The sequence below is a fragment of the Ambystoma mexicanum genome, chromosome 13 (genome assembly GCF_040938575.1).
Source record: "Ambystoma mexicanum isolate Mex_15411 chromosome 13, UKY_AmexF1_1, whole genome shotgun sequence".
Classification (NCBI taxonomy): domain Eukaryota; kingdom Metazoa; phylum Chordata; class Amphibia; order Caudata; family Ambystomatidae; genus Ambystoma; species Ambystoma mexicanum.
In genome coordinates, this window is record NC_090938.1 from 82923774 (window position 1) to 83067952 (window position 144179).

Genomic DNA, 144179 nt, shown 5'->3' on the forward strand with positions numbered 1-144179 from the left:
ACAAAAAATACTTTCATCTATTTGAAAATGGCCTTTGCACTGTTGCACTTGGAGCAATAGATCTGATTTGCATTTCTCCATGTTCCTATACTTGCCACAAGACATTGATAGCCCTGAATTCTCAGACTACAGCTCCCATAAGCCCTAGCCAACATGGTCAATGGTGAGAAAGTACAGGAGTTGTAGTGCGTAGTATCAGGAGAGCCACAGGTCCCAGAGCCCTGCTTTTGCAAATATCCCCAATAAGACCCTTTAAAAACCAAACTGATATTTTAAGTTGAAATACATGTTGAAAGTGTCAAAAGCCTTTTAATGTAACTTAGCTTGCCTAATCCATCACAGGGGGATTGGCTAACAGATAACACATAGACACAAGTATTGGTTATCACAGGATTTTGAGGGTGGTAACACGTGCAAAGCTTGAAATTTTGTCACATTGGAAAACTGGAACAGAAAATCCAGCCCTAAAAATGGGTGCTAGGAAAACATGCAAAGGTTGGTTGCAAATTGAGGGTGATTCCATTTGATAAGTACAGCCAAGTGTAGCTTGTTGTCAGGTAGCTTACATGTCAACAGCCGGGCTACACATCGCAGAATGTTGTGCCCTTAGTTTGACTTTCCTTATTTCTAGAAACTTAGGGCCTGATTCATGGAACGTTTTCCTATGGGATTGCGCCATTATAAAACACTTCCATGAATCAGGCCCTTAGTCTCTTCTTCAAGTTAACATGATTTAGAATAGTGTGTCATACAATAAACATGTTTCGTGTTCTAGTAACATAAAATTGTAAAAGTTAGACTTTATATGCTAATCACTGGGTTTTCCAATGTTATTCCCATAAAATCCCAATAGTACATTATTGTAAAAAAATAAAAATAAATCAGGTAAAATAGTACTAGGATTTCATAAATATAAACACTTTTTATTTCCTTCATGATTTGACTAGAAAGTTAAGTTTTGATTTCTGTAATGTAGTTTCAACTGAACAACGCTATATACTGTACCACTGGTTTCAACACTTTTTATAAATGTTTTTTTTCAATGAAAGTATTCTTTTATACTAATAATGTATATTATGATGCTATCATTCATCTCCACTTTATGTTTTATTTTCCTCTGTTTTCACTTTTTCCTATTTGGTCTCAAGTCTTATTTATTGAAATTGAATCTTTTGGATATTTATAGGAATATCATTTTGATTTTAAAAGATCTTTTGTGTTAAACATATTATTTAATTTGTGTCCCTTCAAATGTACAAATGCAGTCACTCAACTAAAACATGTCTCAACAATATTATTGATATTAGATTGTTTCCATAATGTTACAATACTGGCTTCATACATTTCCAATCTGCAATTTTGTAATTTGACCCTCAGGTTCCAAAATCCACCCTAAAATGCCGGTGAAGCACTAATCTGTGAGGAAAAAGGGTCTGCTAAGACTGGGAAGCAGTTCAGGGAAGTGCTCCCGTGCGAAAACAGGCAAAAGACTACAATCCCACGTGCCTTTGGTGGTTCGGTCGGGCCAGAGGAAAGCAGGTGTGCCGGCTCATTGCTATTTAAGACACTCCCCGGCCAGCGCTGCCTGTTGGTGATTGTTGGCGTGGCAGGCATGGGCCGGAGGAGAGCAGGTGTGCAGGCATTGGTGGAAGCTATGAGAAGCAACATGGCCGGTGGTGCGGTGGTGTGATTCCCGGAAAAGCTGTATCTCTCACTTGGGCACAGAGCAGAGTCACAGCGGTTAGCCCGTCCAACGCTGGAAAACGCATTGCCTGGGGTGGTGCCAGCGAGCCCCCCCAAGGCCTCAGTTAAGTGCTTCTTAGAGTATGTGTGAAAGTCTTGGGTGCATATTGTCAGTTCTTGGGTGCGACTCGCACCATGTGTAGTTTATGTTCAATGTACATTTATGATTCAACCTACGTCTGGTGACAGAGCAGGAGGGATTGGAGTACCCCAATGGAAATACCACACTGTGGCAGGATGCATGTTTGTTGCTTATGCTTTTGTCCGCTTATGTTGTATGCTGCAGCAGTTATCCATGGCCATCAATAACTCATTAGGTGCTTATGTTTGTTGCTAACTCCAATGGTGAAGAGGAAGACATGAGTGGGAAAGTATACCCTAATCAAGAAGGGTATTAGCGGGGTTTAGGAATTCTAGGAGGTGCTGCTTGGTTTAAGGCAAGTATAAGTTGAACAGGTTGTTTTATTCCCTATGTTCCCTATCCCTATCCATTTTCAAGTATCCTAAACCTCTTCCCGGTGATCCTAACACCCCCTACCTATCCACAACCTCTCACAAACCGTCTTCTCCCCATTGGCTACCTCGAGATGCCTGTTTTACTAAATCAGGGGCCCGTGCCAACCAAGGTGGGAGGGGTCAACTGCATTTGGCTTCCGTGGCTAGGAAGGAGTTGTGTGATACTCCAGGGGTGTGACATAATCACCAACCCCCAAATCGGGATAATTGTGCCACCCAAGCCAGATGGAGTCCTCTCCACCCTTAACAGAGGTGCTAAAGGCACTACAGGATATTCAGGCAGAGTTGAGTCAGTCCCGTCAGGAATCTGCTACATTGAATATGCAGGTTAGTGGGTTAATAGCTCAAGGAACGCCGCTTCACCGGGAGGCAGCAACAACTTCATCTGCAGGATCATCTAGTTGATTGAACACAGTCATGGTGCAACAGCATCTGGGTGTTCCGTTGGCAGAGCCTGAGAGATTTGCGGGTGATCCTAGAAAGTTTTACACCTTTCTGACACAATGCAAGCTTCATTTTCTATGCAAACTAACATCATTTGAGTCCGCTCAGGCACGGACCACTTTTGCTATTTCTTATTTAACTGTGGATGCTGCAGCCTGGGCGATTCCCCATGTACAAAAAGGGGAGCCTATTTTAAATGATTGGGCTGGGTTTTCAGTGGAAGTTGCACGACTGTTTGATTGTCAAAATGTGTCATTGGCACAGGATAAGAAGTTATTAGAATTGAGACAGGCTACTAAGAATTTGGTGACTTATGTGATGCAATTTAATTGCTTGGTGGTAGAGACAGCGTGGCCGGAACCCAAGCAAGCATTTTTATTTTATCAAGGATTGAGAGAAGAGTTAAAGGATGCAAAGCTCATGTGGATCCACAGCCAAAGTCTTGTAGTGCATTAATTGACTTGGCCCTGTGGTAGGACCATAGATTGAGTGAGTGTAGTGGTGCGAAAAGGAGGACGGAGGGGTACCCTTCATGCACCTTAACAGAAGTAGAGAGGTAGGAGGACGTGCTGGTGGGGAACAGGGAGAACCCATGCAGATTGGTAGTGTTCTGGGACCTACATCAGAGGAAGAAAAGGAAACAAGGAAGTCCAATAACTTGTGTTAGTATTGTGGGAAATCAGGGAATTACATATGGAACTGTTCCAATACACCCGCTCGGATTGGGGAAAGAAGAAAGGTGGAGGCGGGAACAGAAGGGGCTTGGTAGGTAGAGAACCAGCAGGAGACACAGATCCCTTCAGCAGTGGCTAACACTATGCACTATGCAGGTTAAGGCTCCTCATATCTATTTATTGGTGGCTTTGATTTTTGCAAATGTGCAAATAGTAAGGAGACGGTATAAGAAATGATGGATTCTGGGGTCACGGGAAATTTCATAAACATTACCTTGCCAACCAAGTTAGGGATTCCCACTAGAATCAAGAAGGAGAGTGAGTTGGTGCAGGCAGTGGATGAGTCCTGTTTAACACCGGGTCCTATCACCACCCAGACTCAAAAGGTGAGGATGTGGTGTGGTGAGGGACATGAGGAGGTGATCACATTCGATTTTATTGCTGCTCCGCAACACGGGGTGATTTTGGGAGTGCCCTGGTTAGTGGCACATAATCCCCCATAGATTGGCGAGGAAGGGCATTGACTTTTGGAAAGGAGCAGTGTGAATCCCATTTGACAGGTATTGGAGGCCCCACAACCAAGATTTATACCAAGTTGCCCTTGAGGGGAGCACACCATCTCATCAGGGGAAGGAAGGTGATGAGTGAAAGACGGCTTTCCGTACGAAGTTTGGTTTGTTTGAATATTTGGTGATGCCTTTTGGTTTATGCAACTTTTTAGTGTATATTTTGACGCCATCAAGAGCAGTTATGGATGACAAGAAGGTACAGGCAATCACCAAATGGTTGTATCCCCAGTGTGTAAAGAACACTCAATAAATTCTTGGCTTTACCAATTTTTTTCAAAGGTTTAGAAACAATTTCTCTGCTATTATTACACTCATTACCTGATTGTTAAAAAAGGCTACCAAGTTCCATTGGGATCAGGAGGCAGAGGAAACATTTGAAAGGTTAAAGGATGCATTCACGGAGGCCCCGATTCTATGTCACGCCAACCTGGAGAAACAGTTTCAGGTGGAGACTGACGCCTCTAATCTGGCCAGAGGGGCAATCTTGTCAGAGGCAGATGGGGAGGGCATTTTACACCCAGTGGCCTATTTCTCTCGCAAATTAACAACATGTGAACAGAACTATGCCATTATGGATAAGGAACTTCTGACAATCAGGGAGGCTTTTCTGGAATGGCGGCATTACCTTATGGGGGCCTGACATCCAGTATTGGTTATCACTGATCATAAAAATGTACAGTATTTAAGATCACCCAGGACCTTGAGTTCTCGGCAATTGAGATGGGCCCAATTCTTTGAAGAGTTTGATTTTGTGGTCACGTACAAGCCGGGTAGGAGCAACAGCAAGGCAGATGCATTGTCAAGGCAGGAGAATCTGGGAGGGCAGTGTCAAATGGAACAAAGTAGCATTCCAGTGGAAAAGATTTTGGCGGCAGTAACGCAGGTGGGGCTTGGGGAAATACATCAGAATTTTCCAAAAGAAGAGTGGTCTGAGTGGGTGAAGAAGGGAAATGCCAGTGGCAAACGAGAAGGTCTACCTTATCAAGAGGGGAAGCTGGTCCTCCCTACTGAGTCATTGAGGAAAAAGGACTTGTTTTGGTGCCATAATTCTACCATGATAGGGCATGTGGCTGTCAGGAAAACACAAGACATGGTGCAATGGCACTTTTGGTGGGAGGTATTGGCCTCCCAGGTATAGGAATTTGTGGCAGGTTGTGAGACTTGTGTACGATCCAATGCAGATCATTTAAAGAAGGCTGGATTGTTGCAGCCATTAGCCACTCCCGCAGAATCTTGGGCATGTGTTTCTATGAACTTTGTGACAGAGCTGCCCCGAGATGAAGATTGTGACACAATATTAGTGGTAGAAGACTTTTGGACAAAACCAGCTTATTTCATACCATGTGATGGAATTCCAAGCACTGGTATGTTGGTGGATGTATTCTTGCAGCACATAGTCAGACTGCATGATTTGCAGAGAACAATAGTCACCGACCGGGGTTCACAATTCACCTCTCGGTTTTGGCATGCTTTCTGTATGTTACTCAGAATCTCCTGTGCACTATCCACTAGTTACCATACTCAAACGAATGGTCAAATGGAAACAGTAAATCAGACCATGGAGCAATACTTGAGACTTTTTTTGGCCGAAAGCAAATCCTTGTGGGTTTGGTCTCTTTGGCTGGCAGAGCTTTGTCATAATGACGCCAAACATGATTCATTGTAGATGTCTCCTCATTTCTGTTTGTATGGTCAGGGTTGTCAAATAATACCAGAGGAGGTTCCAAGGTTCAATAAGATTCCGGCAGTGATGGAACGCACACGGGAGCTTCTTGAGATATGAGAGAAGGCATGCCAAAATCTGGATATGGCTAAGGTGAATTATAAGAGACAAGCAGATGGAAAGAGACGATGCAGTCCTAAGTATGTGGTGGGTGAACGAGTATGGTTGTCCACTCAGCACATTAAGATGTATGGGTCTCGTACATTTCTGGCCCGCTTCATCGGGCCTTATACTATTGTGTGATGTGTGTCTTATACGGCAATACAATTGCGATTGCCTTCTCATCTGAGGATTCATCCAGTGTTTCAAGTTTCTTTGGTTAAACCCGCAGCTCCTGGTGTGGTGACAAGAAAGAATCCGGGGGTGATGAAGGATGGTCAAGAGGAATTTGAAGTTCATCATATTTTGGACACCAAATGGCATGGAACAAGACTTTGGTACCTCATCTCCTGGGTTGGTTGTGATCCTGAGGACGATTCTTGAGAGCCTGCAGAGGCAGTGCATGCAGACCGTCTGGTAAGACTATTTCAACGGTCCCATCCAGGTAAGCCGTGTCCTGGTAAGGGCACTAGAGGAGGGGTAATGTGAGGAAAAAGGGGTTGCTAAGGCTGCGAAGCAGTTCAGGGAAGTGCTCCCATGTGAAAATGAGCAAAAGACTACAATCCCCATGAGCCTTTGGAGGTTTGGTTGGGCCAGAGGAAAGCAGGTGTGCCGACTCATTTCTATTTATGACACTCCCCAGCCTGTGCTGCCTGTTGGTGATTTTTGGCGTGGCAGGCAAGGGCCGGAGGAGAGCAGGTGTGCAGACATTGGTGGAAGCTATGGGAAGGACCCGGATCCGCGGTGAGGTGGCGTGATTCCCGGCAAAGCTTTATCCCTCACTTTGGCACAGAGCAGAGTGTTGGTGGTAAGCCCGTCCAAAGCTGGTGAAAGCATTGCCGGGGGTGGTGCCGGCGAGCCCCCACAGGCCTCAGTTAAGTGCTTCTTGGAGTATGTGTGAAAGTTTTGGGTGCATATTGTCAGTTCTTGGGTGCGACTCGCACTATGTGTAGTTTATGGAACTTATCTTTCGAACGCTGATAAGGCAAAAACACATGCCACAGAGTACTGCACATATGTTTCCTTTACAGTAGGGTATCTCATGAACTCAGGCTGGGCATGCAGTGTCGAGCGGATCCCTAGCACTCTGAACACTAGAACGTTTGGGGGAAAGCAGGTACACAGGAGAAAACGGAGGAACGCTATGTTGTTTGTGGCTGCTTGCTTTTCTGTTCCATTTCTTGTCTGTGGCAAGCCGCTTAGGTTCAATGTTCATTTATAATTCAACCTACGTCTGGTGACACAGCAGGAGGGATTGGAGTACACCAATGGAAATACCACACTATGGCAGGATACATGTTTGTTGCTTATGCTTTTGTCCGTTTATGTTGTACGCTGCTGCAGTTATCCATGGCCTTCAAGAACTCATTATGTGCTCGGTGAAGAAGAAGAAGACATGAGTGGGAAAGTATACCCTAATCAAGAAGTGTATTAGCTAGGTTTAGGAATTCTAGGAGGTTCTGCTTGGTTTAAGACAAGTATATGTTGAACAGGTTATTTTCTTCCCTGTGTTCCCTATCCCTATCCATTTACAAGTATCCTAAACCTCTTCCGGGAGATCCTAACACCCCCTACCAATCCACAACCTCTCCCTACCCCTCTTCCCCGCATTGGCTGCCTCAAGGTGCCTGTTTTACTAAAATCAGGGGCCCGTGCCAACCAAGGTGGGTGGGGTCAACTGCATTTGGCTTCCGTGGCTAGGAATGAGTTGTGTGATACTCCAGGGGTGTGACATAATCAGTGGATTATTCTTCTATGATCAAGGTCAATGGCAAGAGCTGTCTTGAGTTTAAAGACTGACCGTATCTCAGTTGGAGAGGCAGACGGGTCTGTTATGTGCAGTGAGATGTCATCAACATGCACATGAAATTAAATGCATGTGTAACTTGCAGAGTGAAATTACTTTTTGGATCCTTCCCCTCTCAGATTTGTCTGTGTCTATTTTTTGATTGATAATATGTGACATGAATCTATTACAAAGGAGAAAGCAATGGGGGAGAAGAGGGCATATCAGTGTAGTACAACTCACAATTAAGATGTGTGTTCAATGTGTTTATACCCTGGTGAGCCCTTCTTCAAATGGGCTCACAGATATACCGAGAGTCAAAACTCTTAACAGCAACCTTCAGAACAAAAATGACTAATTTTGCCATATTCAAAACCTTCTTTGCATTCAGTGTGATAATTGCAGTGGGCATTTGTGGTGTGATATTGTACAGAATAGAGCGTGTGTGAATTTAGCAGAGGCGGAGCCTCAGAGCAAATCCAGGCTTAATATTCTTGACCTGAGAGTGAACTACTAGATCAAATGTCCCTAGCTTCTTTCTTTTTTACTTAAATATGTGGGCGATAATTGGTACTATCTGGCAATACGACCGGAATTGTTATTTTTGGATTTCCACAGAAGAAATATAGGAAATGTCATCATTGCCGGGACACACTTTCATCAATTAATGTTCCTTGTTTTATAGATAAAATAAATACACCAAATAAGATCAAGTATGCATTGGCAAATTCTCACTACTCGCCCGCCTTGACGGAACATTTAGCTGCACAACACAAAGAAAGGGCACCAGTCTTCTTTGACAGTACATCTGTTAGACTAAGGGCCTCATTACGAGTGAGGCGGAACGGGTTAACGGGCTCTGCTAAAGGAGGCGGACCCGTTAAACCCGTTCCGCTTCATTACAAGCTCCCCTCGTGGGACCCGGTAAGTAACGCCTGGCGTCCTTACCGGGTGCCACGAGGGGAAGAGGGAGCAAACAACGGGCCACTCGTAATCGGCCCGTTGTTTGCTCCCTCTCACATTCCCATTGAGCCCTATGGGGGCAGAAATGGGAATAGCGAAGGTCCGGGCCCAGGTTCCTGGAGGGAGGAATTACCAGGCCCTCCAAACTCGGAATGGCCTGGTAATTCCCCATTCTGGAAACCCGGACCCTATTTCGGCGGCAGCCATGACGCCAATAGCGGCATGGGTACCGCTGAAGTCGTAATGAGGCCCCAAGTCTATTTATTTTCATCTACTATAGACCAAGACGTCTGAGTGCACGATATTGGGGTCCATCAGTAAGACATGTGTGTAGATACATGCATGCATGCACCTTTGAGTGCCTATATGGTGGGAACAGATATTTGCACTCAATCTGACTTCTAAAGCTTTTAACAACAATAGTTTGATGGATTTAGTCTAATTTCGACGAAGACAACCTGTGCGCCTGTTGCCCCTTGCCCAGAAGGTATACTTTCTGGATGACAAAGCTGGCCTTTGTCTGCATCAGTTCAATGTGGCTCTTACACTCCTGGCATGTCGCCACCTTCAATGCCCCCGGGCGCAGATAAATCAGAGGATATCAGAATAGCATCGCTACCTAATGGGAACCAGAAGAATACGGAACGGTTTGAGCCCCACATCAGATTTATGCCCCACCTTCTAAAGAATGCTTATACGTAGAGAACATGCCTTCCACCTGGCGCTCACAGCATCTGTAGCACATGTCAGCTAACCTTTCATACTGGCCTATCTTCGCAGAGAGATTCCAATTCTCGAAGACATCTGTTGGGCGCATGTTGGGTTCTTGGCAAACTCTATCAACCCTCGGTTAGTTTCATTAGATAGTGATGGATACAATATGCTTACCAGGCCCTTTGCATGCTTAAAGTATTGACAAATATAAGAATTGAGCAAATGATGAATTAGGCTGATCATTAAGTGCTCCCGCGGACAGTAACGACATGGAAGCGGTGCCGCCTCGTGTGTTTCGCAAACCAGAATGTTGCAAAAGGCTACCACATGTCTTGTAACATTTCTGTAAATAGAGATTAGTTGCAAGCTGGGCTAACATGCTGTGTCTCCACTTTGGCATTAGACTGGTGTCTTACATTTTAATGAAAGCAAACAAAGGCGAAATGTGATGACCCGTCATCGCACAAGATGTCTCGCGGAGTATGGCTCTTGGCGGAAATGTGGGACGGGCATGCGTCACACATGTTTTCCATTCATGTGGTGTGATGGTTTTATAAACTGTGTATGACGGAGTGCAACTGCATGACAGAAACCCATGTGCATTGGTGTCACACAAAGATTTGCGTGGCCAGTTGCAGCAATGTTTTCCCTACTCCTTCACAATGACATGCCCATACATGTAAAGAAAATGGCGGGTGGTTTGATACATGCCTTCCAGAATTTTACGAAAAAGGAAAAAAATGTTGCATACTCCGACAAAATCATTTCATCTGCTGTGATGGCCCCTCCTAGTGACTCGCCCGCTAGGTCAGGGATCTGCAACCTTTGCCTCTCCAGTTGTATTGAACTACAACTCCCAGGAACCCTCACTTTTAATCATGCTGGCTAGGGTTAGTGGGAGTTGTAGTCCAAAACATCTGGACAGCCAAAGGTTGCAGACCCCTGCTCTAGGGCAATAACTAAATTACCATATCCAGGGCCATCTTAAGCACTTTTGGGGCCCTGGGCACGGACTTCTTTGGGGCCCCCCTCCACCAAACCAAAGGAGTTATGTGATCAAGAATATCTGACCCACCCGCCTGCCGCAATCACAACGCATGGGTTGATATGCTGCCTCACAGCATTAAAAATAAAGATGCTTGCTCCCTTTAAGTCCCCTTACCCTCTTCATTTTTGCTCTAATCAGACTGATAATGTTGGCCTTCAAAGGCTACTTGTTTATCAGTCTAGGAAGAGGTTACTTCTGTTCTAGCATAGATACAGGGGACTTTATATAAATAGAATCCAGGAAGGTAAGCAGCCTGTAGTATTAATGCAGGACTGTATATAAAAGGTACATGTAATCCAGAAAAGACAGAGATCTCCCATTTGCTGCCTCACAGAATGCAAACGTTTGCAAGCATGGATAGAGCAGAAAAATTGGTAAGAGGGAGAAAGCTACACGTACCATAGCATGGATGCAGATAAGAAGCTACCAGGAAGGTGTCTGTATCCAGACAGAGATTATAAATGGGACATAGTTTTCAGATTCTTGTATTATGTATATTCTGTGTACTGTAACTAAGTTTCGAATATGCATGTAAAGGCTGCGCCCTGATACCCCCGGGTACGCTCGCGCATTATAAATAATAAAAACAAACAAACAAACAAACAAACAAATAGTGTTCCCATTAGAGATCAAAGGAACAAGTGTCTGTGGTGTGCAATATATCAATGCTCACTATTATAGTGGAAGCAACACTATAGCCAGTGAAATCATGAGTGAGGCTTTTGTGAAGATCATACCCTGAGAAGGATTTCACTCTGAATGGGTGACAATTTTGAAAGGTTTAGGGACTGACAATTTTGAGAGGTTAGGCAACACAAGATTAAATGAGATGCCCAGGATCACACATTGGTTAAGGGGTGAAGCTGGGATGTGTGCCAACTCTGCAATTTCTGCATTTGAACACTTTCGTTACCAGTTCTTACTATGAACAAAAATAATCTCATTTTATAAAACGGACTTGGAAAGTACACACAGCACATTACCAAACATGACCATTTTTAAAAACAAAATATTATAGAAGGGTGTAACTGTCATGCCGCGAGGTGGGTGGAGCCTGTGGAGCCGCTGGCGGTGCAGATACTAGCCTGTCACACGCTCCGCTCACCCGTCACGTTATCCTTTAGCACCGTTCTAGTGTTGCGCGCTGACGCGACTCGGAAGCTTAAAGCCTCCCGCTTCCGGATCGCGGACGCTTTGCAACGCTTCCGGTTTCCTTTTCCGAGAGTGCTCTATGCTCTGTGCTTTTCGCAGCTCTCACGCTCGTGTATTTTCTCTGTCGGTCCCCGATCCCTATTGTGGAAATCGATATAATATTGTGACCCCAATCGCATTGTTTGAATGTATGTTGGCCTACGCCAAGTTGTCTAAAGAATACCATGTACATAGGTTCCGCTGCAAGGTCCTGACCTTATTGTATTGTGTAAGCCGCCATCTTGGATCTAGCCGCCATTTTAGGTACTCTTGCAGTGTGGAAGTCACCCTGAATCACAAAATGGAGGCCGAATGACATTTAGAGTAAGACTCCGGCCATGGTGACCTCCGCACACGTGAATAAATAATATGTCCGCAGGCCACTTGTTAGGGTCACGAACTAAGACCTTGTCCTCTCTTTAACCTGTGTGTAAATATGTAACTGTATCAGCGGAACTGATCAAATTATGTAAATTGTGTGTTCGACCTGGCTACGAACCCTAGCCACAGTTCCAAGAATGGTTAACTTGCGAGAGGGCTGGCCAATGCAGGACAAAACGTATAAAAACCCAAGCATCCCGATGATCGGTCTCTCCCACTTTCAGTGCGAACCTTACGTTGAAGGTTCGCGTGTTAGTCAGAGGGCCGAATAGCTATCCGTATGTCAATTGACTTTGGTAACTTTGTAACTTTGAAATAAAGCGCTTTGTATGTCCTTTGTAACCTGTGTTGGTGTGTTTCCTTTTGGGCTTCCCGGCCTCATATCAATTTCTCTGTTTCCACACTATCGGGTTCCGTTCCCCCTCTCTTACTTACCTGCTCCTCATTGCTCTGAGCTTTTTCCCCCCTGTTTGTTTCCGCTCCACTCATTTCCCCTTGCTCTCCTTCCAGTCTTCTAGCCCACCCCCGTCCCACCTTCTCAGTGTTCCTTACCTTTTCTCCGTTCTGTCTTCCTGTACCTGTCTCCTCCCTTGCTTCCTCTCATCTTCCTGCAGGATTCCCTGTGTACCGGAGCCCGGCCTGTTGATTTCGGATTGTCTACTCTACAGCTTGGTCACCTTCTTCTGTTGCTTCCCTGTGTTCCCGATCTTGGCCTGCTATTGGACTGCCGACTCTCCTGGTTCTCTTTTCTTGAACTGGGTTTCTCCCTGTGATCACCCTTTACCTTTTGGACTGCCTTCCTCCAGAAATCTTCCAGAATTTCTCCGCTGACCATCTCTTCAGCCTGGCCCCGTCTCAAGACTACATCTCGGGGGTCGCTCAGGGATTTTTTGTGCCTTCGGGCTTTTTCCCCTTTTTGGCGCTCCCGGAGGGGGGCCTCGGGCACCCTTTTCGGGTAGCACGGTGGCTTCCTTCCGTGGCCGTCCTTATTTACACAAAAAAAAGGAGCGACCAAGAAGAAAAGGAGAGAAGGGTACGGAAAGGAAAAAAGAAGGTGAGGAGCTAGGGGAGGGTGGAGAATCGGAAACTACGTTCTCTGACGAGGATATCTCTGGTCCCAGTGACAGTTTTCAACACCCAAAAGAGTGAGATCACGATGGCTACGCCGCAGCAAATACAAGAACTTGTAGCAGCAGTTCAGAGTCTTAACGTGGAGATGCAGAATCTAAAGGCCGCTAATGCTGCCCTACAGCAAAGGATGACTGAGAGAGAACGACCCTCGACTGACTTACCACCGCTTCCCCTTGTGTCGGGAAAGATTGATGGCACACCAAAAAGGGTCAAAGAGTTCTTGGATGCCTGCAATTTACACTTCTCATTTCGCCCCCAAACCTTTGCCTCGGACCACGCCAAGGTGGGGTTTATGATCACTCATATGGCAGGTAATGCCATTGCATGGGCCACCCCGCTTGTGAACCAGCCTGACCCAGTCCTGCAGGACTATGACGCGTTCAAAGCTTTGATGCATCGGACCTTTCTGCATATGGAAAGCACTTTCTTGGCATCAGAAGATCTTCTTGATACCCGGCAAGGAAATTCAGATCTGCTGACGTACATTACCGCCTTTAAACAGGTGGCAGCCGAAGCCAGTTGGCAGGAGCAGGCTCAGTATGCCATTTTCCGGCGAGGTCTGAGAGAAGACTTAAAGGATGAGCTAGCTAGGATTGAAAGACCTGTATCCTTTGCTGAACTCCTGACGGCTACCCTCCGAATTGACTTCCGCATGACGGAACAATGCATGGAAAAGAAAAGAACCAAGATAAATGTACCCCCTCTTTCAGAAACTCACCCGGCTGCATCCGTACCCTTCCCACGAACCTCCAAGGAAGAGCCAATGCAGATTGGAACAACTCGAGCCCCGCTCACAACAGAGGAACGCAAACGGCGCAGGGATGGCGGCATGTGCATGTATTGAGGGGCATCTACACATATGTTACGAGACTGTCCGGATGTTCCACCCAGGAGGTCGGGAAACGCTCGCCCTCGGTAAGTGTTGGGACTCACTACCGAGGGGCTAGTCCAAGTCCTTATGCTCCTCTATCTGTCTCCTCGTCGGATGTCTCTGAGGACTCCCGGTTGATGGTTCTCACGGTTACTCTTAAATTAGAGTCAACTGAAGTGACTACCTTTGCTCTACTGGATTGTGGGGCAGCCGGCAATTTCATAGATACCTGCAGGGCTGAACAAAAGGGGGTTAAAAGAATTGCCAAACAAGAAGACCAGATAGTAGAAGGGGTGGACGGTGAACCATTGAGCTCTGGCTTGATCACCCACACCACAGAAGAACTTACCTTGTCGATACAACAACACTCTGAAAGGATCGTTTTTGACATCATCAGAGCCGCGCACTTCCCCATCATCCTGGGAATATGCTGGCTACGCAAGCACAACCCCAATATTGACTGGTCAAGAAACTTACTGAATTTTCAGTCCACCTAATGCAAATCTGAGTGTTTACCCGAACCTAAATTTGAAACTGTCAAGACTACTAACAGCTGTGAGACCAAGACCGTCCATTGCTTGCCCCATTACCTAAAGGAGTTTACAGAGGTTGTTACAGAGAAGAAACCCATCGAGCTTCCTCCACATCGTCCTGAGGATTGTAGCATTGAATTAACTCTGGGAGCTCTGGTACCATTCTGCAGAATGTTTCCATTGTCATTAGAGGAGAAACAATACCTCAGAGAATATTTGGACAGCAACATGGCCAATGGCCTCATAAGACCTTCAAAGTCTCCCGCAGGGGCCTCCATGTTTTTTATTTCCAAGAAGGAATCCAAGGAATTGAGGCAATGCATTGACTATAGAGGCCTTAATAAGGTCACAGTGAAGGATCGATATCCTATGCCTTTGATAACAGAAATCCTACAAGCTGTCCACGGAGCCAAGATTTTTACCAAACTTGATTTGAGAAACGCCTACCACCTTCTCTGCATACAGCAAGGCGACGAATGGAAAACTGCCTTCCGGACTCCGTTCGGACTCTTTGAATATCAAGTGATGCCGTTCGGGTTGGTGAATGCACCTTCAGTTTTTTAACGTTTTATGGACAGACTGTTTTCTGATTTGTTATGTCAAACCACTCTACTATATCTCGACGATATCCTAGTATACTCCAACAGTCCTGAAGAACACGAAGGCCATGTCAAGGAGGTTTTCCGAAGACTTAGAGATAACCATCTATCGGTCAAACTCGCTAAATGTGTGTTTTCAGCTTTGTCTATCCCCTATCTGGGGTTTATCCTGTCTAACCAGGGTATTTCAATGGATCCCAATAAAGTATCTTCCATACTAGAATGGCCTTCACCCTCTTCGGTAAAGGAAATCCAAAGATTCTTGGGTTTGGCTATCTTTTATCGGAGGTTCATTTCTAATTTTTCTCAGAAGATCCTACCCATTTCTTCACTTCTCAAGAAGTCCTCGAACCCATTCAGATGGTCTGCTGAGGCCGAAGACAGCTTTAAAGACCTTAAGAATGCATTTTGTACTGCACCCATCTTACTACAGCCTGATCAAGATCTGCCCTTCGTCCTTGAAACCGATGCCTCATCAGCTGCCATAGGAGCGGTCCTACTCCAAGAAATTCAGGGAGTAGAGCACCCAGTCGCATACTTCTAGAAGACTCCCAATGACAGTCAAAGAAACAACTCTGTAATCGAACGTGAATTAGTAGCCATGAAATAAGCCTTTGTGGAATGGCGTCATCTCCTTCAGAGAGGCAGACATCCATTTACCATCCGGACCGACCATAAGAACCTGCAGGTCCTGAAGCAATTCGAGTGTTATAACACTCGACAGGCCCGTTGGGCTCATTTCTTCGCCCAATTTGATTTCCACATCACTTACATCCCTGGGAGATTGAATGTGCTGGCAGATTCTCTTTCACGTCATTGTGATTATTCACCAGAATCAGACTCTCCTCCTGAACGTATGTTCCCTCAACCCAAGTGTATCAGAGTGGTTTCCACGTTTCTCATACAGGTAAAGGAACAGTCGAGAGGGCGTTTTGAGGTTGAGAGACATCCTAAGGATCTGGCGTATGAAATAAGAGATGGTCTCTACTTGGTAAAGGGCAGACTCTACTTACCCACGCCCGCCTTTCGCAAGAAGGCCTTGAGCTGGTGTCATGACTCTAAACTTGCAGGTCATCGAGGCGGAACAGGCACCCTTGAGTATCTACAACGACACTTCTACTGGCCGAGAATGAAGGAGGATGTGGATCGTTATGTCCAGTCTTGTATCATCTGTCTTCGGAGCAAGTCTTCCCGCCAATGACCGATCGGATTACTTGAACCTTGTGTTGTACCTGAAGGCCCTTGGAGCTCTGTTTCAACCGATTTCATAGTGGATCTGCCCATTTCTCAGGGATGCACGTGTATTATGGTGGTAGTAGATTCATATTCCAAGATGGCTCACTTTTCCCCTCTGCCCGGAGTCCCTACAGCCGCCAGAATGGCTGAAGTGTTCCTCCAAGATATCTTCAGATTGCACGGAATGCCCTCTAAAACATCTCTGACAGGGGCAGTCAATACACCTCCCGCTTTTGGAAAGCCCTCTGTGAGCGGCTGGGAATTGAAAGAGCTCTCACTTCGGGTTTTCACCCGCAGTCCAATGGACAAACTGAGCGGCTAAATGCAACTCTTGAACAATACCTGAGGTGCTTTGCCAACCCCCAGCAGGACAATTGATGCTCGTTATTGGCTTTGGCTGAATTCTCCTACAATAACTCTCTACATTCTGCTCTAGGGTTCAGTCCTTTTTTCTGTACCTATGGCTAACATCCTCGGTCTATTCTTCCTATCTCCTGTCTCTCTACCAACGTACCATCTGTTGATTCCTCTCTCACTCTCCTTAGAGAAATCCATAAGAAGGCAGGGGAAAGCCTTAGGGCAGCGCAAGATCGATACCGGTCTCAAGCCAATAAACACCGTCAACCTGTCCCTGGCTGGGGAGTGGGGTCTCAAGTTATGCTTTCCACGAGATACCTCCCACGATGGGCCCATCCATCCAAGCTTTCTCCTAAGTTCTTAGGGCCCTTGAAGATTCTACAAAAAATCAACCCTGTGGCCTTTCGTCTCAAACTTCCAACCAGCCTTAACCGGGTCCATCCGGTCTTCCATTCATCACAGCTAAAAGACTTTCATGTCGACACCTGGACTTGTCAAAACTGAGAGAGTCACTATGCCTTTGGCTTCCACTCAGGAGAAATATGAGGTAGCTCAGATTTGCGACTCCAAGTACCGCAGAGGCAAATTGGAATATTTGGTACAATGGAAAGGTTTCCCATCCTCGGAGAACTCCTGGGAACCCATCTCTCATATTTCAGCCCCTTCCCTGCTGCGCAAATTTCATTTATTTCATCCAGGTAAACCAGGGGGAGGAGCCATAAGGAGGGGGCATACTGTCATGCCGCGAGGCGGGTGGAGCCTGTGGAGCCACTGGCGGCGCAGATACTAGCCCGTCACACGCTCCGCTCACCCGTCACTTTATCCTTTAGCACCGTTCTAGTGTTGCGCGCTGACGTGACTCGGAAGCTTAAAGCCTCCCGCTTCCGGATTGTGGACGCGTTGCAACACTTCCGGTTTCCTTTTCCGAGAGTGCTCTATGCTCAGTGCTTTTCGCAGCTCTCACGCTCATGTATTTTCTCTGTCGGTCCCTGATCCCTATCGGGTTCCGTTCCCCCTCTCTTACTTACCTGCTCCTCATTGCTCTGAGCTTTTTCCCACCTGTTTGTTTCCGCTCCACTCATTTCCCCTTGCTCTCCTTCCAGTCTTCTAGCCCACCCCCCGTCCCCTCTTCTCAGTGTTCCTTACCTTTTCTCCGTTCTGTCTTCCTGTACCTGTCTCCTCCCTTGCTTCCTCTCATCTTCCTGCAGGATTCCCTGTGTACCGGACCCCGGCCTGTTGATTTCGGATTGTCTACTCTACAGCTTGGTCACCTTCTTCTGTTGCTTCCCTGTGTTCCGGATCTTGGCCTGCTATTGGACTGCCGACTCTCCTGGTTCTCTTTTCTTGAACTGGGTTTCTCCCTGTGATCACCCTTTACCTTTTGGACTGCCTTCCTCCGGAAATCCTCCAGAATTTCTCCGCTGACCATCTCTTCTGCCTGGCCCCATCTCAAGACTACATCTCAGGGGCCGCTCAGGGTTTTTTTGTGCCTTCGGGCTTTTCCCCCTTTTTGCCGATCCCAGAGGGGGGCCCCGGGCACCCTTTTCGGGTAGCACGGTGGCTTCCTTCCGTGGCCATTCTTATTTACATTAAAAAAAAGGAGCAACCAAGAAGAAAAGGAGAGAAGGGTACGGAAAGGAAAGAAGAAGGTGAGGAGCTAAGGGAGGGTGGAGAATCGGAAACTACATTCTCTGACGAGGATATCTCTGATCCCAGTGACAGTAACACAGAACGATTGTGGCTTAATTCTATCCATCATCAAGAGACGTATATAAGTACCAGCATACCAAACAGTGTGATTTAATAGATTTCCAATCAAATGGCCTACATAAGAAGAAAGATCAAGTAATGGGCTAAACGAAGCTACCAGCTGCGAGGAGGCAAACTTCAAAGAAGACAGTACAATAATGTACGAGATATAAGATGATTGATAGGATGACTGTATTTTCTGCTGGCAAAGCCAGGATACAAGCATGAATGCTTTGGTTCCAAATTCTGATACTTATTCATCTCTTGGACTAACAGTTTATGCTCATCATTGGAGGCAATTGCCTAGCTTTTACAATACCCCATCTGAGCACACACATTTCTAGACCTTCACCATAAAGATGACATGTTCGTTTTTATAGCAATCCCTATCTGGTACAGGTCTATTGCTGATAATAGCACCTGTTGTTCTGCAAGACCAAGTACATATGCAGGCAGGTTTATAAACTTCAGACATAGGAAAGGCTCAGTCAACCTTAAAGGAATGTGCTATTCTAGTCTTGCATAGGAACACATATCACTGCAATGAGTTCCTAACACACTGAGCTAACTTCTGAACCATTGTGGCACTCAATTTATCAGTATGCATTTCAAATGTGGCTATTGCACATGATCAACATAATTCCCACAGGAAGGAAAGAATGCTACAGGAGTTGTGCTGCAAGGAACACACAAACTATATATACCACAGTGAACCCCAAAAGCATTACATGATGAATTGATTGAGGTAAAATGTACTTTCCAAAACAGACAGGCAATAGGTTTAGAGCCTCAGCACCATGCAGTACAATATCCTTGTGTGTGCTATTTAAGTCTGGTGAACAAAGGAATCTTACTTCTTTAGATCAGGCAGCCTTTGGGGCCCCCTCCAAGGTGGGGGCCCTGGGCAAGTGCCCCTGTTGCCCTCCCAAAGAAACATCCCTGACCATATGTGCTAAGAAACTAAATGCTGTGAGGCACAACTCTAGGGGACGATATTGTTTTGGATGTAGAGCATGACTACGCATGGAGATTGTTTTGGTTGTGAGGGTGATGTGTGTTAGTTTTGGTTGTTGTGAAGTTGTGAAAGTTGTGCAGATTTGAGGTAGTGCTGAGGTTAGTGTGGGTGTTGTTTTCATCAGTGGTTGTGCTGGTGAACACTTGGTTGCACAGGATCTTTGGCGTGGCTGATGTGTGGTTATGCAAGTTGATTGTTTGTGACTTTCATGGGTGTCAGGTCATGTTGATGAGCGGCTCTACAGGCTTTATGAGTGGCTCTTATCGTGAATGACAAACTACGCTGTACAGGTCTTGGTAATGCCCCTTCAAAGGAAATGTCCACCTTTAGAATGGTGTCAAGACTCAAATGGGTTTGAGTGACTGCCCTGATTATGTGCTTGACCAGTGGTTTATTTCTACTGGAGTTTGAAGGAGGAAAGAACGAGGGGAAATACATGACCTCTAGATGATCCTTTCTGCACTCTAGACCTCTGCTCTTGGGGCACTATTCTCTTCATTTGGGTTCTCTTACCAACTCATCGCGAACAATACCCAAATCTTCATCTAATTTCCTGAATTCTCCTCTGATCTCTCTATCAACATTTCCTACTGTCTATCTGCCATTAAATATTGGATTACTTTGCACTCTCCGATGTTAAAATCTACCAAAACATAGGCACTTTTTTGGACCTACCAGAAGCTCTTTCTCATTTCTTCCCCTAACCTACCCAGTTCCCACCTGACACTCTGCCCTACTCTTCTTCAGCTAGAAACCTCAGCATCATCTATGACCCTTATCAGACCTTCTCTACTTTCATCTTCAAAAGTGGAACAGCAGCTTGCCTCAACCTCCTAAATATTAGGAAAATCAGGCACCTCCTTTCTTTCAACAACGCCAAGCATCTCTTAACCACGAGTGTCTTCTCTAAAATGGGCTACTGTGCCAGCATCCTCTTTTGTCTCCCCAACTATGCGTTATGTCCTCTCGACAAGATAAGTAACTTGGCTACCACTTCCTCACTTCATGCCTTCTTCCTCATACTGTGACCAGCTGGATGGCTGATGATGTAAAACAGGGCCAGATTTAAATGTCTTCTCCAGGGTCACAAGTCTATTCACGGTAAGGCACCACTGTATCTATCTTCTTGTATCCAACTCTACAAGCCTCCTCATAATCTCTGCTCTTCTTCCTCAACGACACTTGTGGCTCCTCACCCACCCTTTGCTTCCACTCTTTCTGTCTTCTTGCTCTACTTAAATGGAATTCTCTTCCCCCAGAAATCTGAAAAACAGTCCACATGGATTTGTTCAAAACCAAACTAAAAGCCTACTACCTCCGAGTTTCCCTCTTAACCTACCTCTCCTCTGCCTGCTAGCTATCATTTTTCCCTCGCCCTAACCTGCCTGTGTCCCTCACTTCCTCACCTCCACTCTAGCACTTCACCCATCATGGTCAATTCCCGAGCACAGCTGGCCATACCGCCGACCTGCACTTAAAAATGTCTAATGTTGGTTGTCCTTAATCTATGTATGTCTACTTAGGAATTGACCCGGTGACTGTTACATTTACTCCCCTCCAAAACCTGGTAAAGGATGTCCCTCACACTCACCCCATTGTAAGAAGCCCACTTATACCCATCAAATCTAATTTCTTATCTATTGTATGTTCTTTTGTGATCAGAAGAGCATTGTTCCTCGTGTACATAAATAAATAAAATAAACAAAATAAATAAACTAGAAGGGCTTCACCTTAGTGGACACTGCACGCTTTGCATGCTAAGATGCCATGTGCTGTGGATAGCGGGCTTGCAGCATTGACATTGCTTACACCCTGGGAATAGTGACCCTGTTTCCAATGTCTGCTAGAAATCAGCTACCAGCACAATCTGTTGTTCACTGTCCCTTCAAGACTGAAATTCATGCCCAAACACAGAGTCCACAAATAATGCCAACAGGTTCAGGCCTCCCAAGGATTTGAGCAAACACCATGCCTATGTAATGTGCCCACATGGCATGGCCAGGTCTGTGGGCACTGCAGTTAGGCACACTAAACCTGGGCATCGGCTCTATTAGGACAGGTATCATTGTCCCCAGGAAACACTCTGGGCACAGTGACCCTAACTTCAGTGGCTACAGGCAACGGTCGTTAACCAAGTCCCTGGCACATTGATCCATAGAGACGGCCATACCTTGCACTTGGTTCCAGGGTCTTTGCAATGTATATTAAACCTACAATCCATTCCCATGGTCACTGTGTCTGGCATGGCTTGTGGCCCAGTTGCAGGGTGCCCCTGGAACAGCTACACCACACACAGTGCCCGGCCTCTGTCCTTGCTACGTGAACACTGTGTGCTTGCAATGTTCGGAGGGACATGCCTGTGGGTGTTGATGTTGACCAAAGTTCCTCTTGGTGCATTCTCCATTGATTTCCAACAGTTGCCCCATGATCAGTGGACACCTTTCTAGGTCTGTGTATCCCAGAGAACCTAATCTCGAAAGGATAGCTCAGGGGCAACGTGCTCGCCTTGGAAGCAAGACGACACGGAGCACCACAGGTACGATGCCCGGTCCGCGCTTAGAAACCTCTGGATATTAAGCTCGTTATAAATAACCTATCATATCAAATGTAACCATGTTCTGGCCCACCCTAGAGCCAGGAGGTGTCCCAGTGGCTGCGATATGCTCCCTACACATATATATTGCCTGTTAGACATTATAGAGCCTGAGGTCCACTGATCTCAAGGCCACATTCAAATTCAAATTCCGGTCCATAGACAGCCAATAGACTCAAGAAAAGAATAAGTATTTTTGTCCCCTCTTTTGGGGTTTTAGAAAACAATAATGGCTGATAAAGTGTTGTTATTATAATGTATTGCGAAAGTGACATGCAGATTGGTTGAACCACCAAAGCCACAGCAGAGGATCTAACTGGCCTCCAGATGCACACTACCAAAAAATACTGCAACACATCCACTCCCTCCACTAACTTATGACATCACAGATTACATCACACCTAATCTTACCTATCTCATCACTAACACCAGACATGACATCACTAAAGACATCATTAATAATGCCAACGCATGCACGACTTTTAAGATGCTGTGCACTGCAACAAGCCCTAAGCACAAAATAGCACCCACTGGGCACAGTTTGATTCTATGACTGCTGGGTGCTGCACACTGGTTATGGATAACCACCATGCCACAATACGTTACCAATGCCAACTGTATCCAAAGGGCATGAGGGGTGGCCATGCACTGCGAGTGCACTGCCTGGGCAAGTTTCCTTGGAAAGTGCACACACTGACTAGTCTACGGCCAGTGCCTCAACACAGAGTAACTGAGCGGCATGGACAGAAGCCATATCAAGCGGGCACTGTGCCCGCAGAACGGGCTACGGCTGTTTTCACCAGGCTCCGATCACACAGCCCATTGGACAGGAACAGGGCGGGTGGGCACCACAGTCATGCCTTGCCGTGTACATCCTACGAACTGGATAGAGCCCAGTTGCACACTTTCTGGGCACTGCATCAATGAGCTGTTGCAGTTCGGACAGGGGCCAAGTCCTAAAAATAAAAGTCGGGGGACTCATTAACATACGCAATGGGATATGACATCACCAGAAATTAGCTTATCAAGGTAAAATGTACACATTTCATTCAATTGGCTTTGCATAACCACCCAAATTGCACAGGACAAAAAGGCATTTGACTTTCATAAAATCAACATACACAAAAAGCCACTAGAGAATGTATTCTTCTAATAGGGTTTGAAAATGTTAACCAGTGCCCATGTTTGAAACCCCAAGAATCAATGTCAATGGGCCTCATTATAAGCCTGCCGGTAGCATAGTTCCCGGACCAGCAAACTACGAATTGTGCTCGCGGGTGCCTTTCTGCCCGCCAGGTCGGGCCTGGTGGGCAGAGCGGCACCCGTGAGCATAGCATGTCGGATGCACCGACACCGTTATTAAGGGTGCCGGTGCATCCGACCTCCCCATTCCCATTCAGCCCTATGGGGCCGAATGGCAATGGGGTGCATCTTTTTTCCGGCGCCCGCGAATGGGCAATTACCGGGTCTGGTAGGGCTGTAATGACTCTCTCTAATAGCCCATTTGCAGGCAGCGGGAAAAAAAATGACACCAGGGCAGCCGTGCCTGTATTACAGGCACGGCTACCGCTGATGTCACAATGAGGCCCAATGTTTTTCCTGGAGAGTGCAGTCCCGACATATGACGTTTCACCTTTAGTTGTTCCTTATTTCGGTGAATTGCTCAACCTGTGAACCTAGTGACTGCGGTTGGTTGCACATAAAACCGTAATTTCGACAAAGACAGTAGTGTCTTATTTTACACAAGGCCTCTAAAATACCCTGAGTGTACCCTTGACTCGAGCCTGAGTACGCCTATCCACAGTATGCGTGTGTTTTACCTCAAAAATGTGTGTAACCTTGTACAGGAACTCCGCCTTCGACCTCCTTCCTCTGTTTAGTCCCTGATCTTCTCAGAGACTTGCAAAATCATTATAACATAAAGTAGGGGTACATGATCCCCTATATAATCTGAAACATGGCTTTCCAGTGGCATATAAAGAGGAAGTCGTGAGCAATGTGGCCGGTTCAAAAAGATCCATGTTTTCCAGTGTGCCCATTTGCAGAAGGACCAACACTCATGGCATGACTGCTAGCGATCACTCGTGTGACGTTGCAATGCACCTGATTAGATTTAAATCTCTAAGTGTCACTACTAACACCTACAGGCCCTTGATCTCCTGGAATCCAACCCCAGCCTGTTACCTCTTCAGACTTTCTAAGGTTTGTGTAAGACAGTCGGCCTCATCACGAGGTTGGCAGTAACCCGGAAGTGCTAGCGGTGGGTTGCCGCCAACCCGTAGCACCCTACCGCCGCCTCATATCCCGGTGCCACCGGAATATCACAAGCAGCAGTGGTAAGGGACAGTCCCCATGTCCATGGGGATACTGAAGTAACGCACTGTTGCTAATGGTGCCGGTGATTCAGTGAGATACAGGCTGGTAGGGACGTGATTTCCCAGCAGGTCAGGCCTGCCAGGAGATCCGTGGCCCCTAACGGCATTCTCGTTGTACGGCGGTCTGGAAAGGGTGCATGTAGGTTGCTACTTGCACCGTAATTTCCAGACCGCCATACTTGGAATGAGGCCCTGTGTCTCTGATTCTTCCCCATATGTTTCAGAAAAGCTACACTGTATGCCTGTATCCCCACCCAAGAATAATCGCATTCAGTGAACGCCAGGCAAAAATAGTTGGGCGAGCGATAAATTGGGCTGGCCTGCCTTTTCTCCAGCAGCTTGGACCGAGGGGTATAACATTATATAGACCCGCTGCTCCTGTGCTTTCCTACCCACAGGGACTAATTACTGTATGTCTCGGCTTACTGTAATTATTCAGTAATAAAGCCTATGGTCCATTCATTAACTCATTGCTACATTGCAGTTAGAGAATTGACCCATAAAGTTGAAAAACTCTGAAAGTTTTGCTGGAGTACATCTGTTGACCATTTTCCAGAGGTGAGTAGAGGCACACATTTCTATTTGCTGTTCCACAGTGTTTAATTTATTTGTATATTGGTGGGTGAAATCGCACCATCCTTCTTCAGGGTCAACAAATTGTAAAGTTATCTTGCTCCTTCGCAGTACAATACCCCTATGGGCCAGTCAAATGCAGGTTCTTACAATTAAAAATAAACTTTTGATATAAATAATACTCTGCCATAGCAAGGAATGAAAAAATCGAATCCGAACATCCCATCATTAAACAAAAATGACATCATTGTTACATTTGTCCAATATTCATTGGAACACTTTCAGATCCATAAATGACCTCCCTGCAAGCCTCTATATGCACATTACTCCTCTCAACACCTCTTGATGGGTGATCTCAACATCCAGCTGGACTCTCCTGACTCCTCAGGACCTTTCCGCAACCTATGCGACTCCCTCTCCCTCTCTATCCTACCCACTTGCTCCGGGCACACCGCGGACCACATGTTGGATGCTCTAATTTCTACTGATATCCATCTCTCGATTCCTCTCACTACCTCTCTCTCCTGGACTGACCACTCTCTTCTCTCAACTTACCTGAAGCTCTCCTCTCCTCTTGCAGCGGCATACACGGCATGGCCACTCAGCTTCAAAGTCACCAGAGCCATGAAAAAAGGGACAGTGGCTGCCTTAGCCACCACCTACTCTCCTCCTCCCATTCCTGCGGCTGACTCTTACCCTGACACAGCCCTCGCTGACCTCAATCTCTCTACCTCCAACACTCTTGATATTCTTGCCCTTGTCAGGAGGGCTCATCGGAAGCCTCCCAAAAAGAGCAACTCTTGGTACGACTCCGATCTGGCTGTCCTAAAACGCAAGTGTAGGGCAGCTAAGCTGAAATGGAATTTGTCAGGCGAACCCTCTGACAAACTGGCCTGTCGCCTCCTTCAAAGGCAATATCAACTCTGCATCCACTCCAAGAAACAAGCCTTTATTCAAGCCTGCCTCTCCGTGGCCTCAAGCAACGCAGGCAAACTTTTCAAAGTCTGTATGGAACTGGCCAAACTGCAGCAGCCTTTCTTCTGTCACACCCACCTAGGACCTTTGCTCGGCCCTGGCTGCGCACTTCATCACAAAAACCCAAGACATCCTTTCCTGCCTCCCACCCACACCGCAGCATACACCAACACTGGAGCCTCCCTTGGCCCCGCCTCCACTTCCCCTCGCTTCTCTCTAACCCATCTCACCCGACGAGGTCGCCAGACAAATCCGGTCTATGCAGGCTTCATCCAAACAGGTGCACCCCTGCCCCTCCAAAACCATCAAGAACAACATTGACTCCCTTGCTCCAGCCTTGGCTGACCTCTGCAATCTCTCCTTTTCCACTGGAGTTTTCCCAACGGCTCTTAAGCACTCCCTTGTGCACCCTATGCTCAAAAAACCCTAGGCGGTCCCCTCCATTCTGGCAAACTACTGACCTATCACTATCACTCCTTTCCTCGGCAAACTCCTGGAGAAGCTGGCTATCTCTCAGCTGACCCTCCACTCTGAATCTAATGGGTGCTTCCACGACCATCGATCTGGCTTTAGAGCATACAGAGGCACGGAAGCTGCTCTTCTGAACCCCTCTGAAGACCTGTTCTCAAACCTTGATACTAACCCCTCTGTCCTCATACTCATTGACCTCTCCTCTTCCTTCGACACGGTTAACCACAACATCCTGATCGCACAATTCTATGACACCCTGGGAATCACTGGTCAGGCTCTGGCATGGTTAACCTCCTTTCTCTCTGATCGCCCATCCCAGGTAGAACTCAGAGCCTTTCTCTCAACTATCACTCTCTCAACCTGTGGTGTTCCCGAGGGATCTAACCTATCGCCCTGGTTTTTCAATGTCTACATGGCTGCCTTGGCACGTATGATTGGCACTTTCACCTCTAACTTCCAGTGCTACGCAGATGACATGCAACTTTCTTTCAGGCCACAATCAGCTGCCTCCTCCTCCTTGCTCATATCTGACTGTCTGTCCGCTACTCAGTCATGGTGTGCTGCAAATGACTTTTGCCTCAACGCCAGTAGACTAAGATCGTGCACATTGGGAACTCTGCTCCTGCCTTCCCACTTTCACTCTGGCTGGCCTCCCTTGGCCCTGCGCCCGCATCCACCTGCCAGGCTAAACACCTTGGGGTCATCTTCCACTCCACTCTCTCCTTCTCCTCACACAATTCGTACATCTCTAAAAATTCTAACTATCAGCTACACCTCCTCAGAGGTACTCTACCTTTTCTCACTTTTCCCCAGTGGCTCACTGTCTCCAGAGCCCTGGTTCTCCCTAGGCTGGACTACTGCAACAGCCTCTTCCTCAACCTCTCTACCAGAACTGTGAGACTTATCCTTGACCTCAAGCCCAGAGACTGCATCTCTCGGTGCTCAAATCCCTTCACTGACTCTCTGTGGCTGCAAGGATCAAGTTCAAGGCCCTCTGCATTGTCCACGATGCTTTCTGGGGCCAGGGACCTACCTATCATCTGCAACCTTGCCTGCCTAAATACTGTCCCTCCTGAGCCCTCTGCTCATCTACCTCCAACCTTCTGCGGGTGACCCGGTTCTCCAAGCAGAGATTTGGAGGGAGATCCCTATCCTCAGCAGGGGCCTCCATCTTGAGCCTGATCTCTTTAAGTTCTGGCAACTCCTCAAGACCTTCCTCTGCTCCTCTTCCTTCTCTCTCCCTCTACCCGGCTAACCTAGCCCTCTGCTCTGTCCTTCTCTTCATCATTTTCCCTAGAGCTTGCTGACTGGCCATCTGGCGTACCTCAGAGTCTCACAGGTCCCGGGGCACTGCCCTGTCGTACTAGCCTCAGGGCCTGACAGTCGCCCCACCATCACTGCACTTGAGAAATGACCCAAGAGAGTGGCTCTTTCTGCACTTACCCCAGCTCTTGGACATCCCCCTCCCTGTATCCGTCTGTGCACTTGCACGATCCGAATGAACCGTGCCTCAAGATTGGCTGTCACTTCTCCCCTTAATTTCACTTGGTAAAACTGCAGAATCATGGTCAGGCCTATTTGCCTACTTTGCCTGTGCAGACTATTATCGTCTCAGAATTTCAAGGGCTCTGAACGACTGTTGTTTTTCCCCTTGTTCCCACCCTCCTTGAGCGCTTTGAAACACATGCCTGTGTATAGGCGCTTTATAAATAAACACTACCATTACCAGATCCAGCCTAGCAAAACCATTGATGTAGGCCCCAATGATCCTGATCCATAGGGTAACTTTTCTAAATGTATCATATTGTTTCCTTTGACCCTCGAGTCAGGGTGGGCGTGGAGATCAGAGGTTTCCCCTAAGGATCTAAGTATTCTAACTCTAAGTAGAGTTCTTGAGCCGGTTCTGGCAAAGCTCAACCCACCTACATTTTGAGTCATTTGTGAAGATTTCAAACTTTTCCCGAGATTTGTCCAGAAAAGTTGAAGGTCACCCAGAGATAAAACAAATGAAGATCCTGAGGGGGCAAAGGGGGGCAGGCCACTGCCATGCCCCGACAGGGCCCTGTAACATACCCCACTGCACGTCCGAGGTGTGGCTAGCCCCCGCATGTCATTGGAGCATGCTAACCCCTTTTCTGTTTCAAGCCCCAGGCAGATTGAGGAGGTGAAGATGGGCCAGGTTTGCAACCAATAAAAAAAAAGTGTCCCACAAATATTTGCATCCCACAAACATTGGCGGGGCACTTTTGGGGGAGTGTATACATGCTAGGATCATAGGTTGAACAGTACCCCTACTAACTGCCCCATTTTAAGACCATCTCAGACTCATGGTATTCTAACAAAAACATTTCACTCCACATAAACTCTTCAAAGATTTGGCACTAACTGAATGTTTCTCTATTTTATTAAAAGGCATCCAATCTTCACAGGGCACATTCATTCAAAGTATGATCTTTTAAACACCCACGACACCTCCCATTTTTCGAACTAAATGTATTGTAACCCAAATATGATCACTTTTGTATTCTATGAATTTACCATTCCACTGTTTTCACTGTAACTAATGTCCTCTACCTATGTATGTAATGTCTGGAAACAACACTGATGTCGGCATTACTGTAACCAACCTGCTTAAGCAAAAAGCACCTAGATGCCTACGGGCTTGGTGCGCCATATAAATGTCAAAATAAATAAATAAATAAGGTAGATGCAGGAGCTATTTGTGCGCACCTTCAGTGGTAGGATTTTAAAAGAAATTCGATAGCGTCTGGAATAATCCTCAAAGGCGGGAGGTGCATGTGGGCTCATGGGGCGTGTAGCGGTGAGTAAGTAGCATGGCGGCCGCATGGCTTTGGTTCCCTGGGAAGATAAAACAGAGTCTCGTGGTTACAGCCCCAAATCACAACCACATGATCGCGCTGCGTGAGATTTTTTTCCACTTGTTTGAAATATTATATTGCTTTCAATTGTTCTTTAATGTGACAGTCGAAAAAGGCCCTTTCAGCTAACAAGTCGCACATGCCACAGCGCCACCCAGTAGCCATCCCTGGAAGTTCACGTTCAGAGCCACTGCGCAATGCATTGTGGGCAAGATGATGAGCTTAAAAGCATGGATATTTCTTCTATGTAAGATTGTCTTTGTTTTACAAGGCAGCACTGTTTTATGCATAGCTCTTTCAATCAACGTCCGACTGCTCCAAAGGATGCAGACAACCACATTGGCGGTCAACCGCGTGGTGCGGTCTGACATCCTTGTGGGGCATGTTCTGCAAACACCATCAATGCTATGGTAGGAGGAAATGGTGCATGACAAAAACTTCTACCTGAAATGTGGAGGTAGGAATAGGTGATTTCAGTAACATTTTCTCTTCTTTGTTTCGTTCTGAATTGTTCTTTTATTATCTACTTCTGAAGAACCACAGTGATTTGAGGAGGTACGGTTACATTTGCACAATGCCCCACAGGTCAAAAGTTTTGAGGTGGCTAAGAGATAGGAAACCAGTGACAGGGATTTTTCTGTTATGAAATATATTCGATTCTCTTTAATTCTGAAAATCGTGAAACAGGGTGGGGGTGTGGCATCGGGTCAGCGTAAAAACCTTACACAGCGCCTAACCAATCTGGTTTGAGCTCAAAAGTGCTTCAAAGAAGGCACCAAAGATCTTTGCACTAATGCTGAGCCCTTCTCTTGTGCAGTGTTTCTTGATTCATGTAGTTTCTTATCAGTGTCAGGTTTGTAGGTGAACTGTTCGTCAGTTGCAGGCCGGGGCGTTTCAGAGACATATTTCATGCATGTGTGTAGGTATGTATGTATGATTGTGCGGGATTTACAAAGTGCAAAACTGGCTGGGACCAGTTCACAGGGGGCACAGCCTGGGGTTTACAAGCGGTGTGCGGGGTCAAAGAGAAGCTAAAATGTGCAGGGGGCAACGCGATTGGGGGTTGCAGTATTGTTTCAAAAGAGGAGGGTCTGCAATTGCCCACACATTTTAGAACCCTGGAGACTATAAGGAAACCGATCCAGGTAGACCAAGCATTTGGAGACTGGCGACTGTAAGGAAACCGATCCAGGTAGACAAAGCCTTTGGAGAGTGGGGACTGTAAGGAAACCTATCCAGGTAGACCAAGCATTTGGAGACTGGAGACTGTAAGGAAACTGATCCAGGTAGACCAAGCATTTGGAGACTGGAGACTGTACAGGTAGACCAAGCATTTGGAGACAGAGACTGTAAGGAAACCGATTCAGGTAGACAAAGCCTTTGGAGAGTGGGGACTGTAAGGAAACCTATCCAGGTAGACCAAGCATTTGGAGACTGGAGACTGTAAGGAAACCGATTCAGGTAGACAAAGCCTTTGGAGAGTGGGGACTGTAAGGAAACCTATCCAGGTAGACCAAGCATTTGGAGACTGGAGACTGTAAGGAAACTGATCCAGGTAGACCAAGCATTTGGAGACTGGAGACTGTACAGGTAGAACAAGCATTTGGAGACAGAGACTGTAAGGAAACTGATCCAGGTAAAGCAAGCGTTTGGAGACTGGAGCCTGTAAGGAAACCGAACCATGTAGACCAAGCATTAAGACCAAGCATTTGTTTATGATTCTGATTTCTTTGACACTAAATGCTTTTGGCGGCATCTCCTTGCAGGTGAAACACAAGTCCTTAAAAGTATCTGTAATCAGATTAGTAAAAACTATTCATGATATGCCGGGAGAAGATCTATATGCTGCATATTAATTATATATAGTGTTTAGTTTATTAATTGATAATCTGTATAAAGCACTTTTGTATTTTGCAATTGCGCACCCACGTATGAATTGTTATTGAACTATAAATATCGATGGTCAATGTTGACATTGTATTGGCTGCACTATATTGTATTACACTTATGAATTGCCGCTGTGTATGTGTATTTATTCTGTGCTAGGTTTTATAAAACAAATTCAAAATAAAAAGTATGTATATATTTTTTGTTTCAGACATGTGTTTTTTAAAAAAAACATTTTCAATCCTTTATCCTACCTCCTTGTGCTACATTGCTACTCTTATGAGTTTGAATCGCGGTGGCGGTGGGAGAGGTCCTTCTTTCTTCATGGACAGGTTTTTTCTGGGTGGTCTATAAATTGCCCCTGGGAAAAGAAAGGCTCCCAGTCTATCCTTGCTTGAATGATCTCAACCTTTGCTCTTACTCTAAGTCATCTCACTGAGGTGGCAGTGACGCGTGCACCCTTTGCACAGGTGTCTTATCAGGACTTCTCCTGGGTGGGGATTAGATGGAAACATACATTGAATGATCATGTGTGAAGAGGGAGCCTTAGCTGCTTGTCCCTTCTGCTTGAATGCCATGGCGAAAAAAGTGAGAAATTAAGATTGTGACTTTTTAATGGAAAAGTTAAAGAGTAAATGCTAAAGAAGTGCCCAAAATGGAGGCAAAAGTGTTCCGCTCCATTTCTGTTTGCACAACAATGGAGCACAAATACATATTATTTTCCTCCTGCGCTATCGCCGTTCTGTTAGAGGGACGAGAGCAAAATCGCTTTGCTCCCTTTCTTCTGATACACACAAAAAGGGGCATTATAAATAGAGTCACTGCAAAAAAGAGCCTGATTTCCTATGCATGCACGTCTGACTATGTATAACTTCTTCCTGTGCCTTCAGGAGTTATGTAACTGGTTCTCCCTAGCGCCCTGAAGCCGGAGGGTTTGTGCACGCTATACAAATGAAACATAAATAAATCAGTACAGGATAAGGTCCTCTCCTCTGTGCGTGGTATGGATATAATGCATGGTGGGGTGTGGTCTACCTTTAAACCGTTTTTTTTGGAATGTCAAGGCTCTAATTCTAACTGCGAATACCATTTGTCACTTTAATATTATACTGAACAATGTGCCCCAACCACGGCAGCCTAAGGTTATTATAAGTCACTTTGGAAGGCCCGTGTCTATCTAAAGAATTTAGCCAGCAACCATCTGCTTAATCTGGCAGATCTTAGTCTGTAATGATAATTAAAAAAAGGTTGGGATACACTCTCTCAGCAGCTCTAGAACTTCTGTTTGAATGTTCTAAAATATGACCTGTCAATATGAGGTGTCTCAAAGTTCACCACAAACCTGTTGTGGGATTTGGCCTGATAATAAGAGAAACATAGAAACACATTTTTGCTGCAGAAGCTGCCCTATCTGGAAATAGTATTTTTTCCATGTCTGCAGTGAGTGAGTACAGACTAGAAATAGTGCAAAAGTAGACTCCAAACTATTTATACCAGAGGCTGCACTGTGCTACACACTGTATTTATTTCATTTATTGCATGAAGCATGCCCATTGTGACAAAAATCCCACAGAATAGGGCATTACCCTAGCAATTGGGTCGTACCAAAACTAAAAAAAAGGGAACTCTTCCGGAGACTGGTGCCAAATCTGGTAGTACGTAAGGTTGTTTATTCCACACAATCAAACGTCTGCCTGTATAGCTTCCAAATTGTTAATTAGTCACAATTTGTTCAATTGCCCTCTTAAGATGACATGTGTTTCGGCCAGCTGGGCCTTTATCAAGTCAAGGCATGCAGATATTTCTTATCACATATGCGTCCAAAGATGGTTGTTAAGTAATATTATAGTTATATGTTCTTTGGGATAGATCCCCATGCAGCGTGATATCCAGAATGTTTCTGCATACTAATTCTAAGACCGGACAAAGGGAGAGCAACTCGATTTTCTTGCTCATACCAAAACTAGCCGAGAGCCCACATACTTTGGAAATAGAAAGGAATAACTATGCCAGTGGCTGCCACCTGCGATTTCTGGCAGGAGACCAGCATCAGGCCCATATCAGAGGAGGAGATGTGGAATTGTGCAGGGCCTTTCGTGGGAGGGCAACCTGCCCTTCAGCAGAGCGTTCCTGCTTGAATTTGTATTACAGATGTACATGTCTGTATGTTGTAGCATGTTGGGTGAATATGCAGTCAATGAGCAGGTCAGGAGAGTTTTGGGCATAGGATTTTTATGAGTGTTCCTAGAATGTGAGCTGAGCCTGAGCTGTGGATTGTACGGAGACGTGTGTAGAATTCTCTTCAGAGTAACTGTAACTGGGGCTAATACAAATGTAGCACCCTTTTCATACTATTGCATGAAGCTCAACCAATCAGCAAGCCAGAATTATTGGCACTAATATTTGGTCATGGCCAGAGTGTTGGTCCACAACAGATTTACCAATCCCAAAGTTCTCTGTTTCCCCATTGGCCCCTGGCTCACATTTCTATAGCCACCCCCTTCTGCTCCATCTCTCCCATGCGTGCATCGGCCTGCTCACCTCAACACGCTCGCCCAATGTCCCCGGTGAAACGGTGCTGGCATGGACTCCACACACCTCTTCCTCTTGCCTTGAGTAACCATGCATGTGCCCGTTTCCTTGGCAAAGCAACACTGTGGGGAAGCCGTGCCTTACCAGTCCCTGGTTTGTTTGGCATTTTTGGGAAGGGCACACACCGCTCATTCGTGTGAGGCAATGCTGTCCATGATTTGCCCTCTTGGCAGCTCTCAATTCTCGCTGACCATAAAGCAAGGCTTTCGGGACACCTAGCAGACCCCTACTTCATCAGATGGGGCAATGAAAATAATTGTGGATTTATAAAATGTCAATAGAGTCTACAATGAATCGATCTTTTTATATGTTAGTCACTCACTGATGTAGCTTGGTAGAACCAGATTTGGGGATTTGATTCTATTATTGTCTTAGATTTGTATTTATTTTATTGTTATATTGCGCTGCAATGGGAAGTTCCTGCTTCAGAAGAGGGTAAAAATGGTCGAGAGTGGACCACTACAATCATAGATAAACACAGGGTTGCCTTTGTGGATACCAAGATTATCCAATCCTACATTTACAATTTGATAATACTGAATTTACTATTAAGAGTTTGATCACGCATGTTTTAGAGATGTCAACATGACTAATGGCGATGGCGTGACCACCTTGCATTGTGAAGGTCTGGGGGACATACCATGGTCATGGCAGTGAGTTCTTTCAAAGGCTCGGGTGAATAGTAGGTTGGTCGTCCTAGGCACTTCCAAAAGATATCGTTCTATAGCTTTTGACATATGACTTTAGTCGCCTCCCACCAACGTGTTTCTGTTGGAATTTGCCAAAAGCGATCTGGCAATTTTTTGGGCTCTTCTCCATTGATCTGCAATTGCTTGCTTGAATGAAAAAACTTCAACCAGTCTGAGTTCCCTGTTTTGAAAAAATCCGGAGTTAGGTCGAAACACGTGTCAACAAAAGGCCACGCCATACAATAAAGGCACTCTTGTACACCTATTGCTAACGTCTCATTGCTGCAATACTTGGCGCTTGGGGAGCAGTGCCCCAGACTACTCTGTGTCTGATGCAGCGGAATTGAAGGAGATTGTGTTCTCCGTACGGAGGCACTTCTGAGAATCCAACGTGGGTGAGATGTGTTGCGTTACGCTAGGATTTATACTCTATACCACTGCCATCGCGTCGTCGCCAGGTGCTGGGGTGGATATGATGGAAAACACATTTGTTGAAGCCCAGAATCAGTCTGGCTGCCAAGTGGATGAGCTACAGCTGGTTAATGACTGTGTGCCATGAAGCAAGCTACATTCATGCCTCCTAGTGAGTGCAAGGGTGTGCTTTCATTCCTAGCATTGGGGCCCTCTAAATGATGTGTCCTAGGACTTCATGGTCACTCACCATTGGCTATACTGGCTATAACTGGTGCGATTAGTGGCTATAAAATCTAGAGGTTTGTATGTAGAGCCGTTCGCGCACTAGGGTTTTATACTTTCTGGTGTATCTATTTGAAAACATTAATTATACTGATTGGCTGTGTGATCATGGGTTGTGGAGGTGGTGCCCACACCACTTTTAGGATTATTACTTGTGTGTTCCCAGATACATCGCTCATGAACCAAAGGGGGAAGCCTATTCCCTATTTCCTTGTTTGTAAACCATTGTGTTTTGAAGTGGTCAGTAGTCACGTGTTTTTCGACCTCTCAGGGTCCTTATCAAGGCTGAATCATTACAATTTTAACAATTTGTACAACAGTTGTGACATAATGTGACATTAGCGTATACAGAGATAGTTTATAATTTCACATTGCACAAAAAACGTATGGAGTATTTGGGACATTGGAGTGCGCCCCACCCACACGTGCTACCAGCACTAGTAGACACTGCAGACAGCAGATTGAAGCGCGTTGTGATGTACAATGTCGGAGGACGACATCCCGGCCACTGTCCCTGCAAGAATTTCAGAAACTTTTTCTCTTGGCCAGGGTGACATTACCCCGTGACAGCTTCCCCAGGCATTCGACTTCAGAGACACAGGTAACCTGGGGCCTTGGTTGGTTCAATGGATGTAAGACTTCAAGGGGCCTCATTACGAAGTTGGTGGTAGCCATGGTGCTATTAGTACCATGGCTACTCCCTTACTACCTACCGGGTCTGGGTTCCCTGAATGGGGAATTACCAGGCCATTCCAAACTTGGAGGACCCCGTATTTTCCCATTCAGGGGACCCATCCCCATTCCCATTCGAGCCCATGGGGCTCAGTGGGAATGGGGAGCATGCTAGTAACGGGCCTGTTAATAACGGGCCTGTTATTAGCATGCTGGTCCTTTAGCGGCTCCCTCTAAGCTCGCCTGGTGAAACCAGCCGCCCTTAGCGGGACCCACTAAAGGACCTTGTAATGCGGAGGTAAAGGGTTAACGGCAGCGGCACCTTTACCGGCGCCGTTAACCCCTTACCTCCAACCTCATAATGAGGCCCCTTAAGGTCTATGTGGTGCTATGGGCCCCATGGATGAAGAAAGAAGAAAGAACATTCTTACTTTAGCAGTGGGGTTCGCTGTGAGAGAGATCCTCTATGAGTTGGTTGATGAGGAAAAGGCATTGTACCAGGAAATTCGAGAGGTGCTTGATACCTACTTTGACCCACACACTAGCGTGTACTACAAGAGACTTATCTTTCATGCGACCATGCAGGAGAAAGGGGAAACTATGGACAGCTGTGTCATGCGGCTGTGCATCCACATGAAGCACTGTGCCTTCCATCGGTAATCAAATGACGAAGCCCTACACTCCCAAGTCATCGTGGGGTGCGAATCCGCAGATTTCAAATGGAAATTGCTCCAGAACCAGCAGACCCTTGACGAAACCCTGGCGATGGCCTGCACTGACTCAGCAGTCACACAGCAGGTAGTCGGCTTAGGATGGGTAAAGATCTCATCAGACGCCAGCGACCAGGAGGTCATCAGGAAATTAACACCAACCATACCTGACAAACCCAGCCAGTCAGCAAAATCATGCTACAGTGGCAGCTATGAATTCCCCCACGAGGGCACATGCCCAGCAATCAGCCAGAAGGGTGCAGCATGCAGGGGTGATGACCACAATGGCCCACCGTTTACCAGCCAGGACTTTGTAGAGGTGGAGCCAAGTACCCCCATCCTAAGCTCCTCCCCCATGTTGCCTATATGTTGGGAGCCAGAGTGTGAGACAGATGCATTACCAGTAAGAATACCAATACCAAAGAGAATCCCGGAAGTAAGAATCCCATTGAGAAAGCCATACTTGCATACACAACAATATGATGGCCATTTGAATGAACTCCCAGAGGAAGTGTGAAAATTTAGCAAAAGGGAAGACTGGTGATGTCATGAAAAGCAGAGCTGATGCACTCAGAAAAGATGCAGAGACGAGAGAACATAAATGATCTATAAGCTCTAAAGAGGAGGTGTTAAAGAGGAGCAACATTTCGGGCTTGAGATGACGATGCTCGTGCTACAGAAATAATGAAAATGATATCAAGTCATTTTATAATCGTACAGATGCAGTAACGCAAGCAGACAAAATATTCTTACAGGCTAGCTATCTAGTGAATAGATTGCACCAATGCACCAATGTATATACATAGGAAATGTAAGGACTATGGAGGATTCCACAATGAACTTTAGCAGAGCTGGATCCTGTGAGCTGAAAGACTTTTTCAGTGTGTCACAGTTAGAAATCGTAAAACTTAACCATGGAGTCAAAGAAAAGCTTGGTTGGATCAACACCAAGAAGTCAAGGCCACCATGGGCCTGGATGTGCGTACAAACAATTACAGAATGTGTGAAAGAACTGAAGTCTTGTCTTAAGTGAGTAGCAAGAACGTTAAAGACGTCAGAGGTTCATCAAATAATAGTATTTTAAATGCAGTAAGACTCGAAAACACGGTCTACAGTCACGTGTAAGATGAAAGTAGATACTATGATGAGCTGTATCGAAACCAAGAAGACGGAGTATGCTATACTCCCTCGTATTCTTCAGCACAGAGAACATTTCCAAGGCCGAGACCAAAGTCTTGATTGACTAGTAGACTGCAAGAGTGATAATGGATGCCAGGGCCAAGTTGGTGGGAAGCCATGGTTATGACCAGCCCACCAGCACCTGTGTGCCAGCCTCTGTGCTGCTCGCGTAGGTGGAATATTACAGAGGGGTACAAGGGTGCCAACCAATTATAGAGGGACACGTAATAAAGAGCCCTATAGTTTATATAACTAGTTGGACATTGTGTATTTGATGACGTTTGTAGAAACCTGACCTAGAGGTTGGCTTATTTTCCCCACCTGATGTTAGACACCCAATCACATTCCCTGCCTAGTATGGAACATATACTTAGATGTTCCCTGAAAGCCTATCACCATCCCAAGTAGATTTTTGTAGTTTGCAATGTAGATTGATGTCAATAATGACGAGTTCTTAGTATATAATCTGCTTTTTTTATGTGTTGCATTGATAGTGAAGATCGAGCGAACGCGTTGATGTTCGTTGTAACTCCCTGTTTTAGATAATTAATTTGGCCATACTTAGTCTTCTCCTTCAGTGTTATTGTTTGAGTCAGGGTGTCTCCAGACTCTTCACAGCTTGCTCCCTTGAAGTTTTTTTGAGAATCTTCATTTTTCTTTTTCTACCTTGATACTTATACTAAGGATCAATATCCAGTGGTGCCCACTTGTTCTGTTCCTTGTTCACGAGTATACAGACCCCCTTCCCCTCAGCCCAGAACTGCCAAGGGGGCGAGCCGCCCTGTGCGGGCAAAGACTTAACCCATAAGACTCATTGAACAGATGGGCTAAGGGCTGCCTATGCGTTTAAAAAGGGGGAAGGTTGTCATGTTATCACATTGATTTGTTATGGTTCATGTTCCTTCCACATCGTTATGTTGAAGGCAGGGTTTGGGGCGGGGGCGGGAGTTAGGAAAGGGAAGTGCCGGGACGGGAAAGGGGAACGGCAGTTAGAGATTAAAGGATTTGATACTGGTAATGCTGTGTGGGCCTCCTCATTGCATGAATGCAGCCATGAATGCTGCCAGGGCTATAAGCCGTGTTTATGCAAGCATTACCTACCACTTAACATGATGGTACTTCCATTATGGCATCTTTTTTGGCAGCAACTGATTTACTGCCATTTTTCCAGTACTGCTGAACTATAATTTGTGGTGGATTTACCGTCGACGGATTTACTGTTAAGTAAATCCAAAGATTTCTGGAGGTAAAGAATGGGATTGACCCCCAACTTTTTGCTTGAGGAAAATCTTCCACTTTACCTTCAAAAATCGATGTAATTCCACCGGGCTTAATTCTGCTGGCGGTAAATCTGCCAAAAATCCCCATGGAGTTCAATGTACTCCAGAAATGGGGTATAACAACACAGGACAACGTGGCAATACTGGTAACTGATTTTGGTTGTAATTTGGTGTTTTTACTGCCAATTTACCACCAAATTTGGACTTGGGCCCAGTGACAATTTCAATGCAACCTTCAAAGGAAGTGTGAGTGTCGTGCTGGTCCCTCCAAATTAAAATGGGGCTGGTTAACAAGTATTGTAGCAATGAGACATTAGAAGTAGGTGTGCAAGAGCACCATTATTGTATGCTGTGCCCTTTTCTTGACACGTGTTTCGACTGAACTCTGGTCTTTTTCAAAACAGGGCACTCATTCTTTAAATATCCTGCCACTCAGGAGGAGTGTGAGCTTGATGTGTACATATATATGTATAGGGTCAAATTCCCAAGCGCCACACTTAGGTACTCAACCAAATCTATGTAATTGAGACTAAGCTTTGGGTATACCTTATAGTACCGTTGGCCGCAAAAGTCCAAACTTTTCAGAATCTATACGGTCAGCGCAGAATGAGCAGAATTACCCTCAAATGCTACTCAACTTTCAAAGGACGATCAACAATAACAGACCTCCTTCACCCTGTCAAGGTTTGCCAGTATGATACAATTGAAAAGCCTTTCAAGGAAATATGTTTGGGGGTGGTTAAGAGCGCACAGTCTCAATGACATTGTTGATATATTTTGTTTATATTTAAAATTGGATAAGTGTTTTGCTGATGTGCAAAATGTGGTTTGGCCAGTTTGCTTCATTCTGCATGAAGTGCTGACATTGTTTCCTCAGCTCTGAAACATGGACCCTGCCCAGGGTGCGATTACACAGAGTACTATCGAAAAGTACATTAATTATGGAAAGTGCACTGCAGAGGCCAGAGAGCTGAGCACATCCAGTTTTAAGTATACAGTTGTATTAATTTGTCCCATTAGTGAGACAATAAAAAGAGTTGTAATAATTGTTGTCAGGTGAAGGAGATGAGGACAGCCTGGCCCCTACTAAATTGGGTTACAGCCCAAGCATGTTCTAAAGAGGAATGCAGGGTAGTGTTGCGAAGTGTTGCAAGTAGCATCACAAATTACAAATTCTGGTGATTTGGGGTAAAATCTGAGAGTAAGAGATCAAATCTCTATCAGAGGGACCTCATTGTAACAAACACTTCGGCTCAAAGGGCCTGCTTATACATTCGCACCCGGGGAAGGGCGCTCAGCCAATTAGGTGGCTGGAATAGCAGGCGAGAATACACACTCCCCACGCCCCTATCCCAGTCACCCAAGGCCCTTTCCAGGGTGGCACTTTTTATTTTGTCTTTTTTATTGTGAGCAGGCAACAGGGAGCTTACCTTTCCGGACCGGAGCGTTGCGTTCCGCTCCCAGAGCTCCTCCTGTCTGGACGCCATAGACATGGAAAAGGGACTTAGTCCCTCTTCCATATGGTGGCGGGCATCTTTTTTTTGTTTTGTTCTATTTTTCCTTGGGAGATCGGCTGAGCTAACAGTGCGGATCTCCCGATGAAAAATTAAGAAAGCCATTCTCACCCTGGGTGAAGCCTGTGGTGCGGATGGCTTTGATGCTCTGTCAGGACAGTAGAGATGGCCTTTAACCTCCCACAGCCCGAGCTGAGGCCCTCACTTCCCTCTGGCCTGCCTTAGATCGGGCTGTTGGGCCGTTAAAGGTCATGTCCGCCGTCCTGGTAGGGCATGAAAGCCACATTTGGCAGTGTGTTCTACAGAAATACCACCAAGCAGAATTAACGGTACCACATGCGGTAAGCCTGAACTACCTGGAAGGATCGCATACTTCTGAATCATGTGTACCCATCAGGTTTCCGCATTTTGGATTTGGGGGAAATGCACTATATTACATAAGGCTTAATTGCCATATGCGGTAATATGGCATTCAGTAATGCATTTGTGTGGCGTAATTACCACCAGAGGCAAGCAGGTGGAATTGAAGAGTTTCAGTAAAAAAATCACAGTATAGGGGCGAAGTCAAGCAGGCAGTATTTCCAAATACTGCTTGTCTTACTAGAACGCCTAAACTCATCACCTGGGCCAAAGTCTTCCTCATAAAGGGAACAAGGGTCCTGTCAATAACGCGAGCAGCCCCAATATGTGGGCCAGTCACACCCATTGGGGTCATTGGCCCATGTGTTCTGGGAGCAGAGCCACCACCCAACCCTCATGCGGTCAGCACAACAATGCATCCTCTAGCGTCTGAAACAGGCTGGATGTGGGCCCCCGCCACCCCCATGCGAACTGGTGGCTTGTGAGACGAAATCTGTAGATGCAGAGGTGAGGGGTCAGAGTGACCTTGCAGATCTAAGGCAATAGGGATTTAAGACTGTATCCCTATGATCTATGGGTGGGGCGGGGGGGGGTGATTATTCTCATTGATAAAGGTTTTACCTCCCAGATGAGAAATTTAAGCTACTGGACCTCATTACGAGTTGGGAAGTATTCTGGCGGTAAATCCACTGGAATTAGGGGTGTCACGGTATTAGTTTTATGACGGTACGATAACCTTCTTGCCAAATGAGGGTATATCATGGTTATCGCGGTATAGCAGGTGGAGTTAACTAATCTTAACAAATATTTTCTAAAAGTTCATAAATTGTCAGATTCATCATCACAAACAAAACCAGGCACCCAGGGCCAGAATTGGGCTTTTCAACATACTTCCCACTGAAATGCCACCCCTTGCTTCCACCAAACACACGTGTGAAGAGGAGGGGGGAGCCCTGCTGCGACTGGCAAAGCAAACTGAATAGCTTTTCTTAAGTGGTCATTTAGGCTTTTAGCTCCCCTACTGGCTACTGGTGAAGATGAACATGTTGCCATCTTGATAACCTGCATGCCACAGATCAATGGAGGCTGATGTAGTATGCGCTTGTGCGCATACACACACACACGCACTCTCTCTTTACGTTACGTTACAGCCTTTAGTTTACTTGCGGGTCAAAAGGTGTTCAGTAATCATGAACATGTTACCCTTTGGTATGGCAGCAGAGTGAATTTCGCAGTGTGACTTATTATATGTAAATTCAAAGATGGAACCAGGGGAATCCTCCATTGTCATATGTTTAGCAAACATTATCCATTATAAATATACAAACCCCAAAGCCGCCATCCCAAAGTAAACCCTTTTCCTTCTTGGCACTGTATTTATTCTTCCTATTGCTAACATATTGGTTTTGTGTCAGGCACGTGTGGTTTATGGAATGGCATTAAAAACTGCTCCAACTGAAACTACTTTTCAGACAGCACATCCAACAGTGCAAGGCCAAGACTGTGCAGCACTTGCTTACTGCAGCCTTTCCAAATCAGATTGAAAAGCACACTTAACGGTATAAACGGTATACCGGTATAAACAATGTGACGGTTATTATTGTTCAATTAAGTGGCTCACAGTATCTTTAACGGTATACCGTTATACCGTTACATCCCTAACTGGAATACCTTTCCTGCCACTTGATCCAGCAGAATTACCGCCAGATTACAAGTTGCTGTGGTGGAGTAATTCCCAATTTTTTCAGAATCCGTTGGACTTTATGGCTTTTTAGACTGAATTACTGCTGCATTAATTCTTCTGATTTTGCCGATATTTCGGCAAACAGTGGGAGGATTTACCTCCAGCACGAAATCCCCCTCCAATCCATGGCCATACAAGTAGTATGGCGGTGTAGGAAAAATGGCCCTAATTCTGTTACCGCCAATATTTTCCTGCACCGTCATACTTGTAATGAGCCGCACTGAGCAGAATTTGTGGTGCTTTATGCCAAACTTTTTTGAAAATGGGCCCTAAAAAGGGCGAATTTCATCTCTAAGGGCCCCCCAAGGGGAACATTGCCTGCAAGCCAAGCAGGACACCTACAATATCACCCTCTGCAATGCAAGCAATTGCAAGCCTGAAGACTGACGGGTGAAAGGTTTTGAAGCAATCAAAACCACTGACAATGTTTTGGGCATCCCTGCAAACCATCGTTTTTTAACCATCTGTGCCTCTGCAGATGGGGAAAATACTATTAATCCTAAAGACTGCCATTGGTGTATGCAACCCTACACAACATGTGTTTTAGCCTGATATGCCATTGCATATTGGGGGAAAAAATCATATCAAAGTGGGGCTTCGTCCTGCCCGAAAAGGGGCATACCAGCCGTAACTGCAAGGTCACATCCCTTCTGCATGAAACCCCAAATAACCTCTGATAGGGAGTAGGGCATGTTGAAATATGCATGTTTCTATCTTCGCTGCCCTGGCACTGGGAATAGAAAAAGGGTTTCTATGTTCTTATATTTTCAGCGCAAGCAGGGCTGCTCGCACTGAAAATAAAAAATAAGGTGTAGGGCTCCATGTACATGAGGCACCAGCAGGGTTGGATTGGCTCCCCGGCCTTTCGGCCCGTGGCCGGCCCGAAATCATCCCTGTGAAGCGGGGGCCGGTTTCTGGCCACGCCTGGACCGGTTTGGAAAAAAAATAGAGAAAATAATTTACTTTTTTTCCATTTTATTTTTTTTAAAGCCTTTCATCCCTCTTAGGTTGATAAATGAGTACCAACACAGGTTGGGTGATATTGTGTGCATATTTGTTCTATAAAAAAGACCTTAAGAGTAAGTGCTATACAATGGCATATCATTTGGCCTTGGACGTCTGTTTGGATTCACAGTAATTTGACTATATGGATCTACACACACAGATATTAATGATACATATGGTGATCCATTCTTGTATGAAATGTATATCACATTAGTAAAATTATAACCATATTTCTCGTAGTGAATTTAGGAACAATGCTATTTGATGCCACTTCCTGTTTTGTCAAGGGGTAAAAGGTCGTGTTTCATCACTTCCAGGGATGTCACTTTGGAGTGGGGTCAAATGACATCACTTCTGGGGATGTCATCAGAGGTCAAGGGTCGTGAGGCGAGGGGTGGGCCACTTTTTTTTATGGTGAGGGGTGGGCCACTTTTTTTTAGGTGACCGGGCCTATTTCTTGTCCCAGTCCGACCCTGGGCACTAGAGAAGAAATTAAGTATGCGTAGTTGGGGAAAGGAGCCACAGCAAGGTTCAAAAGGGGGGGGGTGGCGAATGGAGCCGTGGAGGTACTGTATGGGGGTGCTGTGGTAGAGAAAGGAACCATATGGTAATTTGGGGTGGGTTTGCAAGATTGATCCCCCAAGAGTAACTCGCAAATATTCTTAGTTACGTACATTTTTGTAAGTTATTCAGAAGGTTCTTGGACCCCTCTCTGTCCCCCAATACATTTAAAGGGGGCTTCTTGTTAATGATGTCACAAAAAGGGTCAAATTCAATCTAGAAACCATCAAACAATTAAGCAATAATCCCGCGTTGTGCAAGCTACATGGCCGGTAACAGTCTGGGGCCCAAGTGATTTAATACTGGGCTCCAGTGCCGTCACCGGTCCGGTTTAACCTGCAGAACACATAATTATTGCTGTTAGCACCCGGAAGCTAACCCTAGAGGGGCTAATAGCAAATGAAAAAAGAAACAGCTGCGCTGCTTCGTTCACACATCGGCCGGGATCAGTCAGGGTTGTCATGGAAATGAAGTTGGGGCCCCACTTCCATTTTCATGGCTTCAACAGGAAGCTTTGCGGCCCCGGCAGAGGAGCCTTAAGATAAGGAGATTTGGATGGGGGGGGGTGGAGTGGGGAGGCGGGATGCAGAAGTGGCGATGGAGGGCGGGGATGAGGAGGGGCAGGATTTTGGGGCGGCAGGGGAAAAAGCAGTGCTGGGTGCAGCGACCACTCGGGCAGCTCCAAACCTGGGCTTGGATCGGTGGATTCAGCCTGGGTTTGAAGCAACCTGATTGGCTATCGGCAATCACCACGGGTGCTAATGGACAATCAATCTTTTTTTGTTGGTGGGTACTGCTGCTGCCGCGCCGCCGAGGATGAAGAAGCAGATATGGCACCATTAAAGAAAGGCAATTCTGCATCATTTGTTGGTGGCTGATGATGATGCAAGTATGGAACCATCGTACAAAGGACATTTGATATTTTTGGCGGTAGCGGCTAGTGCATCTGATGATGATGATGCACAGCCGCTAACTATGGACATTCTATCATTGTTTTTGTTGGTTGCTGCTGCCACTGATGATGATGCATGCATCATGCAATTAAACAAAGGACATTCTGTATGGCTTGCAATGAGGGGCTGGGAAAACCCCCAAAATTACGCAGAGGGTCAGGAGTCAGAAGGTCTGGACTCAAATAATGGAAGTAGACAAAGTGAAGAGCAAAACCCAGCTTTATTAAGATCGAAATAAAGCAGGGACAGCCTAAAAGACAAAAATGCTTGTCGCTCTCGGAGCTTCAATACAAAACAACATCTTTTAAGGCGAACAATTGTTATGAATGATGTCACATTACAATCTTAGTTACCAAAACCTATGGGGTAAACGGATTGGTTTAGGGGATTGACTATATGTATATGTGTTAAACTTCTAAATGGATAATCACAATCTGATGGCTCTTCCTGAGACAACCTCTAAATTGATTGTAGTGAATACACATCTTCTCTGCACAACCCTTTTTGCTGTCTTAATATGTACTGGGCGGCCTAGCATTGAAGGTTTTGATTGGTTGGCATTCTTCTAACCAACCTCTGCAATTGGCAGGTATATTGCTTTCCTTTCTATTAAAAAAGATACCATATCTTATTCCTATGCCATGAGGCAGGGTGATCCCTCTGTAGTTGGCATTGCATGGCGCCTCGTGTCTGGAAATATGAATGAGGAGTGAGGCAGGTGTCCTCTCTGTGTTAGTTGCTAATGAATAGACAGTGTTCTTTAACTATGGCTCATGTGTGTTGAGACCATGTTTGGAATGATTTCACACTGCATTTATTGAATTTTAGCTAATATTAGTGGAAGTGTTATTGTTTTCTCTACCATTGGGGACTCACTTGATCCATTCCCCATGGAATCTTTGGGCTTACAATGACTGGTTGTTGTTCTCCTAAACTTTAATTAGATGGGGAGTATTTTTCTTACGTTCTGTAAATTATTATCGTTTGCCTTTTCTGCAGTTTTCGGACCCTCCCTAATTTCTCAGTAACCTTGGCTTGGTGTGCATAGCTACTGTCTGAGTACTGTATGAATCTGTATTTCAGTCAATTTAGCATTTTGAGTTCTTGTGAAGCCTAGAGTCCTATCATTTAATTAGAAGGATACTCTGGTTCCATTTTGGAAAAGAAGGCTGCCCATTACTGTTACGTTTCTAAGATAGTGAGCTATGTACGCGTCATTCATGTTGCATTCAGTTTATATATTGCTTATGTTAGTATTCTTCATGTTTTGTAGAGGCAATATTAATATTCTTCTCGTATAGATGCATATTTGTCCTAGTGTGTCCCTCCTTCATGTTGTATACACGTTTGCTTCATGCAATGTTTTTTTTTCATTATTAGTGTGTTTATTCGCACCATCTTTAGTTTAGATCGTGTTCATATTCTGCTGTACCTGTCTGGGATATGGGCGATATGGCTGCCTTGGTGAGTAACGTTTCTCACGGGTGTGATAGTGTGTTGGGGAGGGACAGTCGTTATGGAAGACATATCAATCTACATCTCAACAGGTCTGTTGGTGGTTGCAGATGTCCCTGCTGCTGCATCTGCTGCTGATGATGCAAGTATGACACCATCAAATAAAGAACAGTATATTTTTGTTGGTGGTTCCTGATGATGATGAAGATTATAGAGGCATGGCACCATCATTAAACAAAAGACATTCCATCTATCTTGTTGTTGGCTACTGCTGGTGATGTTGACCCAGGCGAGGCTCCATCAAACAAAGGGACACGTTGTCCTTATAGTTGGTAACTTCCTCTGATGATGATGCAGATCTGACATCATCAATGAAAGGGGCAGTTTAGTATTATAGCCGGTGACTGGATACAATGAGGCATTTATGACATCATCAAACAAGGTGGCATTCCATCCTTAGAGCTGATGTCTCATGATGATGATGTAGGTGTGGCATAATGTAACAAAGGGACCTGCTGTTGTTAATGTTGGTGACTGATGATGACGAAGATGGACGTTTCCGGAAAAACACCAAATGCTTTTCTTTTCACTCCATGCCTCTTTAAATGGTATTGGAGTCGCTAACGTTTGGTAAGATGCGAGCGTCTAATCCTGCCCATTGCCCCCCACAGCCCACCCATGCAGCATGTTCTATTAAAGTCTTTGTCAATTTGCTTAGGAAATTTGTTGGTGCCTGAAACGACTCCCTGGAAAAGGCCCAGAGAGCCCACAATTTCTTTAAAAAAAAAGAAAATCTGTTCCTTATTTGCTCCCAGGGCAACACTTTCTCCTCTTTGAGTTTCAAACGCTTTCAGTCTGTAAATCAAACCCGGCCTCCACTCAGCTATTCCTGTACTCGAAGCTGCCCATCACTCGAGCCAAGAAGTGGCTGAATAGCGAGCAGCCTCCAATGATTAGAGCAAACAGATGTTTACAAATTGCTCTTGTTGAAACATATAATCCTCTTTGGTTTATACTGAGAGGTTCTGCTCTGGCTTATCCCTTTAATATGTTTTTCTGGGCTGTGATTTGGTGCAGAGCGGAAAAACCAGACATCAAGAAAAATAATTCACGTTGCAGAAGACATCAGGTTTGCGTCTCTGAACTGTACACAGCGGACTTCTCTCTCTCTGAACTTCAGTGTAGCCTGTGATATGATTGGTTATTTATAACACGCTTAATACTCAGAGGTTTCTAAGCATGGATCCGGGGATCGAACCTGTGTTGCTCCGTGTTGTCCTGCTTCCAAGGTGAGCACGTTGCCCCTGAGCTATCCTCCCAAGACTATTGTTCCTTGTGGCTTTGATTACTATTTGGATTCTTTTTTGGCGGGATGCACGCCTTGCATGGCAGATGATGCACACCGAAGTCATTGATATAAAATGTTAACTCTCTGCCAATGGCATGGAGACACCAGGCTTGAGAATGTGGTTGCTGCCACTTAGAAAATGAGCATACATTCCCCCCCTCTTTCATCATTTAGCGAGTTACATAGCATTCCAACTGCAGGCCTTGAGGGCCGGGAGCCATTCTGGATTTTCCGGATGCCTCTCATTAATATTCATGAGATAGTTTTGTATGCAATGATTCTAAATGTATGCTAATTTTTGCTCATCAATATTAATGAGGAATATGCGGAAAACCTCTCAGGTTTCTGGCCCTCGAGGCCTGGAGTTGGACATCCCTGTGCTAAACCCACTGTTTTCTCTTTTGTGTACCTCATCAGAACCTCACAGAACCAGTTCACTTCTTTAGCAGTTTTACCAACTATTCTGCACTAACGCAGGAGATTCTAGTGTTGCCAAAATGGGGGCTGGCACCTCGCATTATTCCCAGAGTTTGACAAATTGACCGAGGCATATCCAGTTAAAAATACTATGATTCTTTAACCTGAATAGTTTGGTAAATGTAATCTTAAAGTATATGTTGGGTTATGTTAATAAGCATATGACTTTGTAGCACTTCTACCAAGTCTTTGATGTGAGGCCGAGTGCATATAAAAGTAAGAAGAAAACGAACTGGCAGAGTTCTTTTTCTCGGGAGGATAGCTCAAGTGCAACGTGCTTGCCTTGGAAGCAAAATTACGCCGAGCAACACAGGTTTGATCCCCGGGTCCGTGCTTAGAAACCTCTGGGTATTAAGCGCGTTATAAATAACCAATTACAATGCAAATCCTGCCATCCTCTTTTTGACAGACAGTCATATTTATTTTGGAAGCATGAAATCCCATTAAGTACGGTGCATTTGGAGAGAAGCCACTCTCTTACATAAAAGAGGTTAGAGAATATTCTAACATGTTTGATTTGGTGCTCTTTTTATACTTCATTCTAGATATCCTGAACTACAGACCAGGTGGTGCACAGCTGTTTCGTTATTGAGTTGGCGATTTATGATCGAATATAATTGAAACAGTTGAAGCGAACTAAGCTATTTTGGTTGCATGCCATCCAAGCCGCTACAGTGTTGCAGGCCTCCTCTCCAGCACATCATCTCGTAAAATGGATGGCGCTTACAATGTTAAACTTTGTAAGGCTCACCGGCCATTGATGGCGTTCCCGACGGGACACTGTGCCAGCATGGAGATAATCATGGCTAGGTTTTGGCTGAGCGGTGTAAACTTTCTCCTACAAATAAAGGTCAGACAGCTGTTTTTGATGACTAACAGCCTCTTTTTCGTTTTCTCAGCTAGACGCTCCGATGCGGGATGTACCCTGGCAACAAACCCCTGTGCGTGAGCTCGCATATCTGTGATAGTTTTGTTTGGGCTTATTGCAGGAATTGGGATCAGGGGTGGTTAATCCATTCAAAGGGTTTCCCTGCTCCATGCTTTGAATCTGAATGCGTCCCACCACCACCACCCGTTACTATTTTGATGTCTTTCCCGCATTAGTGTGTTGATGCCGGATTCCATGCAACTGTTGCCAGCATTGTGTTGATAAACCTCGGCAATAAACAAGGGAGCCTTGCTTTGTTTTTTTGCCATTTTCAAAGTTTGCCATGTGCACATTGTGAGGTTGGCATCATGAAAGGGGACATAGACAACAGACTCAAAGTTAAGAAAATGCCTTTATTAACTTAAATGTCAGAATGGTGTAAGGCCTAACTTTCCCTATGCTAAGGGGGTATTTGCCTTCCTAACGAAAGTAAGGATAGTCTGTGTCAGGAAGGTCATCTTAAAAGTCTGTCTCTGTCCAAAACCTATGCTGGCCCTCACCACTATCATCAAAACAATGTATAGGGATGTCAACCATAAATTAAACAGCTTTTTCCAGCTGAAGCTTATTCTTCAGCTTTTCCTTCACAAATATCAAGAGGTTCACCACAATGTTCAAGTTACCGTCTCTTGGATGTAAGGTTATATAATTCCACCCCTTTTTAAACATCAGGATGCCCATGCCCAAGTTCAATGCTGTTTCTTGGCAGCAAGTCTCAGGGTTCCCTTACCCAAGTTCAATGTCAAAAGATGTCCCAGAAGGAAGTATCTTGAAGCTTTATCTTTGAGCCCAGTTCCAACAATTCTTCATGGCTCAGGGTCCCCTTCCCCACGTCTCATGTGCATCAATAGTGGTTTTCCGTTTGACACAAAAGTAGGTTTCCTTGTTAGCATAGAGGGGTCCTCTGGCCTTGGCACAGTTGTCAGACCCCACGATCCACCCATTACAAGTCACGCAACCAGGAACCTTGAATTCTCTCTTAGCAGTTTAACACTCAACATATAGGAATTCTCTGGTCTCGGCACAGTTGTTGGATCACACGATCCACCCATTACACGGCACGCAACCAGGAATCCCAAGATCTCTTTGCGCAGCTCAATATTCAACAAGAAACTGGTTTCTCAAAGGCAGCTTCAGTCCGAGCCCTTCATTCGATTTAGTTTCCTATTTGCTTTTCAGTACACAATTCAAAATTAGCAGGTTTGCCATTTTCATTCAGTTCGTTATTTAAGATTAGCAGATTTGCTGCTTTCATTTAGTTCGATATTCAATTTGAGCAGTTTTGCTGTTTTCATTCAATTGGTATTCACTATTAGCATAGTTGATGCTTTTCGCACCACTTACCTTTCTCTTCTTCATTCAACTTCACTATTCCACTTGTAATCTAAGCATTGATTCACTCTGTGCTGTTTGCAACCTGTACAGCCTGCCCAAAGCACCCAGGTCTCTGGGTAACTTCCCCAGCACTCACGGGTTGTAGGCGTCTTCCACCAGTGGTCCTCTCTGGCTGCTGCTTTAGATCCTGCAAGCCACGCTCGCGTGAGGACAGGAGCACTCGGTCGGCGTAGGCGGCTTTAATGCCTTTACGAGGCCGGGAACAGTGTCCTTGGTGTTTGTGCCTCGCTACAGCTCCTTTTCTTCCCACTTCATATGGTAGGCTTCCTTCTGCATAAGGGAGGTGTCCCTTGGTTTGGGGATGTCGGCCAGCATCTCGTATCGTCCTCAAGTCCCACCACAGCTGCCTCTGAATACCGGGTCCGGCACCGGTCTGGTTGAATGGGGACTTACCGGGTCATTCCGACCCTGGAGGACCCGGTAAGTCCCCATTCACCAAACCATTCGCCATTCCCATTTGAGCCCCCATAGGGCTCAATGTGAATAGGGAAGGCGCTAATAACGGGTCTGCGAATAGCAGGCCCGTTATTAGCACCCTGGTCCCTTAGTGGGGCCCGTGAAGGACGTGTGGTCAGACCACACGTCCTTTATGGTTCCCACTAAGGGAACTTGGAATTGGGCAGTAAGGGATTACCGGCACCGGTCTCCTTACCGGTACCCGGTATCCCTTACCACCCACCTCGGAATGAGGCCCTTTGCCTTTTATACACCTGTGGTCTTTCAATGGGCTGCATTTCGCCATTCAATTCTGCCTGACTCTGACTTAAGAGGCATTGCCTGATCTTCATACCTTTCATGCATCTTCTTCGTCCCAGTACCTAAGTGGTGAAAGTGAATGGTGTTCATTACTCTCAGTTGCTTTTTCCTCATCTCAGTACCAGAGTAGGGAGAGTATGTGGTGTTCAGCCGTCTCTTTCTCACCTCTGTACTGTCGGGTAGCCCAATAGAGGAAAGAAGGGTAGTTAACCTACAATAACTCATAAAGGTTGGGTGAGGACTAGGTTGCTAGACATTAGGATAAGGGGGATACCATGTCTCACCTGAAAGCATCCCACTCTCAATCCCCAAGTGCCCTCCACCCAAGTGATCCTCCCTCGTTTGTCCACCCCCAGCGTCAGGATCCAGAAGTGATGGCCTTTGTCTGGCCACCTGCGTGGAAGATCCAAAGGAAATAGGAGTGAGAATACCCTCAGGTTTCTCACAACATCTACACACTGAGTGGATCTAAGCGAATTCACTTCCATTACGCATTAGCAAGAAAACCCTATACGGTACCTGGTTTACTCGTCGAACGCTGCCTCATGCAGATAATGTCCAAAATCCATCGTAAGGAACCTGTGCCATGGAAGCAGTAGTGATCGGGCTCCTTCCAACGGAAACACTGTCAAAACGATGCCCTTTGTCACTGCTCTTCAATCTGTGCATCTAGATGATGTCTTTGGGGGTAGGTCTGGGGGGCCGTTTGAAGGCTCTTTTATAAGGGAGGAACCTGACTGCTTTTCATAGAATATATTACTGGTTCAAGCAACAGGTGGGGCAAAGTCAACATTATTTTTACTCATGTGGGGCTCAGTATCAAATATTTTGGAAGCCAGTGCGGAAAGGAATTCTGCGCTCATTCAGCAAAACTAGGGCAGAAAGGAAAGTGAGGGTGATCTTTTTCACTTGCACCAAGATGTCTAGAGATCAACCATCCGTTGTGTCTCAACTTCCTTAATGTCCCTTTGTTCTCAAGGTAGATGAATGACATTTGTTTTCTTCAACCACTACCTCCACCCCGCAAGTCTAAACTTGGCAAAATCAATGTGCTGGTCAAGAGAACTGAGTAAAGGCTTGTAATAGAGTTTGCTCTGCTTACTATAACGTTGACTTACAATAAGCAACATTTTCGCACTGTGATATTTGATTTAGTGCTGTGGCCCAGAAAGGCAAGGCACACGCATTTAAATTAATTTGACAGTAAACGTTACAATTGTGCTAACATTGTTTAGATTTTTGCCTTAAATTTTAGGGTTGGGAGGATAGCTCAAGGTCAATGTGCCTGTCTTGTAAGCAAGGCACGTGTACGAACCCCAGTCCCAGGCTTAGAGGCTGGACTCCAGCCTGAATCGTGATGTGAGGACCCATTGTTATTCCATTTATTTGTGTACTTCAATTTCAAAACTTTGGGAAATATGTAATGTTGAAATTTTGACATTTCTGAAGGGTTTAGATTTCTTGATTTGGCAAGTCCTGATTCACAAATGTTGTGTTGTAGTGAAGGAGAGGTTTGACCACAAGGCAGGTAAATAAGTAGGCCCGCCATGTGCTACCAAAACAATCAGGAGAGGGAAGAAGAAGATTCTGTCCTTGGGATGGTGGAGGACTCTGAGGAGGACAGGACCCTGCCCATGATGACAACATCAATGCTTGGGAAGTAGCCATCTCAGGTGATCAAGACGCCACAAGAAGTGTCAGAGCGCCATCACAGTCTCGATGAATACGATAACGACTAGAGTAGTCAACAGACTTAAACAGACTTCATGTTGACAATATTTCTGTATCATCTTCAGGTTTGTCTTTTTTCTACTAAGGGTTGTGACGTCACTAGGGTTGACTCATTCATGATGGTTTTGGCTATCGTCCTCGAAAGACCAACTTACACTGCATGCTTGCAATGTCTATTTCTCAAGCAGCTTTTATATTATAATTATAATTGGTTATCTATAACGCGCTTAATACCCAGAGGTTTCTAAGCACGGACCCAGAGATCGAACCTGTATTGCTGAATGTCGTCTTGCTTCCAGGGCGAGCGTGTTACCCCTTAGCTATCCTCCCGAGACTTTTAGGAGTCCCCTATTCACAATATTTGTGAAATGCTTTTTTCTCAGGTTGTCGAAGGGGTTCAGACCCTCAGTTGCAGCATGTAAGCAGTCCTTAAGAGTTGCTTCCTTGAGATCTTTATTGAGATTGGATTCCCAATTCCATCATGCCCTATGACCTCCACGATGATACTTTCTTTGCAGAGTGCTTTGCCCAGTTCCCTCTAGGAAACTGCATTTCATGTGTCAATATGAAGGTGTTCTTTTTAATGTGGCTTTCTGAAATGTGCTAGCATGCAAAGTGTCTTTTCACCATATTTATTTTTTATTACAAAATAATGTATGTATAATTGACTTAAATGTATCAGTGATTGAGTTGTACACTATATTTTTAAACATCCTTTTTTTTAAACTAAGAAAATGCACTATTTTTTTAACCATATGAGGTGAGAAAAATATTTAAGTTTTAAAAATTGCAGATACCTAAGGACCTTAGATCCTTACTGAACAGCTGACTTTTTTTGACCAAGTAGATGTTTCTAAATGAAGAAGAAGAAAGAGAAGAAACTGCTGTACATCTTACTTCATCAAATAATCCTTCTAAGTTACAACATCCAGTAGTTTAAGGTAAATAACTCCTATAAGAATAATATCTTCAGAAAGAATATGTTGTATTCCTTCATTGTTCTTCACACGGAATTATTACAATTATGATTGAAACCGGCAATATTCGGATCAAAAGAATACCTGATAGAGTCAATCTGTAAATCTCTGCGTTTACGTCGGTAATAATGCTGATTATTAAAGGGAATTATTTCCCATTCTAATACAGTTCGATACACTTATAGAAATTGTCTTTATATAAAATAGAATCATAGTCAAAATGTACACTTAAGGTAAATATATTTACTTAAGCTAAGACGTTTTCAGTCTGTGGCCTAGTACAATCTTGACCTTCAACCTTTTCCAAATTCTTTTTATTTTTAACAGGTCAATTTAATTTTTCTATCACCTTACGTTAAAGTAATATTGTGCACAATTAAGTTATATGAACATACCAGTTACTCTAGGCAATAATCCGGGACGCATCAAGATCACTGTTTAAATATGTAATAACCCTGATGAAGACTTAATTGATTGCCCCTTCAGTCGAAACATGTTACATGTCGGTCATGTTTACCAGCAATGGTGAGATTAAATCTAATTTGCAGTTTCCCTGACACTAAAGAAAGATAATTATGTCAGTGGAATGCAAAACTGCTTGTCTAAGGTTGTTGCTATTTGCTGTATATAATGTTATACTTTACCGTTTGCAGCCACCCTTGATTATATGAATTAACAGAAAATGATACTATTTTAATTAATTTTGTGATTTTATATTTGTCTTACATTCTATAATGTTGCCTTTTGTTAATAGTCTAGTGGTTATACCCACTTTAAAGTTGTAACAAAATCAATATAAACCGACCTGTGCCTGCTTTTGTTCTTAAAAACATAAAAATATCTGGTTTTATTTGAGTCTTCTTAGATGTTAGAAAACAGGTAAGCAGGTAAATGCCATCCCTGCTGGGTTTATCAAGTGTCTTTGGTGACATTCTGCTGCACACTCAGCACTACCAGGAGAACAAACTGCACATTTTGTGACGCAATGCATAACTGTGATGCGTATAAGTAATCTTTACATTAATATTATTTTAAATGCAATGTAGGACTTCTACTGTGAAACAGTACTCCAAATGACAGCAGGACATCTATATCTAGACCCACAAATCTCACAATGGTCCTATTTATTGTACAGTCCAACCAAATGTTGGTAGGGTATGCCAGATGTCTGGGGGTTACTACAAGCTCACCCGTTCAGCTCCCACTGGCCCTGCCCCCAGAATAAATGGAAGACTCAGCCAAGGGCAAGTTAGAACTGCTGTTTATTATAAAAACCAACAGAGATCAAACAGGACATTCACAAATCTCTGCAGTCACCATTCCCAAACTCATGTCTCCCCGTTTGGATGCAGAATTGCGTCATAATCTGGGCCCTCTCCAAAAACCTATCACACGTACTCACTGGGTTCTCGGAGTGGTATACCCTATGGATTGGCTTTATACATCCTACTCAATTGGCCCTTCCATGTCAGGTGGCAGCCTGTCATGTCCCCACGAAGCAATCTATTACATTGTTGCAGGGTCGCAGGATTACCATTGGCCCATGCCCCTTGCCATACACCCCTGGATGTCTGTCTCCTGATTGGCAGGAACTGGTCTCTCCATGCCTGGGACCCACTTCAGTTCTCAGCCCTCTGTGCAAGTCTTCAAGGTGATGTGAATGACTATGTGTGCCTAATGCATCTGATTGCAATACAACTTTTGCCTGTGAGAGTGCTCTCCGTGTTGCAACGTTGTTAACTTGTTCATGTTTCACTTTATGTCTGTGTCGCAGGGAACTGCCCATCTTCCCACTGCGGGTGAATAACCATTGTCAAGCTCAGCTGCGTCACGTGGTTGAGGACCACAAAATCAAGCTCTTATGGTCTGCAATTATGAGGATTTATTCTGTTTTTCTGCAGCTGAACCCTTGTCATTTGAAGTTTACAATGGGTTGTTTATCTCTGACTGTGGCTGTGAGCTCTGGCCTTCATGCTCTGTGCAGCCCAGTTCTGCTCCCCTTCGTCCCTTGTCCTGTGGCTTGAGGCCTTCTGTGATTTTCATTAGACTTCTAATAAGATTTCTGCACACTTATATTGTGCTCTATTTCCCGTAGGTTAGTTGTATGTGGCCATACTAGGCTCCTTCTGTACTCCCCTAGTTCCATAGGGTTAGTTGCCATAAGCATCTGCAAGCTTACTCTACATTTCTTTGTTGCCTTGTGTTCAGCGTTTCTGCACTTGGCTAACGAGAAAATTATAAAAGCTTTTGACAGCATGTATATGTATCTGTTCTCTATCTACAGAACCGTGTAAGCAAGTTTGTCATGTACACAAGTGTGTGTTTGTGTAGAGCTGTGCATGGTTGCAGGTGTACTTCATGACTAATCTGGTTATGTCATGGTGTCACTAATGACACAGCACAGTGGTTTCTCAGCATTTAGTCAACGTCATCCATCCATGGCATTTGGGCCTATGACCAATGTTTAAACACCTGTATCCATAAAGACATTCACTGGATAAGGTTGAATGGCTGTCTGAGAGAGTACTTCTCTGCAGACGTGTATGTCAATGGTGCTCCTGCGGCTGTCTGAATAATGAGAGGCTTTGTGCATTCTTGACTCTTCGGACCATCATGTTCATGGGGATGAGGGCGGTATTCCTGGGACCCTCTCTTCACAACTCTACAGAGTGAACAAACATGTTAAATTACCTTAAACCAAAGCTGGCAAGCCCCATAGCCTAAATGACACTCACAAAGGTAATATTGTGCTGGAACGCCTGATCCATTGCTCAATTTTACTCTTGGAGTGTTGGGTATTTTGAACAATTGCACAAGCAGCAATGGTGTAAACAGAATCTACCACTTCATTTGTTATAGAAGGTGCCTGTATTGTGCAGCTACGAGGAATGCCTTTGCTTCCCACACATGAATGTTCAGGGTCGCCCTTATCCAGTGCTCCACCGTGAGAATGCACAGCCAAAGATTTGAAGAATCGTCTCCAACTGTCTTTACTCTGCTGAGGTGTTTATGCCCAGTCAGAGTTTACAAACTTCACTTGTGGGTTTGCCATATTTTAATGGTGTTCCAGCCCAAGGGATTGGAGGTACATTGGTTGCAGCCGGTAACTTGACTTATTTCCATTTTGCACCCTGCTAACACCAGAGCAGTGACCATGAGAAGGGGCTTGAGTTCTTTTTATTCAACATTTTTATAATATGTGCCTGTACCACTTCTATAGATTTCATATGTAAACGTTACCATTTGACAAGGCTGGAGCAGAAATGTAGTTATGTTGCATTCATATTAAAGACCAGTCTAGGTGCTTGTCATAGGCAGCAGGCAATTTCTGATAGACACCAGATATTAGCATGGAAACCAAAATTCCTCATTCCAACCTTCTCTCACGTGTGTCCAGTGGCAGACAGCCTATGTTCTTATCACGTCCTCTAAAAGATAGTTTTTGGACTTAACCGAAAGTAGACAATTAGCCGTAACAATCACCTCTAGTGCACTCAACTGTAGAACACACTACCTTCTCCAAATCTTAGGCAGCAGACATCGGAATACACTGGCCCTCATTACAACCCAGGCGGTAAGTTACCGCCTGGGCCGTGACTTTACCACCATGGCGTAAACTACGTTTACGCCATGGTGGTTGGCGGACTTACCGCCCCATTCCGACCTTGGCGGGGCGGTAAGTCCCCAATCCCCATTTACCCTTCCCCATTCCCATTTTTGCCCCATAGGGCATAATGGGAGTGGGGAAGGCGTTAATTACGCCACCGTAAATTACGGTGGCGTAATTAACTCCATGGTCCCTTAGCGCCATGGATTTTAACACCTGCTAAAAGCAGGTGTTAAATCCGCCATGGCGCTAAGGGACCTCGTACTCAGGCGGTAAGGGTCGGCGCTGTTTACGGCGCCGTAAACCCCTTACCGCCTGAGTTGTAATGAGGGCCACTGTTTCAACTAACATAACATAGAAGATAACAGGCCTGAATATGTTTCTAATCCCTGCAATCTTAAAAACGTCCTTATAATGTCATGGAGCTAAAAATGGGGGACAAAATGGGGATGACAGGTGTAGTTTGGACAACGCGGACAGAGTTTGTTGACGGGGCGATATTTGGTCAAGGTGCACAGTCTGGCAGAGGTGGAGTAAAGTTGTGGGGGGCGCATGCACTTATTTGGGCTTAGGGCAGCAGAAAGCCTAAATACGCCACTGCACACAAATCATTTTACACACTTCACTACACATACAGACACACACACACACACACACATTCAATGTTACATTATCCCATGCAGCACCACCCATTACAAAGCATATGCGTTCCTAACACATACAAAGTGATCATAAAATGTAAACATTCACATAGGCTGTTTCCATGACTCACCGGAGGGGTTCTTTCTTCTCAGTATTACAGGCCTCATGTGAGTCTTTTTTCAATTACTTTGAAATGTTAACAATATCCAGGTACGGTTAGCCCTGCATAATTTCCTTTTGCGACTTCCCTGTGTCAGTTAAATATGGAATAATCCAGCAAATTCAGTTTGCGGCACTTGGGGAATAGTTAATTAAAGGATGCAAGTCTTATGTACTAAAACAGTATGCCTCATTACAAGTTTGCCGGTCCGGGAACCACAGTACTTATAAGCCTGCTGGTACCGTAGTTCCCAGACCAGCAAACTATGAGTTGTGCTCGCAGGTGCCTTTCTGCCAGCCCGGTTGGACCGGGCTGGATCAGCAGCACCCGCGAGCACAGCATGTCGGGTGCACTGGCACCATTCTGAATGGTGCCGGTGCATCCAACCTCCCTACTCCCATTGAGTCCTATGGGGCTTAAATGGGAATGGGTAGTAATGGATTCCGACATTGGCATTGAGGACATACAGGGTCCGCCAAGGTTGTAATGGACCTGTACATCCCCATTGCCAGAGGCCAGAAAGAAATGTAAGTTTGGCGGCAGCATGCCGGTTTTACCGGCAAGGCTACCGCCGAACTTGTAATGGGTCAAGTAAGAGATACGCACCCCGTCCAGTTACCCCCATTCTCATCAACACAGACTTCTTGTATCCCACTTCTTTATGCTTTCAAATAATAATTATGCACAAGTTGTAAAAACAGGACCAAGTAGTCAAGTATATTAAAATATGTGTGGAGAATGTAACCAATGGCTTTAGGGCCAAAATAAAAGAGTAACCTTCAAGCTAATTACAGTGTTATTTTTTTGGTTAATTTTCCATGCTCAAAATCTGCAAATAACTGTATTTTAAGTTTCCAAATTTGATTTCATACATCTCCTATTCACAATCTTTGAATTCGTAGTTTTTGGGCAAAGTTGCCAGTGCTTGAGTGATATGATATGATATGGCATTTATCCTGCGCCTATACACAAGTGTTTCAAGGCGCAACAAGGCAAGGAAGGGGGAACGGAGGGAAAACAAAGACATTGATCTTGCTAAGCCAGGTGACATTGAGATTGCGCAAGTTCAGGGAGGGGGGAAGTGGAAAAGTGACGGGGCGAGGGGGAGGGGGCCGTGCAGTACATAGAATAACAGTAAAATAAATAAAGACAATAAATAAAAAGTGCGACCAGCTGGTGACAAGTGCATGGGTAAGTGCAGAAATCTGGTGTCAAGTGCTCATAGGGGGCTGAAGGGATACACAAACAGTCCCTGAGTGCAAGGGTTACCAGGGGGGAAGTGCAAGTGTGCAAATGGCGAGGAGGGGCCCTAGGCCCGAGATCAGACAGTAGCCAGGTAAGCAGTGCAGTTTACATTTCAGCCAGGAGATCAGCAGGGGGGAGGAGGAGAGAAAGCAGAGGCAAAGAGGAAGGTCTTGAGGTGCTTCCTGAACCAGAGATGGTTCTCCTCAAGTTTCAGAGAGGCAGAGAGGCTGTTCCAGAGGGAGGCCCCAGCAGAAGAAAAAGATCTACCACCAACTTGTTGCTTGGAGAAGCGACTGACCCTGAGGGAGTTAGAGGCGGATGAGCGAAGAGCTCGAGAAGGAAGATCTTTAGGAAGAGAGAGTTGACGGTATTGAGGCCCCAGTCCGCAGATGGCCTTGTGGACAATGCAGAGAGTTTTAAATGTAATCCTCGCCGCCACTGGGAGCCAGTGCAGAGTTTTCAGTCCTAGAGAGATACAATCCGTGGGCTTGAGGCCAAGGACAAGTCTTGCAGTCCGATTTTGGATGAGTTGCAGAGGGGGGAGAGTACAGACAGGCAGATTTAGAAAGAGGCTGTTGCAGCAGTCCAGCCTAGAGAGAACCAGAGCTCTAGAGACAGTGAGCTTCTGGGGGAAGGAGAGGAAAGGAAGAATACCTCTGAGGAGGTGCAGCTGGTAGTGTCATTTCTGAGAGATGTCAGAGATGTGAGGAGAGAAGGAAAGTTGATCACGATGCCGGCGAGTTTCCCCATTGCTTAGAAGAACAGTGCTCTGTGTTGCTCTTTAACTTCTTTTGTGGATGGGTTGGAGTGATTGCTCTGGTCTTCAAATGTGTGGTTCGAGGGCAGTTGGACCTCTGTGAATTTTGTGACCTCTGGAGGCAATGCTTAAATTTTGCCAGGCCCTGGGTGGCGCTGGTGGGTTCCGTGCTATTCTTGTTGTGTTTCCTTGGAAACAGTCATTAAGGGGGATGCTCCTGGTCGGGAATGTTGTGCAATGCTGTTGCACGGTACAAGGATGTGGTGGTTGGCAGTCACTGGGTGGATGTGAGCCTATTGGACTTTGCATACCTGAATAGCTGTTGCATAGGCTATAACTGACTGCCAGCGGATGCTTGTGGTTGGTTTTTGACTGTTGATGATGGTGGTGCATTGCCGCTTGAGTGGGGTTTTGCAGCATGTAGTTGTGGTTTGATGCGCTGCGTTACGGTGAAGTGGAAGCATTGGTTTGTTTTCAGGGTAACAGAAGCTGTGAACGGTGTCCTTGTTCCCCCCTTATTTTGTGTTTTAGGTCTGTTCAGGCATTGTAGATATTGTTTCATAAGAAGTGTGGCAAAGTCAAGCCCACCTTTTTTATGTGATGTGGATGTGTGGGGGTGCCGCCGCAGCCCTGCGGTGCTTGTCTGCCAGGCTTAAAAGATCAGAGCTAAGTTCTTCTTGGAGGCAGTATTCAGGGGGTGTGAGGGTCCTGCTGAGCAGCCTGTAGTCTCTGTACTTGGAGGATGCTCACAGAGTGCCTCTTGGTTTAGTCAATCATGAGACCTAAACTGGCAGAAAAGGAACCAAAGGTAGGGGAGGCAGCAATTCTGCCCTATCAAGCATAGAGGTTATGTAACCCATCTGTATCCTGCACAACTCTGGATGAAGCCCTCTCATTCGGCTTTGTGAAGGGCTCCACTGCCTTCCGGTGGCAGATCCCACTATGTTACGCCCCAAAAGACAGAACATCAGTGAAGAATAGGATATTGTCATAGCTGCCAACTTTCCCAGGTCCACGTGTGACACCTCAAACCAATCCTGTGTTCTCCCAATGCATGCTGTGACTTGTAGGCCCATCCCTACAGTGGGAGGAAATGAAACTACAAATCCCAGCATACAAAGGAAAAAATTAGGACTGGCTCGAAGAGTCGGAAATGGAACTGTGACTCTCTCTGTCAGGGGCCTCCCTCTGGAACAGCCTTCCTGCCTCCCTGAAACTCGAGGAGAACCATCTCCGGTTCCGGAAGCACCTCAAAACCTTCCTCTTTGCTTCTGCTTTCTCTCTCCCTCTCCCCTGCTGAACAGCTAATATTCTTCACTGAAACTGCACTGATCCTGCAACTGGACCTCTCTAAACGGCCTCGGCCCTGGGCCCAGCCACTCTCCACTTGCACTGATGCCCTGGAACCCCTCTGCACTGCGGGACTGTCTCTGTATCCCTACAGCCCCCCCCCCCTTCCTCAGCACTTGTTCTGCACTTACCTTGCACTTGCCACCAGCTGGCCCTATTTAATTATTACTTTACGCCACTTACCTTGTACTGCACTTCCCCCCCTCCCCTTCCCCTTGCACTTTTCCCCCTCCCCCACCCCTGCACTTGCGCGATCTGAATGACACCTGGACTAGTAGGATCGTTGTCTGTCTCCCCTTGTTCCTCCCCTCCCTGCCTCGTCGCGCCTTGAAACACCTGTGTATAGGCGCGTTACAAATACCATATCATATCATATCCTGTTACCTTCACCGTTCTCTGGACACACGACCGATTCTTTTACGCTGTGTGCTGTGGGGCATCTCAGCGTCTCGGTTCCTTTACCTCACGGAGCTTCTGCCTGGCCCTTGGACCGATGGTATGGATGCTGCTTCTTGCATCAGCGTCGCCGTCTGCCAGTCTTCAGGTACTGTCTGGATGGCATGGGGCAAAGGAGCGCCGTTGTCCTCTCTCAACTCCGGAAGCGGACTGCTCTCGGCTCTGTCCTGGCCCTTTGTGCTTCCCGGGCTTCATGGTCTCTCATCCTGGTCGGCTGATAGGTAGTGGTTCTTTGTTTTTTATGTTATAGAAGGAACCATGCCTACGCAAAGGTCTATAGGGCAGCAGTTCCTTCTTTTTTTAATTTTATTTTTACAATGTTCCTATGGTTAATTAAAATCTTATGCACAAAATAAACAGTTAAGATTGACATATAAAATACATTGACATAAAATAAAATAGAAAAAGAAATTAATTAGACAGGCAATTACATCATCATATAAAAATTTTACAAAATTAATCACAAAATCATCCTTATCAGAATTCTTATCAACCTCGATAATAACCACATCATTTAAAACACTCTTTTGCAAGCCCCAATGTACAGCAATGAATCAGCAGCATAAACAGCACCCCAAAATGCATCTGTGGCCAACAATCATTAAATCAGTAAATAAAATTTGCATAACCCCTATAATAATACTGCAAACACTGACATGTTGTAAGTATATGCCTGGCTGTTTCAATTTCATATTTACAAAATCAACATTTTCTATCTTAACATGAAATTGATGAGCATGCCCTGTATACTTATAGCAAGGAAGAATATTAAAACGAAGACACATTATAAATCTTTTGAAATCCTGACTACAAAATTTCAATAAATATGCACAAGGTTGTCCTATCTTAAAACCTTGACTAGTATAATGTGCATACCGTTTCTTAGTATATAAAATCCCCTGGGTATTAATCATGTCCGCTTCTAAGGCTTTCCTTTTTAACTATATCTAAAAACTAGGAATATCTGCATTATCCTTTGGAATAGACAAATATCCTGCAAAAAAGAGTGCACAGTGGACTGTAAATTCAGCATCAAGGGATTTTGCTCTGTGCCACAAGAAGCATTCTCTATAATACCAAATAAACATTGCCGGTTCATTGAGATATGCATTATCTCAATGTACAATTTAGTACAGTGGATCTCACACAAGGTGGCAAGAGAAACAAGACCTAATTCGCTTGCAATAGCTTCCAGAGGGACAGTCTTGGGTAATCTTAGAACGGATCTACATAATTTCCCTTCTAGTTTCTGAAGCCAAGTCACATATTTTCCCTCTAATGTTACCAGTGCATATAAATCGCTGGGACTAATACTAATTTTATAATTTTATATATTTCAAGAAAGCCTTCAATAGAGTAACCCCCTCTTTTTGCAAGATACCTTTTCATCACATTCCATTAACTTATCATTTTTTCAGATAAGGTATTTCCATGAAACGAAATCGAAGGTTGATTCACGACAGGTACACCTAGGTGGGGTAGATGTAAACCATCTCCAATAACTCATTATTAATTGTCCAGGAGAAGGGGATTATTCTTTTTTCTGCATCAGAGCTCCAATTGTCAATACTTTTTTAATATATATTAATGATAAGATTGTTCTCTGTGGCAAATTTATGCAGGGCATCTAACAACCTCTGCAAACTGATAGGGGTTTTGTCCATTATGACAGTGTCGTCTGCGTATGTCAACCATCAAATCCCTATATCCCCAATCTTAAGGGGGAAACTGCGTATATCCCTCAAGATGGTATTCATAGCCTCAGTTCCTTCTTGGTATTGTTCTTCATTGTTCCTGTGTTCCACCTCATCCCAGTACTTGGATTATCTATGTTCCTGATATTCTTCTTCATCCCAGTACTTGGATTATCTATGTTCCTGATATTCTTCTTCATCCCAGTACTTGGATTATCTATGTTCCTGATATTCTTCTTCATCCCAGTACTTGGATTATCTATGTTCCTGATATTCTTCTTCATCCCAGTACTTTCCAGGACCTTGAGGTAGTCTGCCTTACAACAGTTGATATGTGTACTGTCTACAGAGAGGTTAGTAGAAGAGTTTAGGGTGTGTGGGGGTCTGGTGTTCTCATAAGGGCTGTACCCCAGTTGGTCATCTTTCTCCCTGGCGTGGATTCCCTCTCCATGAGATCCTCCCGCATTAAACCACAACCAGGGGGGCCATCGGGGAGCGGCATCACCTCCTGGGCCTCGTGGAAAAGGGCTCACCCTTGGGGAGAAGTGAGGACATCCAATGATTCGTCACATGATTGTAATAATGAGTAGAATATTTTGAGAAGTACTGAGTGTTATGAGAGGGACCTTGGTGGGAGGATTGATGTGCTCTGATGTCCCACTGGGCCTGACTTTATGTCCTAACTCTGAGCCATACTCACCTATAATGAAGAGCATTTATTTAAAAATACGTGTTTTGCAATACCCAGCTCTTGTCTGTTCATTGCAACTGTATACATTAATTACAACAGAGTCAGTGGTATCAATGAAGGTGTGATGACACATCCTGTGATGTCATTCATTGGAAAAGGCTGGTGTGATGTCACTTCCTCTGCCTCTTTGATCTTTGTGAAATGGGGCCACTTCTCGTTTCCATCGTGAGAGGAAGACACAAAAGTGCTTACTCAACGGGTTCACCTTGAACCCCCCACAAGTGCATCTTTTAAGGCTCATCTGTAAAATTGATAAATATTCAAACCCTGGACAGATATGAGACAGTAAACATGTTAAGCCACTAAACAATTTCAGGCAGATTTCAACCGCCAACATTCTGGTAAAAAAAAAAATCTCTCTGTCCTGGTGCCAAACTCTTTAAACAATCCACAATGTTGCACCACCGAACACATGTTCCTCGGCACTGAATTTTCTAAACTTTTATGAGCAGTTATGTCTCTGAAAGACATGGCTGAGACATTCCTTGAGGCTTTTCAAACAGAGATATAAAACGAAAAAAAAACATCTTCCCAAGGCCATCTTGTATAAAGTACATTTTTTTTCACCCAGAATTCTGCTTTCCTGACGGTAATCTGCGGCTCTGCTAGAAAGGTAGCCAGTGATTGATGCCGAGCGGCCAGGAGAGAATGTATCAGTTTTCTCATGCGCCTGAGAACATTCCATGCAAATATATGTATCACTTGCCAGATCATAAATCTACAGGACCTTGAAGCCTGCACTTGGCGTCCATCTTCAAAAGATCCAGTGGACGAGCAGCAGACTTCTCCCACCTGCAGCCCACGCCCTCCAGCGGATCTCACTGCTCAGGGCCACGCCCATTCACCAGCCAGACTGTGCTGCCTTGCCACATAAATATGCTTTACAGCTACACACCACCCAATCCGCCCTGGCTGCACACATACTGAGTGCAGCCAAGCACTATTTTCTGCCATACGGTCCCAGAGGGCGTTCAGCCCACAGCGCTTTGAAATCATGACTATGGTAAAAGGCGCTATAGAAATGCCCAATCACATGACATAGCATGTTGGAGGCAAAGCTTCAGGTAACATTTTTGGGAGTGGCAGTAAATAAAATTGCACGCTTAAAATTTTGGAAGTCACTCCATTGTGCTGGCAGTCAAAATGCGTTCCTGCACCACATTTTGGGAGTAACTGAATTCTGGGTCACAGAAAAAAATAAGAAGCAAGCTGGTTTCACGACAATATAGTGACCAGGGTGAAATACTGCAATGTGCCCACCCACCTCAAATCGCAAAGCATGCCCCAACATTGTAAAATCAAAGCAATATAATAAAGATTTGTTATTTATATCGCGCTTTTATCCAAAGCACTTTACATATTTACATACATTATTACCCAATCGAAATTGGTACTCACTGTATCGACCTGGAAAGGATGAAAGTCTGAGTCGATCTTTCCTGGATTTGAACCTGCAACCGGGATATATAAAACAGATCGCACCAACAAGGGCTCAACCCGCTAAGCTATCTTTAAGAAACACTGTTTTTATTAACTTATTATTTCAGGAGTTAAATTGTGAGGGAGGTACAGCAAAGTTGGTAACAATATTGCAAAGAATAATTCATTATCTCATGTATATGGTCATTGGGGGTCATTCCAAGTTTGGAGGCAGCCATGGTGCTATTAGCACCATGGCTGCCTCCAAACTCGGGTCCGGGTCTGTGGTGTCGGAATGGGGACTTACCGGGACATTCCGACCTACGCAGACCCGGTAAGTCCCCATTTCGAAAACCATTCAACCATTCCCATTTGAGCCCCCATAAGGCTCAATGGGAATGGGGAAGGAGCTAATAACGGGCCCGCAAATTGTGGGCCCGTTATTAGCTCCCTGGTCCCTTAACGGGTCCCGCTAAGGCCGGCTGGTAAAACCAGCCGCCTCCGGTGGGACCCGCTAAGGGACCTGGTAATAGGGCGGTAGGGGATTAACAGCACCGGCATCCTTACCGGTGCCGTTAACCCCCTACCGCCAGGGTCGGAATGACCCCCATTGTCTAAATAAGGCTCAATTAGTTCCATCTATACCATAATTCTTGGATTAGTCCATGCTGCACTGAGGTAAATCATGAGTCAAGCTTTTGTTTTAATAGTGTACAATACTAAATGAATCCTGTCTAGGGACTCCCAATTTCCTCAGCTATGTCACTGTCGGATTAAGTGACTTGTCCAGGATCAAACAGATCGGTAAGTGTTGAAGCCAGAATTGATCCCAGTCTGCAATTTAGGCACTTGACCGCATTTCTTCTAGCTTTAGGTGGTACAAGTACTTGCTAAAGGCACAAAATGCCACTTGTTTTGCACCCTTCTGCCTAAACACCCACCCATGCATACCACTTCCTAAGAGAGATGCCGCTCTCAATGACCCACTCACTGCCGTGTCCACAGCCACCTACCACTAATCACATTCCTTTTGAAATGCACTGCTGCTAAGCGATCAGAAGCCACCATTACCAAATACGCCCTGCCTTTATTTGGGGCGTTATAAGGTGCTATGAATCCCAATGAGTTTCTTCTGAGTGCTGAATGGAGCAGTGTGTGCGTAAGTGTTAATACATGAGAACGTCAACACACGTGTTATGGTGTCCTGTTTACTAACCCATCACACTTCTTAGCAAAGCTTTCCTTCACCATGTGTGACACGTGGGACAAGTGAATCCACCCAGCTAGAAATCGACCTGAGGTTTGGGGACACATTGATGGTGTGTGTGGGGTGGGGGTCGGGGTGTTTGGCGGGGTGGGGGGTAAGCATATGCTCTGCCAGGGTTGCAGTGTTCATCACTGACGTTACAACTGACCAGACCACCAGGGGCCAGATTACAGAAACTATGCACCGGTGCAAGGGCAAAGTTTCACGGTATTAGCACTAGGGCAAAGATCAGAAATCTATTTCACCGTGGCAAGTGCAATTTGGCATGGTATAAGAACCAGGGCAAAAATTGCCACTATGCAGAAAAGATACATTTTCGATGCGGTTTCTCAACAAGGCAAAGTTTGCCCTAGTGCTAATAGCATTTCGTATTAGCACTATGGAAAACTTTGCCCTGTTGCAATAATGCAGTAAAGGGTATCTTTTTTGTCGGAGGGAAATGTTTGCACTGGTGCTTATTCCATGCCAGTCTGCACCTGTCATGGTTCAGCCGTTTTCTAATAAAAAAAAAATAGGGAACATTTTAAACTAGTGCTAATCCCATGCAATTTTGCAGGAGCCCCAGTGCAAGGTTTCTGTAATCTGGCCCCAGGTGGTAGGCTTTAAAACTGTGTTTGTTCATCACTTTTGTGTTCATTGTTACTGTGTGTGCATTCTGTAACAAATGTGCCGCGTTCTGCAGCACTACCAACCAATGGCCAGCCTTGGTGCACTCACAAGATGATTCTTTTTAGTCTGTGCATGGCCCTTCCATTCAACTGGCCAAAGAAGTGTTAATTTCTGGGCCTGAGCGGTCACTATTCATACAAAAATGAAAAAAAAACGTTTATACAATGTATGGTATGATTACTTATAAGGCATAGTTTGCAATACCCAGATGCATTCGGGTTGGGTGCGCTATACGCATTGCAAAATAAATAAATAAATTACCTTTCCTTCTGTCTTCTTTATTGAAACACTAGTTTTACCTGTCCCTCCGACTCCACTCACCATCTCACTCACTAGGTCTAGCTCTCTCGGTCTTTCTCTCTCTCTCTCTCTCTCTCTCTCTCTCTCTCTCTCTCTCTCTCTCTCTTTCTCTCTCTCTCTCACACTCTCTTTTGTCTCTCTTTCACTCTATGGGCCTCAATCCTAGTATGGAGGTAATCATGGCGCTATTTTCGCCATGACTACCTCCAATACCGGTACCGAGTACGCCCTGGTTCAATGGAGACTGACCGGTCTATTCCAACCTTTGCGGGACCGGTAAGTCCCCATTGAAAAAGCCATTCCCCATTCCCATTTGAGCCCCCATAGGGCTCAATGGGAAGGCGCTAATAACGGTACCGCAAATTGCGGTACCGTTATTAGCTCTAAAGTCCCTTAAAGGGTCCCGTCCATAACGCCTGTAAAACCAGGCGTTAAGGAAGGGAGCCGGTAAGGGAATCGGAATAGGGCGCAAAGGGATTACTGGCACTGGTGTCCTTACCGGTGCCCGGTATCCCTTTGCACAAAATCGGAATGAGGCATTATGTCTCGGTCTCTTTCTGTATGGGTGAGAGCCATGTTGTTTGGTGTGTGTTTCTCCAATCCAGCCGTTGCTGACAGCTGGACGACCGGAAGGGGAAACTAGATATCTTGAGGGCTGGGCTGTTTTTTGTGTGCAAAAGATCTATTAAAAAAAGATACATTATTTCAATCATACTACCATTGTAAATCAGCTTTTTTAAATGTCCTATATTCATTTCTAAGGCTCATTCTAGTATATATATATATATTTTAGATATAATAATTATGTTATATTTCTATCAAAACCTAGAATAACCATGCAATCTATTTTCTGGAAGATGGTTCTACTCCTTTTACTGTTTCAAAATATTCATATGAGAAAGGGTCAAGGGAACAGATATCAGATGGGGTCCTTTCCTGCTTTGCATAAACTCAAAGAGCATTCTGGGGCCATCAGAATTACCACATTTCTTTGATGTTCACATGTCTCTGTGATAAGAGGGTAATAATTATTGAACCCTAAGCACAAAATTTACACTGGGAGCAAGGCTAACTCTCACAAGAAGTTCTACCTAGGTGAGAGAATGGATGGCTTCAGTGTGGGCGTGCTATTTGAATGTCGGTCCTGACATATTTGTCTTCCATTTTGATTCCCTATTTTTGGCCATAGAGGCAGAGTTGCTGGTGGTGGTGACTTGCTTGGTGTCATATTGCTGTGCCTTAGAACCTGGCCTACTTTCTTCATATTAAATAGTATACAACGTTGATGACATCAAAATGGTCTTACTTTGCTTTGGCAGCAAGGCGCTTTAAGAGAAAACCACTGTATCGCGTAACCTGGATTGTCCACATGTTCAGAAGACACAAACGCTGTTGCCGCTCTTTGGGAAACATTTTGTTGTCATTATTTATGGCGCAGCAGATATAAAAAAAAAAATCAACAGGACATTGGTATTTCTTTTTAAAGTGCCAGATATGATCTCAATTAAAACTTGAAACATTTCCAGGACCGCAGATGGGAGAACACTGTAACACAAGCATGTACGGTTTCTTTCCTGTGGTTTGCTCAGATATCTGGTAGATTTCTTGTTTAAATAGTGGTTCCATCAATATATGAAAAGATTTGTCTTGATACACTATTCCTCGCCAAGATAACGCCTACACTCCTCTTGCCATTGAATATCTGCCTCACTCCTTATTTGTTCCATTCAGATCATTCCGAATTACAGGGCTATTAACCAACCCACAAAAACGACTAAAAACCTCACCACTCCCCACACACCTCTCACATTCTAACTAAACACAACCACACCTCTTAAACCACAGCAAACCGCACGCACTTCACCACACCGCAACAACAAACATACCACACAGACGCTCACACAACAGCACACGACAGACTCAGACCAGATACCACACCAAAAAACTAAGTGAACGGTGTTAACCAAACTGAAGCTGCCAACAGTACATCACAGCTCCCTTGCTCCTCTCCAAACGTTGTCCTACTAACACGCCCTAACCTACACCCCTTTTCTTTCAGATCCACCAGAGTGTCAGGGGACCACTCCTGTGGTGATAGTGAGTAGTACAAATATCCTTTAACATTAAAGCAGAAAAGCAATAGCTCTACCTCTCATACCGTATTCCCGTTACTGACCAACAGAGTTCTATGTGATTTGGTTGAAAACAATCCATCAAATCAGTTTTCATTGAATTATTTTCTTTTAGTCTGTTTTGCCCCAAATGTATGCAGGGGATTACCCCGCGCAATTCCCCCATATCTCCCCCACATTAGTTATTACCCTAAATCCACCACCCACATATATGTGGGATAAAATTCGATGAAAGAATTTGTTGAAAATGAATTCAATGGATTTTCCCACGATAAAACCTCCCTATCCCGACCAACTGCACCAAACTCTCCTTCTTGAGATCCAGCCATGGCACTCTGCTAAGAGGGCTTTACACCTAGATGACCACCTGTGGCAAGACCCACCCGTAGGTGCCACATCATTAACAGTCGCCACTCCTTCAACCATCACATACCCAGAAGACGCAAAGAGCTTGGTACCAAATTTCACTCCTGCTGAAAATCAAGACCTTCCTCCCAGCATATAATGTCAGCCCTGCTGTGGAAGCCTTGATCCTCTCCCACCTGGACAGTGACAATACCCTCATGAAAGGCCTTCCAGTGACCACCATCAGACCAATGTCCTATAGGTTGCAGGATGACTCGTTAAAGGCCTAACCAAATTTGACTACATCACCCACGGCCTCATCAAACTGCACTGGCTCCTGCTACAGGCACGTATCACTTTCAAATCCTGCTGCATCATCTACAAGGCCGTCACCACCAGTCCCTAAGATGATTTGCTGAAAGGTTCACCATCTCAGGAGGCCTGAAATCAACAGATGGCAAAGGCATGTACAAACATTAACTCATCAGAAGACTGTCCTTCACTGTTTATGCCCCAAGACCCCTCCCCATCAACACCAGACTCAGTCCCTCAATTCTACATTTCAGAAAGGGGTTCAAGACCCTCCTCTTCAAGGAATGACTTTTCCCTGTCACATAAATCCACACATCCTCCACTCCCCGTGGTTACTGACACTGGGCAATCTGTTTCCTTTCCTCGTTGATTGTAGATCCCTGCCAAATTGCCTACACTCCCCCTCCACTATTATTAACTCCTCGCTCTCTGTACTTTGCCTGGTGACTTGTAAAGTGCTCTGTTACTTCCCAAGGCTAGGTCTACGCTCATTAAATACCATGATAATAATCCCTCACGATGAACACAATGGGTGGTGTTTTGGTTTTAATGAAACATAACTTTAGGGTCTTGTTTTATATATTTATTTCAACAACAACGACCATTTAGTGGTGTGTGCTGACATGGGATGTTCCATGATATTGTTGTACATTCTCCACTAATGCTTGAAAGGGTGCATGATTGCATCAAAATCATGTGGGGACCAGAAGTGTCATTACATGACTTTAACCCTTGCATATGATATAATAGGAAGTGCTATTGTATGTTCTTTAAACCCGAGCGCATCAAATGCTTGCTGCTTTGAGCATTATTGAACACACAATGGAATCGTTTTGATAATTGGTGATTGATAAGAAGCACAAATAAGCACCTACGAAAATAACCAAAGCTAAAGTCTGAGCTGCATTAAAAAGATCTTTAGTGTCATTGGTTCATGAACGAAGGGTTTCAGTCTGCTGTGATTGAATAGAGCAACATGGGGGAGGGCAGAAGGGTTGTGTGCTAACTCTCATTACCTCCAAATCATGTACTTGAAAACCAGTAGTAGGCACTCTACATATAGAGGAGTTTTTCACTGTTGAATGATCTCCTTGAACTTCCCATGTTTGAAGGAAACTTCCTAATGTTTTATCATATTTCATAAAATAGATCTTTTTCCATGACTAGGAGTTGTATTGGCTTAGGGGGCTGCAACCTTTGGCTCACTAGATGTTTTGGACTACAACTCCCATTACCACTTGCCGGCATGGTCAATGGTGAGGGTGCATCCTCCCAACTCTGAAGAGCAGCTGATTGCAGGCCCCTCCATTAGCTCCATAAGTCCTCCCATTGTGGCCAACCCACAATTGAGATGTTCCATCTTAGTCAACATATATCGAAGATAAATCAATGGGGAATTAGAGAAAACATCTAGATCCAAGTTTGGACATGACCGTCACCCACTGACACATCCTAACACACCTATGTTCATGCAATATCCCTTTATTCACCACCCTTGAAAGCAGCTGTGGCATGCAGCACTTCACAAAAAACAAAATACATAAACAAAATCTGTAAACACATATTGACGTTTAATAACTGCTCATCCACTATACAGAAGGATGTATACTAATTGAGCTTTTCACAATTGAACTCGGGAGAATTGACCTCAGGAGAAGTTACCTAATTTAAAAGGTCAATTAGGACATATATGCAGGGGGAAACCCCCTGCAACCCTGCACCCAATCCAAAAACCCCTGCAACCCCCACCCACTTCCCTTATATTATATATAATCCAAAACCAACCCAATACATATATAAAATAACTAAAATAATATAAAGGTCAATTGTGCAGAAGGTCAATTAGGACCACTATAATTAGGTCAATTAGGACAAAAGGTCAATTGTAAAAGGTCAATTTGGTTAATACCGTACAAGAAGGCTCCAAATTGGGTCAATAGCTCATAATATTGACCTCATTCATGCATTCGGACATAGGAGAGGAGGAGTGGTGAGGGTGTGTGATCAGAGCGGTAACAGAGTCATGCAGAACACACACGTATGCATACACACACAGCTGTATGTCTATGTTCATTTTCTGACATGTTCTCTCTTTCACCTTTGCATGGCACTGTCCCTACTGGTCACTCACACTGTCCACTACTCCAATTCCCCCTATTCCGCTGACAACTGCCAGGACCAAAGAAAGTGGAGTAGATTTGGAGCAGATGTGAGTTGAACGATGCAGAGCTTTGCAGGAGAGGAACAGTAAAGAGAGCTCAACTCTGCAACTTTTTTAATCTCCTTGTGAGGGGAAATAAAGATCTTATATTATTATTGACTTGTAAAGTAGACTTAATATCTCCTCAGAAAGAGGGTCTATGGGAGTAACCAGCCAGCAGAGATGGAAAGGGTCTCTGGGTTTTGAATCTGCCTGAGCCCCCCCGCTCTCCCCTATTCCGATCCTCTCATCTTTCTGACCTCACAATCATCACCCTCACACTGCTTGTTCATTCCCTTATCATATGGTCCTGTGTAGGGCCATCCTGACCCAATTTAACAAACCCTGGTATCTAAGAGATTGCGCCCTATAGTCACGACAAACATTTCTTCACAACCAAATGTTTTTTGCCATATCTTCTATAGTCTTTCTTCAACGCCTGATGTTACCCTGCCATTCTCCACTCAGTTTCTAGCTCCCTGGTCTGTTCTTCCTCCTGCTCCTATGAGCAGTATCTACTCTGGGGTATCCTCTCCTTTTCTTGTCTCCTCCAAGGTATCCTCGTCTTTTCTTGTCTCTTCCTAGATGTCCTCTTCTTTTCTTTCCTTCTCCGAGGTGTCCTCTTCTTTTATTTACTTCTATGAGGCGTCCTCTTATTTTCGTGTCACCTCCAAGGTATCCTCTTCTTTTCTTGTTTCCTCTGAGGTGTCCTCTTATTTTCTTGTCTCCTCCAAGGTATCCTCGTCTTTTCTTGTCTCTTCCTAGATGTCCTCTTCTTTTCTTTCCTTCTCCGAGGTGTCCTCTTCTTTTATTTACTTCTATGAGGTGTCCTCTTCTTTTCTTGTCTCCTCCGAGGCGTCCTCTTATTTCTGTGTCACCTCTGAGGTGTCCTCTTCTTTTCTTGCTTCCTCCAAGGTATCCTCTTCTTTTCTTGTTTCCTCCAAGGTGTCCTCTTGTTTTTTTTGATGATACACTTCCAACCTCCTCTGTCCCATCTTCACTAACATCTCCAGCATGTGACGTTCCTTCCTCCATCTCCTTTGTGTCCCTCTCTCTCCTGATGTTCCCACCTCTGTGCCACTTCAGTGTTGTGACCCTCTCCTTGCCCTTGAGTTTCACCACCTCATCCTGCACACCTACTCTCATTACATCCATTTGAGTTCCAGGATTTTCTACTGTTGTTATTAGTTTCTCCAGCAACCACCTCCTCCTTTACCTTCCTAACTCTCACCACCTCCTCCTGTCCTCTTTCTCCTTCTTGCTCTGATGTTATCATCTCCTCTTTGTTTACCCTGTTAGCTTTCACTACCACCGTCTCCTAACCTGGCACCTCTCCACTCTTCTCCTTCATTGTAGTTTCTGCTTCTGCCAACACTCTCGAGTATCCAGCCAACATCAGGTTTGAGCATTTGTGTACTGTGTTCTCCCCTCCCCATGAATAGATTCTTACTCTGGGTTTCCACCAGTGCTTGCAATTGGGTGAAAGCTGGGATCGGATTTTATACCTGAATGCATGTGTGGGCTGCTTTTGTCTAACAGAGCTGGACTAATCTTATAACTGGCCTATCCGCCATTTTGAAGATAGATTCCTCGCTCTGACACATGCAGTGGGAAAAATCAGGACTGGCTTGAGGTGTCACACAGGAACCTGGGAAAGTAAGTATGTGAGGACTCACCCTTTCACCTACTGTAATTCTAGCTACTAAAATCAGCATAATAAAAAAGTAAATGTATAATTATTTTAAAAAGAATCAAATTAACTCATGTGCAGTTATTAGCACCCGTGGTGGGGGAGCCAACCAATCTGGTTGCTTGGATTGCGGCTGAACCCCACAATGTAAGCCTGCGCGCCGAACAGCTTGGTGGCTGATTTTCCCACCCTGCCACCTTCCCCCTACCCTCTGTCCCCTTCTCCTTGGGTTTTCTGATCCCTTCCCACCTCCTCCCGCCCCTCTTATCTGATTCCTTCAGCGGTTCCACTCAGCCGCCACCGCACCCGCTGCATGTTCTTGCGGGCCTCCATGGAAAGAGAATAGGGGCTCCGTAAGGAGCCCCATCTGCCAGCTCCACAGCGGCCATCTTGGTAAGTATTTTGTTTGAATGAACAGGACGCAGCAAGGCGTCCCGTTCATTTAATCAATACACATTGCTGTTAGCACCACAGGTTTCCTAATTCAATTCCCAGGGTGCTAACAGCAATAAGCACCCATTCTAGGGGCTTCACCGGCTGGTAAGGTCCGGGGTTCCAAGTTATAGGCCTGAGCAAACTGCTAAAATATACTTACAGTACCAATCAAATCATTGATATAGATAGAAAGTTAATACATTGACTGCATAGCAGGTCATTTAAATGATACATTACAAAATAAAAACAGTTCCATGACAAAAAAGTGGATAAATTAAGAATGTTCACATGGAGTAAGTGTGTCACTCTAATTTTCCAGAAATCTCATTTGTTTTTTAGATTTTTCGTGGTTCACATTCTTTAATCCACTAGATGAAGTATGCCATACAGTGAGAATAACTCTTGCTGGTGTGGGGGCTGCTAATGACCAATAATGACCGAATTTCTATCCGATCATATGAAGGAAACACTTTAAATGGGAAATCTAAGACATTTCTACGGAAACAGCCATTCCAAAAATGCTGCTCTTGAAACTTTGAAAATAAAATGCGCTCTAACGTCGGGAAAAGAGCAAATTCCTACACATTTTTTCTGCATAAGTTCTAATACATCAGATACTAAATTAACTGATTTGGCTGTATAGTTCGACAGACCATCATTGTCCAGGGATAACTGGTCCTGGCATATTATAAGCAGAGAAGGAAGGGTTATCAAGTTTAGTCTGAATGACTGCCCGAGCTGTTATCACATCTTGAGATACTGAAAGGCAGGGAACGGTGGGTACTGAATTCCAGCACGTAACGTCTCGTGCACTGACATTTCCTTATCAAAGGTGTTAGTATTGTTAAGCTATTGAGTGAGTGGCACCCAGCTTCGGAAAGCCATGCAGCGCTTTAGAGGTCATGTGGAAGAACTGGCAATTTAGCAGCAATGAGCCACCAGCAACCAGGGGAGAAAACAGGGGGAGGCAGATCACCCAGGCTCAGGATAGGTTGGGAGTGGAGGGTGTATTTTGTATTTATTTATTTATGTATTTATTTATTTATACGTTTGTAAAGCGCCTAAACCCTGAGGCATCAAGGCGCTGTACAAACCGGTTACAAGATACAAAAGCTGTAGCATAAATGTGTCCTCCAGCCCACGACACACAGAGAAGGTAAAATACAGATTATTGCAGTGGTGAGTCAATGCTCTCTGGTGGGTTTAAGGCAGAGTGCTAGGCAAAAAGCCACGTTTTCAGGGCTTTGCGGAAGACCCAGCAGGAGTCCTCTGCTCTTAGTTCAGTGGGGAGGGTGTTCCGTTGGTTCGCAGCCACATAGGGGAAGCTCGCCCCACCTCTTTTGACTGTTTTGGCCTGGGTTAGCCGATTGCGTGGATAGATCTAACCGGCCTGTTGGACTTTGATCTTCTAATTTTCTTAGCCGGGTATTGCGAGGAAGTGTTGCTCAGGCATCTGTGGGGAATAGACAATGAGCCTCATTCTGAGTGGGGTGCTAAGGGATACCGGGCACCGGTAAGGAGACCGGTGCCGGTAATCCCTTACAGCCCTACTACGGGTTCCCTTAGCAGGTCCCTCCTTTGACACCTGGTCTGACCAGGCGTTATGGACGGAACCCGTTAAGGGAATTCAGAGCCAATAACGGTACCGCAATTTGTGGTACCATTATTAGCGCCTTCCCCATTCCCTATGGGGGCTCAAATGGGAATGGGGAATGGCTTTTTCAATGGGATTTACCGGTCCCGCAAAGGTCGGACTACACCGGTAAGTCTCCATTGAACCATAATGGTGCCAGACCCGTTATTGGAGGCAGTCATGGCGTAAATAGCCTTGTCACCCTCTGTGTGGGTGACAAGGTTATTAATCCTTCCCAGGTGAACGAAAGAAGAAATTCTAAAGTCAGTGAGTTGATAGTTGAGATTGTCAATGCTGTACCAAGAAACAAATTGGTAGGTCGTGTGTCCTCTATAAATGGTCAATAATAACATTAAAGCCCTTTTCCGAGAAGGACATTGAATTTAGTGGTTAACGTATGTGCAATCAGTCCACGCAGGTGACATTCGTAGCCCGCAAACAAGGGAGGTCCGAAATGGGAAGACAGTGATTTTGATACTTCTCTGCACTATTAACTTTCACCAGAATAGAATAGTCGGGGCATACGCGGGCATATTAATACAAAATACAGTAGGACAGATCACTGCTCATAATGTCCATTCTTGGCACAAATTATACTCTGAATTGTGAATGAATGAATGAATGAATTGTAACAAATGATTAATTTAATATATTTAATATACTGTTCACTACATCATTGATGAGAATATGTGTGTAACTTTTAACTTTTATGAATTTTGTTGCTATAAATTTGGATTTTTATTAACTTTCATATGTGTATGTATGATTCACATTTTCACTATTTGTGTTAACCTGTGTTTAAAGCTTGTTCAATAGCCGAAAGATACAATAAAGAATACATTGTTGTTTTTATTTTAGAAAACGTTGAATTGTTAGTGAATGAATTGTAACAAATGTTTAATTTAAAGTATCAGCTGTGCTATTAATTGTGTAAAGGGTTGTCCTTGGGAGCAGTGATGGACTTGTCCAGGTGCTGTACCTTTTGCATGTTCTTGCTCACCTTTACATGTTTGAGCTTGCTGTGCATGCTAAGAAGTACCCTTTAAAATGTGCCAGGGCAATTATTTGTGATTTATTGTAAGCAAATCTGGTACAAAAAGTGTTGACAGGTGCGCTCCTTGGCAAAGGTAAGATGGTGAAAAATGTACTCCATAAATTGCTTTATTGAAGACAGAAGGCATTTAAAAGGTTTTCTGGGACACGCTAAGAGCAATGCATTGTCTAGCCACAGGTAATATTAAGAAGGCAGGGGTAAGCCTCACGTGCAATGCATTCATGTGGGCACATGAAGTGTGATGTGCTGGTTTCTAAATATGTCTGGTTGAGTAACTCACGAGTCACGCTCCTACATGGGGACAGCCGGCACTTTGCAAGTTTGAAATCCTGACGCTGTTCCAATAAACTGTCCACTATTAAACTGGCTACTAATAACTTCTATTACAGCACTTAGAAGCAGGAGAATGCAGCATGAAGCACTAGAGAATAATGTAATATTAACATTATTACTCATGCCCAGGATAGGAATGCACAAGATCACTACGACAGTGCTACATTATGGTCAGTCAGGGGTTCAAATTGCATGTGTCATCATTTATAGCAAAAAGTGCCTGTTTTTGAACATCGGTTCCAGTGTGCTAACAAGGCTCCAAACTTGTTGTGCGTCTCTGTAGGATTGTCATGTGTTGGAGGTGCAGTAGATTGACTAAACCTACAGGCCTCAATGCATCGCACAGTCTCAAGTTTTCAGACTAAAGGTCTGATGTACAGAGCGTTATCACTGCGATTGCACCATTGTAAAATGCTTTTGTAAACCAGGCCGGATACCGGCAAATGTTGTTACCATTACCGGAAACCCGGTCCGGTGGCATTGTGCCGGATTACGGTTGCCGGCGGATCAGTGTAAATCCCCATTCCATAGGACTCCGTGAGGGAATTTGCCATTGTTACCGCCGCCCGGGAATGTGAGTGCCGGTAATGAGGGCTTTTTTGGCCAGTAGGAGGCCTAGCTTACCTCCAGCATTTAGCTGGAGGTGACCCAGGTGCCCCACCGGCATTCCCGTAGTCGGGCGGCCCGGTAAAGTGCCGGTATCCTCGGCTACAGACACTTTTTTACCAGACCGCCACACTCGGAATGAGGCTGAAAGTCTTTTCTCGGATCAAGTCTTAAACGTTTTGATTACTTTCCAGGCGTGTTAGAGTCTGGATGTGGGGAAAAAAGGGTAAGGTTGTTTAAATTATAAAAATTATATTGTTTTGTAAACCATTTTGACACAGTGTCCTATAGGAGGAAGCTAAAATCCCACCTGATTACTGTGTTAATTGCTAAGTGATTTGCTCGGTCACTTATCAGGTGGCAACTCCCTGGTTAAAAAAAAAAAAAAGAAAAGCAGGCCTTCACGACTCAGAGACTCGCCACGGCATTCCCATAAACATTTCTAAAGCCGCCTCCAGCCCCTATCAGAGCCGAGCTGCACATTTTCATGTCGCAGCTCATCAACTTGCCTTGCAGTCAAAACTTGTCAGACGTTTATCCCTTCGTTGGCGGGGATGCCTCAAACTGCGGGGTGGGGAACGAGGGGGCGGCGTGCGACAGCAGGCCTTTCCAACCCGCCACTATATACATTTAGCTGCAAGAACAACAAACTTCCCCGAGCGCAAATCATGCTGCGTCAAACAATGCTGACTTGAAGCCCAATATTGAGCTGCCCGTCAGAATATCAACCCACTCCTGTTAAAAAAAAAAAAAAAACGGAGAGACGAACCAAATCAAGATGGCCGCCATCATGTCAGAGCCGCCACCTACACATTCTGGATCCGGCCAATACAGGCAGAATGTTCACTGATGAGGTGCATGAGAGCACGGAAATGATATGTTAGGTGTCGTGCTAATCTTTAGCATTCCGCCTTCCACCCTCACGTCTCCAGTTCTCTTTGGAAGAGCACGCAGTGGACACGAATTCATAGACGAGATACAGCTGTGAAAGTTTACATCTTTGAGATTTTGTATTGCTGAAATAAACAGCGACCACTCACTATTATTTTTGGCACATCACCACCCTCTCCTCCTTACCCGCCCTCCAAAGGCCAACCGCTCACCACGTGACTCCCATTAAAAGCCATTGTGCGTGACTTCTACTATTTAGTGGTTCCTTGTAAAGATGTTGTTTACCACTATGATGGCCTTTGGCGCAGCGCAAAATATTGAGTGCTTTGGTAAGCATCTGAGGCTAGTGAGATAAACAAGAAGTAAACAATATTAGAAAATAACTTTTTCGGCAGGACAGACACAGGCTTACCAATGACTTCTCTAAGTTGATAGCCAAACATGTGTTCATAGCTCTCAACCATTTGTCTCGCAAAGGCGGGTGAAATCACCCGATTTTGTTTTTGGCGGGTGAGACACCCATTGGAATGAATGGGCGTGCAGGAGGCTTGGCGGGTGAGTCAGCCCTTTGCAAGGCAGGTGACACCCGTCAAAAGCGGGTGAGTTGAGAGCTATGTGTGTTCTTTGTTGTAACATTTTGAGCCATCCGCCAAATGCTTATCAAAACTGACATTTGAAAGGCCATAAAGTCTACACTGTGCAGGTGAGATTCTTTTTGGAAGCCTACTATAGTTTTTTCAATTTGCCTAGTTTAAGTGCATGGGCTCCGAATGGAAGAAGCAGCTGGAAGTCCTTCTTTTATTACTATGCATTTATCTGTTTTGTGAAACAGGACATGCTAGTCTGTCTTCTGTTTCTATCTCCAAGGGAACTTCCATGAGGCGTGCCAGTTATCAATGGCTTGATATATCTGTTCTTTTCCACTTGAAAAACTAATAATGCTTTGCGATACTGTGTCATGCTATGTTACGTTATTGGGGTTTGTGCAGCCCACGTCCGCTATTGATATATCCCTGTACTATTGAAGCCTTGCCTCTGAATTTCTGAATTTATGGTTCTGGCTTCTGACATACCTTGGTCTAGGAGCATGAAGGGACTGTACACCTGTAAACTGTATGAGAGGTAAGAAGCAGGTGTCCTGTGTGTTGCACAGCAGCTTGTCTTGTCCTGTAATACAGCATCATGTGGCGACATGTCAGCATATCTCAGGGTGAAGGGACCCAATTTATAATGATCCCAAAGTTCTGCAGAGGATAGAGACCTCAATGAGTGACAGCAGCCTTTGGGCCTCATTACAATTTGGGCGGCGTGGGTAAAATGCAGCAGTTTTACTGCATACTGCCACATTACCACCACAGTAATTCCACCGAAATCCCCCATGAAGTCCTATGGACTCCAATGAAATGGTCACTAACACGGCTACCACCACTTGTAATCTGGCGGTAATACCGCTGGACTAAGTGACATAGCAGTAATTCCGTGTGGTGGTGTCTCGACAGATTTATCACAAAAATACCACCAAACTTGTAATGAGGTCCGTAACTTTTAATCGATCAAAAAAAGAAATCTGTATCCTTGATCACAAGGATCTACTACACATCTGGATACTCCACATGTCGATGTTTTGGGGGAATTGGCCCTATTTGGGAAAAATACCAGAACCTCTTATCTAGGCTAAGGACAGAATGAGAACGCTGGAGCAGAAATCCATCTTCCAACTCAAAATCCTCCAGACACATTGAAAAGTGAAAGTATCCTCAGCCATGTGCGCCACGTTACTTCTTCTTCTTCTTCTTAGTTATCAGATGCGTGGGCGGACCCACGCAGGTGCTTCCCCATCCTAAAGGATGATGTGCACCAGACCCACCAATCACTACTTAGCTCCCATAAACTCACAACTCCTCCCACCGCCCAGTCTGCCTCACAAAATCCAACATCACACTGTTCCTTCTCCTGCCTCTCACCCCGTCACCTCCCAGCAAAGCCTTCCCACTCAGCTCAGCTACACCCAGTGCAGACAACCGAACCCTCATCAATTCTCTCTCCTCAACATGTCTCCCACACCTAAGCAGAAAATGTCCCACAGTCTTAGGCTCCCCACACACTGCACAATCCCTCGACTCACGCTTCCCTACTCGAAACAGACAGTCATTCACCCCCACATGTCCTATCCTCAACCGATTCAGCATCACCTCCCCCCCTCCTCTATTCCAGGCTCCCTGCATCCACCTTCACCGACACTTTCCCACGAACACCGAACATCCACCTGCCCTTCACCCCACTCACCCACCTCTCCTGCCACTCTTCCATGACCCGTCTCACCACCACAGCATTTACCTCATCCACACTCAAAGGCAGCCTCACATCAATCGCTCCCCTTCTCATACCCTCACCCACCGCCCGATCCACCAACTCATTACCCAAAATGCCACTGTGACTGGGAACCCACGCCAACTCCAAATCCATTCCCCCACGCACACACCGATCAATCTTCCTCCTGATGTCCATAATCACATCCTTCCTATCACCATCCCCTGCCACAATTTTCTGTAACCCACTCAATGAATCTGAAAATATCACCACCTTCTCTAACCCCAACTCGCACACCCTATCAATCGCCAATGCAATCGCCACCAACTCAGCCGTACAAATCGACACATCATTCGTCAATCATCCCACTTTATACTCCCTAGTGCTTTCCAGATAATACGCCATACCCACTCTCCCAGACACACGATCCTTCGAACCATCCGTGAACACCTTGCTTCCTTCCTTTCCTGCCACATACGGCTGACCCAAAACTTTGATCTCACCCCGCAATCCTCTCTTCTTCGACACCACATTTGCCAACTCCAAACACACCTTTGGAGACCCCATCAACCACCTCGGCCATCTCTCCAAATCTGTACCCGTCACAGTCATCAAATCGCCCACACCCCACCGCACTCCTTTCTCCCACATGTGAAACCCAAAAGTGCCCCCCTTCCTCCTCCACCGGTCTCTATAATAGTCAAACATCCAATTATACTTCAAACATTCACGCACCGGATGAGCCACACTCTTCGCACTGCGTTTCACTCACCATCTCATATTCAACTCAACCCTCCTCAACCCCAACGGCATCTCTCCCACAAGCACCTGAACCGCATTCACTGGCGAGGACCTCATCACACCCGAACACACCCTCAATGCCCTCGCCTGTACCTTATCCAACCGCAACTTCTGACTCGCCGTGAAACCCACTGACACCTGGCATCCAAAATCCATCACACTCAAAATCAACCCCTAGTACAACATTCGTAGACACTTCTGCTGTGCACCCCACTCTTTCCCAGTCACCGCCCGCAACAAATTCCATCTACGTTTACACTTATCCACCATGCCATTCACCTGCAAATTCCAATTTAACTTCCTATCCAAAATCACCCCCAAGAACCGAAACTCTTCCACGTTTTTCACCCTCTCACCTTTCAAAACCAAGTCCAACCCTTGCTGCACTCTTTTCCTTGAGAACACCATACTCACGCTTTTATCCACAGACACCGAAAAGCCCCATTTCCCACACCACTCCTCCATTCGCACTGTCGCAGCTTGCAGACGACTCTGCACCAACAACAAACTCCTCCCTCTTACCCATACCACACCATCATCTGCAAAGAAATCCACCTGACATCCGATTTCCGCCAAAGCCCGAATCAACCCATCCACCATCACATTAAACAGCATCGCACTAATCACACTCCCCTGCGGCGTCCCATTCTCCATCGCCCAAACCTCAGACAACACCCCCCTCACTCTCACCTCGCCACGTTACTTGAAGCGGGACCCAGTAGCCATCACTGGAAGTTCACCTCCAGGTTAGAGCCAGATAGGCAATGCATTGTGGGTATGCAAATTAGATCATATGTCAGGTCTTTCCTCCGGGAAAATGGGTTTGTCTATAGGGCAGTGCTATTTTAAACACAGCATTCATCAACAAATGACAGAGAGTTCCCAAGGCGGAAGACATCCTGAAAGAGGACCATGGTGATGGGGGCCCTTATTAAAGCAGGCCTTGAACAGGGCAACCCTTGCCATCACATAGAAGGGTCCTCCGCTGTCGATAACCTAAAACCTCTGTCAAGGCGCTGTACTGCAGGTTCAATTTCATCAATCGTGTGATTCCAACCTACTTACAGAACAGGAGGAAAGATATCTTCCCTACACCCAAGCCATTGAAGGAACCATCGAATAACAATCCAGGACCATGCAAGGCAAAGAGAACATATGCATCAATACACAAATAGAGGCATGAGAGGATGTGTGATGGTTTACAAGCCCCTGTGAACCTAGACAATGGACCCAAAGGTTCATTCAATGGAGGTCCCACCAGCGACCAGCACTGTAGGCTTCAATTAAGACGATTTAAACTGACACAAGAGCACGCATAGGTAAATCTATGAAGACGTGTGTCACACAAGCCTTTAAACCTCAGCAATCATCGAATGGCATGGAACATATTTGAACATGCAATACTGCATACGATGCATGACATGAAATAGCTTAACAGATAAAACCTAGTAAAGCAAGTCTGACATGGCATGGCACAGCATTAAAGCATAAGGTAACATGTACCGCATGCCATAACAAAACATATGATAGCATAACATGCACAGTAAAGCATGATATGACCATACCATAATACGATGTAATATGCGTGCCATAGCATAATGTTGCCTAACGGTTCTACGTTGTTACACAGACTGTTGTTTGATGATCTCGATTTTGGTCGACCTCATTTCGACCCTTTTCTTTTTTGGTCATGGGGAGTCGCCTTCATGCCCCCCTCCCCTGCCTCATGACCCCTCCCCACCGAACTACTCCGCCAGACACATATACATGTCTATTTGGGCACCATTTGCATACCGGCACAGCATAACATAACACACAAAGCATGTCATTACTGACATGGCATAGCATGGCATGCATGCACAGCAGAACACATGCCATCTGCCAGAAGGGCACTCCCTCGTCCCGCAGAGAACTGCTTCCCTTTGCCATGCTCTGCCTGAGCCGATAAAAAACCTTCTTGAGAATATTTCAAAAGTTTAGGTAGGCAGAAGTTATTGCACCCTTCATCTTATGCGGCATAGCTAACGAGCTCTTCGGTTTCCCGCAAGATGAGTATCTTACCCCTCCTCTTCATTGCTTTGCCCTCTCTTCAGGACACCTGGCCCTCTCCTCCCCCACCCACCAGTCCTCTTTCCATACCCCTTGGCCTTTGAGCATTGTGGAAGCTCCGCGAGAAGCCCATTGCACAATTCTGCAAAGTAAGTCAATGAGATCCCATACGCTGCAGAGCATGAAGTAAGATGCATAGCAAGCAACGTAACATGTGTGGCACAGCTTAAACATACCATGCATAAAATAGCATGCCATAAGATGCGCAGCATGAAGGATGATGCATAGCATAACATATCACGTGTGGCACATCTAAAACATGCCATGCATAAGATAGCATGCCATAAGATGCGCAGCATGAAGGATGATGCATAGCATAACATATCACGTGTGGCACATCTAAAACATGCCATGCATAAGATAGCATGCCATAAGATGCGCAGCATGAAGGATGATGCATAGCATAACATATCACGTGTGGCACAGCTTAAACATGCCATGGATAAGATAGCATGCCATAAGATGCGCAGCATGAAGGAAGATGCATAGCATAACATATCACGTGTGGCACAGCTTAAACATGCCATGCATAAGATAGCATGCCATAAGATGCGCAGCATGAAGGATGATGCATAGCATAACATATCACGTGTGGCACAGCTTAAACATGCCATGCATAAGATAGCATGCCATAAGATGCGCAGCATGAAGGATGATGCATAGCATAACATATCACGTGTGGCACATCTAAAACATGCCATGCATAAGATAGCATACCATAAGATGCGCAGCATGAAGGATGATGCATAGCATAACATATCACGTGTGGCACAGCTTAAACATGCCATGGATAAGATAGCATGCCATAAAATGCGCAGCATGAAGGAAGATGCATAGCATAACATATCACGTGTGGCACAGCTTAAACATGCCATGCATAAGATAGCATGCCATAAGATGCACAGCATGAAGGATGATGCATAGCATAACATATCACGTGTGGCACAGCTTAAACATGCCATGCATAAGATAGCATGCCATAAGATGCGCAGCATGAAGGATGATGCATAGCATAACATATCACGTGTGGCACAGCTTAAACATGCCATGCATAAGATAGCATGCCATAAGATGCGCAGCATGAAGGATGATGAATAGCATAACATATCACGTGTGGCACAGCTTAAACATGCCATAAGATGCACAGCATGAAGGATGATACATAGCATAACATATCACGTGTGGCACAGCTTAAACATGCCATGCATAAGATAGCATGCCATAAGATGCACAGCATGAAGGAAGATGCATAGCATAACATATCACGTGTGGCACAGCTTAAACATGCCAGGCATAAAATAGCATGCCATAAGATGCACAGCATGAAGCAAGATGCATAGCATAACATATCAGATGTGGCACAGCTTAAACATACCATGCATAAGATAGCATGCCATAAGATGCATAGCATAAAATGCGATACATATCATAACATAAAATGCATAACATAATATGTATTCATGGCATAGTATAAAATAGGATGCACAGCATAATATGCCATGCTTGCCCTAGTGTAACTAACATATACAGCATAACATCAAATGCACAGCTAACCTTAACATAGCATGCATTGCATAACATAACATGTATGGCTAGGCGGAATATGAGATGGTCAGCTTAGCCTCGCATAACATAACATGCATCACATAATAAAGCGACAGAAGAATATAGCAGCATCCCTACAGTAGCATAATATGCATAGCATGTCTGAAATAGAATGATAGAGCATAACATGACATTGATATGTGCAGTATTCGGCCCACTCTCCTCCCTGCAGTGTCCACCCCCTCCCCACGCCCCTTCATTTACCTGAAAATAAAGAACCCCTCCATTATAGAACAGGAAATGTTGCATGTGCTTGGCCCATGGAATATTTTGGGAGCTACATTTGGAATACGTTTTCCCAGAAACTGCAAATGTATAGCAAAGTTGCCTTGAACATCACAGAGAGAAGGTGGCCTTCTCCGCAGAAATGACACATTGATAAACGTTGTGTTCCTAATGAGCACTATCATGCTGGCTCATGAAGGCCATCTAGACCATGGGTCTGCAACCTTTGCCTCGCCAGACTTTTTTGACTACCACTCCCATGGCTCCTAGCCATTATGGTCAATTGTGAGGGACCTTGGGAATTGTTGTCCAAAAGATCTGGAGAGCCACAGGTTGCAGACCACTAGCCATTATGGTCAATTTTGAGGGATCTTGGGAATATTTGTCCAAAAGATATGGAGAGCCACAGGTTGCAGACCACTAGCCATTATGGTCAATTGTGAGGGATCTTGGGAATATTTGTCCAAAAGATCTGGAGAGCCACAGGTTGCAGACTCCTGATCTAGACAATACCCAATCCAAACGCCGTCTATGGGAGAAACACTGGTGGCCAGATATGGATGAGGAAATGGAACACCACATCCCAGCGTGCTCTCCCTTCCTTGAAGGAGATAACTGCTTCGTCACATGTACCCCATGACGTCTATAGACTAGCAGAGACGTTGCTACGGGGAGCTGAGGGGGCTATAGCCCCAAGTCTTTTGTTTGAAACCCCAGATAGAAGCTCAGTGGCTACAATCAAAAGGCTATCTAGCCCTGAGTCCCGACAGTCCCGACATTAGCGTAGCCCCGGATCTCTTCCAGACCTAGCAACACCCCCTGTAGACAGGTTTTAACACGAGAAAAGGTTGGCATGGATTTCTTTGCCCCGAGTGATTGCATGCTTCCGGAAAACCAATATGCACTAGTGATGACCAACCGCATGCCAAGGTGTATAGAGGTCCACTTTCTGCAATCCATCACCACCGCCACAACTTTTGTAGCGCTGACCACGATGCCATAGCACCATGGCTCCAACAAAGAAGTCCAATTCACCTGCCGAAGATCTGTTCCATCAGAGGGCAGCATTACACACACACCCTCTCAAGTAGAAAGGGCCAACAGGCTCATAGATGCCACCAGGCAACAAGTCGTGATACCTCCGGGTCTGGGTGCTACCAATAAATAAAATAAAAAAAGAAATCAGAAGCAACAACACAGATTGCCGGGAAGTGGTCCAATGTGTTTTATTCACCAACAGAGTGACCACTTACTCCACCACAGGCATTACTCCTTTGGAACTAATGGGAGGACATAAAGCACACAGCCTGGACTGACTGTGCCACCACCAGGCTGCATGAGCATGGTCCAGCCGCACAGCAAGGTGTTCGATTGACACATTCGAAGCAAGCCAATGCATTCAGCAACGCCAAGACGTTCTGACACATTGACATTGGGGGGTCAAGGGAAGTTCAAACATAGGTCTTCCAAGTACAGTGCTCCTACCAATGAACATGACACACTCCAAAAATTCCATTGTTCATACACATTGGGCCTCATTACGAGTCCGGCGTCAACCAGCCAGTTTTTCCGGCTCGGTTACCGCCGGACTCGTATTACCATTCTGCCTCCGTGACTCCCAGAATTACCAGGGCATTACGACCCTGGAGTCCCGGGAATTTCCGGAGGCAGAATTCAGTAAATCCCCATTCCCATTGAGTCCCATAGGACTCAATGGGAATGGGGAAGTGGAAACACTGGAACACCACCTCCCGTCTGCAGGACTCGAGATCGGGCGGTCTGGAATTAACAGTGGCGGCGGGTTTACTTCCACTGTTATTTACGGACTGCCCGACCCGTAATGAGGCCCACTGTGTTTGTTTGTTCACTGTTATGAAAACCAATAAAATTCCATTGAAATGTTTTTCCATTGTTAAAGAAAGGGGAAAGATCTGCAGATTACCAAAACTTTGCACCAGTGCAAGTGCAAAGTTTGCACGGTATTAGCACTAGGGCAAAGTTTTCCCTATTTTTAAAACCACTGGGACATATTAGAAAACTATAGCACCATGACAAATGCAAAAATTGCCATAGTGCAAAAAAGATACATTTTCGATGCATTTTTTCACCAGGGCAAAGTTTGCCCTAGTACTAATGCCATTCTGTATTAGCACCTGTTCCAATAAGCTACAGAAAATGTATCTTTTTTGCCCAAAGGCGATTTTTGCCTGGGCGCTTATACCATGCCAAACTGCACTTGTCATGGTGCAATCGTTTTCTAATGTGCCCCATTGTTTTAAAAAAATAGGGCAACCTCCGCTCCAGTGCTAATACAATGCAACTTTGCACTTGCACCAGTGCAAACCCTCTGTAATGTGGCCCCTGGAGCTTATGCACAGTTGCCCTGTGTTAAAAACACACAACCACTGCAGGCATTGTAGCCCAACCCTCCTGATGTACCGAGGATCTCGAAGAAGACGGCAGAGGTGAATCCGGCTCCTCATTAGAAGAGGCACTGCCCCACAGACCGCAAGTACCAGATCTTAAGAGACTCAAACCAGAAACCCGGACATTACAAGTAGTCAAACAAACAGGCCATCACCACAGAATCTCCTCCAGTAGAGCAGAATCCCCCCAGACGGAAGAAGAAAGAAGCTGCCAAAATCAATCGGAAGTGGAAAGAAGAGAACTGGCGGCCTCCTCATGCAGGGCCGCCAGAAGCTTCAGAGCTTTGCAATATTATTATAATCAAAAGCTACAGGAAAACACCCCTTTTCTTTTTTTGTAGGATGAGCTACTAGTTGGCACTTAAGCGCCCGTTATAACTGAAACGATTGCCTTGGAGTACAGCTAGGGAGAAATGGCACATGGGGAGAGACTCACAGTTTGCAGTTGTCTATTTGCCCACCCATTGCCATGCTAATCCCTATGGCCATCCCCACCCAGTTACTGCCCCTCTCTGCCCAAAACACCTCCTCACAGTAACTCGTTGGGCTCACTTTAATCAAGCCTTACATTAAACTTTGCACTCAAGTCAAGGGCCTGCCAGTGTTTTTCAAAGCAGCCTTCTGTGATGTAAAGACATCATTGTTGTTGTAAACGTTCTACTGGTGTAGGGAGACCAGATTTATAAAGTATAAATCTGGGACACGGTAACTAACATAAAAGTAGGATTAGCTCTTGAAAGTGGCTGTCAAGGCACTACACTTCAGCAGCGTTCAAAAGAGAAGGGGGTGTAAGTGTTACTGTTAAAAGAAGCACATATGATTAATTTATCACAAACTAACGCTCTCTTAAGTTGTAAACTGCAGCCTTTCTTCTGTGTGCATTCCTGCCTACCAGCTATGAAGACCTACCACCAAAAACCGGGACCACTGCAGATTCCTATGTGAACATGATCTTGAGAAAGGGGGAGAGAGCACCAAATACAGGGACAGTCCCGGCAATACCAGTGACATCTGGTCACCCTACACTGGTGTAATAAAAATGTCTTAACCAGGTTTGCCTTCTCTGCCTTCAGTCACTTGATTTATATGCACTATGCGTGTCCTTCACTAAAGTCCCGTTAAAAACAAGCATTGGTAAAGCCAACAGTTTTGGTTTTGCTCAAGTGTTAGGCATTTGGCATGCGCTATTAGATGTCCATGTACTCCCACCATATCGCACCTGCTCACGGGTGAACCGGCCTATAGGTAACTCTGGAGATTTCCCGGTGGGCCTCTGCACACTGGGCCTCTTTTGTGTGGGATTTCACATTTTTCCATGTAATACGGGGCCACTTTGACAATTATTTCCAGGGGCTCCTTTGGTTCCCACGCCACCCCTTCACCTGCTACCATCAATAGCCAGTTAATACCGCTACAGCACGGCCTGCCTCGTGCCCTTCCCATTCCTACACAGCAGCCTGAACTGATGGCATTGACAATGCTTGCTCTTGCTATGTTTTACATCCAGAACTCGCAAAGGCTGCCTGGACGGTTGCCTCGCTGTCTGGTCAGCACAGCAGTCTGCCCCGCTCTGGAGAGCGCGGCAATGTCCTGCCACGTGTGTCCGGACGGACGCCCCAGGGCGCCCTGGGGAGCGGTGACTCAGCGCCGCCAGCAGCGGCGCCCCTTCATCAGACACTCATCCTGCGTACCCCGTGATTGCGAGCTCAGCCAGGCAGCGCAAATGACAGTGGATTAAAGGCAAACGCGCTCTTTCCATTGGCAGGGCGGCGGCTCGCATTAACATCCAAATGAGCTCTCCCCCCACCCCCAACCCCGCGGGACTGGAACTCATCACCACAACGCTTATCCCGGACAAGGCCTGACACACCTGACCCGGCGGACGGAGTCAATATTCTGCACGGATTCCAAATGTCTAGGCACGCAATGCTATTGCCTGGAAACACTTGTGTATAGGCACCGTACAACTGACCAATAAATAAATAATGCGTCTTTGAAACGAGATCATCTGGTTTGACAGGAATCTGACACGAGCCTCAGACAGCACTGAAAGATAAGTGTAGTCGTCAAGGGTTTCTAGAGGTAAGCATTGGACCACTGGGTTATGCAAAGTGACAGACGGTCCGTGCGACAGACGGATTCCCAGACACGCTGTCGCACACATATTAACATCCACATTCCATTGAGGGATCGCTATGCAGACCTGGTTTTTTAACCTTGCATTCCCCGACTTGTCATTGGTTTATAATGGGGACATGCGGGACTACACGTCCCACAATGCACGTTGGGCTCGATTATTTCCACCATTTATTAGACTGAAAAACGCCTTTCCTGCCTTCCTGATACTGACTTCTGCAGTTTCGGGTGGAGGACTGGGTAAGCATGCCAAGATGTCACGTGGTGCTTTATTTTTTTCCAGGACTACAAGTCCCAGAATCCAGAGAAAGGAAAGAACATTGTACATGCATCTCTCGAAGGATATAAAGGGGTTGTAGGTAGACATTATATTTTGCCAAAACACGTACAGTCCATACCTTTTAGTCAATTCATAAGTCGTTTAAAAAAAAATGAATTTAAAGTTGTGAGAAGCCAAGATACACAAAAATCCTTTCCTTGCATAACCCCTGTTATCGTTATTTATCCCATTTTTAAATGACTAAAATGTACTTGCAGAGAATATAGCACAATCAATATATGACACGACAATATGAACAGCTTTATTCCAGTGATGGTGGATGCAGCGGAAACACGCATTGTCAAAGCCAATGCGTTTCACTTGTGTGGTGGCATGGCATCCAGGCACTACCCAACATGGTCCTACCTGGCCATAAGATGGCAGCAGCTGTAAAATGGTGCTAGTTCTTGGGCAAATTATGGCAGTGAAAGCCAAGTACATGTCCAATGCCTATACAAGAGCCACGACTGTTGTCTTTGCTAATGCTTGTACTTACCATGCATTCAGTTCAAGGAACAGATGCAAGGACATATAAGCATCTTGTAAATCAAGCGACGGAAGGTTCAATTGATGAAGACAGTTCTCACCAGGAGTTGTTTTCACAAGTTGACAGCTGCAATTGAGCCATTGCCCTCTAGGCGGCTGGAGCTACACCCCAAGATATCCCATTACACGAGTTTTGTGGCCGGGAGGGTGTGGGAGGTTCTGACTATAGAAGGCACTAGTAAGGCCAAAGCCAGTTAAAGGATGGGAACATATTTAAACTCCTACAGGCTGTGTGTGCCTCCTCACGTCTCATCTCTCTCCTGTCCTCACTTCCCGTGGCAATATTTTGGGCTTACAGGCAGTGTTTTCAGCACCACCTAGGAGCCAAAACTAAAAATGTCAGCTAAAAGGCTTTCATTTTTTTCCACACCTTGAGACAATGCTAAAGCGAGCGAGCTTGAAGAGTTCCTGCCCGGTGTTGAAACTTCACAAGGGTGCCACATCGTGCACGAACGCCCATTCTGGAACCGTCCGCCATTCTGAGGTCCAACCACTGGCATTTTAAGTGCCAAGGACGAGTATGCTCGTCCTTTTTGCATAGACTTGCATAACAGCCTGGCACTTAAGGGGTTACACAGATAGTGCCCTTCTTGCTGCACATGGTAATAACAGGTGCATTCTTTTGAGTAAGGTGGGAAGGGGGGTGTGCGTGAAATACCCGTGGTTGGACCCTTGCCTGGGGCCTTTACGTCGCCATCAGAACATAGCACTGTAATGGAAACGCGAGTCAGAAAAATGAGCCTTAGAAATGGACCAGAGCAAAGAGAGAATTGATGACCTCCTCAAACCAGGTAATACTTTAATTAAAGCTTATAGGCCCTCATTGCAAGGTTGGCTGTAAGGGATACCATGCACCGGTAAGGAAACCGGTGCCCGGTAATCCCTTACCGCCCTACTACAAGGTCCCTTAGCGGTAATATGGACGGGACCCGTTAAGGGACCAGGGCGCAAATAACGGACTCGACATACGCAAGCCAGTTATTTGCTCCCTACCCATTCCCATTGAGCCCTATGGGGGCTCAAATGGGAATGGAGAATGGCATTTTCAATGGGGACTTACCGTTCCTGCAAAGGTCAGACTACACCGGTAAGTCCCCATTGAACTAGACCGGTGCCGGACCCGTTATTGGTGGCAGTCATGGAGCAAATAGCGCATAGACTACCACCAATCTCGGAATGAGACCCATAGACCATCTGCCTGATTCAAGGAATTATTTGCGCTGAAAACGCAGATTTGCGCGCCTTTCTGGCCGAAAATCCCCATACTTCAAACAGGGATTTTCAGGCAGAAAGGTGCGCAAATCTGCATTTTTTCGGTGCAAATAATTCCATGAATCAGGCAGCATGTGATGCTACGACGTCCTTTCACCGCAGGATGTTTATTCGCTGGAGTTTTTACCGCAGATTTTTTAACAATAAAAACTCATCGAATTTTTAGGGGGGGGTAGAAAAATATATATATATGGGGTGTCGATGTTCGAGAATAGCAAAAAAACTCAAAGGGACGGGGGGTGGATCAGGGGTGGAACCCTCCAAAAAGAGAAACAATAAAAATCAATGAGTTGTTTTTGTTAAAAAATCCACGGTAAAAACCCAGCGAAAAAACATCCCGCAATGAGATGACGTGGAACCCATGTGATGAACCATAATCACCAAAGGTTGCCCACCCGTCCTAGTTACCCATAATCACCAAAGGTTGCCCACCCGTCCTAGTTACCCATAATCACCAAAGGTTGCCCACCCGTCCTAGTTACCCATAATCACCAAAGGTTGCCCACCCGTCCTAGTTACCCATAATCACCAAAGGTTGCCCACCCGTCCTAGTTACCCATAATCACCAAAGGTTGCCCACCCGTCCTAGTTACCCATAATCACCAAAGGTTGCCCACCCGTCCTAGTTACCCATAATCACCAAAGGTTGCCCACCCGTCCTAGTTACCCATAATCACCAAAGGTTGCCCACCCGTCCTAGTTACCCATAATCACCAAAGGTTGCCCACCCGTCCTAGTTACCCATAATCACCAAAGGTTGCCCACCCGTCCTAGTTACCCATAATCACCAAAGGTTGCCCACCCGTCCTAGTTACCCATAATCACCAAAGGTTGCCCACCCGTCCTAGTTACTGCCAGCTCGAAGCCAAGCGCTATGGCTGAAACAGCGGAGTAAAAATACATACGTTTATAAGACCTGCAATGCGCACAAGCTTGTTCCACGGGGACGGAAATCCCCAAAAACTCCTCCAGCGGCTTCCTCAATGTTGGCATTCGATTCCATAACATCTGCCCAATCAATGTGCAACTCACCTGTGCAAATCTCCCAGCAAAAATGAAAGGTTGTACTTACTTAGTTAGACAAAGCACCCTTCTGCAATGGAATGTATTGTAGAGTAATGCCAAGTGGTCTCTTATACTTTAAAAAAATGTGCTCTAGTTCAAAGAACTATTTCACCTATCACATAAAATCAACAAAATATACCCATAAATTATCAACTAAATTCGTAAAACATTTGTATCCCCTTGTCAACTAAAATACTCAATTTCCAAGAACTGAAAAAAATTAAATATATATTTTGTTGCATTGCATTTTTTTTTAATTTCCTCACCATATTTACCGACCGCCACTTTCCATACATTGTACAGAGCAATCATTAAAGACACGTTACATGAGTTGAGGCAACAGTTCCAAAATGCCTCCTCGCTTATTGCTGGCACTTATGGACAAACCGAGCCAGCAATTGTAAGTCTGGGACTGGAAGGTCTGGGAGTCCCGCTACCGGCACGGACAGAGTCTCGACCACGCTTCAGTATGTGGATTTCATTACTATATGTTGTGCTGTCTCCATCATGTCTGGCTTTAGGAAGAGTCGGCAGGTCCGATAATCCCTGAGGATGCCCAATCGAGGGGCCCAACATGGTCATGGTTGGCAAGTGATCTAATCTTAACGAAAGAGAACATGGACGAGCCGACACTGCAGGGCATGTCAATAGAGAATGCTTTGCAGACAAACAAGTTAACACAGCGAGCAACGATCAGGGTATCTCTTAAGAAATTCCGAAACCTCCCATCGATCCTTTTTAACCAACCCAAATCAGTCATATTAACAGTTTCAAGCCCATACAACCGGCCCATACAATACAGCCGGGAAAAGGCTTTGGTTATAAAGCTTTAAAATGCTCGCACAACTATATTTTCCCTTTCCCTTAGGTGTTTGAGGAAGAATGGGTAACGGTGCAGAGTGTACGCTGCGCAACCGTCGACTAGCAGCAACCGCAAGGATTAGTGGCGCATAGTCCAAGTACACTGCACAGCTGTCGACCAGCAGCAACCAGAAGGGTTAGCGGTGCAGAGTGCGTGCACGCTGCACAGCCATCTACCAGCAGCAACCAGAAGGGTTAGCGGCGCATAGTGCGAGTATGCGGCACAGCCATCGTCCAGCAGCAACCAGAAGTGTTAGTGGTGGACAGTGCGAGTACGCAGCGCAGCCGTCGACCAGCAGTGGCCGTAATGTAAGTAAGGGGCGGGCATTGAGAGCAGCCATTACTGCGTCCTATTGAACTGCCTGGCCTTTTTGTGCACTTCCACCTTACGCCTAACTTACTGTTTTCTGTCTCTCCGCAACCTTAGGCTTCCCCTCCCTTGCGGTTAGCTGTACTTTGTCTCTCTCCCTCTCTCTCTCTCTCTCTCTCTCCCACCTCCTCCAACTTTCCTCCTTGCACCCCCTATGGTGCTCTCTGTCTCCCCCTATCTTCTCTAACTGCTACTCTATCAACTATCCTATCCCTCTCACTAAGTCTGGTGGGAAAACATTCAAGTGGGATATCCTCGTCTCTAAACCAGGCCTCCCTATCGCTGATACATACATCAGTGCTTCCTCCAGACAGACTTTTACCAACATCCTCTTTGTGGTTCCCTCTCCTGACCTATGGACCACTCATATGGTCTCTGTTCTCTCTCCTATCTCCTCCTATCCCATTAATGGTGGCACCTGTTGGGAGGCCCTCTTGGCTTCCTTCCACTCCTCCAAAACCATGATTAATGTCTATCTGAATGGGAGCATCTTGGTCCAGGGCCCACAGAACAATCTCCACCTTTTCAATAGGCGCTTACCGTGTCTTATCAACTGTAACAGTTTATTGAGAAGCCACCCTCAACATGCCCACTTAAGTGGTTATGCAACAAACTGTTTAAACTGTTTAAACAATTCTTTTTTTAGCCCTATCTCAGACACATACCATGTCCCTTGGATCCCTCTCTCCTGCACTAACAATGAGCCAAGAACCAGGACGGTGTACAGGAAATATATTGGTATTTATTTAAATTAAAAGTAATAGAAATTAGCACGAAAATATCAAAAACACCACTTTATTTGTGGCACAACACAATAAACTTCTTTCAGCATAAATAATTCACAAAAGTGAGTTAAAAACAACACAGACACAATTCTTACTTACTACAAATTTCACTTCACAAAGTAATTACACTGATCAATACAAAGGCACGTGTGTAATGTTGTGCAATTTTGATATTCCTGCAGGCTTAAAAAGGTAGCAGTAGGATTAAGATTGGTAACAATACATATGGCAATTATAATTTCGCCCACACATTTGGTTTAAAATAAACACAGGGTGATTTATCGCTTTGTTTTTCAGACCACCTCCCCCTTGCTTTGGTCTATGTTGGGAAGTCAGACAGAAAAATTTGAATGATTTGGGGAAATTTGGATTTAAGACCCCCCTCTCTGGAAGGGCTGTGTTGGGGAAGCTGGATAAGAAGGTTGGACTGATTAAAGAACACAGACATCCCTCTTCCTTAAGAAGTCAGAGTCAGCTGGACAACAAGTATTACCTAATTAAATTATAAGCTATAGTTTCCAGCACACGCTTTGTTAATTTTGAATTTTTAACAAAATTCACCCCGTAGTGTTCTGCCAAATGAGGAATTAATTAAATTAATAGGTTTGGTCATCTAGTCTAAGAATCTACACAGTCCTGCCCTCCTGCCCGCTATAAAGGGAAGGGATTCAAGGCAAGCAGATTCCCTTACCTTTGGTTTTCCAGGGCTCCGTTCTACTTACATAGCAAGCCTTTGTTTAAGGTTCAGGAAAGCCAGTTGTATCTCAGGACACTCTGGAAAGATAAGGCAGGGATCTGGTCACTCCACTCTCAAAGATGGCCCCCCGCTTTCCACCATAGGACCCAGCTAGCTTGAAGGCCTTCCTAGAAATAGACAGCTCCACCTGGATGCACTCTCAGCAATCTCCTATGGTGATTTTCAGCAGCCTACCTGATGGTCTGTCTTTTGCCTCTGTCCACCTGTCTTTCTCCCTTTTCTGCTGTTCCCTGTCCTAGTGCAGTCCCCCTTATATAGCAGCGATGACACCACCAATTTTACCACCTTGGGGAAGTACCCTGCAATAATCCCTGCCACTAGGATTGGACAGTTACCCTTCTCTCTCCTCCCAACCCCACCTCCAAGTCATTGTTGGTTTAGGGGACTGGAGCAACATGTGGCAATTCCCATTTGGAAGATCCCCTTTGTTCTCCTTTCAACATTTTGACAAAAACTAGTTATGTATCAAAACTTCATAATTGTACCAGCAACTGCCGTACTAAACATATTTTCTGATTCCACTAATCATGGGGAATTAGATGAGCCGACCACCAAATCTGTATCATGTAGCACATCCATTTGGTGCCTTTCTGCCGTTTCCATAAAAAGCAAAACAGTCATGAATATGTAAGTTATTAAGCACATCCCTAATTTCATTTTCCACCCACTCACCAACTCTCACATTTGGGCCATGATCAGATCAGCCTGAAACCCAGTTTAACTGGCCATTACAGTTCCCAGAGCCACAGATGAATTCTATGTACCCAAATTCGCCTGGAAATGACATAGAAAAGGGTACATAGATGAAATGTATCCACCTTATGATTGCTGAGAAAAAGGCCTAAATGATAATAGCCCTTTTAAATAAATTGTGAATCTTTATGTGGGATAAATGGCCCTGCCTCCTGCCTTCCGGCCATTTGTGTTCCCTGGGTCAGCCTGTGCCTTTATCAGTCTCCTTTGTGTTGGAAGCTTGCTCTTTGAAGTGGGTGTCCGCATTTTCACACATATTAGTCGTGCTCCAGCCAAGGGTTTTTTTTCTTTAAGTCCATGCTTTCAGAGCCAGCAGGTCTGGAGAACACTGAATTTCGACGCCTTTAGCAGGACATTTTATTGCGGTTAGTCATTAGATGGGGGATGTGACATCAAAGCTGAGAGAGGGAGTTTTCATTTGTGAAGAATTGCCCACAGCCAGCAAAAGAGTCTGTCTTGGGCTGACATTTTCCATGAAGACAAAGTGGCTCTTCAAATGTCACTGGAGTTTTGTGGGTGAAACATAACATTGCTCTTTTGGTCAACCCACACATCATGTTTTGTTTTCCTGACATTTTCCTGTGCGCAGTGATATTTTTTTCACTTTTACTTTTAAAACTTTTTATTTGCACACACGTGCAGGCCGTTTTGGTTTTCAATATTTAAATATCCTGTTTTCCACGTGATAGGGATCTTTGATTCCAACTTCATTCATAAATTAAAATTCTGCTTGCTAATGACAGGTAGGCCCCTTTCCACATGGCTCTTTAACTTTACTTGAAAAACCAAATCAAATGCCAGTCCATTTTTGTTTGAGTTTTTAAAATCTTGCTATTCATGTGAAAGGGACTTCTGTTTGGGGCCTTTAAAGTGCACCCCACACAACTTCCTCTCTTGTCCTGCTATTTCTACCAGTGCCTCTCTGGCTCCTTTGCCCCCTCCTTCCTCTGTTGCCTCTCTGACACATATCTCCTCCTCCTCTCTGACCCTCATGCCACCTCAGTCTGTTGCCTCTGCCCACTCTAGGGCCCCTCTACAACCTCTGCTGGGTGTACCTCCCTGCTATACCCCACACCGTAAGTTTTTCAAATGTGGCAACCTGCTCCATGTGGCTTCTCTCAACTCTTGCTCTGCTGTCAAATACTACTCTGACATCTGTCCCCTCCTTGAAGACCTTGTCTTGGATGTCCTCGCTCTCACCGAGACATGGCTCACGGCCAACTCTGTCACAAGTTTTGAATCTCTCCTCCTTGAGGGCTACAAGATCCTCTCCGAGCCCAGAACCCACCGGCCCGGTGGTGGAGTGGCCCTGATCTTTCTGGAGTGTGTCCCTGCTTCTGTCATTCCTGGACAGGCCCACTCCTCCTTTGAAGGCCTGGTCTGCAGGCTCTCTATCTCTCCTGTCCTCTCACTGACTGTGGCCACCATATACAGGCCACCTGGCCATGCCACCCTCTTCCTCTCTGAATGGTCTGTCCTCTTCTCTTCTCTACTTGCTGATACCTCTTGGCTTTTTCTCCTTGGAGCCTTCAACATCCAGCTTGATGCTTCTAATCCCTCCTCTGGTCTCTTCAGCAACCTCTGCGACTCTCCCTCTCTTTCCATTCTACCCTCTGGTCCAACAAACTCTGCCGGACACACCTTGGATGTTCTTATCTCCTCTTACATCCCCCTATCTAACCCTCGCATCACCCCTCTTTCTTGGACAGACCACATTCTGCTCTCCTCTCATCTAAACCTTCTTGCCCCTCAAACAAAGCCTACCCCAGCATTGCCACCTTCCTTCTCTGTCATTCGGCCCATGAAACAAATGTGAGTAGATGCCTTTGACTCTACCTTCTCTGCTCCTCCTACTCTTGCGGCTGACTCACACTCTGACACAGCCCTCTCTTACCTGCATTACCTGCATCTCCAACATTCTGGACATCCTTGCCCATGTCATGAGAATCCGTCGGAAGGCTACCTCCAAGTGCAACTCTTGGTATGACTTTGACCTCGCTGCCCCCTGAAACACAAGTGCAAGGTGGCTGTGAGGCAGTGGAGGGCTTCGGGCGCATCCTCTGACAAACTGGCTTGCCGCCTGCTCCAAAGGCAAAAAAGACTTGCTGTCTTCTCCAAGAAGAGAGTCCACACCCAAGCCTGTGTCAATGCGGCCTCCAACAACATCGCCAAAATCTTTAAAATCTGCAAGGAGCTGGCCAATCCTACTGCAGTCTCCACCTCTCGTGTCCACCACCAAGCCCTTTGTACAGCATTGGCGGTTAATTTCAGCACTAAAACTCAGGACATCCTGTCCTCACTTTCCTCTTCCCCTCCCTCTACCTCTCTCAGGCCCCCCTTGGTTGCCTTTCCCTTTCCTCTTCCTTTTTCCTCCTTCTCTCTCTCGACACCTTATGATGTTTCAAGACAAGTCCGATCTATCAACGTTTTATCTAATCAGGTGCTCCCCTGCTCTTCCAGAACCCCCAAGGACCACATTGACATCCTCCCTCCAGCCTTGGCTGATTTCTGCAATCAGTCTTTTGCCACTGGATCTTTCCCTCTCTCCACAAGCACTCCCATGTGCACCCCTCTGATCCTACCTGTCCGGCAAACTATTGCCTGATTCCTATCACTCCTTTCCTGGGTAAACTCATGGAAAAGTTGGCCATCACCCAGCTTACTCTCCACACTGAATCTGTTGGTTGGCTCCATGACTATCAGTCTGTCTTCAGAGCAGCCAGAGGCGCGGAAACTGCTCTTCTGAACACGTGTGAAGATCTGCTCTCTAATCTTCACTCTAGCTCTCATTCTGACGTCATCCTCCTTGACCTTTCTTCTGCTTTCGACACGGTCAATCACTCGCCCTGATCAATCGACTTTGTGAGACCTTGGGCATCATGAATCAGGATCTGGCATGGCTGACTTCCTTCCTCTTGGACCGGCCCTCCCAGGTCCAATTTGGGTACTTCCTCTCCATCACCACCCTCCCTACATGTGGCTTACCCCAGGGCTCTATCCTCTCACCCTGTCTCTGCAATGTCTATCTTGCCCATTTGGCCCACCTGATCTCTTCCTTCTCCTCCAACTTTCAGTGCTATGCGGATGACACTCAGCTCTCATTGAGGCTTCCCTCCGCCGCCTCTCCTGCCTCGCTCATTCCTGACTCTCTTTCTGTGATTCAGGATTGGTGCTCCTCCACTGATCTCTGCCTTAAATGCCAGTAAGACTGAGATCTTTCTCAGTCTGGGACCCCTACTCCCGCTTTCCCTCTATCACTCTGGCTGCCCTGCCTGGACCCTCTACCCTCGTCTTCCTGTGAGGCAATAAACCTTGGTGTCTTCTTCGACTCCACTCTCTCCTTCTCTCCTCACCTAGCCAGAAAGGTCACTTCCAGCTACACCTCTTCAGAGGTATTCTTCCTTTTCTCACTTTCCCACAGAAGCTCACTGTCTCCAGAACTCTGGTTTTCTCCAAGCTGGACTACTGCAACAGCCTCTTTCTCAGTCTTCCTGTCTCTACTCTGTACCATCTGCAACCTATCCAGAACAGGACTGCGAGACTTGTCCTTGGTCTCAAGACCAGGGGCCACTTCTCTCCGGCCCTGAAATCTCTCTTCCGCTCCTGGTGGCTGCAAGGATGAAGTTCAAGACCCTCTGCATTGTCCGCAAGGCTTTCTGGGGTTTGCACTACAGTCAACTCTCTCTCTGGCTAAGTACCTTCCTTCTCGAGCCCTTCGCTCAGCTACCTCCCCAGTGGTGGCACTCTCAGTCTAAAGTTGTACATATTCTTGTCTCCAATTTTTTAAAACACCCCCTTTCCTTTTTTTCAACATTAATTTTAAACAACCCATGTTCCCTGAAATCATGGAGTTCGTAAAACAATTGCAATAATTTCATGCTTGACATTTTCTGACCTATGCAAGACAACCAGACATCTCTGTGTATTGCCCTACGTTTCGTCCGTCACAGAATTGATTCACACAAGCATCTTCTGAATGTGGTCACAGTAAGCTGACGCGAAGACGCATGAGACGATGGATTTTTAGGAGGGATTCAACCAATTACATGAGACGACTTTGTGTTAAGTAACACCCTGATTTGAAAAAGGCACAAGAGATGCCAAAACACGTGTCTCAGAAAGGGCTCAATATTAATGAATATACATTAAAACTGTGAACAGGTTTTTACATTTTACTTGTATTGAGTTTTTCTTGAATATACAGTGGCGCATAAACCTGTGTGAAAACCCCAATCAGAATTATCGCGCATGGAGTGGAGGGAGTCCATCTTTTCACACGTATGCAACACCACCAAAAACCTATGATTAAATAGGGCGCTGTGGTTCATAAAGTTGATATCCCTTAAGTCCTCAAAACTTTTTTGTGTATGCATTATTACCTCACTGTTTTCATGTCAATTTAGACACATCCCAGACTAGCTAAACAAAGAAATCTGGTTTATGTGGTGCAGCCATTAAATGTGACGTATACAGAGAATGAGGGGCTTTGGAATGCTATTGGCCCCTTGCCAGTGAAATGTGACTTGTCAGGGAAAGGGGCCATTAGCATTTTCCATTTCACACTTGTGTCTGCACCAGCACAGTAATAAAAGATAAGACTTCAAAGAAAAATGCACACAAACAACAACCCTCTACAGTGATTTCACAGAGGAAAAACTCTGTGTTTTACACTTCAAAAAGAACCTTTGTCCTCGTTTCCAGAAAAACGGATGCATACCATCCAACAATTTAGGGCCACCACCGGAGCTACCCCAACTCTTTAAGGGTCAGGCACTTCTCCAGACAGAGGGTAGGAGGCAGATCTCCCTCTCCTCTGCAGGTGCCACTCTCTGGAACAGCCTCCCTGCCCCTCACCGACTTAAGCCGGACCACCTGATGTTCCGCAAGCAGCTCAAGAGCTTCTTTGTCCCCTCTGCCTTCTCTCTTGCACTCCCCTGCTAATGTTCCTGGCTGATGCGCCGACTGGTTGCTTAGTACCCTCAGAGTCTCAGTGAGTCCCAGGCTCCTCCACGACAAGTCCCCCTTGCACTGCCGCCTGGCCTACTGCGTACTTCAGGGTTGTAGGCTGTAATCTGTTACCTCTACAGCCCCCCATCCGACTTGCACTAATCCAGAGCCACGCTGCCCTGGTTACACTTATCCAGAGCCTTTACTGGCCCTGTTATGTTAGGTAATTTATACAGCGCCAAAGCCCTTAGGCGCCCTGACCGCATTCCCCCTACCCTCTGCCTTCACCTGCCCCACTCCCTTCCCCCTGCACATCTTGTTGTTGCATTTGCACAATCTGAATGTCACAATGCCTAGCAAGATCGTGTGCCTTGTCTTCCCTCTGCCTTCCGTCCCTTGTCTTGTGCCGCCTAGAAAGACTTGTGTACAGGTGCGTTATAGATGCAATTGCATATCATATCATACCTATAAGAAACAATTTCAATCATGCCATCAGGTAAAGACAAAGGTGAACTCCTACAATTGCTGCCATAACACATAAACTTAGTTTTTGCAATGTTAAGAACAGGTTATTTAGTCCAGCATATCTATGAAGCCCACCGGCAGCCCTACGCAGGCTGACATAAGTCTGATGGATCAACAGAATGTCGACACGTAGGACAGCAAGCGTACGTGCACACCCTCCAGTTTTGGTGGACAGCCGTTCACTTTTGCAAGATGGTCCGGTAGGTCAGCCACATATAAATTGAACAGAAGAGAGTCAAGCACACAACCCTGCTTAACCTCCAATTGGTAGGCGTGCTGGCCCAACTGCACATGCACATAGGTCTGTTCATGCAGCTGCCCAATCGCCTCCAGAAGCCAAGGGGAACGCCGAGACTTGCCGAGCTTTAGCATTACTTTTGCTCGCTCCATCGGATCGAAGGCGGCCTGTCGGTCTACAGGGAGCACATAAAGGGGGGAGAGCAGCTAAGAGCAGGTTATGTGTTTAGTTTAGTTTAGTTTAGTTTATTATTTGTATAGCGCCGCCTGGCCCTAGGGCATCCAGGCGCTTGCGATGAATACAACAAGAATAATACAACAGAAATGTACAAACCGATTACATATTTACAAATTTACAGTCTTGGTGCATGCTAGTAAGGTAGGGCTAGGCAGTTTACGTTTCTTTGGATAGAAGCCAAGTTTTGGTGTTGTGTCTAAATCTGTGAAAGGAAGGTTCTGATCTCAGCTCGAGTGGAAGTGAATTCCAAAGTTTGGAGGCAAGCACGGGGAAGCTGGAGCCACCTGCTTTTTGGAGCTTAAATCTTGGGATATTTAAGCAATGTGTTTGAGCTGATCTGGTAGGGCGCGCTGGGGTGTGGTGATTGAGATTGTCGGATAGGTATCTGGGTGCTTGGTTAGCTAGGCATTTGTGTGTGAGTGAGATGGTTTTATATTCAATTCTTTGTGGTATGGATAGCCAATGGCAGGTGCGTCTGGCGTCCGAAATGTGTTCATGTTTGGGTATGTTCAGGGCTGCTCGCAAGGCGTTGTTTTGTATGACTTGTAGTTTGTTGATGTTTTACTGACTGGTTCCCAAGTATAGCGCATTGCAGTAGTCAACTTTGGAAAGGACTAGCGCTCTGGCTAAGGTGATGCAGTTGGATGGTGAGAGGTAAGGTCTGCTGGCATTGATGAGTTTACAGGTGTAAGCAGTGGCTGATGAGATGGAATTGATCTGTCTTGTCAGTGTGAGGGAGGAGTCGAGGTAGATTCCTAGGGTTTTGACGCTGTTAGAGACGATGATGTTATTGCCGTCTATAGTGAATGCTTGATAGAGTTTGTCGAGTTTATTAAGTCTGGGTTGGGAACCTAGGAGAAGAAGCTTGGTCTTGTCGTCATTGAGGCATAGGCCATGCTTGGCCATCCATTCTTGGATAATGGAATAAATGTTGTTGAGAGCAGTGAGGTCGGTGGAGTAGTCGCCTGTTAAAGGGATCAGTATTTGGGTGTCATCTGCGTAGTTGGTGTAGATGACACCCAAGCGGTCCAATATGTCAAAGAGGGGTTTCGTGAACACATTATATAGAGTGGGGGAGACGCAGGAGCCCTGGGGGACACCGCAAGTGACTGGGGCTGGGATGGCAGAGGCTGTGGGTGCGTAGACTCTCATGGATCTGTTGTTAAGGAAGGAATGGATCCATGCGTTGGCGTTATCTGAAAATTTGGCTGCTGAGGATAGATGTTTGCAGAGGATGTCGTGGTTGACCAGGTCGAAGGCGGCCGATAAGTCAAGAAGGAGAAGGATGGCTAGTTTACCATTGTCTTTAATATTGTCCATCTGTATCTTAAGGTCAATCAGGGCGGTCTCAGTGCCGTGTTTGGGGCGGAATCCTGATTGTCTGAGTCCTAGTAAGTTATTTTTCTCAAGGTGGTTCTGTATCTGAAGATAGGCAGCTCTGTCGAGGATTTTTAGTAGGAAGGGTACGGTCGTAATGGGTCTGTAGTTGGTGGGGACATTAGGGTCAAGGGTGGGCTTCTTAAGTAAAGGAAGAACCCAGGAGTCCTTGAGTTTGTTGGGCACTATGTTGGAGGTGAAAGATGAGTTGATGAGGGAAGTGATGAAGGGAGCAAGTTGTTTGGCTGCATCTTTAATGACTGGGGCTGGGCAGGTATCGCCTTGGCATTTGGACGGTTTAAGAGAGTAGATTATTTCTTCAACCTCTTTGATGGTTATGGTGGAAAACTCAAAGAGGTTATTGTCAGCATTTTGGGGGGTGGTGTGGGTGTGTGTAGAGGGGGTGATGTTATCAGTGAGGGTGAGGCTTTCTTTCTTTGTCAGGATTTTGGCTTGTAGTGTGGCAATTTTGCCTAGGAGTGCTTCCTGGATGCTCGTGCACCAGTGGATGTCTTTGTTACAAGTGTCTGGAGTGGGGGAGGGTGATTCGAGTTCTCTCAGGATATTGAAGAGCTCTTTGGTATTAGATTTGGCGTTGCTGATTCTTTCATTGTACATGTTTTTTTAGACTGGATGATGGCTGATTTATAGATGTTCGATGCCAGTGCGTAAGATGTCTTATTAATAGTGGATGGTGACTGTTTCCATGCTAATTCAGCTTGTCTTTTGGATTTGCGGAGTGTTTTTAGTTTGGGGGTGAACCAAGAATTGAGGTGTGCTCGTGGTTTGGCTTTCCGAAGCTTGAGTGGTGCTATGGTGTTTATGGCCTTAAGGATAGTTGTGTTGTATAACTCTACTAGTTCAGTAGGGTTGGTCATGGTGGGTGAGAAGTCGATGATGGGTTGGAGTAACGGGAGGAGTTTCTCTAGTGTGATATTTTTGTTGTTTCTTGTGAGTGTGGGTGGGGCATTGGAGGAAGGCCCTGGTGTTTGAGTGCCTTTGTTGATGGTGAAGGTAATAAGGTGGTGATCAGTCCAAGCGCATGGAGTGTTGGAAAGGATGGTAGTGTTGCAGTTGAGGTCAGCTATCCAGTCAAGGATGCGGCCTTTGTTGTGTGTGGGTTGTGTGATATGGTGGGTGAGTCCTAATTCTGAAATTGTGTTGGCGACAGTGTGAGCTTTGTCATCTTTCTCATCATTGAGACCTAGATTAAAGTCTCCTAGGATGAGTAGTCGAGAGTTAGGTTTGATATTGTTAGAGAGTAAAAGGGCTATGTCGTCATTAAAGGATAGTATAGGGCCTGGCGGTCTGTAAATGAGGTGGATGGTGATAGTGCTTGTGTGCGTTGTGTATAGTTTGAGGGTGAGTAGTTCCGCTGATGGCAGTGATTGGTTTTGTATGTGTCTTATGTTGATGGAGCTTTTTGCAATAATGGCTACTCCACCACCTTTAGCTGTTTGTCTGTCTGCACGGTAGATGGTATAGTCATTGGGTATAGCAAGTGATAGAGAGGGGCCAGACGCTGGGTGGAGCCAGGTCTCTGTAATAGCTATGAAGTCGAGATCATTGAAGGAAATAATGTCGGCTATGTCTAGGGCATGGGCGACTACAGATCTCGCATTGATGAGTGCACCTTTGATGGTTTCGGTGGTGATGCATGATTTTTTGATGTGGGTGCGGGGGGAGGGTGCGTTCAGGCCGTGTGATATCTGGTCTGACGGAAGTGTAGGGCGTGTGCAGGGAGGGGCAGATTTGGTTAAGGTTATATTTTGTTTGTTGCCTAGATTGAGGAAGGATACGGGTGTGTGTGTTCTGGATCTGAGTCGGGTGAGTCTCGATAAGCCTGAGCAGGGATAGGATTTGCTGGTAGTGAGGTTTGTGATAGTGGATTGGCCGATGGGAGTAGTTTGTGATGCTTCTTGGGGGCTGGAGGTGTCTGCTGTGCGATGAGAGTCGATGGAGGAGGTAGGCTGGAAGGGGTTGATGTTGGGTAGGAAGGGGGTGGGGCAGGGTATGGGATAATGTCTGGGGCAGGCTAGTCTGCTGAGGCCATTGGGGTGTAAGCGAAAGTGTGGCCCTGTACAAGGGGTGTCAAGGGGGACCAGGCAGAATGGGAACATAATGAGGAAGGTCCAGGTTATCATATCTGAATTTAGAGGGAACTGGCGCACAAAATCATCAGAGAGAAGCTAGTACGCAATGTTAGTGCACAATGGTGCTGCAGTGAGGGTACTAACGCAGAGAATCAGAGAAATGCTAGTACACAGTGCTAATACACAGTGCTAATACACAGTGTACTCTAAGCGACCATAAGGCACTACACAATGTCACAGTGGTCTCTAAGCGACCATAAGGCACAACACTATGTCACAGTGGTCTCTAAGCGACCCTAAGGCATAACACTATGTCACAGTGGTCTCTAAGCGACCCTAAGGCACAACACAATGTCACAGTGGTCTCTAAGCGACCCTAAGGCACAACACAATGTCACAGTGGTCTCTAAGCGACCATAAGGCACAGCACAATGTCACAGTGGTCTCTAAGCGACCATAAGGCACTACACAATGTCACAGTGGTCTCTAAGCGACCATAAGGCACAACACTATGTCACAGTGGTCTCTAAGCGACCCTAAGGCATAACACTATGTCACAGTGGTCTCTAAGCGACCCTAAGGCACAACACAATGTCACAGTGGTCTCTAAGCGACCCTAAGGCACAACACAATGTCACAGTGGTCTCTAAGCGACCATAAGGCACAGCACAATGTCACAGTGGTCTCTAAGCGACCATAAGGCACAACACAATGTCACAGTGGTCTCTAAGCGACCCTAAGGCACAACACAATGTCACAGTGGTCTAAGCGACCATAAGGCACAACACAATGTGAAAGTAGTTTGTGTTAGACCGTACTGCAAAAACAGGGTTCAGTGAAGGCTTGAAGCAGTTCAGGTTGCTGGCTGGAGCAGTGGAAAAAAGGTTGCTGTAAGGGGCAGTATGCTTGCCCCAGAGGAGATGGGCAGGGGATCTAGCCCTATGCTCGATGGCGTATACAGGCTAGAGATAGGCACCGTGTACAGTGCCTTCGAGGTGGGCCGGTTCGAAGCCTGCTGGCTTGTGGTTGGCTCCCAGTAGAGGAGAGGGGCCAATCACGATGTTTGCAGGGTTGCGGGGCCGGGTGGAGGGCTGAAGATGCGACGGTCAGCCATCTTTAAATGGTGTGGACCTAGGGGCTTCAATTGGTGGCTGGATGCACTCTGAGTGCAATAATGGGGCAGATCCTGGCTGGAGAAGGCCACACTGGGCAACGCTTGAGCGGCGCGGATATTATTAAATAATCCGCCGCGTGTTGCCTTCAAGACGCACGCTCGTGCTGCGGCTAGGGACTCGTGACATACCTGGTGTCAGGCAGGGCTGGCTACTGCTCCAGCAGTAGATGGAAGGAGCTCCTGCTCATGGTGGCTCTGGAGTGGTAGGGGCAGAGTTCCTGGTCCCTGGCTCCTTAGGCTCCGAACAGGCACCCAACAGGCCTTAGTGTGGCCTTTGTGAGGGCCGGCGAATCCGCCTGCCGGCGGATGCTCGTTCGAGCTAAGAGGCGGTCTCAGCCTCGTTTTGGCGCCGCGCTGCGCCCGGCATGGAGAGGTCAGGCAGGCCTCTCAGACCTAGTCAGGCGGTCTCTGTGGGCCTCGTCTGTGCTGCTGGCTGCTTCGGGGTGGGGGAGAGGGCTCCTGCCCTCTTCCCTGGGCAGATGATGTGGAGTGCGGAGGCACGGGCACCCAACAGGCCTTAGTGTGGCCTTTGTGAGGGCCGGCGAATCCGCCTGCCGGCGGATGCTCGTTCGAGCTAAGAGGCGGTCTCAGCCTCGTTTTGGCGCCGCGCTGCGCCCGGCATGGAGAGGTCAGGCAGGCCTCTCAGACCTAGTCAGGCGGTGTAGTTGAAGATCCACCCCTAACTCCCGTCTGAGAAATTGCCAGTATTTATATACCATCTACCCACTCCTGCAGGACACTCAATAAAAATGTGGCAAACAACTTGCCCGTAACGTTCAACATGGACAGGAGACGATAATTAGCGGGTAGACTCCAACTTCCCTTCTTGAATCCCAGAATGAATAATGATCACCGCCAAGATTGACTGATTGATTGATTGATTGATTTAGAGAGCGCCTTACCCCAAGGCGCTGTACAATGGAACAACTTAATACAAAGAACAACAACAAATAACATTGGGAAGGAGTTACAGTGAGAAGGAAATGGCCAGCGGAATGAAGGGAGCGAGAGGGGGAGTAAAAGGAGAGAAGGGAGGAGAGATAAGGAGGAGCAAGACCATGTAGGGATTTGAAAACAAGGCAGAGAAAGCAGAATTTTAGCTGTAAGTGGAAAGGTAGCCAGCGAAAGTGAGAGAGCGAGGAGGAGATGGAGTCACGGGAGGTAAGGAGACAAAGGTTACGGACAGCAGAGTGGTATATGGATTTAAGGGGGGCAAGCTGAGATGCGGGAAGTCCGAAGATTAGAGAGGAGTAGTGGAAGAGGCGGGAAAAGATGAGAGAGGAAATTAGGAGTTTGGTGGCGTGGAATGTGAGGGAGGGACGGATTTTGCGAATATTGTAGAGATCAAGATCGAGGTTTAAGACCAGGGGAGCATACCTTACTAAAGAGAACCATTAATATCGATGCCCTTTGTTCTGGATTTCCTTTTAAGACAATGTCCGCCCTGGTCATTTGGGCGCGGTGCTCTCGAGCGTTTCCATTTTTGTATTAGGATTGTTAAATCAATTGGATCATATTTTAGCTCACAAGGGATGGGGGAAAAGTACTGACCCTTCATGAGAAAACTCAGAGTCAACAAAAAAAGTTCTCTTTACAGGTGTCATCCAGCTTAAAGCAGAAATAGGGTTCGTAGTATACTTCTGTAAGCTCCCAGCGCTTCCCATATGATTTTTATCTTACCACCCGCCAGGACTTTTAAGATATTCTGCCACTGGGTGTTATTCAAAGAATAATTATGCCTTGATCTCCAGTTGGTGTATTCATTTTTAGCTCTTCTCACCAGTGTGAGGCTCTCCGCTTTGTCGCCGCGGATTATCCTAATATTTAGCTGCACTGCGCGCTAAGCGAGCACTATGTCTATATCAAAGTGCTTATTTGAGTCAGGTCTGTAAGTCTGAAACGCTAAAGACAAATTTGTGATCGCGAATATCACTGCTAGCTCAGTGATCCATACTCCAATGGTATCCAAGCATTCATTATACAACTCCATCATATTAGCCTCTGTCCAAATTACATTCCAACCAACTCATTTGTTATCCTCCACTGTTAACCATACCTATTACCTTAAATAGCAGCTTTTTACTTTCTGTGGGTAGTTCGAGCTGTAATGCCAGCGGCAAATGGTCACTCATTTTGTTAGACCAACTATTAAGACCTCTAACAAACAGAATTAGATCACGCCTCTCCCTCACCTTTTGTTTTTCTCCAGCTCTACCAGAAATGTCGTCAGGCCTAGTACGGTAGTCGCCTGTCTGTTTCCATTTCCTTCCCACTCTCGCCCTCCCTAAATGTCGTCAGGCCGAGTAGGATAGTTAATTTCAGATCCTTACTGTTCATGGCCTGTAAGAATGTCATTGTATTTTCCCTTGTTCCCTCCCTTGCCTTGAAGTTCTTTGAAACACATTGTGTATAGGCGCTATATAAATAAACTCTCATATCATATCATATCACGAGAACAATACATATAGTCAATACTGGCACGTTTTGCTCCATAGTGCCACGTGTAGACAAAAGGGATATCTCCCATAGTGTGGCCATTCAACATCACCATATCACAGTCCCTCACAAAACCGGACCAGCGCTGCCTGGTCCTTTTCATCTTGGACTGCGATAGGGTGGAGTACGTCTTTGGCCACTCATTAGCTTCCAATTCAACTGCATCCCCACAGCAGGCATTTAAATCTCCTGCCAGTAAGATACAATCTACATCTGTCAAGCACCAAAACATGACCACTTCCATAATACTGGAAAAATTGTCATCCATAGAGTTTCCGCCTGGCGAGTCATGCACATTTAACAAGAGTAATCTCTGTTCCAGGGCATGTATGCCAACACAAACTTCTAGAGCAAGTACATTTTTCTGCAGGGCTGCCAGACTTATTTCTTTAGCTGTTAAGCCCTGCTGAACCCCCGTTACCAGCCCTCCAAATGGTCACCCAAATAGGCCTTTCTGAGCCTTGTTTGGATATACCACATAGCCCTCAGAAATCAGATTGTCATCATCCATCTCCCCTGTAACATAAAGATGTTAAATGTTCACAGCAGGTCCAATGAACCAGCCTGGTCCAACACATGGCTAAAGTCACAAGTGTTCCACGTCATGAGATCAATTCAATCATGATTCATTAGACCATTTGGTAAGAATTTGACAAGCCATTTCCACCCCTACTGGTCATTGATGGATTTACTAAGATTTTCCTTTGGCTTATCCAAGGAATGTTTTTGAAAGGCCGCCTCCTTGCTCCTTTGCTTCCTGACATCATATTCCAATTAGCCACTGCTCAATGTAAAACCCAATTTAAGGAATTGTGGTGCATGGAATCTTATGAGATCTGAAATAACCACTGAGATACAATGAACTTGAGTGGTATTCATTGATACCCCTTCCATTATCTCAACAAAGTCCAGGTCATTAGAATTTAGCAGTCTCAGAGGTGGTATTTGTTGCATCAAATTGAGCAAAACCAAACGTTTGCTTAGTTGGTTAGTTCTAATGAAATATATTGGACCTCATCCCGAGTTGGGTGGTATCCCAGAGCTGAATGAGCTGGGATACCGCCCAATGCTATTAGCGTTACCGCAACTTGGTCCAGCACAATTTGTGCCGGATCCCAAGTTGCAGTGGACGGGTAAATCCTCATTTTCTTGGGGGTTTCATTTTCCAATGGGTTTCTTGGCGCTATTAGTGCAGGCGCAATTAACACTGCGCTGATAGCACCAAAAATGGGCGGAATAGGTAGATGTTTACCTCCAGCAAAAAGCTGGAGGTAAAACATCTGCTTTACGCCCAACTCGAGATTGGGCGGAGCAGTAAATACGGCAGTAATAGTGTTACTGCCGCAATTTATCACTCTGTCCAACTCATGGTGAGGCCCATTGTATTGTATTATAGTCGTCATTTATATAGCACCATTTCCCCATTTGTATGGCCTCAATGTGTTTTGTGGTTCGAACGCTGTCAAAGACCAATGTCCATGTATGGGAACATCCTAAGAGTTTACTTTTAGATGCGTGTGTGCATTCTGCTGGGTTAGGACTTAGGGGGGGATGGGTGCGCCCCAGGAAGCAACCCAAAGGTCAGGCAAGTGGGTGGGTACTGTCTATGGTTTAAGATAGAATGCTAGTGGAGGAGACTCGAAGTGTGCCCAGCTAGACCAAATTCTTACTTGGAATGTCGCTGTATACAAATGGCAGAGGTGTTGAGGCATGTAAGGGCTTTCTGTGTGGATGGCTATGTGAGCTGCTAGACTAGATTTGACATAGCCGTAGCTGCGTTCTAGAGTGCATGGATGTAGAGTATTGCCTGCAACGTGTGTCCACAAACGTGGTGTGATTTATACATACCTTAAGCGCGGCCGATTATATCTTCAGTGCCGTTTTCCTAGGTCTCTCAAGGCGGTAGTTTGGTCGTTCGAGTGCATCTTCTGGTGGGCTTACCATGCTACCATTGGGGAGGACCTGGCTGGTGGCATTGGGATGCGGTTGACTATATACCTGATATAACACGATTTTAGAATCTATCAATCCTTCACTGTTACCTGAACCTCTAGTCTGTGATATATTTTGTTCAGTGTTTCTATTCACCGTTTCTGATGCCTTCAAATTAGGTCCCGGAGTGGAGCATCTATCTAATGCTCCCTCAGTGCCTCTTTCTGAGTCAGTGAGAGATGGTTCTACTTCTTTGTTGGTCACCAGGTCGTCTTGGTTGCTATCCTGTCATTCTTTCAGCAACCAACTGGTCAAGGTTCCGACCTTCTCCGCCTCACGCTTCCACTTTCGACTGGCCTTTTTCTTCGCACGTCTGCTCGATCACAAAGGTATAGCCACCTCATTCAGTACAACTTCCGGAAATACCTTTTTCCCTACAGTGTGGGATTTCTCTGCTTCTGCTGGGCTTTTAACTGACGTCGCTGTTTATGACTAAGAAACAGCTCTGATTTTTCTCCAAGTCCACCGTCGGAACGTTTTCCAACCTTTCCTTGAGGAGGCGCTGTTACTTCGGATTAGCGAAGCTCCCTAGTCGCACTACTACCCTGCGTCTCCCTGAGTCCTTGTTGAATATCAGACGGCGTAACGCCATTTGCGATCGGCTGCATCGATTCAATCTTCTGTAGGGACACCCGTTAATGGGTGATTTTGTCGTTCAGTCTTCCACTTAATTTAAGAACAATTTTCAGCGCGAAATCCATAGTGGTGCTGGCTGGCATAAGATCCATTGAGGATTTCCCACTCTGGTTTCTTTGTTCCGCATCAGGTGAATCTCCATATAAGAGAGGCGTAGTACTCAGCCTAGCACCTGGGGCCGATGGAGCCAATACTTGTGTGAGACTTCAGCAGGTTCTCCACTTATGATAGGAGTGATTAAATCGATAAGTGGTGGGGGCAGGGGGTGCGACTTGCGCTGCTATCTCTGGTTGCAACGAGTAACACAAATTAAGGAGTGAGTTATTGTCAATTTCCATACATTGTGACGATTCTTGGCCATTGGAGCCTTCTCCCGTCCCCACCCCCTCCTGTTCATTAGTAGCTCTTTTACCGGCTGGAAAATAGGAGGTTTTCTTTCCCCATTGCGGGCGCCAACTTTGCAGACTCATCACCCCCCCTGGTTAACCTTAATCTCTAACAGGTGTGCCGCTGCATTTTCAGTGCAAGGAATTGACTTGCTATCACTGCCTATCTTGTTCGTACAGAGATTTAGGTTCGTCATTCTCTCCTATCTACTCTCAGAAAGCAATGGCTTCGTGGGCAAAATAAATGTGCTACTGAATATAGTTAATGCGCGATATTGTGAGTGATTACACGTATTGGCATGTCAGGAGTCAGGATTTGAATTTATATCAACGTACCTCTAAAGAAATCACTCCTCTTTTCATGACATGTCGGCAGAGCGAACCGCCAAACCGCCTTGACACTTGTAAAGCACTTGGCATAAGCGCTTGGATGACCATGAATTGACCGGAAAAAAAAGACCTAATGAAAAATTACTGAATTTCTTTTGGTCGAATTTCTTTTTTAATAACGCAGGGTGAGACCCCTCGCACCCCTGCCGCCCCACTCCTCTCCACCTCCCCTACCTTCACCTATACCCTTACCCCACATCTATATAGGATTTCAAATGTACAAAGATACCTAACAATGTCGACCAAATAAACTGGGTCATTTCTCATTAGGTATTTTTGTATTCGATTATTTTGCCATTCTGGAGGCCCAGTTCGATGTGCCCTGCGAGAAAAGAGGGGGTTCGGAGCAAGCAGGTGTGAAACCTACATACTGGAAGTACCCGAGTAATAAGTCTAAGTGGTAAGGGGCGGAGACACTATGGTGTGTGTTTCACCTGGACAGGGGGACCCTAATCAATCAGTTGGAAGCCTTTGATGCGAGACTGGGTAAGCCACTGTAGAGGGGGTGTTGTGGGGGGGGGGATCTGATAGGACCAGAGAAGTGAGCACTGGCGTTGCTACAGTAGTCTTATGTGTTTACTGGTTCGAATGTATGCATAGCGTTTAATGGGGGGGGGGGGTTAAGAGGGCGGGGTATAGGTCCAGCATAGTTTGCAATACGTGCAATGCTCTTAATGTTGCTATTTTCAGACTTCACATTTTTGTATGTAGTAACTTTAATCTTCAACTACAGCCACACGCTGTTGCATTCCGCTCCCCAGCCGATGCGTCGGCGGGGAGCAGGAGAGAAGAGGCCCCGGGCAGCCAGGCCCCGCTGCGCAGCTCCGGCGGGAGCAGAGAAACACGGACACACTGGTGTTGCTGTTATGCCCCAGAACTGCCCCCGCGTAGTGGGGACGGGGCTTTTATTGATAGCGCCTTACGTCACTGGGTAGCGGGACGTAAGGCGGATACAACATTCCTCCTTTTTTCCAACAAAAACATTAACAAACATGATGTCTTTAACTAATGCTCCAAACGGTGAGTTCTGTTGCCTCGTGGGCTGGTCTTTTACAGTCTTTGAGTCTTTCAGGGGGTCTGGACGCAGTTCTTAGAGCATACCGTCCACCCCTGGGGTCTATCCCATGACTCCCATTGGGTTGCTTACATTCATTGTTCGGCTGCGCCACCTCTGGTTCGCTCGGCAGCTCTTCCACTCTGCAGTCCATGGTCACTTCTCCTTCCTGATGGTGACGCTCCTCTTCCATTTGCGAATCTTCCTCTTCCACTGGTTGTTGCTCTCCGTCCGACCACAGGTCTCTTGGTACCGTCTTGAACCATGATGCGTTTCTTGTGACCTGTCTTTGTCCCCTCGTGGCTGTTATCATGGTCCCCTGCCTTTGTGTTATATTCTATAGGACGGAGTCGTACTGGGTGTCCAGCTTTGACTTGGATGGGTTTCTCACCATTATCACCTGGTCACCGACTCAGTGATTGGACCTCTGGGCGTGTCTCTTGGTGGTCATGTGTTTGTTCGCCACAGTCCTTCTTTGTTTAGTTCGTGCCCTGTCGTACATGTCTGTACCCCTGCTCGGGTGGTGTGGAATGGATGAGTTAATTATAGTACCATACATGATGTCCGCCGGTGGCATCCCCGTGGAGCTGTGGGGTGTTACTCTGTAATTTCTCAGGAACCTGTATAAGTCCACCCTCCAGGGGCTTGAGTTGACATGGGATAGCCGCAATACTTTGTTGATGGTTCGCATGAATCTTTCCACATCTCTGTTGGCCATCTACGCATTATGTGATGGTAGTGGATGTTGAGGTCGGTGAGATACTTCTTGAATTCCTCACCTTGGAACGGTGGTCCATTGTCACTCCAAATCCGCCGTGGAAGGCCATGAGTGGCGAACATTTTTTCCATCGCGGGTATGACCACCTCTGCTGCCGTGGAGGATACGATTTCAACCTCTGGGTACCTGGAGTGGTCATCAATTGCCACTGAAAGGTCCGTGCCCTCCTGTATCTTGCAGAAGTCGACGCTGATGGCGTCCCATCTGGAGGACCTCCAATCTGCCAATAGTATGGGCTCGGGATTCGCCAGGGCGCCCATGATTTGACATGGGAGGCATGTTGTGATGAGTTGCTCCACTTTTTCATCGATGTGTGGGAACCATACGTGTTGTCTGATCCGGGCCTTGGTCCTTACCATAACCTGGTGACCTTCGTGCGCTAACGCTACAACTCTGTCTTGCATGCTTGCGGGGTGACTATTCGGGTCCCTCTTAGAATGAGCCCTTCCTCTGTGATTGACAGGTCTTACCTTACAGTGAAAATGCCAGCGAGGAACTCTTTGGCTTCGGCAGTGCGATTGTTAACATTTTGTAGGAAGGATTTCCATTCACCAGATATGATTGTGTCTTTAACCAGGTCACAGCATGGGTCGGCTTGCGTGGCCTCTACGATGTCTTTGTTGCCGATGGCTCTTGGTTTCATTGTGTGAACAAAATGGCAGATGTGTTCCTCCATTTCCTCAGCCACGTGTATCTCCCCCGGCGTGGCTGCTCTTGGGTGCCTGGACAGGAAATCTGCTGGGTTCCCACTGCCTGGTTGGTATGCCAGCTCAAAGTCATACTGTTGTAGATGTAGTAACCACTTCCCTATTCTGGCTGGGGGGTGCGATGAAGAGCCTGTGAATATGGGGAGGAGTGGTTTGTGGTCCGTGTACGCCTTGAACTTTCGGCCATACCGGTACAAATGAAAATGGCCACAGCCCCACAGTACTGCGATTGCTTCCTTTTCTATATGGGAGTACTGTTGCTCCGTCAGTGTCAGGGCGCGGGAGGCATATGCGATCGGCATCGACTCTCTTGTATTGGCCACTTAGATTAGGATTGCTCCTAGACCCACCGGGCTGGCATTGACATATAATTCGGTCGATAATGTGGGCTTGTAGTATGCCATGGCGGTGTCTGCCGAGAGTGATGCCTTTATTTGTTCGAACGCTTCCTGGCAGGTGCGGCTCCAGACCCATTTCGTACTGGCCTTCGTGAGTTCTCTCAGGGGTTCAGATAGTCTGGCCAGGTTGTGGATGAACCTTCCGCAGTAAGTTGCCATCCCTAGAAAACTGTGTACCTCTGTTGGTGTGGTAGGGGACGAGGCAGCCTGGATGTCCGCTACTTTTTGAGGGTCCGCGGAGATGCCTGCGCTGTTGAATGTGTATCCAAAGAACGAGATCTCTTCTTTTAGGAATTCACACTTGTCCTTATGGATTGTTAAACCTGCTCTCTCTAGCCTGCTGAGTAGCATGTTGAGCCGTCGTACATGCTCTTCCTTGTCACCTGCGTGGATGAGAATGTGATCGCTGACGTTGAGTACTCCCGGGATACCACGTATCACCTCCTGGATGGTTTGCTGAAACACTTCGGCCGCAGAGGAAATTCCAAAGCTGAGTCATTTATATCTGGAGAACGTTGTGATGTACCTGGAGTCCCGGTGGAGTTTCAGTTGGTGGTATCCGGCATTGAGGTCGACTTTGGAGAAGATTTTGGATCCTGTTAGGTCCGCTATAATCTCATCAAGGGTTGGGGTGATGTGTCACTCCTGTTTTATCGCTCCGTCAGGGAGGCGCATGTCAATGCATATTCTCACTTTGTTTGGGTTTCTAGGTTACGACTTTGGGTCACACCCACGGTGTTGGTCCGGTCACTTCTTCAATGATGCCCGCTTTTTCGAGTGCATGGAGCTCTTTCTCCACCTGATTTCGTATGTGGAATGGAGTCCTTCGGTCTCACACTGCTCGTGGTTGAACGGACTCATCAATATGAAGTTTGATGGACTTTCCTTTTAGGCATCCAATACCCTTGAGGAGGTTCGGATATTTTCCTAGAGTGCTGTCGATGTCCTGTGTATCGGTCACCTCACAGATGAAACTTATTAGCCCCAGATCCTCTGCCGTGTCTCCACTCAGTAGACACTCAATTCCTGCGTTCATGACATAGATTTTAGTCTGCATTGACTTGTCACCTTTGCTGAGTGTTGTCCAGAATAGTCCTACTATGGGCAGTGGAGTTTTGCACCGAAACGCAAATAACAGCGTCTCTGTTGTTTTCAGGACTTGTGGGAGCTGTAGTTTTCTGAATGCAGTCATTGGCATGATGTTGACGGACGCCCCAGTGTCTATAGTCATTAGCGTTTCTTGGCCTTAGATGGCCACTTGGTATTTCCGTCTTCTCAGTCTTTTCATGGGCGTCGTGTCTCCGTAGTTCAGTGCTGAGACTAGGTACACCTTTTTCCCTTTTCTCCATTGCTTGTATACTGCTTCTTTCTGGGGGTGTACATCATTGTCCCCTTCCTCATCGGTTGACGAGTTGGCGGTCTCGACTCGGCGGCCACTGGCTTGTTTCTTCTTCTTCCCCGAGTTTTTGTCTTGAGATGTTTGGGGGTGTTGTGGTAGCCCAGATGGCCTGCATACTTTTGCGCAGTGATCCGTTCTGCCACATGCTCCGTATGTGGTGCCTTGGGCCGGGCAGTTACGTCTTCTGTGGTGAGGTCCGCCGCACCACCCACATTCATTGGGTCCCGGGGTTCTTGGTTGCCATCGGGGGTGGGGGTGTTGTTGCCGCTGGCCTTGTCCCTCGTGTATTGGCGGTTTGTGATTTGGGCCACAGTCGCCATTGTTAGTGCCGGTTGGCGTTTCTGCAGGGTCGTGCCCATGTGTGCTGCTCTGGCATGTGACAACTCCCTCTGGCGTCCGAGTTCCAGAATTCAGGTCCGAGATATGATTTTTTCGCTTAGCACCAATCTCCTTAGCTTCTCGGAGTGTATCCGATTGATAATATGGCGTCAGATTTCTTTTTCAATATCAGCAAATTCGCAGGAGATCGCAAGGTTCCGGAGCCTGGTGTGATAGGCGTCCAGTGTCTCATCCTCTAGCTGGATGGTGGTACAGAAAATGAATGTTTCATAGTCCGAATTTAACTGGGGCATGAAGTGGGCCGTGAGAGCGTCTTTGGTTTGTTGATAGACGACAGAGCCATCTGCTATTGCCAGCGAGTTGAATATGCATAGAACCTCATCCCTGACATTAAGTAGGAGGTGCAACCTCATTTTCCTATACGTGGTAATGTCTTTGCAATCCATGGCCATCTCAAATGTTTGTATCCACAGCTGCCACCGAGGACCAACCGAGGAGGGGTTGGTGTATGGGTCGAAAGGGCTGAGTGCCACCGTCGTCCCTCCTTGCGAGCATGTATGTGGCGTGGATGGTGACAAGTTGGCAGCCATTCTAGAGGGTGTGCCGGGCCTAGGAGTGGAGATGCCTGTTGCCATTGTGCGTGGATCTGGTGCCTGTATGTGCGCACGAGTGATGATACCCCCTCACCTTGTTGTGCAGTGTGCGTCCTTGCTTGGCTCCCACGTCATGTGTCAGGAGGTAGGGCACAAGGCTCCCGTGTGTTTCCTTATCCCAGGCTGGTGGGCCCCAGGAAGTCTGCCAGTTGGTGTTGGGCCTCCAGGTGTTAGGGAGATGGCAGTTGGGAGAAACGTCTGGAGAGACCCAAAAATGGGATTGTGTATATATATATATATATATATATATATATATATATATATATATATATATATATATATATATATATATATATATATATATATTCAGTAAAAAAACTTTGTTAAAGGGACGTTATGGTTAAGTTGCGCTACTAAAAACCTATGAAATTCAGTGAAAAAACTTTGTTAAAGGGACGTTATGGTTCAAAGTAAAACCGAAAACCCCTGAAATTCGGCAGTTATGGTAAGATAAGCAACCATAACGTGCACCGCCACCGTGCACTGCTAACACTAACACCCAGGACATCAAAGATGACATCACATAACGTCCCTTTAACAAAGTTTTTTTACTGAATTTCATAGTTTTTTAGTAGCACAACTTAACAATAATAACTTTGACTTTATGTACATATAATATGGAACAAACTGAACCCTTTCTACTGAATTTGACGGTCCGCAGACATGTTTGGACAACAGTACCAGCACCTAAAAACTCTGGTGGGGTATGTGTAATAGTTATATCATAACATAGGAACATTTAACAAATTCACAAAGCAGCACACATACAAAGTATATGTAGTAATACTTAAAAAATGTTACCCATATATGTAACACACTAACCATTCATGTAAATACAATATGTTTTAAAATGGAATATACCAAAAGAAGATAAAGTGGCTTCCACCATAATTACCTCACAGACGCTCCACAACCAACAGCATGACCAGACGTATACACTACTGATTACATATCTCACCAGACATAGTAAGTGCACTTCTTTTTACTCATATATTTATAAACTTTCTATATTAGAAAAAAAAAACATATTACTTTTTTGTTTTCTCACAGAAATGTGTACTACTCTCAACTGGCTAGAGGAGCATTTCCCACGAGAGGAAATGTTATAAAATAGTCCACCTAATGGTACACACTTTACTATATAAACCAATTAATAAATATTATTCTGTATACATTTAACATATACATTTTTTTTATCACAGGCCATCCAAAAATTCCAAGCATCTCAATAATAATCAGAGGATATCACTCTACAGCAGATTAATCAAAAAATGGACGACCTTATGCAAAATTTTATGGATTTGAAAAACTTTGTGGAAAATTATGTGAAACCCCCAACAGCACACCATTGTCCAACCTGCACTTGTCCCCCCTCACCCTATCCCACGCAGTTAACCCCAAACCCTGTCTATGGACCAAAGCGTTTCGATGAGCTTTCCTTCCCTTCTTCACCTGATCCCAGTTATCTAGAAATACCTAATTCTCCTGTTTTTGTTTCCGTTTCTGCCCCACCTTCTCAGTCATAATTGTATACATATATGAAATAAAGTTACTTTTCTTATATTGTGTTGTAATTACTTTCAGTTCCTTGTGATAAAACCAATTTAGGTGTCCACGGACACCACGGTTGTTCGGAAATGTTCGTAAAGAAACGAAAATGTGACTGTCCTGAGGACACTACATCTGTCCGTAATGTTCTCAAGTTGAAAATGTTCTAAGAACACTCGTAGTGTCCTGAAATGTTCGTAAATAAACGAAAATGGAGGTGTCCTTAAAAACACTATGCCTATTCGTAGTGTTCGATAGCAAACAGAAACTGTTTTAAGAACACTCGTGGTGTCCTGAATTGTTCGTAAATAAACGAAAATGGAGGTGTGCTTGAAACGCTATGTTTGTCCGTATTGTTAGCAAATAAATTAAACTGTGCTAAGAACAAACGGCTGTCCGTAACTGTTCGTTTTACATGTGACGGACTTTTAATTAGTTCAGGACCCGAACACTGTCCGCATAACATCAACACGCATGTGCAAAACAATGTCCGTACATTGGGTGTCCTGCAGACGACCGCTACCTTAGCGAACATGCTCACAAAACAATCATGTGACCGCGCCCACGCTCATCTCGTACTCTAAATGCGGACACTGTTCGTGTCCCCGACCAGTTTAAAAGTACATTTCCAAGTAATCCACAATATTTCTCATTAAAAAATCACCATACCACAAATCCCACATACTAATCCTAACTTTCCACATAGTTTTTGTGACTTTTTGAACCTTTTTTGATATTCGATCTGTCTTGCGGACGGCGCGCATGTCCGCGACCCGTGCACAAGCACCCCGATATAAGACCACACCCTAGAGCGCATTCTCATTGTGTTTCTGACTATTCCACAGAGCACACTGCATTTTGCTGCATACTTTGCAGATTTTGAGATTTCAATCTCCAAGCCTATGACATCCATGGCTCGACTATTACCACATGGTGCTACATCTGCCTCAGCACCACCCCCACCCCCTCCACCACCACCATTTCCCCAAGGGCCTGAAGAGGGGAACAGGAGTGAGAATACAGAGGAGGAAGAAGAGGATGACGAGAATGAGCTAGAGGAAATCCCTACTACCCGCCCTCGGCGTGAATCTTGGGTGTGGTGATTGTTTACCGTTCATGGAAACGGTCCTAAGTCTCATGCGAATCGTGTCACCTGTAATGAGTGCAAAATGGTACTCAGTCGCGGGAAGCATGGTTCGTATAGCTTTGGGACCACTACCATTAAGCGACACCTGCGCTCATTCCACACTGGGGCCATTTGCAAGGTTGTACCTTGCGAGAAGCGTAGTAGGTTGATTGCCTCTACTTCATCCTCCGTTCCTGATCCTGTCACCACAAGGAACACCTCTGTGGGACAGCGTCTTCCTCAAGCTGCCTCACAGGCCATACAGAATTCTGATGACCCTTACCTTTCGAGGGTCACAGTTGTATGTGTGTACTGTGACACAGTACTCTGCAGGGGGGAACGACTTCGGAGTGCTTTTGAGACCATCGTCTCAGAGCACCAGAAGACCTGCTCACTACCCAAATAAAACCCACTCTACATCTTCCTCTCTCAGCTTGCCCTTTCTTATCCCTGTGGTTGGTGTCCCCCTCCCTTTACCCTCCTTTCCCTCCTCTCCTAGTGTGTCGTGTATAAAAAAAGAACAAAAAAAATACAAAATAACAAAAATCAAAAAAAAATAAGGCTCTTTTCAGAGCCGCCTTTCACAGTTAAAAAATAGAAGTGAAGATACATAAAGCATAGCCATTTCCATATCGTGAAAGTCCGCGGACGGTCCGCGAACAGAAAAACAATTGCATTGCTACCCTATTGAAACCAATGCATTTTTCTCTAACAGGAAGTGGTGGCTCTGAAAAGAGCCTTTGGGAGGTGTTTTAATGTAAAACATTTTAACTACGTAAGACATACTTCAAAACGAATGCTGTATTTCGAAAAAAGGTCGCAATGCATTTTGTACATTTCTCAGAAAAATCTGATTGCCAGCATAAGTAAGATGGACTCCATCTTTGCGAAAAATGTATGTACTACGAAACAAAGGGGTCGATTCATGGAAATAATGTGCGCCGAAAATTCCTGCGCAGAGGTGCCAAAACGTGCGAATCGCAGTAAAAGTGCGAAAATCGCAGGGAAACCAGCGCACATCGATTCATGGAAGACCGTGCGCGAGAAAAACATTGGATGTGCGCTAAAAATGTGCGCCGCGCATGCCAGCGCACAGGTCATCCAACAGCGTGCGCCACAGCCACTGCGAAATCGCACATAGAGCGGCGCACATCACAAAAGTAGGCGTAACACGGGGCGTAACACTCGGAATGGGGAACAACGCGTGAAAATATGGGCGTCACGGGGGAAGTAGAGGAGGCAAGTGCGCGGAACGCCCACACGCTCGCCTACAACCCGTATTCATGGAATCGAATAGGGCAAACCAGCGCACGGTCAAAGACGCGCACAGGGCCAAACAAGTACGCCACAAGAAAGCAGGCGGTAGCGCCCCTGCGACTGAAAAAATGTGCGCCAAAATGTGCGCTAACAAAAAGCACCTATATACAGCCATGATGAATGGGCCATAAAGTGCCCCTCTAGGACAAATGAGGTGCAAAGGGGCACCGACAAACACGGACACCAGCTGTGTGAAAAATAGCGTGTGCGCGTGTTCCTGGGTGCGTGTGGAGTTCCACACACGATTGGCCTGGGTACGTGTACTTCGGGGTGCGCGGGAAGTTCCACACGCGATTAGCCTGGGTACGTGTACTACGGGGTGCGCGGGAAGTTCCACACACGATTGGCCTGGGTAGGTGTACTTCGGGGTGCGCGGGAAGTTCCACAAGCAATTGGCCTGGGTACGTGTACTTCGGGGTGCGCGGGAAGTTCCACATGCGATTGGCCTGGGTACGTGTATTACGAGGTGAGCGGGAAGATTCACACGCGATTTCAGCAGGGTACGTGTATTTCGGTGGTGCCGGGAATGCTACACGTGATTTGGCCATGTGGTTCCTCCCAGGTGTTCCCTCTACACCCTCCACGGCCCCTGCAAGCAGCCCACACCACAGGGTACTACCCTGCATCCCTGCTCATGTCCCACAGGCAACCCATCCACCATGGCCATGCCCACCAGCCAACCCACATGTCACCTTGCACTACTGATCACCAACACATGTCTCCCATCACCCCCACCCCCCAGCAGTGCAGGGGCAGCCTCCACCAGGCCCCCACTCATGTCTCCCATCACCCCCACCCCCCAGCAGTGCAGGGGCAGCCTCCACCAGGCTCCCACACATGTCCCCCTGCACCCCCACCCCCCAGCCACCAGGGGCAGCCTCCACCAGGCCCCCACTCATGTCTCCCATCACCCCTACCCCCCAGCAGTGCAGGGGCAGCCTCCACCAGGCCCCCACCCATGTCTACCACCACCCCCACCCCCCAGCCACCAGGGGCAGCCTCCACCAGGCCCCCACCCATGTCTACCACCACCCCCACCCCCCAGCCACCAGGGGCAGCCTCCACCAGGCCCCCACTCATGTCTCCCATCACCCCCACCCCCCAGCAGTGCAGGGGCAGCCTCCACCAGGCTCCCACACATGTCCCCCTGCACCCCCACCCCCCCAGCCACCAGGGGCAGCCTCCACCAGGCCCCCACTCATGTCCCCTATCACCCCCATACCCCAGCCGTGCGATTTGCCTCGGTACGTGTACTTCGGGTGCGTGGGAAGTTCCACACGCGATTGGCCTGGGTACGTGTACTACGGGGTGCGCGGGAAGTTCCACACGCGATTGGCCTGGGTACGTGTACTTCGGGGTGCGCGGGAAGTTCCACACACGAGTGGCCTGGATACGTGTACTACGGGGTGCACGGGAAGTTCCACACGCGATTGGCCTGGGTACGTGTACTTCGGGGTGCGCAGGAAGTTCCACACGCGATTGGCCTGGGTACGTGTATTTATGGGGTGCGCAGGAAGTTTCACATGCGATTGGTGGAAATCCACGTGTGCTCTGTCATCACGTGTAATGAGGGAAACACCCGCGCGTGTCACGTCACAGACGTGCTTACGCGCTAAGGGCCTTTGGTCCAATGAAATTGCATATGCGTGCTGACGTTCATACGCGCTAAGGGCCTTTCCTCGATTTACACGCAGACGTGCATGATTTTCACGTGCAAAATCACTCCTTATCAAGCTGGCCACGCGTAAGCACACGAAAGACCACGCTCCTGCCCACAAGGCTGAATTACTGCCCCCCAGTGCCCCGAGCACGCTCCCACCTGCCATCTGCTGCTGCCTGACTGCCTGCTGCCCACGTGCCCTGCCATTTGCTGCCTGCACATCAGCCAGGGGTGCTGTTGCTGTGACCACCCCTGCTGGAACCAAAGACTCCCGACTGGGATTCCATCGCTCCACAGCCCAGCCCCAGGACCCAATTGCCCACCCACTACTGCCTCTGGGGTTGTCATGTCGGGCACTGCAACATCTGGCACCACTGACAACCCCCGGCCAGAGAGGCAGAGGGGCACCAGCTTCAGTGCCAGGGAAGTTGGTGTCCTGGTGGAGCAAGTCCTGGGGCAGTATGATGCCCTCTACGAAAGTGTGCGCGCCGACAAGGAAGGACGGACTCGGATCTGGACGGACATCGTGACTGCCATCAAGGCGGAGGGGGTGGCAGTCCGCGACTTCCAACATGTCAAGAAGCGCTGGGAGGACTTCAGGTCCAGGACCCTGAACAAGGCCCGGCGCCTCTTGAAGGCAGCGGATGCTAAGGGGCGCCGGGGCCACTTGTCGGAAGATCAGATGAGGGTCCTGGACGCATATCCCCAGCCCTCCATGTCCAGGTCCTTGAGAGGCAGACCCGTCTGGAGTCGAGCGGTAAGTGTACATGCATCATGATTGTAAGCTGTGCGTGTGGTGATGTGCCAGTAGTGTGCCGGTTGCACATCTGTTTGTATGGGGCCGAGAATGGGTGGGGGTGTACAGGACCGTGAGGCTAACACATGCGAGGGCTGTCATGTGTGAGACATGGATGGTGCTTGTGTGTGTAGGCTTGCATGCCAAATGCAGTTGTGTGGGCACACATGTTTGGATGAATGTGTATGTAAGTGGGCATGTTCGTGATGTCACGCATGTATGTTGTTTTCAGCTGCATGTATCAGCACTGTGTACATGTGCATGTTTGTGTATTTGACAAGGGTGCAACAGTGATGCAACATGGATGCACGTGACAGCGGGATGTGGAAGCCTGATTGGCAGATGTGACATGGATGCCCATCGGAACACTGCGACAGTTGGCTGAGGTGTACACATGCATGCAAGTGTGGTGGTGTGCGTGCATGTGTAGTGCACTCCCTGTGTTGCATGTGATGTCTGGCTCACCTTTGCCTGCTCATGCTGTTGTATGTGTATGGATGGTGCTGGCAGTTGCGATGTGACTGTGGTATGGCTCATGTGTGCAAGTTGAAATGACATGTGTGTTGCCGATTGTGATGCCATGTCTGTGGTTTGCCAATGCCACTCATGTGCAACTGTCATGTGTGTATGTGTCCATTGTACAGTGCCCTGATGCCTGTGTTTTATTTCTCCCTGTCTGCAGCGTCAACTGATGAAGAGGACGGAGAAGGTGCTGTGGAGCACAGCGGCGGGGATCGCACCGCCAGCCGGAGACGCAAGGCCCGGCTCCCCTCCCAGGTTGTGATCTCGTCGGGGAGTGAGGAGTCCGGTGCCGCGTCCCAGGCTGCAGCTGCCGGGGGGAGGTCCAAGAGGCGGAGGTCAGAGTTGGACTCCTCGGCAGCAGAAGGGGCAGCTGGGACCCCACAGGGCCCAATGGGGGAAGATGGCACAGAGTCATCCAGGTTGGTGGGGGGTTTGGTGGAGGAGGAGGCCGTGCAAGCAACAGAGACGGGTCTGGAGGTGGGGATTCCACTGGTGCTAGTGGTGCAGTGCAGGACCAGGGACAGGAGGCAGCACAGGTCGCCACGGAGGTGCCTGTGTGCAATACTGTCCCTGATCCTGTCACTGCATCATCTTGCACCAACAGGGATGCCTACGTCCAGACCCATTTTCAGGCAGGGGATGAGCTCACGACAACTGGCCTTCCTCTGCCTGCGGACGTGGCTATCCGGGTCCGGGTTGAGCCTGTCCTGACTGGTGTGGCGTTGCGTCAACGGGCCATGCGAGGTGACCTGCAGTCTTTTCATGAGGAGACTGTACGTCATCTAGAATGGCTCGTTGACCGCGTCGGCCTACTGGGACAGGTCCGCCAGGCCGGATTCCTCAGTTTGATGGGGCTTGCTACGACCCCCTCCTCAACTGAACCCCCTATGCGCCAGTCGTCCTTCCTGCCATCTTCCCACCCATCAGTCACCTGGGTGCCCTGTGGAGCTGCCTCTGACGGTGCGGCCAGGCTGGTGGAGGAGGCATCCCTGCCACAGTCGGGAGTTTGACGTCCAGCAGGGGTGGCCACATCAGCGACTGCACCCCAGCCAGCGGAGGATGTGCAGGCAGCAGGAGGCAGTGCACGGGCAGAGGCGCAGCAGCAGCAGCAGCAACGTGGTGGGAGCCATGATGGCTCGGGGCCTTCCACATCGGAGGGGTAGGCATCGGCCGAAGGGCAGGAGGACCTAGGATGGGAAGTGTCTTCCGTGTGGCAGCGGTTGGGCCACGCCATAGATGCGGAGCGGCAGTGGGCGGAAGAGGCACGGCTCACGATGGTCAGGGCGGAGAACTCCATGCGGAGGGCCCTGAGGCGGGCCGAGTGCCTCGAGGCAATCCGCATGGAGTTTGGGGTGAACATGTGGACGGCCCGGCGGACCCTCTGGGCCATGGAGGAGGACCGCCTCTGGGACATTGAGCAGGAGTTCGATGATGCCCTGGCCCGGAACATCCCGAAGTGAGCCGTCGGACTAGCCCACTGCGCTTGTAAATAATTCTATAGTTAGTGTTAGGTTTCCTTTGTTTTAGCATTTTTTTTGGACCTTTTGGACAATGGGCCACATTTTTTTATATAGTTATTTTTTTTAGGTAGTGTTATTAGATAGGTTTCATTTCTTCGGTTGGGATCATGGACCCTGGATTGTTTATCTGTACATAGTTGACTTTTGGATTTTCAATTTTTATTATGATTTCGCCATGGAGCAATGGTTTTCGATTTTAATTTACCATTGGATTTACTTTTGTCGACTGTGACTTTGGACACCTTTCCTTTGCATTATGATTTGTGGTTTAGCATTATTTCACGGACCTGCTTGTTTTTTTAAAAAAAATTCTATTATTGTTTGTTTATTTTTGATTCAATTTATGTTGCTTTTAATACATATTTTTTCTTCAAAGTTCAATGTGTAGTATCATCTCATTGGTTTCATGCATATCATGATATGGGTTTTGACATTCACTGACACCCATTGGGTGTATGTGAGGGACATGTGTCAATTTCCAAACTTGCAATTTGGGTTCTATCATGTTTTTGCCATTTCTAAGTGGGTGGATGCAATACTCGGGTGGGTGTTTGGCATTTGGAGGCTAACCATAAGGGCCAGGGATCTACATTGTGGTGACATGTTGGCTGGGGGACATGAGTGGGGTCCTGGTGGAGGCTGCACCTGCACTGCTGGGGGGTGGGGGCTGTGGTAGACATGAGTGGGGGCCTGGTGGAGGCTGCACCTGCACTGCTGGGGGTTGGGGGTGATGGTAGACATGAGTGGGGGCCTGGTGGAGGCTGCCCCTGCACTGCTGGGGGGTGGGGGTGGTGGGAGACATGAGTGGGGGCCTGGTGGAGGCTGCCCCTGCACTGCTGGGGGGTGGGGGTGCAGGGAGACATGAGTTGGACATGAGTGGGGGCCTGGTGGAGGCTGCCCCTGGTGGCTGGGGGGTGGGGGTGATGGGAGACATGAGTGGGGGCCTGGTGGAGGCTGCCCCTGCACTGCTGGGGGGTGGGGGTGCAGGGAGACGTGAGTTGGACATGAGTGGGGGCCTGGTGGAGGGTGCCCCTGGTGGCTGGGGGGTGGGGGTGGTGGTAGACATGAGTGGGGGCCTGGTGGAGGCTGCACCTGCACTGCTGGGGGGTGGGGGTGAAGGTAGACATGGGTGGGGGCCTGGTGGAGGCTGCCCCTGGTGGCCGGGGGGTGGGGGTGGTGGGAGACATGAGTGTGGGCCTGGTGGAGGCTGCCCCTGCACTGCTGGGGGGTGGGGGTGGTGGGAGACATGAGTGGGGGCCTGGTGGAGGCTGCCCCTGGTGGCTGAGGGGTGGGGGTGATGGGAGACATGAGTGGGGGCCTGGTGGAGGCTGCCCCTGCACTGCTGGGCGGTGGGGGTGCAGGGAGACATGAGTTGGACATGAGTGGGGGCCTGGTGGAGGCTGCCCCTGCACTGCCGGGGGGTGGGGGTGGTGGGAGACATGAGTGGGGGCCTGGTGGAGGCTGCCCCTGGTGGCTGGGGGGTGGGGGTGATGGGAGACATGAGTGGGGGCCTGGTGGAGGCTGCCCCTGCACTGCTGGGGGGTGGGGGTGCAGGGAGACATGAGTTGGACATGAGTGGGGGCCTGGTGGAGGCTGCCCCTGCATTGCTGGGGGGTGGGGGTGGTGGGAGACATGAGTGGGGGCCTGGTGAAGGCTGCCCCTGGTGGCTAGGGGGTGAGGGTGATGGGAGACATTAGTGGGGGCCTGGTGGAGGCTGCCCCTGCCCTGCTGGGGGGTGGGGGTGGTGGGAGACATGAGTGGGGGCCTGGTGAAGGCTGCCCCTGGTGGCTAGGGGGTGGGGGTGATGGGAAACATGAGTGGGGGCCTGGTGGAGGCTGCCCCTGCACTGCTGGGGGGTGGGGGTGGTGGGAGACATGAGTGGGGGCCTGGTGGAGGCTGCCCCTGGTGGCTAGGGAGTGGGGGTGATGGGAGACATGAGTGGGGGCCTGGTGGAGGCTGCCCCTGCACTGCTGGGGGGTGGGGGTGGTGGGAGACATGAGTGGGGGCCTGGTGGAGGCTGCCCCTGCACTGCTGGGGGGTGGGGGTGATAGGGAACATGAGTGTGGGCCTGGTGGAGGCTGTCCCTGCACTGCTGGGGGGTGGGGGTGGTGGGAGACATGAGTGGGGGCCTGGTGGAGGCTGCCCCTGCACTGCTGGGGGGTGGGGTGGTGGGAGACATGAGTGGGGGCCTGGTGGAGGCTGCCCCTGCACTGCTGGGGGGTGGGGGTGATAGGGGACATGAGTGGGGGCCTGGTGGAGGCTGCCCCTGGTGGCTGGGGGGTGGGGGTGCAGGGACACATGAGTTGGACATGAGTGGGGGCCTGGTGGAGGCTGCCCCTGCACTGCGGGGGGGTGGGGGTGATAGGAGACTTGAGTGGGGGCCTGGTGGAGGCTGCCCCTGCACTGCTGGGGGGTGGGGGTGATAGGGACATGAGTGGGGGCCTGGTGGAGGCTGCCCCTGGTGGCGGGGGGGTGGGGGTGATGGGAGACATGAGTGGGGGCCTGGTGGAGGCTGCCCCTGGTGGCTGGGGGGTGGGGGTGGTGGGAACATGAGTGGGAGCCTGGTGGAGGCTGCCCCTGGTGGCTGCGGGGTGGGGGTGGTGGGAGACATGAGTTGGGGCTTGGTGGAGGGTGCCCTGCACTGCTGGGGGGTGGGGGTGCAGGGAGACATGAGTGGGGGCCTTTTGGAGGCTGCCCCTGGTGGCTGAGGGTGCAGGGGGACATGCGTTGGTGGGCAGTAGTGCAAGGTGACATGTGGGTTGGCTGGGGGGCATGGCCATGGTGGATGGGGTGCCTGCAGGACATGTGCAGGGTAGGCCCCTGTGGTGTGGGCCACCTGCAGAGGCCATGGAGGGTGTAGAGGGAACACCTGGGAGGACCCACATGTGCAATTCACGTGTGGTGCTCCCCGCGCACCCCTGTAATACACGTACCCTGATGGAATCGCGTGTGATACTTCCTGCGCACCCCCGAAATACACGTACCCTGCTGCTTTTGCGTGTGATACTTCCCGCACACCCCTGGAATACACGTACCCTGATGGAATCGCGTGTGATACTTCCCGCGCACCCCAGAAATACACGTACCCTGCTGTTTTTGCATGTGATACTTCCCGCGCACCCCTGAAATACATGTACCCTGTTGCTTTTGCGTGTGATACTTCCCGTGCACCCCTGGAATACATGAACCCTGCTGTTTTTGCGTGTGATACTTCCCGCGCACCCCTGGAATACACGTACCCTGCTGTTTTTGCGTGTGATACTTCCCGCGCACCCCTGAGATACACGTGCCCTTCTGCTTTTGCGTGTGATAGTTCCGCGCACCCCTGAAATACACGTACCCTGCTGCTTTTGCATGTGCTACTTCCCGCGCACACCTTGGAATATACGTACCCTGATGGAATCGCGTGTGATACTTCCCGCGCACCCCTGAAATACACCTACCCCGCTGATTTTGCGTGTGATACTTCCAGCGCACCCCTGAAATACACGTACCCTGCTGCTTTTGCGTGTGATACTTCCAGTGCACCCCTGGAATACACGTACCCTGCTGTTTTTGCGTGTGATACTTCCCGCGCACCCCTGGAATACACGTACCCTGATGGAATCACGTGTGATACTTCCCGCGCACCCCTGAAATACACGTACCCTGCTGCTTTTGCGTGTGATACTTCCTGCGCACCCCTGGAATCCACGTACCCTGATGGAATCGCGTGTGATACTTCCCGCGCACCCCTGGGATACACGTACCCTGCTGCTTTTGCGTTTGATACTTCCCGCGCATCCCTGAAATACACGTACCCTGCTTCTTTCGCGTGTGTTACTTCCCACGCACCCCTGATGCACACGTACACAGGACAATCGCGTGTGGAACTTCCCGCGAACCACTGAAATACACGTTCCCCGATTGGCGTTTGCTGTTTGCCAGCCCTGTGAACTGGTCCAGGGTTAGCGCAGCCCTTGCGATTATTTGGGGATTTTGAAGGCTTTTCCTTGCGCGAGGGCGTTCTTGGGGGCGTAACTGGCGCTGCTGCAGGGTCACTGCGCCATGCTGCGCCACGGCTGGTTTTGGATGCGAAAATTCATGAATACGCTGTGCGCGGAAATCGATTTTAGCGCACGCGGCTGGATCAGACATTCGCACGGGCATGCTGTGCGCCAGCCGCGTGCGACACTTTTGTGCGAAATTCCATGAATTACCCTGAAAATATTTTCATTGTTAAAAGAGTACATGCCAAAATCTCTTAGGAAGGCACAAACAGCCTTATTAACATTACGCCTTGCTTTCTCCATTTGTGGACCACATGAGAAAGAACAAAGCCACACTTGTCTCTGCGCAATCCGTGAAAAAATTATTTTAGAGTTTGGAAACATGTCCATTATCTTCTGAAGTCCTTCTTTCATTGCAAATTGCAAAGACATTCCAGACACATGTCCTAAACTGTTCCCTCCACAATGAATTACAATTATGTCTGGATGTTCCTCTATCTTCAAAGTTGCACAGAGAGGTAGCAAGTCCAACCACTTCATTCCACGCACTCCATGCCAGTGCACTTCCACATGTGGGAATCCAAGATCTATAGATACTCCACAGCTTTCTGCATGCACCTTCAACCAATGAATCCACGAGTCTCCCAAAATCCATACAATCTGTGTTTTGAAACACTCAGCCATAGCTATCTGTTCTTCTCTCTGCAAAAACAATATCTGAGAAAACCTCTCCTAGCATAACACACTTACTAAACTTTACTGACCAATCCCTTGCTTCATCCAATCTCATTTCCATACCTCCCCTCCCCAAATTCCTCGGATGTAATACGCGGTGTCCTAGAACTACCGCCATGTCCGCGAATGTATCGTAACATGTACAGCCCTTCTACCATTTCGATTTCACTCTCTGTGCCATTCCTTCATTGGATGTAGCTAAGCAATCACATGACCATCCACCAATCAAATCCAATAACTCTACATGTAACTGCATCATCATAGAGCAGCACTACAAATGTACGGTGTATCTCTCGGAGTACAAGTCTCATACCATTGACAACCACGATCTACGAGAAATACTATACAAATCTCCAATATTTCTACTTGCAGCTTGGTCCATATCCATATACATGAACAGAAAGTACAGGTATGCATATTTTCTACACAGTACATGAACACATTTTCTAACCGACTTTTACCTTCTATAATCTGAAAAATGAATGGACGATCATTGTTTCATTGTCCTAAAATGACCTGTCACTTACAAACCTTTATATCGTTTAATTTCTTCATACACACGCACACATGCAAATACTATTAAACTAACATTTTCGAAATAAAATATATACACAACATATAATCACACAAAATAACATACACACTCTATGATCAAATCTCAAACAATAATATTTGTACAAACACATAATTGGTTTTAATTTTCTTCGTTTATATAAGTACTTACATACATTCATATAGGACAAGCAGACTCTGACATTCACTCACTGTTACGTGCAAAAGCAGGCTATGACAATGACTCACTATTACGTGGAAAAGCTTAGTTACAAGAATAGTGGTATACGTTGGTAGATTATGAATTCCACAAACCATAGTAAAGATATTTTCTTTCCTACTCTTAGTCATAATATAGTTTTAATGGTTTTCAGGAAGACGCTGAGCATTTCAATTTAAAAAAAATCTATGTCTAAAATGAAAACAGTGCTACATAGCAACCAAATTACTAATTTCTTTATTTTACAATTGTAGCGAAGCCCATTTTCCTGAATAGAAGCAGCCGATTTTGATTTACAAAGAACAACTAAGAAGCAAACTACTCATTTTTGGAAAAAAAGTAAGTAGATTGTTACCATAATATTTGATTTATAACTCACACGCACTGTACGGTGCATTCATGGCATTTCTGTGCCTAAAAATAGAGATTCTGCACCATTCTGACCAAAAATCCCCCCGTCTTAAACAGTGATCTCCTGTCAGAATGGCCCTCAAATTCCTATTTTTCGGCACACAAATTACCCAACTCAGCCGCTAGAATGTAGATGTTGTAGAACAAACAACTGTTTTAATTGTATAGCTTTACCTATATTATTTATTCTTCTCCACACCACCGGCTTACTTTTTTCTGTCATCTGAACCCCAGTTTAGTTACACATTAATTGAAGAATACCCATCCCTGGTAGTTCAACTTCCCAATTCACAATCACACACCATTACATACATCTTTATCATCTTACTCAAACAATCATGCACACAACACACATGCATTGCAGAAAACCCCAACCCATACCTTCTGTATTTTTTTCAACAGACGCTACAGAATGCCCACCAAAAAGCAACTCCGTAGAAAGGGACGCAGAAGTAGAGCAAATGAAAAGAAAAGTCTCCAACATAAACACTCATCTATAGCAGAATTTGTAAAAAACGTTGAAACACAACAGCTAATACAGTCATGTTGTGAAACAGAAGAAGTTTCTAGTGCAAAAACTTTGCCTCCTCTATCACAAAGTAAAACAACCCAAAAAACTATTAACAGAAAATCAACTATCATACAAATAAAACGTCTTCTATAAATATTCATATAGTACTAAGTAAGCATACCAAGAAAAGTATATTAGCCAAAATGTTCTGTCACAAAGTCCTTCAAAATCTCATAAAAACAGGAGAGAAACCAGGTTCAACACTTCAAACCTATCGTAGGAAAGTAATCTTAGAAGCGTTGATAGACAGTGCAATTCTTCTCAAAAGAAACTTATTTATTGTTGTGTTAAACAGAATTAAACCACTAACAAAACTAATAACTAAACTTCAAAAAAGACTTCTCAATAAATGAAATGTGAACAGAAATAACTTCTTAAATATCTGTGGAGGTGAATGGAGTCACACTACAAGCACAGAACCATACTTTAATGAAGAAGAATACAAACAAAAGCAAACAAATACAATTGCCATACATAGCAGTGGTCGAGGTTATGAAAAAGTTAATAATACCATAATGGAAAAAGAAGTACTCCTTACAAAAATATGCCCTGAAAACTTAGATTTACCCCTCCATTCGACTGAATCAGAACATCTAATTTACACATGGCCATGCACATCAATGTGTAACATTCCCAAAAAAATGTTCCAATCTTTACGCCTATTCCTCAATCAATATGTGAAAAGCAAAGACAAAATCAAAATTAAAATACTGCAAAGTATGGATGCTTGTCCAGTACGCAAGCACACAGGACTGCAAGGACATTCATTGGCCTGCATTTCAGGAGCACTTGCAAAACAACCTTCCATGATATCAAAAGGATATCAACACATCATGCAAGTATAAGAAATCTAGTTTATAAACTGTATTATGCAAAAAGTCCTGCTTTAGCACTAGCCAATTTAAATAACATTCTTCTACATGGTACACCAAAAGACCTACTAGAAGAAATCGAGTTTATACAGAAAAAATATTTTGGAAATGAAACCCACTTACAAGATGAAATAGCTGTCAACCAACTTCGTAACAAATCTGCACATGGCAACCTTTCACTACACACATACAAAAATGAAATACTAAAATTTCAAAGCACTTCAGCTGAAGTACCAAACCACGTGTGTGTATGTTGCCGCAGAACGTGTTATAAAAGTAACACAAAAACTATAGACCTTTCATACAAAATAGAAGACAATGAAGATTCTAAATGGTTTGAATTAGCTCTCTACCTTATAGCAGAAAACAAATACGAAATAACTGACCCCATAATACTTTGCAGTTACTGCACTACCAAACTTGACAACAACCAAACTCCTTCACGTGCTATCTCAAATAACTTGGAATTACATCCACTATCAAAACTCCTTCAACAACTTAATTTATATGAGAGCATCATAATTCAAACAGTTCATCCATTTTAAGCAATAATACGCCTTCAACCAAAAACTGCAAAATTACCTCCCTCTGAATTAGTGAAAGGTATTTGTGGAAAAGTAGTGTATTTACCATTAGATCTAAAAGAAAATGTGCACACTTTAGGAGTGCAACGCCCAATGCAACAATCTTTAATTATCTTGGTAAATGGAGTACCTACAAAAGACAAAACAAATTGGCAACAACTGGTAGATTTACATAAAGTTAGAGAAGCCCTGCAATATCTCAAAGAGAATAATGATTATTACAAAGAAATTAATATCGAAGAAAACTTGAAAGATACAACTGAAATAATTCAAGAGACACAAGAAACTGGTCAATTTGAGCTCCTAGAACCTGCTACAATAGCAAACACTTTAGACCATTATACAATTCACCCATTGCACTTTAATGACACCATAGAAGATGCACTGGAAACGTACCAAATGCGTCAAACAAAAGGATCACCAATCAGCATATGGGAAAAAAGTATAGAAGCACGTGCTTTTCCTCTACTCTTTCCTACTTGCAAAGGAGGAAGATACGATGATAGACCTGTTCAAATATCAGCATCAGAATATCGCTCATTACGAATGTATTCTGAATATCCCAGATTTCGACAAAATGTGGAATACATATTCCACCTACTCTTTGAAAGTGAACTAGCAACTTTATGTTACGGAGTTGCACACATATTAAAATCAGGATCACACTTTCAAAATATGACAGCCACACAATTATTACAAAAAGTTCAACAAAAAGATGAGGTTTTACAGACAGATCTTACAAATCTATTAGCAAATATGCGAGGTACTAAAGAGTACTGGTTTCAACGCCATGGAGATGTACGTTGTATGATCAGAAACCTTGGCCCACCCACTTGGTTTGTTACATTAAGTTGCGCAGAATATGCATGGGAAGATTTACATGCTTTCCTACGCATATCAAACGAAAACAAAACAAACATAGATATACTAACACCTGGAGAACTTTGTTCTCAGGATCCTGTTAATGTTTCTAGATATTTTCACCATCGCTTCATTGCTTTGCTACATTTTATTTGTAATAAAACTGTTCCTCCCCTTGGAGAAGTTCAACACTTCTCTTAGAGAAAAGAATACCAAGCCAGAGGAGCGCCACATGTCCACATGCTTTTATGGATTAAAGATGCTCCTAAATTTGGTCAAGACAGTGATGCCACTGTTTTACAGTTTATTGAAAAATATGTCACTTGTGAAATTCCATCAGAATCCACAAATAGTGATCTTCATGCAAAAATCTTACAATTTCAAAGACACAAATGTGGCAAATACTGTTGTCGCAAATACAAAAACAAAGGGAAATACTACACCAACTGCCGATTTGGTTTCCCTAGACCAGTTACAAATACAGGTCAAGTGAACAACCTCATGTCTTCAGTTAGACATAGGCCCTCATTAGGACCCTGGCGGTAAGGGGTTTGCGCCAGCGTTAGCTGCGCCGACCCCTAACCGCCAACTACGAGTTCCCATAGCGCCATGGTCATTTTTCCGCCCGCTTTTTGCGGGCGTAAAAATCCATGGCGCTATGGGACCTTGGTGTTAATTACGCCACCGTAATTTACGGTGGCGTAATTAACTCCTTCCCCACTCCCATTGAGCCCTATGGGGCCGAAATGGGAATGGGGAAGGGTAAATGGGTCAATGGGGACTTACCGCCCCGCCGACCTCGGAATGGGGCGGTAAGTCCGCCATCCGCCATGGCGTAAAGGGACTTTGCGCCATGGCGGAAAAGTCCGCCGACGGCGGAAAAAATCCGCCAGGGTCCTAATGAGGGCCATAGTGTTAAAGGTAAGTCACCTAAAAATACATATTGCATAAAAAGAAAAGAAGAAGAAAAATATATCAATGATTACAATGCAATTATTGCCCACTTGTGGAATGCAAACATAGATGTGCAGTACATTGCAGACAATTCTACTACAGTTGCACGATATGTCACAGCATACTTAACCAAATCAGAAAAGACAGAGCTCCAAGACCTCTGGAATGACCTGTCATCAGATAAAACAGTGTCTCAGAAATTATACAGCTGGGGCATAAAAATGCTGTCCCATAGAGAATGTGGATCCTATGAAGCAGCTGATCGATTAACTGGTACTGCATTGTATGGTAAATCTGCAAATATAGTATGGCTAAGTCTTGGTCCAGCTAAATCTAGAAAAAGAGTTCTAAAATCATACAAAGATATAGAAACAATAGCCAAACATGATCCCAACAGCCAAGACATTTTAAAAAACAATTTATTGGACACATACTACCCAAACAGGAGTACCACTTTGGAAACCATGTGTCTATACCACATAGCCCAAAACTACACATACAAAAATAATATAAAACCTGATGAGCAAAACCGTAAATACAAAGTGACAAACTGTGATGGCAGCTTAGTAAAACTCACCAAACCAAATTTAATTAATCATATCAAATTGTCATTAAAGACTCCTCAACATAAAGAAATATATTACATGTCCCTGCTACAACTTTTCAAACCATGGAGAAAAGAAGAAGAAATACTAGATACCTATGACTCATATGAAGACGCTTTCAAAGCCAATGAAAGCAGTATAACTGATGTAAACTTTGCACAGTACAAAACAATGTTGCGCAATGAACAGCAACACGAAGAGGAACTCCAGGCCCAACTAGATAAGGACACTCCTGACAGTAGTCAACCTTCTGTCACAGGAAGCCAAGAACCACTGGGAGAACCACTAATAACAAATGAGGCAGAATTAGCTATGATAGAAGTAGAAAACACCATGTGTCAGTATGAAGATAAGGAAGACTTAACTACACTACAACCAAAACTAAACAAAGAGCAACGTAGCATTTTTCAAGAAATAACAAAAGAAATTGCACATGGTGTGCAACATGAAAACAAAGAATGCACCTGCCAAAATTACAAACCTATACTATTGTATGTCAGTGGTGAAGCTGGTTCTGGCAAAATATTCCTAATCAAAATCATCAGTAAGTTCCTTCAACAATTGACAAACAACAAACTGTCAGCTGTTGTCACCGCCCCCATAGGTTTAGCTGCCTACAACATAGGTGGTGTCACTTTACACCAATTACTACTCCTGCCAGTAGAACACCAAAACAAGTTAGATTATTACAAACTTTCTGCAGAAGCTGCAATGGAAGTACGCAGAGTATTGAAACAAATGAAAATGCTACTAATAGATGAAGTGAGCATGGTGTCCAACCTAATGTTGGCTTTGATTCACTTCAGATTACAAGAAGTACTCAAAACAAACTATGAAGAGCTATTTGCAGGAAAACACATCATTGTTTTCGGAGATCTTCTTCAATTGACACCTGTAAAAGGTGAGCCTATTTTTAAAACATTAGGACACAAACTCTGCTGTAAAACTGTTGGCAGCATTGGAAATGTCAACCTTTGGCAACATTTCCAATACAGAGAATTAACAGAAAACATGCGCCAATCTTCAGATCTCACTTATGCCAACATCTTAAAAAGTAGTTGGTATACTTTCTAGAGAAGCAGAAGCAATATTGAAAACCCGGCACATTCATGCACTTTATGGTGATAATGCATGTGCTACAGATGTTATGGAACAATTAGCCCACAAAAATGTCAATTGTATGGCCTTAATGACAACTCTTGCAAGCTGTTTCAAATTCAATGAACTAATGTTAAGCAAAGAAATGCAACCAATTATGGAAATTAGCACCACAGACAAACTAGATGTACATGGAATGACACTACCCATGTGTGACCAAGCCACAGCAAGACTAAATAGTTTAGAAAAATCAATCTCAAACACAGCAGGCTTGGAAAAGATATTAAAATTATCCTTAAATTGCAGAGTAATGCTTAAACGTAACCTTGACGTGGACCAAGGACTAGTTAATGGAGCACTGGGTACAGTTGTTGGCTTTCAAACATACCCACGTGACAACAAAATTCCGTTTGTCAATATTCTCTTTGACAAACTTTCAGAAGTAAAAAGAATAGGACGCTCAACAGCTCGATTCCTTCTCTTCAAAGACATGTATGTACGCAGAGAACAATTTTCTCTAACTCTTGCATACGCAGTCACCATTTATAAATCACATTTATAAATCACAAGGTCTTACTCTAGACAAAGCAATGATAGACATTGGTAACACAGTCTTTAAAGAAGGCATGAGCTACGTAGCACTGTCACGCCTACGTACAATTGACGGTCTATTTCTAATAAACTTTGATGCAAGTAAAGTAAAAGCTGATATTCCTTGCATTTTAGAATACAATAGACTTCGTTCACTATACACCCCCATCTACAGACATATCCTGTTCCACAAAAAGGAAAATTTTCTAAAAGAAAACTAAATCAAACAGAAATGCAACAGGATGTCACTGCAAATCCTCCAAAGAGACTAAAAGAAACTAAAACTTCATCAAGTACCACAAGCAAAAAAGAATCAATTAGGGAAAGTAAACCAGGTACTTCTTTAAAGAAGGAAGACAAACTCCAAAAAAAGCAGTTAGATACAGAACTACCTGGACCATTTCAATTCTCAAATATAGTTGATGTAAGTTGCTACGCAAATGTAGCAATGAATATTCTATTTCAATTACCACCAATTGTTGACAACATTTACTTACACAGTACAGACCCATTGTGTTTGCAAATGTTAGTACTTCACAGAAATACAGCAAACAATTCTGACAACACGTATAGTGTTTTTGGAATAAGACGACAATTGGACTACTGTGCTGGAATGGTGAGATTCACTATAAACTCACAGGAAGATCCACAAGAATTTCTAAAGTACTTACTATTAGTACTGGAAAACAAAAACATACCTATAAATGAAATTTTCCAGATTTCATACATGTGGAAACATACATGCACTCTCTGCAACAATGTGACACAAGAACAAATCCCCAATGAGCGCTTTGTCTATATATCAATACCTAATTGTGAATCCGTTCCATTTCAGCAACTTGTACAAAATGCAAACCACGGTAGATTATGTTCTACCTGCAATTCGGATAATCGCTCCACGTTACTAATACAAACACATAGTAAATACGTAATACTAATGCTTCTACGTTACAATGCAGATGGTACGAAATAAAACTGCAAGCTGACTGGATTCACACATGGTCAAATTTCACTTGGTTGGAAAACCTTCACAACAATAGGTATAATCTACCATGCAGGAGCCACAACCAACTCAGGGCACTACACTGCATATATAAAAAAAAAATGTGGATGGTTTGAATGTAATGATAGTACCGTTACTCTAAAGCAGAGATTACTAGCTAATCTTACAAACGCGTATTTAAGGTTCCTAAAACCAAAATTTGATAACTGAACTGTACTTAAACCTTAAGTACACTTGTAGTAAAAAAATATAAACTGTCACAATATTTCAAAACCTATCTAACTGCCCAAAGATTCTACAACAACTAATCAGATAAATTAATACCACTCAAATAGAGCAAAAAATAGACAGTTAGAATACGCCAATTGGTATCTAACTGTCCCAAAATTTACAAATATGCAAACAGATAAATCAATACCACGAAATTATATCAAAACATAAACAGTTAGAATACGCCTACTGGTATCTAACTGGGCCAAAATTTTACAATATCCAAACAAATACCTAATATCTTACTGCTCACAAAAACTGGAACAATCCAATGCATAAAGCATTAGGCAGAAAGAACAAGTAAACGCGGAAAACAAACAAATAAATAAACTGTAGCATAACAGAAAAAGGTTTTTTTTTTAATCCAACATGGATTTTTTTTCTCCCACAGACCCAATGATTTTAGCAACAAACACAGAAACTTTGCACATTGCACAGTATTCTGGTTTGTAATCTACTAAATATGAGGGTCAATAAAAAGAAGAAAATGTTGATTGTACAATGTAATAAGTCATTATAAAATACTAATACTAACATGCTATTTTCTTTTATTACAGAAATGAACAAGAAAAACATGGACTCCCGTTACTAAACCAAATGGTACGTATAACAAGATAAATACAATCATCGCAGCATATCACACCCATACAAGCTTATAACATTGTTCCTTATAAATTAGTTTTTGACCCAAAGTTAAAAGCCACTATGGGTGTGATATGCTGCGGTGGTTGTGGCCAGGGCATACACTCTTGGGTGCATGGCCAAATGGCCATGCATCCAACATTCTATACCCTGGCCACAACCACCCCAGCATATCACACCCATAGATGCAAACATTGCAACCATTGTTATGTCCGCGGACAGGGGCAAGGTCCTAGGACACATTCAACTTGCCAGAGGACAATACAAACAGCGTCCTCAGGACACCCCCATTTTCTTTATGTACGAACATTTGTGGACACCGCGATTGTTCTTAAAACATTTTCACCTTGCCAACGAACAATACAGACAACGTCTCCAGGACACCCCCTGCAAACATTCCAAGACCCCACGAGTGTTCTTAGAACACTTTCAAGTTGACACCGAATCCATTCTGTTTATTTACGAACATTCCAGAACAGCCGTGTTGTCCGCAGACAAATCGAACACAACAAAAGCGTCTAGCACATAAATAAAATACAACTTTGAACCTATCTCATACTCCCCCATCCTCCCCAAAGACTTCTACACACCAACAAACTGTACTAAATACACATTTTGAACAAACTTTCACAGCGCTGTCCGCGGACGTCCGCAAATGCAAGATGGCGGACGCGACAGAAAATCTGACGCGCATTCATGCACCGCGCCGCCCAATCAGCGAACACGTCGCATGTCCGCGGACATGACGCAAGCCGCTGGGCCAATCGGGGTGCTGTCCGCGGAGCGAACAGAGGAGTCCGTCCGCGAAGCGAACACAGATATCACTAATTTTTTTGCCTTACATTTTGGTCATTTTTTAAAAAAACTACTGGATGGATTTACACCAAATTTGCAAAAGCACGCTTTCGGGACCAGGCCGCCGCTCCTGCCGCAAATTTGGTGTAAATCTGTCCAGCGGTTCGGGCTGTAGCCGTGCGCAAAGTTTTTTCCCATTCAGACTATAGGAAAAAAAAAGTTTTGGGACCCCCCCTATAACTTTCCCCCCCCTGGACGAATCCTCACCAAACATTGCAAAAAAATTCAGAGTGGGCCATATACTTATTTTGCAATGTTTGGGGAGGATTCGGCCAGGGAGAGCGAAGTTATAAGCCACCCAAAAAGTGCTCTTCCTATGGAAACACCAACTTAACCATAACTACATGGCCGCTACTGCGGCCATGTAATATATATATATATATATATACATTTTTTTTATTTATTTTTTTTCGGTGGGGGATGGGCTTCCCCAAAGTGATTCCAAAAATGATGCCTGTGCTGAGGGCTTCATTCACTGGGCGTTGCGTGTGCCGTTAGCTTTACTTTCCTCGTCGCCAGTGTTGCATTCCGCTCCCCAGCCGATGCGTCAGCAGGATGCAGGAGAGAATTGGCCCTGGGCGGCAAAGGCCCCACTGCGCAGCTCCGGCGGGAGCAGAGAGACACGGACACGCTGGTGTTGCTGTCATGCCCGG